This window comes from Balaenoptera acutorostrata, chromosome 8 (assembly GCF_949987535.1).
Source record: "Balaenoptera acutorostrata chromosome 8, mBalAcu1.1, whole genome shotgun sequence".
NCBI classification, from domain to species: Eukaryota; Metazoa; Chordata; class Mammalia; order Artiodactyla; family Balaenopteridae; genus Balaenoptera; species Balaenoptera acutorostrata.
Genome location: NC_080071.1, coordinates 61,554,909 through 61,699,087, shown reverse-complemented (window position 1 = coordinate 61,699,087; position 144,179 = coordinate 61,554,909). Strand labels below are relative to the sequence as shown.

Genomic DNA, 144,179 nt, shown 5'->3' with positions numbered 1-144,179 from the left:
CCTGCTCTGTCACTTTCTTGACCAAGTCACCCTATGTTCGCACAACAGTTTCTTCTATAAAAATGAAGATAATGACAGTACCTTTCTTTACAGGGTTGTGAAAATTAAATAACCTCGTCAAGGGCACATAGTATACGCTAAGTATAATGTTACTTTCTAAAAATTTATTAATATATTTTTAAATTTATTTATTTATTTACTTATGGCTGCATTGGGTTTTTGTTGCTGCGCGTGGTCTTTCTCTAGTTGTGGCGAGCAGGGGCTACTCTTCATTGTGGTGCACAGGCTTCTCATTGCGGTGGCTTCTCTTGTTATGGAGCACGGGCTCTAGGCGCACGGGCTTCAGTAGTTGTGGCACACGGGCTCAGTAGTTGTGGCTCGCAGGCTCTAGAGCACAGGCTCAGTAGTTGTGGCACACAGGCTTAGCTGCTCCGCGGCATGTGGGATCTTCCTGGACCAGGGCTCGAACCCATGTCCCCCGCATTGGCAGGCAGATTCTTAACCACTGCACCACCAGGGAAGTCCCTAATGCTATTTTTATTTTTTCCTAATGCTATTTTTATAACCTATTATGTGCCTAAATTACGGCTCACTCACAAAACAGGAATATTCTATGCTGCACATACACATTTAAATATTTCATGATCCCCTGTGCCACATGATTTTAACTGTATTCCTTTCCTTTCAACTCTCTTTGCATTTGCTCTCAGTGTGACTTTGGGCAGGTTACTTCATCTCTCTGATCTGTTCTTGATCTATAAAATGAAGGTAATACTTCCCCTCATAGGGCTGTTGAAAGCACTGAATGAGATAATACATGTAAGGCACTCAGCAGTACCTGACATTTAGCAAATGCTCAATAAAATAAGCAATTATAAAATAATTAAAATCAACTTTATTGATCTTGTACTCAAATATTCATCCAATCATCTGCCATTAAGACAGTCCTTCATTTGGACTGTTATGTAGCTCCCTACAGGTCTCTGTAGCTTCAGTTTCTCTCACCTACACACAGTTACTAATGGGGTTTGTTAAATTTGAATCTAATCATCTTTTCTCTCCTGTTCAAATACTTTCAACGTCCCCCCATTACCAGAGGATGAAGTCTAAACACTTAGATGTGCTGTCCAGCGCAGTGACCACTAGCCGAATGTGATTATTTAAATTACATTAAAGCACAGGAGGCTTTTACCTTCTTACAACATCCACTCCTCCACTGGGAGGCTTTAGTGGGTAACAGAATTAAGGGATCCATACAATTTCACCTAGTTCTTAAGGGCTAGGGTTACGGGTAAGAATGGGGGAAACACCTTACTTCCTCCACACAATGATATTTGGGTTGTAGTATTCTTTCAAGTTTTATAAACTTTTAGATACATACATATATTTCAACCATATGTTGGGCAACTCGCGACTTACATATGAGTTGCATTTTAAAAGTTCATTTCAGTTATATTCATAACATATTTTTAATGTCCTAGCAAAAGAAGATAAATTCCTCCCACAGAAACACTATTATTAATGATGATTAGTCTTTCAGGCCAGCCCTCAAGGTTTTCTAATAGAACCTAGCTGCTTCAAAAAACATTTAATAAGTACAGGCCAACCATGTACCAACCAGGGACAGTGCTAGACTCTACGGACATGAAGACAAAACATAATCTTGTATCAATTATTCCTCAATTGTAAAAAAAAAAAAAAAAAACAAACCATAATCTTGTCCTCAAAGTGCTCTTTTTTCAGTAGGAAAGAAAAGCATAAACAAATAAGTGCAACACATCATGAGAGGTAAAACAGTTGTGAAAAGTATCAAAACAATACAAAGGGAGCTACTGAATCTGTCAAGGTTGGAGGTAACTGAGTAACAAAAGTACTCAAAAGTTTTCACAAATCATAAACAGATATTCTCAAGGAGAGAGGAGGGGAGAGGGAAATTCCAGACAGATAGAAAATAGCAAGATATGCTCAAAGGATGTACAATATTTGGTATTGTCCCACCATGGAAAGAACAGGAAGCAGCGGGACAGGTGCATAGATTATAAGACTGGAGAAGTCACCATTTCCTAAGCAAGTACTTAACAATACTGTCGGCTTTGATGAGAACAGGTACAATTTGAAAAGTTCAAAAAAAAGAAAAAGGAAAGATTGCTATGCTTAATCAAGTTAGAGAAGCACTAGTTAAGCAAAATTAAACAAGATTTTTAACAATACATTATCTTTAAGATGACATATGCGGGACTTCCCTGGTGGCGCAGTGGTTAAGACTCCACGTTCCCAATGCAGGGGGCCCGGGTTCCATCCCCTGGTCAGGGAACTGCAGCAACTAAGAGTTCGCATGCCACAACTAAGGAGCCCGCCTGCCGCAACTAAGGAGCCCACGAGCCACAACTAAGGCCCGGCGCAACCAAATAAGTAATAAATAAATAAATTTTAAAAAGATGAACTATGCCTTAGGAACGCCATTGGAGGCAGTGAATATAATATAAAATTTCTGAAACGCATACAACCACAAACCTTATCTTCCTGACTCAATTTCATTAATTTTATCAAAGAACCAACTTTTTATTTGGTTGATCCTATTATGTTTATTATTAATTTCTGCTCTTTCTAAAAGCATTTTATTAAATGAAATCACAAACATACAAAAAAGGTGGAGAGAATGGTATGACTCAGTTTCAACAACTTTCAAATCATGCATAACCAATCTTCTTTCACCTATAGCCCCATCCTCTAATGTTACTTTTAAGCAAACCAGATATCATATTTCATCAAATATTTCATATTTCACAAATATTTCAATGTATATCCATAAAAGATATCTTTTAAAATATGACATTATCATATCTAAAAAAATTAGCAGTTCTTTAATATCGTTGATGTTCAAATTTTCCTGACTTGCTCACAAAAGCCTTTGTTTTAGATTTTTCTCTTTTTTTGATGTAGACCATTTTTAAAGTCTTTACTGAATTTGTTACAATATTAATTGTTTTATGTTTTGGTTTTTTGGCCTCGAGGCATGTGGGATCTTAGCTGCCCAACCAGGGATTGAACCCACACTCCCTGCATTGAAAGGCGAAGTCTTAACCACTGGACCACCAAGGGAAGTCCCACAAATGCCTTTCTTAACTGATAAGATCAGGACCCAAATAAAGTCCATAAGTTGCAAACTATTGGTATATCTTTTAAGTCTTTTTAAACCTGTAGGTTTCTATTACATTTCTTTTTTTTTTTTGCCCTAATTTATTTGTTGAAGACACTGGGCCATTTGTGATTTAGTATTTCTCTTATTAGGGATTTTGCTGACTGCACATCTTTATGTCATTTAACATGTTCCTCAGTCCTCTGTATTTCCTGCAAAGTAGTAGATCTACAGACTGTCAGATTTAGAGATTTTTTTTTTCCCCAAAAAAACACAACATAGGTGGTGTTATATATGTCCTTCAAAAGATAAATTTCTCATTATCTCTTACGTGATGTTAGAAGCTAACGATTATCTTTTCCTAGATCCAGTATTTTATTATGAGTAATTCCTGTAAAAACCTTATAATTTCCTTACGATACCACCATGACTACTAGAAAGATTTGCAGAAGGAAGAGCTGTTAATTTATTTTCAAACTCACTTCCAGATTCTTAATTAAAATTATATCCAGATACAGATTGTATTTATGTCATTCATCCCAAGCTGTTAAATAACGAATAATTTTTATTAAAATTAAACATTCCGTGATGCACGTCAACCTTCTTATGTACACTTCCTTCAACAACTGAAAAATAATAAATTTCAGAATTTTCACATCAAAAAAAAAGCCCTTACAATTTCCTTCACTCTACTTTGGGTCTATTCTGTTCTTTCCTTGTCTTCTTGAAATGGATGATATATTAACAATATATTCCTACATAACAAATTAAATTTAGGAGCTTGAACAACAAATATCATATCAGTTTTTTTAGGGCCAAGAATTCAAAAACAGCTTAGGTGGGTGGCTGTGGCTCAGCATTTCTCCCAAACGTGTAATGAAGATGGAAACTAGGGCTGCAGTCATAGCAAAGCTTGACTGGGCTGAAGGAACTACTTTCAACTTCACTCACATGGTGGCTGGCAAGGTTTCAGTTGTTCACAACATGGGCTTCTCCATAGGGCTGCTCACAACATAGCAGCTTGCTTCCCCCAGAGCGAATGATCCAAGGAAAAAAGAGTAACTGAGACGGAAACAACAGTGTCTTTTCTAATTTCGGAAATGACATACCATCAGTTTTGCCAAATTCTACTGGTCACAGACAAACCCTGATACAATGTAGGAGAGGACTATAAAAGGGCGTGAATACCGGGAGGTAGGGATCTTGAAGGCTGGCTACCACAAATGACTAGTTCATTTATTTTTAGCCTCTTTCTCTAACACATTTATAGCCATAAATTTTCCTAAGTAATGCTATAGGCGCCCCCCATTTAGAAGTTCTAAAATGCTTACTTTTATCATTCAGTTCCACCTCCCCGAAATTCTAATTTTCCTTTATTACTTGTTCTTTAATCAAAGGTTTGTTTTAAATTGTAGTTCATGACTTTTTTTTTTTAATCTTTTTGCTATTTCTTCCTTAGCAACATTTCTTCCTTAACTACATTCGTGTCAGAAACCATACTCTACTATTTCAATCATCTGAAATTTGTTGAAACTTGCTTTAAGGTCTGTCATATCATCATTTTTGTAAATATGTGTACTTGAAAGGAATGTATGGGTGTTGTTCTACATAAATCCCTTTTAAATTTGTCGATCCTATTGTTTAAATCTTCTGTATCTTTACTGATTTTTTTTCTTTGGTCTGTTCATTCTACCAATTACTGAGAAAAAAATACTAAAATATGATAAACTGAAGAAAAAAAAAAACCTGCCATGATTGTCGTATGTTCATTTCTCTGTAGTTCTGTCAATGCTTGCTTCAGAGACTAGGTTATGAGGTACACACAAATTTAAAACTGTTACATTTTCCTGATGAATTGAACTGTTGTTTTGCTGAAAATGACTTTATTTCACTTTCGTCTTTGAAAAAATGTCACTTGGTTGGAAATTCTACATTAGTCTTTTAAAGATATCAATCCATTATCCTTTCCCTTCCATCATTATTACTGAAAAATCAGCTATTAATGTGTAATCCCTTTGAAGATAATCGTTTTTTCCTCTGGCAGCTTTTCAGAATTTTCTCTTTCCCTTTGGTTTTCTGCAAAACCACTGTGGTTTCACTATCATGAATCTATGGAATTTGTTTTTTCTCCTTGAGTTTTACTAGACTTCCATCAATCCTGGAAAGCTCTCACCTGCAATCTCTTCAAATATTAACATTTGTTTCATGCTTTCTTTACTCTCCTTTTCAGAGTCCAATTAAATATGTGTTATGGGTTTCCCTGGTGGCGCAGTGGTTGAGAATCTGCCTGCCAATGCAGGGGACACAGGTTCGAGCCCTGGTCTGGGAAGATCCCACATGCCTCGCTCGGAGCAGCTGGGCCCGTGAGCCACAATTACTGAGCCTGCGCGTCTGGAGAGGCCCGCGCACCGCGATGAAGAGTGGCCCCCGCTTGCCACAACTAGAGAAAGCCCTGGCACAGAAACGAAGACCCAACACAGCCATAAATAAATAAATAAACAAATACTTTAAAAAAAATATGTGTTAAATGTTTTCATACTATCCTTCAGAACCTTCCATATTTTCAACTCTTTGACTTCCTAGGATATATTCTAAAAGAATTCTTGTGACCTCCCTTCCAACTCTCTAATTCTCTTCAGCTATCTAAACTCGCATCCAATTTATTGGTTTTTAAATATCATTATTGGGATTTCTTTCCTATTTCTAGACATTCTTTTTTACAACTGCTTTTTATACCATATTTCTCTGATTCTAAGACATATAATTTTTTACATTTTGGCATCTTTGAAATCAAAATGCATCTTACAATTGCTCTCAGAAAGGATGCTGTTACATTTGTCACTGCCTGTGCAAACCTGGTAACAGGTGTTCATGGTGATGTCCTTTTGCTAGATTTATGTGCATAGCTGGTACTCCAACATGTTGAGATTACCTGCTGTTCAAAATGTCTTCAAAATAGTATACTAAATTAATCAGTAAAATGAAGTTATTGTGTACACAGATAGGCATGAAAACAGAGCAGCAGGGTATAATTTGACATTAGCGATGAGAATCTATACTAAGATTGCTTTTCCTTTGTACTTTTGTTCATGCCTTATATGTGTATGGAACACCCTCTGTGACTATTAAACTATTAATTCTTTAAAACCTCAATCAAATGCTACCTCTTCAACTAAGCAATCACTGATGACTTCATTCATCCTCCCTTAGGTCTCACATCCTACAATCTAAGTGGGAAACTGACTCTAGTTGGAAAAGCATGACCTCAGATGAAGTCACAGTCAATTAACCAGATGAAAGTTATAAAATTTTGATGGAAATTCTGATAAAAGCCAGTCACATCCAGGAAAGATTTGGAAACCATTTTAACACAAACAGAAGAAGCAATATTCTAATAGAGGCCTGTGCATAAAAATAGGCTTAGAATACACCAACCCCTAGTGGGAAAGATTTTAATTTTTACTTTAGGTATTTCTTAAATTTTAAGTAACTATTCATTCAGATAACTACTTTAATGAAGTTCTACATTTGATCAATAGAGTGTAGAGAATTCTCAGTTAAAATTAGCAAGGCTTGAAAAGACCAACATCTAGAGTATTGGAATGTTAGGTATAATATGTCCTGTTGCTTTTTGTGTTCATCTTGGAGTTTCACACATAGTTAACAGGTAAAGAAATTTCTGCTTCAAGTGTTTTTGGGAAGTCAGTCAAGTGATCAGGTAGCACTGTGGTGCAGGATGTCAATAATAGGGAAGGTTGTGCATATATGGGGACAGGGGGTACATCAGAACCTCCTGTGCTTTCTGTTCAATTTTGCTGTGAACCTAAAACTGCTCTAAAAAAATAGTTTATTAATTTTTTTTAAAAGACCAAATTTTTTAAAAGAGGAAAAATACTAAATTCAAGGGATAAAATGACAGTAAATAACATGTACATACAGTAGGCATCCAATAAAAACTAACTAAATTGGACTTAAAAGTTTAAAGCAATATTCAAGTTTCATATCAGATGGAAGTTTTTCAAATTTGATATCCTAATGATTTGTAGTAAACGTAACTAATTTACAGACTTTTCGATCACATGCATAAAAGTACTCTAACTAAAAATCTCTGAATAATGAAATTTTTACTTTCTTTTTGCATATCTGTATTTTCTAAATTTTCTACAGTTAACTTGTATACCTTAAATTTAAAATTTTTTAAAGCTTGGTGTAAAAGTAAAACATCTTTACTACTTTTTCTTAGAGCATAAATCTAAATTAGAAAGTCTATATATTGTCATGCTTCAAATGAGATTCATTCATTAGAAAAATGAAATTTTATATTTTAAAACTTAAATGTTATATTTTGACAAAAATCATAAGTCAGAATTATTCAATAAAAAAGTATAAACCCACCTCACAATGACACCATAAATTGAAATAGTACATATCTTTCCTACTATTCTAAAGTTTATTATCAGGGAAGATCATGTAGTAGTTAAATTAAAGGCATCAAACAAAACCACTGGGGTTTTTTTTAGAGACAAACTGTTTTGAAATGCTTGAATGACTTTTGTGTGAAATGCATGGATCAGTTAATGCTGTGGCTCAACCAGAGAATAATTTTACCAGTCTAAATCTAAGTCACAAGACATAAATTAAAAGAAAATGCTGATATTCCTTAGATATAGCTAAGAATAAGTTTGAAAGGTCCCTGGCCAGATAAGTACAAAAATCAAGAGTAAACATTTTAAAACTTTAATAGCAGTTTGTCAGTGATTTTAAGTCTGTTGGATTCAATTTAAAAATAAAATGGGGACTTGTATTTTTAACATCTTTTTTGCCCACTCTTTTTAGAACTACTTTGCTAAAGCCACCAATAATCTCTTAACTGTGGAATCCAATACACACTCCATAATGCTTTTCTTCAAAGCTATGTTGAATTTGACATCCCTCTACTTTCTGAGGCAACCACTCACTCCTGGCTCTCCTCCCAAACTCCTGACTCTTCTTCCTCTATCCTCCTCTTAAAAGATAATATTCTTCAGGACTCCCTGACTTTTGAGCCTCTTCCCTTCTTACTCTCATGTAACTCTTCAATAATTGCCAGTATGACAACTCTCAAATCTTTATTTCCAGCATAGACGGCCTTCTGAACTCCATTTCGTGGGGTGTTTCTCTACCTAGATATCCCCCAGGCACTACAAACTCACATGTTTACCTGAAAACCTAGTGAACTTGCACTAGCTAACTTGGTGAATGGGATGACCTAGTACCAGTCTGCAAAACCAAAAAACCTAAAAATTATTTTGGGCTCTTCCTTTTCCCTCTTCCTCCACATCTACACATTGAAGGGCTATCAATTCAACCTTCTACCAGGGAAATTTAAATTTTGATATTCAAAAGGAAAGAATAATAAAAAATTTTCATGCATCGTAACAACTTTTTAGAGTAGTGCATAAGCTCCTCAAGTCAAACCACAAAGGTATTAATATTCCTTTCCTAAGGGCAAATCTCACATCTATTGACAAAAAATACTCATTTCTTGCTTTCTTTCACATCTAACTTCTGAAAATGAACATGTAATTGGTAACCAATACTACTAAGCTGACGATTTTGTTTTGTTTTGCCTTAGAGTCAAACAACATTACTTTCTTTATATACAAAGTCATTATTAAGCCAGAGTAAACTGAGAGCTATTTCTATCTACACTTTGCACATACCAGAGACTTATTAAAAATGGGCTGCGGTGGCAGGGTTGGGGGAAAGGGCAGCAGGCGCCACGTCGGGTCGCGAAGGTGGCAAGAAGAAGCCCCTGAAGCAGCCCAAGAAGCAAGCCAAGGATATGGATGAGGAAGATAAGGCATTCAAGCAGAAACAGAAGGAAGAGCAAAAGAAACTTGAGGAGCTAAAAGCGAAGGCCGTGGGAAAGGCCCCCTGGTTACAGGTGGAATTAAGAAATCTGGCAAAAAGTAAGCTGCTCCTTGTGCCTGAAGCAATGATGATCCTTAATTCCATTCCTGTTTAAACATCTGGATTAAACACCTGGATTCCCTGCCATAACATCTTTTGCCACCCATAGCTAGAATAAGTGTTGTCTTGGAACCTACTGCACATTTAAGAATAAACTTCTGTTAAAAAAAAAAAAAAAAAAATCATACAGTGGCTCATCTTTAGTTCCTCTCAGCCATTTCTACGTCAGCTATGAGATCCGCATAAACCCTGCCCAGAATCCTGCCAAACTATGTTCTTAAGCCCCTGTCCTATCCTGAATTCTGTACCACCTGGAATTAAACCAACTCATTTGAAATGAAAAAAAAAAAAGGGCTAAATTATAAGGGTTGATGTATATTTGTACGTCTTGCCAAAAGTTTCACTTACAATTACAACCAAAATTGTATAAATAAATTACAATTTTCTCATTAGAAGAATATTCATTCATCCGTTTTTTTCCAAATCTATATATAAAAAGAGGCACATGCCTTTTTATCTGAATAAAACACATCTAAATTCTGTTTTCCTTATGAAGCAAAACTTTTATTCTGAAAAGGAAGTTTACTCTGAGCTCATTGCAAAACTATCTATTTCAGTCATATTCCAGATTTAGCAGGACAAAGGGCAACAGCAGGAAATGGAGCATCACCAAGATCCAAAACAAACTTGGTTTAGAGTAAAAAAAAGAAATCCCAAATCATTACTGGGATAATTAAGCGCTATGCTTGAAAGCAAAAATAAATACAGATTAAAAATTAAGATGCGGGGACTTCCCTGGTGGTGCAGTGGTTAAGAATCCTCCTGCCAATGCAGGGGACACGGGTTTGAGCCCTGGTCCAGGAAGATCCCACATGCCGCGGAGCAACTAAGCCCGTGTGTCACAACTACTGAACCTGCGCTCTAGAGCCCACGAGCCATAACTACTGAGCCCACATGCCACAACTACTGAAGCCTGCGCACCTAGAGCCCGTGCTCCGCAACAGAAACCATCGCAATGAGAAGCCTGCACACCTCAACGAAGAGTAGCCCCCACTCACCGCAACTAGAGAAAGCCCGTGTGCAGCAACAAAGACCCAATGCAGCCAAAAATTAATTAATTAATTTAAAAATAAAATAAAATAAAAATTAAGACGTTCATGAGCACAGCTTCATCACTACTGGTAAAAAGACAAGAGAGTATTTCCCACTATCATTATACCATATAAACACAAAATGGAAGTAATCTTGATACACATACTCTCATGCTCACATACGTATTCTTTACATGCTAATAAAGATTACATTTTTATATTTCTTAGCTTACCCTTACAGTGCATTTAAATACAGTCAATTCATTTTGTTCTCAACAACTTTGAAAGATACGCAAAATAATTATTTTTTCCATTTGACACATGAAAAAACTGAAACATAAAGAAACTAGGTAACCTGTCTTTGGGTCCTTAAAATCAGAAACAGAATTGGGACTAAATCTTGGCTCTAATTCTGAAGTTTCACAAAATTTTTCAGTGTAAACTGAAGCTCAAAAAAAAAAAAGCTAGTGACAAAAATGAACCATGAATTTCAACCCACATTGCCACATTTCAAAATGTCATGTTTTTACTCACTTTGTATCTTTTTACTGAGTTAACGCATTTGATACTTTCCATTACACAGAACAAAAATGACTTAATCTTATCAAAGAATTTGAGGACTCAGTTTCTTCTGCATATTTTGGTGACCAACTGTAGCACTACCAAAAGGCTAAATGTTGAACAGAAATATATCCTTATGCCTATCTAAGGGGAGCAGCTGAGACAGGGATACGTACGTATCTGTTCCATGCAACATACGAATTCCAAAAAGTTGTATGATAATGTAGAAACCAAAACTGTTTTCAGCGCCATCTCTTTTACCACAAGCACATTAAGAAATGTCAAAAGAAACAGGGAATTACATGGTGCCTAACACAGATAATATAAAGTAAAACCTTTAGATATTAAAAAATAAAGTTACCTTCTACACTTGAGAAAAGTATGCTCAGATGAGAAGTAGTTAACTACTGAACTAAAATCCAGATACAAAATTAAACCTGTTTCCAAGTTAAATATTAACTTATAAGAGCTATATGAAATGCACTGTTGATGAAATCCTTGACCCTGGGTGGGGATGACTGTTTGGAGGCAAGAAAAGTTCAGACTACATAACTTAAATTAGTAGCCTAATACATTAGTGAAAGACCCTGTATAGAGCAGGAATGCTGGGTAATCAGAAATCATCCTGCCTCTATTATGTAATAACTACATGAGGTTAATAAATAACCTACTAGGAAGATGCATGTTCTTGACAATGCAATTAAATCCTATTCCTAGAAAGTGAAAAATTAGACCTGAAAACTTTGGTTAAAAAAACAAACTGCAAAGTTTTTTACCCAAATTCTTTTGAAATATTGCATTTAATATACGGGGACCCATCTGGTAAACTCTGAAACCAGGAATTTATTTTAATTCTACTTTAAAAACTTTAATCACTAGTATTTAGGCTTGCAGCTAAACCCAGACTAATGGGAAGAAGACATATTTATATATCTCCTTAGTGTTCCTTTGACCCAACAGTATTATCTAAGGGTTATTTCTGATAGAGTCCTATTTAAATACCTATTGAACTTTCATAATGCTCAATGGCAACCTTTAAAACATCACTTTACATAGAACTCTGTGATGGCACCTTAATATTCATCTATTGCTAACACACTGTGGAACACACGTGCCGAGGTTAGCACTGTAGCAAATACAAAAGATGTCTTAACCATACATATTGCCCTGAAGCAGACCTTCATAAATCTTCAAAGTCGTCTTCTGTAATCAGGTATGTATACAGTGTTTGACATGAATAGCATACCAAACAGGGCAGCAAAATAATAGACAATGTTTAAATTTTAACCATTAAGGATGAACTTGATACTCAAGAAAAATAATTGGTCACCTTTGGAGGATGCTAGCAATCAAGTCATTATTCTGAAAACAAACAGAGAATCAAAGTTTATTTTGCCTGCCTTCCCTTTAAGGAACTGTCATCAAATAACTGATGAGGGGACATTTCTCTATATATGTTCTCCTCATAAATAAAGAAATGATAAAATCTGAATATCACAGTTTTGCAAACTCCTAATGAAATAATGCATATAGGCAAAAGTCATGATGGCCAAGACACTCATTAATTATTCTAGCCTCCAGCTGCCAAGGAGAATGTGAATCAATCAAGTCTCTAGATCTGCCAGTTTGCAGACACTAATAGAAGTAACAATTAAAATCAAGAGAATTCAACCAGCAAAACCCAGACTGAGGAAATTCTAATGTCAAAATCTGGTTTCTTCAACAAATAAACAGAAGGGATAAAAAGTGTGGTGAGGAGGAACCCATAGATTAAAAGACTTAACAGACAAATTTTCAGCAAAATACAACATGTATGTTTTGTTTAAATATTGTGTCAGACAAACAGTAGCAAAATAAGAACATTTATGAAGCTACCAGGAAAGTTTGAAGACCAACCAGATATTTGATGATTTAAAGAATTATATTGAGATTATGTTTTTAAGAGGAGTTCTTATAATATAGATATATTTTAAAATATTTATGGATAAGATATGTTGTCTGGGATTTGCTTTAAAATAATTCAGGGGTAGAGGGAAGGGTAGTGGAGGGTTCTATGTGAAACATCACTGAATATGAACTGATAGCTACTGAAGCACAGTAACAGATACAAAGGGTTCAGTACAGTATCTTCTCTATTTGTGCCTGTTTGAAATTTTTCACAATAAAAGCTTTAAAAAGAAAGATGAACTAAAAAGTTCTATACGATAATCCATAGAATAAGGACAAAAAAGCTCCACGTCCCTCAGAGGTCAAAATAAATGAAAATCTTATGGTGAGTTAGACAAGAATTCTCCTTGTATACACACTACTACTTGACAAATAAGAAAACTGAGACCCAAAGAGATAAGTCTTGCTCAAGGTCAAAAAACAAAGCAGCAACAGAGCCAAAACTAGACTCCACAATTGCAAGCCCAAAAAGATCTTAGTTGGAGCTAAGTTAAGAGAAGATCTGAGCAGTCCTGAAGCAGTCTGAAAGCTTGTCAAAGGTACAAAAAAAAAGTCTTATAAGTTAGTCAGGAGAAAAAAAGAAAGTCAGGTGGTTTGAAGGGTCATATGCTAAAGTGACAGCAATAAGGCTAGAGAGAAAGTACTATAGAGAACCGGGTATTTGGTAATCATTCTCACTAGGGAAAAGAAGTGTTAAACCTATGATGCATATTTGGAAGCTACTTGAATTCAAGGTATCGGAAGAAAAGAAAGTTGTTGTCTAGCTTACAAGTAGCTTATTCATGAACTGGTGAAACATAAAATCATTATTTTAAATAATGAATTTTTGAAAACCGTTGAAAAAAATTTTAATCTTATTAAGTGCACAAGTGGTTTAAATCTTTAACATAAAAATGCGATTTATCTTCCTGTCCAAGAATAGGCTTCAAAATTTGACCATGAAGGTCCTTCATTATTTACTCAGACATTCTCATAAAAGAGTAAGGATTCACTTTTATGTTAAGTCATTAAGAACAAAATTCTGTGTTTGTCGAACAAACTACACTATCTTTTCAATAAGCACAGTGTCGCCTGAATAAAACATGAACTCGACCTAGAAACAATATAACTAATTAATAAGGAAATGTAATCCCATTTACTTTTTGTCATTCTGAAAATGTAAAACCTAGTAAGTTTGATGGATTTTTTAAAAAATAATTTTCAAACGAGTACTGGGCATGCATACTAAAATGCATTTTTAATTTTTGGCTGACGTGTTAGTGACTGTTTTCAAGAGTGGTGAATTGGATTCCTTTTTTATTGGAAGAGTGGTCTATTTTTAAAAAGACATTTCTGGCATTAAATTACACAAGACTAAAAGCTATTTTAAAAATTCATATTAAATATTTCAAAGTATATGTCCTTCAGTAACTGTAAAAAATACCAAACCAGGAAGTCATAGAAAATTCCAGTGTGAGCTCTAATATTTAATATTAAGATAACTGAGATCATCCGTTAAAGAATAACTTCAAAGAACTTTTAGTTCTTTAAAAAGCTGAAAGTATAGAAAGGGAGCCCTACAGGATAATGCAGAAATGGAAGCTGAGACTTGAGAACTTCACCACGCAGACCTAAAGTAACTTAAGGAGTAAGTTAGAGATGTTACTCTGACCCTTGCCAGTATCTTCAAAGTAGTAATATAGCTCCTCACTTGAAAAACATATTTTTAAGTAGTACCCTTCTTCTCCAATAACCTAAAATCAAAGCTAACAAGTAAAAATTCACATAAAGACAAATGGAGAAAAACTTATTTTTGAATGACAAAGAAAAAATAATGAGCAGTCATAATGGATAAGAGCATGGGCTTCAATGAGGCAGTTGTGAGTTCCCAGAAGCAGGAGGGGCTGCTTCTCACTAACCCCTTTAAACTCTGCATCAGTTTTTCTCATTAGTAAAAAGGATAATTACGACACCCATCTCACAGGATTGTTGTGAGGATCAAGAGAGACAATGTTTATAAGGTGCTAATATCAGGGCAAGCTTACAGTAACCACCTCAAATCAATAGCATTTTTATATAATAATCTTTTAATTTAAAAGATTAATTAAGAGAAAAATGCTTAATGCTCTTCTCATAAAAATATCTCTATCTGTACTCCCAGTTGTGGGAGGAAAAAAAAAAAGCACAAACAAAAATACACACGTTTTATTTTTCTCAAAGGTCATAATTTTACTCATATAACTTTAGGATCCCTGAAGACAAATATCAAATTAAAACCACATCCTACAGTTTTTAAGAGCATGCCAATATTGTGTATGTGTTCAAACGTGAAAAAGTGGAAAACAGAAAATCCTGTGTTTTTAAATTTGGGGTCATTACTATGAATAAATATGTTACTATCCATTAAATAAAGTGCTAATAAGGCCAGTCACAAAATTTTATAACAAAGTATTTTAAAACTTAGAAATAAAAAGGAAAGCAGTTACCTTCGCACAATAAAGCATCCAAAGTTCAAAGAGTCTCTCTCTGGATGCCATTCTGGCTTTCACTCTGGCACTTTAATTTTTCCTCAAAAAAAAAAAAGTTCAAGACCACAGCATGTTCATTTTATTTTCCAAGTTTTTCAGCCGTTACAGTAAAGCTCAAAGCAGTAGGGAAAACAAAAAGAAGTGAAACAAATGGACTGTCTTCTGGTCAATAAAATTCAGTTTCAGCAGTTACTCCAACCTATCTTCATCAGTGGTCGTTGGGCAATTAGATAAATCTGTGGAAGAGAAAAATATGCAAGGATTTGCTTTATAAGAGGCCATGTTAATAATTATAGGTTTATCAGAACTAGAGATTTATCTAACTCACTTCCCACCAACAACCGGCTAAGCTTTTCCAACTGATTGGATTTCATAGAAACTTGTGTTTCAGGAAAACATCACAGCTAATACAATATATCACATCAACACAAAGTCAGAATCCTCCTGGGCAGAACTCAAAGATGAGTACTCATAACAAAAAATGTGTCCAATGATAATAAACAGAAAAAACGCCGCTCCCATTCATACATTTTCTATAAACATAGAAAAAGTACACTTACTACTGACATATTTCAAAGACATAGAATCCCTCAGAATTTTCTAGTCTGCTTCTTCAAACTTGTTGGGAATGTTTGTCGTGTGTTGCAGGGCAGGGCGTGGGGAGGAGGGTGAAGAATTCCTGGTTTGTTTGAACAATCCTCAGAGAGTGAAAGTCGGCCTGCCCACCTGACCTCTCTACCTCTCCATCCAGTAAGAAGAAAGGAGCACGCACGCACCGGCAAGGAAAACACCCCGGGAAAGCCTCCAAATGTTTTGGGGGACCTTTAAATTTCCTCCTCGCATCCCAGACAACCGAAAGGGAGGCAAACTTTAGATGTGCCAAGCTGCCAAGAAGCTTTGGAGAGGGGGCAAAGCGAGCTTGGCGTCCCCCGACCGGCTATCCACGCCCTCCCGACCGCACCGGGACACACCCGGGTCAACCTCGCCCCCTCACGGCCGCCCCTCACTCTACGGCGCGTTCACCACCAAGCACCCGGAGCCCTCCCATTTCTGCCACGCGGCCCCCTCTTCCCTACGACCCGCTCCCCCTCACCGCGCTCACATTGGACGGTTGCGGTGCCGCCGCCGCCAGGCCGATGTCTAACTTGCTTCCCTCGCCCTCTTCCCAAGCTCAAGCTCCGTATTACCCCGTAGCTAGGCAAGAGGGCGGGAGAGGGAGGCGGGGCGACGACAGCGCGAGGCGGGGCGCGGGGCTGGGAGGAGACAGGGGCGGGGCTGTCCTCACGGCTAATGATTCCGGCCTCTAAGGATTTCCCCGCCCCGGGGCAGTAGCTGCTCATTGGTCGCGAAGGTTGGGAAGGGGCGGGATAACCTGAAGCCGCGCCCCTGCATACCTGCGCAGTCGCAGTCGACCCGGCTCTTGAAGACCCGGCGGCGGTGCGCGGCAGCGCCCGGCGGAGCGCTCCAGTCTTCCCCGAGGTGGACGCGTAGGAGGACCGACGTGCTTACGTCCACCCACCGCCGCTGCTGCGGAGGAGCAGACAGTGTTCGGCTGATGGCGTCATTTCCGCGAGTCATCTGAGGGCAGGGAACCGTACCGTGATAACTAAAGCGGATTTCATTTTGATTTCTTTTTGTAAAAAGGAGATTGGTCGTGGGAGTGTATAGTGAGAACAGACAGCTGCTCCCACACCCCTGCAAAAATCTTTTCCCTTAATCGTGTTTGTGGCTCATACTTTCGCTGTCGCCGGATGTCAAGTGCAAAGGGTTTATTTTACCACTACTCAAGGCTTCAAAAGGGTCTAGCTCTTACAAGAAAAGAAACAAAAGGAAAACGGCAGCATTTACTAGCTATAGGCAACTTTGGGGGGGGGATGTTTAAGGAGAGGGGAAGACTCTTGGGATAGTACACCTAAACATTTTTAAAACCTTTTATTGTGAAAAATGACAAGTATAGATAAAAGTAAACTATATAATGAAATCCTATATGCCGTCGTTAATGTCCCATCTTGTTTCATCAATACCAGCAGCTGACAAACTGTAGAGTCAGAGAGTACATATTTTAGGTTTTGCAGACCATCCTGCTTGCAACTTAACAAAAATCAAAATAAGAATATTTTATGATGTGCGAAAACGAGATGAAATTCAAGTTCCAGTGTTGTAAAGTTTGTTGGAACCCAGCCATGCCCATTCCTTCACTATTAATAGCTGCTTTCACCCCAAGGTGGCAGAGTTGACAGTAATTTAAAGTAGTTGTTTGCAAATTAGGCCTTTTGAAGATCTCTTCTTGGTTCTCTAGCATGTGAAACTTAATATGTGAAAACTTCGGGGGAGGGAGGGGGAGAAATTACTCTTGCTGCAGCATCCCCCATTTTAGTAATTAGCAGCTCCATTCTTCTAGCTGCTCAGTCCCAAGAACCTAGGAAGTATCCTTGCCATCTTTCTTATATACCTTACATTCAATCTAATCCTTTCAGCTATATCTTCAAAATATATCTGGGCTCTAACCATTTTTCTACACCACCACCACCACTACCACCTTGTTGTGAGTTACCACTAAATCTTTTCTGGATTATTGCAGTAGCCTTCCAATTTGTCTCCCTGCCTCTGCCTATGCACTTTTCCCACCTATGGATTCTTCTCAACATAGCAACCAGAGTGATCTTTTAACACAGAAATAAGATGCCACTCCTTTGCTAAAAACTCTCCTTTGGTTTCCCATCCCACTTAAAAGGGCCAGCAAGGACCTGTGTTTTCCTCCCACACTTCCCTCTCCAACTTCTCCAACTACAGTATTATTCTGGCCTTCCGCTATATCATCCAGACACATGGCTTCCTAGCTGCTCCTCAAATTGACAAAGCACACTCCAGTCTCAAGGATTTTACATAAGCTGTCCCTCTACCTAGAGTGCTCTTTCCCCAGATGTCCACACACAATCTTCAAGTCTCTGCTCAAGAATCACCTTGTCCGTTGCTATAGTCTGAATGTTTGTGTCTTCCCAAAATTCGTATGTTGACATCCTACCCACCAAGGTGATACGTAGTATTAGGAGGTGGGGCCTTTGGAAGGTACTTAGGTCATGAGGGAGGAGCGCTCATGAATGGGATTAGTGCTTTTATAAAACAGATTTCACAGAGCTCCCTAACCCTTTATGCCATGTGAGGATACAGGAGAAGTCTGGGACCTGGAAGAGGGCATTCACCCAACCATGCTAGCACCCTAATCTTGGACTTCCAGCCTCCAGAACTATGAGAAAGAAATTTCTGATTATAAACTACCCAGTCTGTGGTATTATTATAGCAGCCCAGGCAGACAAAGACATCTGTGAAGCATTCCCTGACATTTCTTTAGAAAGCAGCATCCCCTTTTCTCCCTTAATCTATTTTACACTATAGTATTTATCAGATGACATATAATTTATTTGTTTATTGTGAGCTTCCCTCTGGAAAAATTAAGCACCATGAAAACAGGGACTTTGCTCTCAGGTCTTTGTATAGTGTCTTATACACAGTAGGAGCTCAATAAACATTTGCATACTGATAATGAAATAAATTACCTATTTCACTATATGTCTCTGTACTTATTCCACCTCCAGTTTTCCTCCCACTAAAAACTGTTAGTTTACAGCATGTTGGATTCATCATAAGAATAGCACTGTAAAACATAAATTTAGTCAAGTTATAAATTATACCAAAAATAATAAATGTGCTGTTCATAAACAAAGGTGATAATATTGTTGCACATGTTGCTTCTCAAACTTTCAAGTGCATACAAATCACCTGGGGTTCTTGGTAAAATGCTGATTTTGATTGAGTAGGTCTGGGATTCAGTGGGTCAGCGGTCTGTCAAACTCCCAAGTGGCACCAATGCTGCTGATCCGCAGACCACACTTTTGAGCATTAAAGTTCCCACAGTTAACAGAAGATGTATTTGCTTTGTTTTGGAAGTAGTACTGATAGATTTGCATCCATCTACTCTCATCTTCTTCACCTTCCCCTTGTGACTAGTGACACAGATATCGAAGAGATACAGTATGTGACACTAAACCAAGCCAATTGCTACATGTAGGTATTGAATCCTCACGCATGGCATTATTGCTGTTAGAGCCAGGAAGAGATAAATCATCTGGGATGACTCATGGCTGTTCCTACTGGGATACAAAGGATGGTAGTATTTTGTTTTAGGGTCTGCATCATAGGGACAGGCCTCAGCTTTGCCACCAGTAAGAAGACTCCAGGGCACTGACCTCCCCTAGTTAACTCACAAAGGACTAATATATGTAACCTGTGTGGCAGTTCCCTCCTTTCTGTCCTATAGGTCTCTAGCTATGAACTGAAGAAGAAAAAGTCAAGGAACATATTGTATCTGAGGAATCTGCTGGTTGATTCTCTTTTCCATCTAATGATTTCAATAATGGGATAGGTTGGTACCCATCAAACTTCTGTGAACGAGGATTATCCAAGTCTAATTTCTCCTTTCCCTTTTCCCTCAGACAAAATGTACACTGAATTGCAGTGGAGGATTAAGCAGTTCTTTTGCTGAAGGTTTCAAGTCTCCCAAAGATAGAGTCTGGGGGAGATCAGGAGTTATGTCTTTTTTTAGTTAATTCCTTTCCTTATACTACATAGAAGGAAACAAGCACAGTTACTCTCTGCATAGACTTAAATAAGATGTGTCTCCTGGGCGATCCCCAGTTCCCTTAGCTCTCTCAATTCTCGGTTTTCTATGCACCCTATCTTTAAGCTGTTCCTCTCCAATGTCCCCATTATCCTCACACTGTAAGTGTGGGACCCAGGCCCCTCTTGAGTCTGTTAAATTCTGCTGCATACAGATGCCAACAGTCTTCCTCTGCTGAGGCTTCTGAGGGCCCCCAGGAGTGGGGAAAAGCTTTTTTGTCAGTGAGTCCTTCAACAACACTGTGTCCCTCCTCCAATGTCTTTCTAGCTACCTTGCTCCTAACAAACCTCAGGTGAATACATTTTCTTAATAAGACTGTTACTCAGCAGCCTTCCTAAATAATCTGGCCTTGTTATCTAAAATCATGTTTCTGACCAGCTTTTCATGGTAAAAGCCATACTCAAGAACTGAAATAGCCCTGCCTAAATCCACTAGAGGGTTCTGTGCTCAAATAGTTTTGAATCTGATGGCAGAATTAGGAATTTCAGTTCCCCTCACCAGATATAGCCTTAGAATGTTGCTAAATTAATTAACAATGAAAATTACATCTGCCAAGATAACTGGAATATTTATGTCTCTCAGGGCATTATTTTGCCATAGAAAGAATACATAAGGAGGTAAAGTATAATCTCAGAATTGCTTTTTTTATCTTGATTCAGAGCAAGTTAAATTAATTAACTGGATGGGTAGTGACATCTTGTATAATAACCTGCATGCAATCATTCCCACGATGGGCAACCTGCCAACTGAAGCAGATACTTAATTGTGCTAGAGAGAAGAAAGTTTCCCTTGGACAGGGTTGGAGGCACATGAACAAATTTTTGCTTTTCAACCTCCCCTTTCATAAATTCTATCCTGTCCATTTCCCTTAGGTCCATACCTTTTCAGTTAGCATGGCTAGAGGCTTATCGAGTTGATTGATCTTTTCCAAAAACTAGCTTTTGGTTTTGTTGATTTTCAATATTGAAATATCGAATATTCAATATTCTTGCTCTTCTTTTTCTAGTTTCCTAAGGTGGAAGTTTAGATGATTGATTTTAGATCTTTCTTCTTTTCCAATATATGCATTCAATGCTGTAAATTTCCCTCTAAGCACTTCATTTGCTGCATCTCACAAGTTTCAATAAGTTGTATTTTCATTTTCATTTAGTTCAAAATGTTTTACTTTCTCATGAGATTACCTCTTTGACCATGAGTTATTTAGAAGTGTGTTGTTTAATCTCCAAATATTTCAGGATTTTTTTGAGCTATCTTTCTGTTACTGATTTCTAGTTTAATTCCACTGTGGTCTGAGAGCAGATACTGTATAATTTCTAGTCTTCTAAATTTGTTAAGATGTGTTTTAGAGCCGAGAATGTCGTCTATCTTGGTGAATGGTCCATGTGAGCTTGAGAATGTGTATTCTGCTATTATTGGACGAAGAAACATGGATGTCAACTATATCCAGTATGACTGATGGTTCTGTTGAGTTCAACTATGTCTTTACGTCTGCCCTGGATCTATTTCTGATATAATTGGAGTCTCCACCTATAATAATGGATTCATCTATTTCTCCTTGCAGTTCTATCAGTTTTTCTTCATGTACTTTGATGCTCCCTTAGTAAGTGCATACACATTAAGAATTGTTATGTCTTCTTGGAAAACTGACCCCTTTATCATTATGTAATGCCCCTCTTTATCCTTGATAATTTTCCTTGCTCTGATGTCCACTGTCTGAAATTAATATAGCTATTCCTGCTTTCTTTTTATTAGTGTTGGCATGTTTTATCTTTCTCCATCCATTTACTTTTAATCTATATGTGTCTTTAAAGTGGGTTTCTTGTAGACAGCATATAGCTGGGCCTTGTTTTTTGACCTACTCAACAATCTCTGCCTTTTATATGGTGTATTTAGAGCATTAATGTTTAAAATGATTATTGATATAGCTGGATTAATATTTACTATATTTGTTACTGTTTTCTATTCATTGCCCTTGTTCTTTGTTCTAATTTTTTCTTCCACTTTTTCTTCCTTTTATGGTTTTAAGGGAGCATTTTATATGATTCCATTTCCTCTCCTTTCTTAGCATATGAGTTGTACTTCTTTTTTTTTTTTTACTTTTTTTGTGGTTGCCCTAGAGTTTGCAAAATACTTTTACGACTAATCAAAGTCCACTTTCAAAAAACCCTGTACTTCTTCAAAGGCAGTGCAAGAACTTTATAATAACAAAATATTCTTAATTCCTCCCTCTTGTCCCTTGTATCATTATTCTCAGTCATTTCGCTATACGTAAGTAAACATGCATATACACACATAAGCATACATAATTGTACATATTGTTCCTATTATTATTTTGAACAATTGTCTGTTAGATCAATTAAGAAAAATAAAAATTTTTATTTTACTTTCACTTATTCTTTCTCTGATGTTTCCTTTCTTTATGTAGATCCAAGTATCTGATCTATATTGTTTTCCTTCTCTCTGAAGAACTTCTTTTAATATTTCTTGCAAGGCAGATCTACTGGCAACAATTTCTCTCAATTTTTGTTTGTCTAAGAAAGTCTTTATTTCCTCTTCACTTCTGAAGAATAATTTCATGGGGTACAGAATTCCAGGTTCGTGTTTTTTCTCTCAACACTTTATTTATTTTTCTTTTTTCTTTTTGGCTGCGTTGGGTCTTCATTGCTGCACACAGTCTTTCTCTAGTTGTGGCAAGCGGGGGCTTCTCATTGTGGTGGCTTCCCTTGTTGCAGAGCACGGGCTCTAGGTGCACGGTCTTCAGTAGTTGTGGCTTTCAGGCTCTAGACCACAGGCTCAGTGGTTGTGGCTCGCGAGCTTAGTTGCTCCTTGGCATGTGGGATCTTCTGGGACCAGGACTCAAACCTGTGTCCTCTGCATTGGCAGGCGGATTCTTAACCACTGCACTGCCAGGGAAGTCCCCTCTCTCAACACTTTAAATATTTCACTCCATTCTACTTGCTTGAATGGTTTCTGAAGAGAAGTCAGATTTAATTTTTTATCTTTGTTCCTCTATAGGAAAGGTGTTTTCTCCCCTCTGGTTTCTTTCAATATTTTTCTTTATCTTTGATTTTCTAATTTTGAATATGATATGCCCAGGTGTAGCTTTTTTTTTTTTTTCGCATTTATCTTGCTTGGTGCTCTTTGAGATTCCTGAATCTGTGCCTTGGTGTCTGTCATTACTTTGGGGAAATCCTCAGTATTTATTGCTTCAAATATTACTTCTGTTCCTTTCTTTCATTTCTTTCTGGTATTCCCATTGCACACATATTATATCTTTTGTAGCTGTCCCACAGTTCTTGGATATTCTGTTCTGTTTTTGTTTTTTTTCAGTCTTTTCTTCTTTTTGTGTTTCTATTTTGGAAGTTTCTACTGACATATCTCAAGCTCAAAGATTCTCTTCTCAGCTATGTCCAGTCTAATAATGAGTTCATCAAAGGCTTCTTCATTTCTGTCGCAGTGTTTCTGATCTGTAGCATTTCTTTTTTATTCTTTCTTAGAATTTCCATCTCTGTTTACATTGCCCATCTCTTCTTGCATGCTGTCTACTGTTAGCATATTAATCATAATTGTTTTAAATTTTCTGTATGATAATTCTCAACATCTCTGCCATATATAAGTCTGGTTCGGATGCTTGCTCTGTCTCTTCAAATTGTGTTTTTTGCATTTTAGTATGCTCTATAATTTTTGATAGCCAGACATGATATACTGGACAAAGGAACTGCAATTAAAGAAACCTGTAGTAATATGGCGGTAATGTGTTAGGGGAGGGGAAGCCTTCTATAGTCCTGGGATTAGGTCTCAGTCTTTTTAATGAGTCTATGCCTCTGACCTGTGTACTTCACAAATGCTTCTCAGTTTTTCCCCCCCTTAGGTGGGACAGGATAGCTACAGTGTATTGCAGTTGGGTATTTCCCTTCCCCCAAATCAGCTAGGCTCTGATAAAACCCCAATAGTTTCAGCTCTGGTAAAAAAGAACAGAATGCTCTGCTTATTCGAAAATGGTTCTTTTTCCCCTCCCTCTGTCAGAAACATGAGGGGATTTTTCTCCAATATTTACTAAGACAACCTGATTGACCTCCTAGCAATAAAACTGAAAGAGTTGGGGGAGACTCCTCCATCGCTGGGACCTCCTGGAGTTTTTAACTCAGACTTGTTCACTCCACTCTGAGCCTCCAGTGTTTTGTCAATTACAGGTAAGTTTCTCCTACCCCAGTATGGATTCCTATGGAGGATTCTGCTCAGGGTTTCTGTTCTGGTAAGATTTGGTTCTCTGTATTCACCTGTCTGTTGCTGCAGTTGTGCAGGTAGTGGTTTGCCCTGTGACCTCACATCTCTGATGGAGCTAAGAATTGTTGATTTTTCAGTTTGTTCAACTCTTTACTTGTTAGGACGGAGTGATAACTTTCAAGATCCTTACATGCTGAACCCAAAACTAGAAGTCCTATCCATACCTTTTCAGTAGGTACCACACAGTTGTGTAAACTACGGTCAGACATACTAATGCAAACACTCTGATTCTGATTACACTGACTCGAATATGGGTGTTTCTAAAATTTTTTACCCATTTACAGATTCTTTTATTAAAGTTGATTACTTTATGTATTCTCCTTTAGAATCACAGAACTAGAAAACTGGAAGTTACCACAGAGATCATGTAATTCAATATCTTCATTTTAAATATTAAAAAATCAAGCCTGAATCTGAATCAAACCAAGCCTCTAGACCAGCACTGTCCAATAGAAATTTCTGCCATGATGGAAATGTTCCACATCTGTGCCGTTTAGCCACTAGCCTTATGCAACCATTGAACAATTGAAATGTGACTTGCGCAACTGAGAAATGAATTTTTAGTTTTATTTAATTTTAACTTAGACACATGTAGCTAATGGCTACTGTATTGGACAGTGCAGCTCTAGAGCTAATTTGCATTGTAGGAAACAAAGAGGATAGAGAAATAAGTTAAATGACAATTTATTAAAAAATTGAGGGACTTTCCTGGTGGCGCAGTGGTTAAGAATCTGCCTGCCAGTGCAGGGGACATGAGTTCGACCCCATGAGTTCGTCCGGGAAGATCCCATGAGCTGCTGAGCAACTAAGCCTGTGCGCCACAACTATTGAAGCCATGCACCACAACTACTGAAGCCTGCATGCCTACAGCCTGTGCTCAGCAACAAGAGAAGCCACCGCAATGAGAAGCCCGCACAACACAACATAGAGTAGCCCCCGCTCACTGCAACTAGAGAAAGCCTGCATGCAGCAACAAAGACCCAATGTGGCCAAAAATAAATAAAATAAATAAATTTTTTAAAAACTTATAAAAAATAAGTTGATGTCTAGAGGAGTTGACTAGCTCTGTAGCATACTGCTTATGGTTGACAGAACTAGAACTAAAACCCAGAACTCCTTAATTCTAGGCTTTTTGGACTATACTGTGCCACCTTTCAGAGTCCACAGGTTGATGAATTTTGAGCAAGTTTTCTCAACCTCAGCACTATTGACATTGTGTACTAGATACTTTTTTGTCCTGGGGAGCTTTATTGTGCATTGTAGAATGCTTAGGAGCATCTGGCATCCACCCAATAAACGCCAGTACTGTCTTCCAGTTGTGACAACCAAAAAGGTCTCCAGAGAAGGCCAAATATCCTGGGGACAAAAACTGGGGGCAAAACCATCCCAGTTAAGAACCTCTGGTTCCCAGGATTTCCTAGGTACATAAGATGTCCTTTAGGACCCCCAAAAGAGGCAAGGTAGGTCCAACTTAATAGTACAATGAGAACTTCAAGAATGTGATCTAGTTTTAAAACTACAAATTAGGGAATTCCCTGGCAGTCCAGTGGTTAGGACTCGGTGCTTTCACTGTCAGGGCCTGGGTTCAATCCCTGGTCAGGGAACTAAGATACCACAAGCTGTGTGGCACAGCCAAAAAAAAAACCCCCCAAAAACCAAAAACCAAAACAAACAAACAAAAACTGTAAATTAACTCAAGACATGGCTGCCTATTGGTGGCTATCACCAGAATTAAGACCAAAAATCAAGGAATGCATAATAATTGTTTGTTGAGCACCTATTATGCACACAGTACTATGTGCTTTACATCTTTTATCTCTAATTCTCAAACTAACATTGCAAGGCAAATAGAATTCTCCTCATTTTACAGATTAGATAACTGTGGTTCAGAAAGTTTAAGGAACTGGCACAAGGTCACACAGGTAGCTAGCAAAAAAGAGAGGCAAAATTCACACCAATTAGCAATATCTGATTTTAACACCCATGTACTTTCTATTTGGATACCCATCTCTCTACCAACCTTTTGGTACTCAGGACTGCAGATCTGAAGCATAAGATAAAGAAAGGGGAAAGAAAAGAATAAGGGGAATTCTTACTGAGGTAAAGGTACATTTAATGGGGAGAGTTGCAGGGAGCTACTGTCAAATAATTACTATGATTAAAGCAGGCTTCTAGTAGAGAGTGGTACCTGAGCAAGGCCGTGAAGGAGTGTTAGAATTTGGGTGTCCACAAAGAAGAGGAGGAGAATTCTGAAAAAAGGATGCCTTAGGTAAAAGCTTGATTCCTGAGGTCTTCCCTGGTGGTGTAGTGGTTAAGAATCCACCTGCCAATGCAGGGGACACGGGTTTGAGCCCTGGTCAGGGAAGATCCCACATGCCGAGGAGCAACTAAGCCCGTGCGCCACAACTACTGAGCCTGCGCTCTAGAGCCCACAAGCCACAACTACTGAGCCCGCGTGCCACAGCTACTGAAGCCCACATGCCTAGAGCCTGTGCTCTGCAACCAGAAAAGACTGCAATGAGAAGCCCGTGCACCACAACAAAGAGTAGCCCCTGCTTGTCTCAACTAGAGAAAGCCCGCACACAGCAACGAAGACCCAGTGCAGTCAAAAATAAATAAATAAAAATAAATAAATAAGTTTATTTAAAAAAAAAAGCTTGATTCCTGAGGAAATTCTCCCCCAAATTTTGAGGAAACCATGAGCAGTCTAACTCTGGTGGAAGAAGGAAGGAGATGAGGTTGGGAAGATATAGGTTGTAACTAGCTCACAAGGGGTCCTGAATGCTGGCTCAATGGTTTTGATTTCATTCTGTGTAAAATTAGACTTTTTTAAGTAGAGACATGACAAGATTAACACTATATTTGTTGCTCAGACCTTGTGATATCCTTCTCAAAGCAAGATGTAATCATACACTCCCTCCCACCCAACACACACACACACACACACACACACACACACACAGAGAATACAGTAATTTAAATTCAGTTGAAACATGAAAGAAAACCACTTCACTTTCATGTATAATCAACTTTCTATGGTGGCTGGAAAGTTAATTGAAAGTTAAGACTTCCATAGTTTACAATAAAGAAAAATTCTTTAATCAAGAAGAAAAAGGAAATTACAGGAAATTTTAATCTAAAAAGCAGCATTTTCTCTGTTAAAATTCTTATTTCCTTTGTCTTAAATGTGAAGGAAAGAAAATTTTGAGACTGGGAGAGATTTCTTGTTCTAAGAAAGCAGATTTCTTGAAATTCAATTACTCTAATTCAAATTCAAGTGAAAATTCAAGTGAATAACTGAGGTTTCTTTACTTGCCAGGTATCAAGGAGTATCTCTTTCTCACAGCAATGCAAAAAATTAGGAAAAACCCCCCAAAACTTTGTGTAATCTCTGTTCCTGTGTCTGCTGTACCATCACACATCTCAATTAGTTTTTCCCCTACATTTTTCACAGAAAAAAATTAAATATATGATATTTCTGACATTAATCAGTGTTCCTAGGAACTATATCTGGCACTGTGTTTTCAGTTTTTTGGATAATTGTTTGTTTGTTTTTTAAAGAAGACAAGAATGTCTTTTTTTTTTAATAAATTTATTTATTTTATTTTTGGCTGCACTGGGTCTTCCTTGCTGCTGGCTTTCTCTAGTTGCGGCAAGCGGGGGCTACTCTTTATTGAGGTGTGCAGGCTTCTCATTGTGGTGGCTTCTCTTGCTGTGGAGCATGGGCTCTAGGTGCGTGGGCTTCAGCAGTTGTGGCACATGGGCTTAGTTGCTCCGCGGCACTGGGATCTTCCTGGACCAGGGCTCAAACCTGTGTCCCCTGCATTGGCAGGTGGATTCTTTTTTTTTTTTTTTTTTTTTTAATATTTATTTGGTTGCACCAGGTCTTATTTATTTATTTATTTTTATATTTATTTTTGGCTGTGTTGGGTCTTCGTTTCTGTGCGAGGGCTTTCTCCAGTTGTGGCAAGCGGGGGCCACTCATCATCGCGGTGCGCGGGCCTCTTCACTATCGCGGCCTCTCTTGTTGCGGAGCACAGGCTCCAGACGCGCAGGCTCAGTAGCTGTGGCTCACGGGCCCAGTTGCTCCGCGGCATGTGGGATCCTCCCAGACCAGGGCTCGAACCCGTGTCCCCTGCACTAGCAGGCAGATTCTCAACCACTGCGCCACCAGGGAAGCCCCCGGCAGGTGGATTCTTAACCACTGCACCACCAGGGAAGCCCCTGGATGATTGTTTTGATTTGTATATCCATTTGATGGATTGGCTCCTTTTACTTTTTCTGTTTCAGTAGTAAAGTGGATTAATAATTATCACCTTATTTGGAATTAAGGTTATGAGATCTAGAGTTTCAGGGGTAAATGGCTGTAACTGAGACTCATAAGGCTTAACTTATATTACACCAAAATTTTAATAGTAATTAAATAAGTAACACTGTTAAAAAAAAGATCTGATATCAAGTAGTTCTTAAATTAATAGTCTGACACATAATAAAGGCAGTCAACTCAACAGTGATTAAAACAGGAAACGCTTCACAGTTTTTTGAGGACATTTCTAAAAAGTTACATATTTCATTTTTCCCATTTTATCATAATGGATTTAATATAAGGAAAAAGATCTTTGTTTACTGAGCATTCCATTCTCATATATATTTCCTGCCAAAAGGATCATTAGCATTTGTTTTATCACATGATTCATCATAGTAAAACACATTAGTAGATCAAGAAGATTATGGCTTCCAGCTGTGAATAAGCAGATGGAAAATAGTGCCCTAAAGAAATAAGTATGAATGAAACAAAAGCTTGTTTCAGTATAAATTAAGAGGGAGAATAGAAAATTAAAGGAAAAACATTTTTTCAATTTAGTTTTTAAGTTTCCAAATGAAGCAGCCTCTGTACAGAATATAGCCTTAGTTGAATAATTTTACAGAGAGAAATGGCATCACAAAAGCCTAGTTTTCTACTTATTCTTATTGTTTGCAGTTACTCAGTCCCATTAAAAGTTTTCTGATGTTTTAGTGGATATTGAAAGATGATTTTATCACAAAAAAAAGGAAAACCACTTGGGGGTGGTGTAGAATGGGAAATATTATTTAATAGTTATTGAGTTGCAGTTTGAGATGATGAAAAAGTTCTGGAGATGGAGAGTGGTGATGATTGCACAACAGTGTGAATGTACTGAATGGCAATAAACTGTACACTTAAGAATGGTTAAAATGGTAATTTTTACCTGACATATAGTTCATCATGAGAGGGAGAGGGAGGGGGAGAGAGACAGAGAGAGAGAGAAGCAACTTATTCTACTTGACTAGATTATGATAAAAAGGCAAGGAATTCTAAAAGCCAAATTATAGACATTTTATATAATATTTTATACATAATACACTTTATTTCTCATCAGGCAGTTGTAATAGCTATTAAAAATAATAGAGGCAAAAAAATAATAATAATAGAGGCTATGGAAGCAATTCTAAATTTCAGATACCTGAGTGACCAGGTGAGTTAGCATATGCATAATGAAAACAGCAACTTCCTTTCTCTTTTAGGTTCTTGATCCACCGTTTACAGCTTTTGCTTTAAAGTGATGTCTTGGTAACTGCCAACCCTGCCCACTTCCTAGACTGTCTCTCCATTCCTGTTCTTTACCTGTGTAAATTAATGGGAGAATTAAGCTAATGCAACACAGATACCACAAAATGCAGTGGATTAAATAAGACAGGAATTGTAAATCTTTCTCTTATAGCAATCTAAAAGTAGGTAAGCTGTCCAGTGGAAGGGCAACTCCATTCCACAGTGAGATTAAAGGATCCAGTTCTCCCCTTCTCATTGCTCTTCCAACCCCTAGAATGTTGTCCTTGTCAACCAGCTCACAGGAAGGCAGGAAAAGTGGAAATGAAGGGCCATTTCCTTTTGTGCAAGTGACATGGAAGTTGCATGTCACTTCTCATATTCTATGGGCAGGACTTTAGTCAATGGCTACATCCAACTAGAAAGGATAGAGGAAAATATTATTTCTTATTAGGAATCCATGTGCCTAGCTAATACGATGGAAGAATGGATTTGGGGTGGACAACTTGCAGTCTGCCACTACCCTACTCCTGCCATCATCTGGATGACTATACTTGGTTTGTTTGATTGCCTTTTAATATCAATGTCTCCAGAGATGAAAAACTATTAAGTTGCACTTGTCACAACATTCTTCTAAAAGGTCTTAGAAGGCCATAGTCTTATTCCATAATTCCTATAAAACAAACCACCTCAAAACTTAGTGATAGGGGGCCTCCCTGGTGGCACAATGGTTAAGAATCCACTTGCCAACGAAGGGGACACAGGTTCCATCCCTGGTCCGGGAAGATCCCACATGATGCAGAGCAACTAAGTCCATGTGCCACAACTACTAAGCCTGCGCTCTAGAGCCCACGAGCCACAACTACTGAAGCCTGTGCGCCTAAAGCCTGTGCTCCACAACAAGAGAAGCCACCGCCATGAGAAGCCCGCGCACCGCAACAACGAGTAGTCCCCACTCTCCGCAACTAGAGAAAGCCTGTGCCCAGCAACGAAGACCCAACGCAGCCAAAAATAAATAAATAAATAAATTTATTTTTAAAAAGCAAACTTAGTGATATAAAACAACCATTTTATTGAACTCAGATTCTACGGACCAGGAATTTGGGCAGAGGAAAGAAGGGATGGCTTGTCTCTGCTCCACAGTGTCTGGGGCCTCAGCTGGAAAACTCAGAGGCTAGGAGTGACTTAAGGGCTGAGGGCTGAAATAATCTAGAGACATCTTCTTTTACATGTCTGGTGGTTGATGCTGACTGTTGTTTGGGACTTCAGCTGGACTATCAAAGTAACACCAGCTAAAACATAACACCACACAGTCAAACTGCGTGGGTTCATTTAGGCTTCCTCACGGTGATTTCTTAAAGAAGAAACATAAAGCACTAGCCACAAGGGAAAAATATGATAACTTTAACTACATTAAGATTAAGAAATCTTGTTCCTCAAAAGCATCATAGAGAGAGTAAAAAGACGCCGTGGAATGGGAAAATGTATTTGCAATACATATTTTATTTGGAATATACATTACATTATTCGGAATAGATGAAGAGTCCTAACAAATAAGTAATACAAACTATCTACAACTTTTTATTTTAATTTTTTTTGATAGTTTAGTAAAAGAAGAATACACTGTGACCAATAAGGATTATTTAGGAATACAAGGATGGCTTAAAATCACGAAATCAATTAACCTATTAGTAGGTTAGGGAGAAAAAACCACAAAGATTCTCTGATGTTGAAAAGTTTTCAGTTAAAATCTACATACATTCCTGATTTTTTAAGGTTAAGCTGTTGAAAAAATTTCCAAAGAACTAGAAAGTAACCCCTTTCCATCATCAAGAACAGCTATCACAGACACACAGCCCACACCCTACCTTAACTGAAAGAGGAAAGGCATTCTTGTTAATATAATGAACAAGACAAGAATGCAAGCAATTGCTGCTATTTTAGACTGTTATGGATGTTCTAGCCAGGTATGATTTTCTTTTTTATTAAATTTATTTATTTTATTTTTGGCTGCGTTGGGTCTTTGTTGCTGTGTGCGGGCTTCCTCTAGTTGCGGCGAGCAGGGGCTATTCTTCGTTGTGGTGCGCAGGTTTCTCATTGTGGTGGCTTCTCTTGCTGCGGAGCACTGGCTCTAGGTGTGTGGGCTTCAGTACCTGCGGCACACAGGCTGCAGTGGTTGTGGCTTGCGGGTTCTAGAGCACAGGCTCAGTAGTTGTGGCGCACGGGCTTAGTTGCTCCGCGGCATGTGGGAGCTTCATGGACCAGGGCTCGAACCCGTGTCCCCTGAACTAGCACGCAGATTCTTAACCACTGCACCACCAGGGAAGTCCCAGGTATGATTTTCTATCTGGAAAATCCAGGAAAATCATCCAAAAATGTGTCATCTGCTTTGGCTCAGCTAAGTTGGATTTGTGTCCCTGGGAAGAGAGAATGCTTCGGCTTGGCTGAAACTGTTCAGTTTTCAAATATATTCAGGAGTCCCTGCCTCTGCGGGAGAGAAGAAGCTCGCAGCTCGGCGGCTGTCAGCCACTGGCCTAAAACTTTTTAAATGGGCAAAATATTTGAATTGGTCATTCACAGGAAGGTAAATACAAATGGCTAACAAATATTGAAAAGATACTCAAACCCATTTTCAATTAAGGAAATGCAAATTAAATCCACAACTTAAAAAAACACCATATACTTATCACTTCACAAAAATAATAAAGTCTAACTATCAAAAGTACTGTTAAAAAAAAAAAGTACTGTTAAGGATATGAAACAACTGGTATTATCACACAGTCTTAGTGAGAGTATACTTTGGTACAATCAGTTTGGAAATCAGTTTGGCACTATCTGGTAAAAATAAAAATATGAATATTCAGTGACCCAACAGCTACTTTGTATATAGGCTTGAGAAACTGTGCACATGTACCAGAAGGTATGTACGACCTGTACCATTTGAATATGAATTTATGTATTTCACCAATTTACAAACTAAAGGGGAAGAATCATATAATCATCTCAGTATATGCAATATGTGACAAAATTCAACATCCATTTATAATGTAAACTCTTGGCATACTAGAGAAGATCTGAAATCTAAAGAGCTCCAAATGTGTATGAACTACAGAATGTAATCTTCCTTTCCAATTAAATATCCTCTAAACTAATTGGTATATAAAAGTCTAAGATAATAGCTCAGGGACAAGGTTCCTTAAAGATTGTCCTTCTATTTACTACATCTTTATAACATCTTTTTTTAAAATATATATTTATTTGGCTGCGCCGTGTCTTAGATGCAGCATGCGGGCTCTTAGTTGCGGCATGCATGTGGGATCTAGTTCCCTGACCAGGGACAGAACCCGGGCCCCCTGCATTGGGAGCATGGAGTCTTAACCACTGAACCACCAGGGTTCACCTATAACATCTTTTTAATGAAATATTTTCTTGCCAGGGATTTCAAAGATCAAGGTGGGTTGAAAATAAAATTAAAATGTTAATACTACTCTGGAAAAAAGTTAGTTCCCACATTAATATATTAATGCATATCCTACAGTCCCTTATCTGAAGGATCACCATTTAATTTATAGATGGTAATTCTCTAGATTGGTAGGAAGCTTACTCTTTCTTATGGTGAATTTTGATAGTTCATGAATTGTTTAACTTGGGCTATTGTTTAAATCTGGCTATATCACAGACTGGAGTAAAAAAATCTTAGGTTTAGAGCTTCAGTTCTTGGCTTCCTCGCTGTTAGGTATTTAATCTCTCTGAGTTTATTTCTCTTCCATAAAATTGGGATAGTAATACCCAGGCCAAGGCTTCCCTGGTGGTGCAGTGGTTAAGAATCCGCCTGCCAATGCAGGGGACACGGGTTCGAGCCCTGGTCTGGGAAGATCCCACATGCCACGGAGCAACTAAGCCCGTGCGCCACAACTACTGAGCCTGTGCTCTAGAGCACGTGAACCACAACTACTGAGCCCATGCACCACAACTACTGAAGCCTGCATGCCACAACTACTGAAGTCCGCGTTCCTAGAGCCCATGCTCCACAACAAGAGAAGCCACTGCAATGAGAAGCCTGCGCACCACAACGAAGAGTAGACCCTGCTCGCCGCAACTAGAGAAAGCCCGCATGCAGCAATAAAGACCCAAAACAGCCAAAAATAAAAAAAATAAGATAAATAAATTTTTTTAAAAAATAATAATAACACCCAGGCCAGTTGTGAGGATTAACTGATAAAAATAAAGCATCTGGCATTCAATAAATGCTAATTATTATCATATTTTGGAGCTAAGTTAAGTAAACATATGTTAAATGAACAACACCTTTATTTTCCACCATTGTTGATAGTCCAAATGCTGCATAACTTGGGGAAGGGCAGGGCAGACAAGTTAAATAGAAAATGCATGCTGCTAGGTAGCAAGGCATCATGTAATTCTTCCTTTTAAATGACTTTTCAAAACACTAAAGGTTGTAGTGTAAGTTCCATGTACATTATTAGAAACTCAAATGATTAAACATATTGTCATTCACTATGCATTTGATTTTATATCTATGTACAAAGTCCAGACAATCCTTCATAAATAAACATAATTCCTCTTTCATAACAAGTGATTCAGTTCATTTCTGCTCATTTTCTGTTTAAAATAAATGCTTTCAGTCCTGAATTGTGAGCAGAATTATTGCAAAGCTAGGAAAAGTAAGGAAATTTAAGAATCCCAAGATTTAATGGTTGTGGCTTATCTAATCTCAAATTTTAAAATTACTCAGCTAAGTGTCAGAAGACTACTTTCAAAAGATCATGTCTACTATATAATTTCAGCTCAAAATGATTTCACAAGTAATACAAAAAATGTCACATTCCCTACAATTTGGTATCCTCAGCTATCAAGTAGAAAAATAATACTTAGACTTGGTTCTATCACAGAAATTTTGTGAAGTTAAGCAACATGTGAAAACATTTAGAAATAAATTGATTAATAAATCCTACCTATCTTGGAACTTCCCTGGTGGCGCAGTGGTTAAGAATCCGCCTGCCAATGCAGGCAGGGGACATGGGTGCGAGCCCTGATCTGGGAAGATCCCACATGCCGCGGAGCAACTAAGCCCGTGCACCACAACTACTGAGTCTGTGCTCTAGAGCCCGAGAGCCACAACAAGAGAAGCCACCACAATGAGAAGCCCGTGCACTGCAACGAAGAGTAGCCCCTGCTCGCCGCAACTAGAGAAAGCCCACGTGCAGCAACGAAGACGGAATGCAACTAAAAATAAATAAATAAAAATTTATTAAAAAATCCTATCTCGTGAGGGAAATATGAAGATCAAATGAGATATTGTATATATAATGGGTTTTTCTACAGACTATACAACACTTTGCAGGTATTACTTTGTTGTTATCATCATTACTACTACTATAAGGCATTAATCAAATATAACACTGTCTAAAGGTAAGATTATTGTAGAAAATCAGAGTCTAGAGCAAATTTTTATACTGCATGGAATAGTAGTAGGAGTAGTCAATTTTTATAATGTATGCAGTGTTACATTTAGTAGTAAATATATTTAGTAGTAAATGTATTACTAAGTAAATACAGTGAATGCTGATGTTTCACAAAATAGTGTCTTATCCGTTTGCTTTGTATCTATGAAAACTTAACTGCTTGATTCATCTGAATTATTTGCTCCTTCCTTTCAGTTTAATATTCTAGTGTTTTAAGTATACCATTGACCCTAGAACAATACAGGTTTGAACTGGGTAGGTCCACTTATACATAAATTTTTTTTTTCAATAAATACTTCTGTAGCACTACACAATCTGCCAGTTGGTTGAATCCGCCCACGTGGGAAGTGCAGATATGTAGGGCCAGCTTGTAAGTTATTCTCGGATTTTTGACCTATTAGGTTTGCCCCTAACCACCTCCACCCCCGAGTTCATCAAGGGGCAACTATACATGTTTCGCAAAGCGCCCTAACACTGAAAAGTTGAGAAAAAAAGAAAGGATACTTTTCCACTGAAATTTTTTTGGCAACTAGTTGACTTCCTCCTAAAATTCATTAGTCATCATTAAACAAAAGAATTCACACTACTCACCCTAAAGAACAATATGTGGACTTGCCTATGTTAAGCCACTTGATCATGAATCACATCTTCAATTTGGGACCTCTATTTAAAATCACTTCTTTCAGTCTTCTGTGTTAATGCACAGCATGTGTCACTGAGTAGTCTTTTATTATACAGGTATCTCTGAATTTAAGCTGCTCTGGAAGATGGCCGATTATCTTTTTAATATGCCCCTTTAGACTTCCTAGCATGAATTTTCTATGTACCACAAAACTTATAAGTTGGACCATCATAAACATACCCCCTAAATTTAGCAAACATTTTTTGTCATTTTCGTATGATTCAACAACAGTACAGATCTTCCTTGACTTACAATAGGGTTATGTCCTGATAAAACCATCATAAATTGAAAATATTGTAAGTCAAAAATACATTTGATACACCTAACCTACCAAACTTCATAGCTTAGCCAGCCTACCTTAAGCTGTGCTCAGAACAGTAACATTAGCCTTTAGTTGGACAAAATCATCTAACACAAAGCCTATTTTATAATAAAGTGTTAAATACCTCATGTAATATTATTGAATACTGTACTGGAAATGAAAAACAGATGGTTGTATGGGTACAGAATGTTTGTAAGTGTGCCAGTTGTTTACCCTTCTGATTACATGGCTGATTGGGAGCTGAGGCTCACTGCCACTGCCCAGCGTCACAAGACAGTACCATACCACAAATCACCAGCCTGGGAAAAGATCAAAATTCAAAATTCAAAGTACAGTTTTGTACTTTGTACTGAATATGTATTGCTTTTACACACGGTAAAGTTGAAAAATTGTAAATTGAACCATTTTAAGTCAGGGACCTTCTTCCGTACCAATTTAAATTGATCAACACAAGGGAAATTTATCTTGTGCTTGGGGATCCAGATTTCTGCTTAATAACATTTTCCAGTGTCATGACTAGATTTTCTTCTCTGTTCCACTTAATTTCCAATTTTAATAACAGAACAAATTATTTTATAATCTTCTGTACCCACTAAGTCACTTGGTACTTACATGTGATTTCAATATAGGCTGTTTATTTAAGTGCCCCCCCTTTCTTAAAATTTATTTATTTTATTTTTGGCTGCATTGGGTCTTCATTGCTGCCCACAGGCTTTCTCTAGTTGTGGGGAGCGGGGGCTACTCTTCGTTGCGGTGTGCAGGCTTCTCATTGCGGTGGCTTCTCTTGTTGCAGAGCATGGACTCCAGTAGTTGTGGCTCGCGGGCTCTAGAGTGCAGGCTCAGTACTTGTGGCGCAAGGGCTTAGTTGCTCCGCGGCACGTGGGATCTTCCCAGACCAGGGCTTGAACCCATGTCCCCTGCATTGGCAGGCAGATTCTTAACCACTGTGCCACCAGGAAAGCCCTAAGTGCCCATTTTAAGGCTTTGTATTCAGAGGAACAATTCTGCCCTTTCCAGATGAGCTGGGAAAAATTATTTAACCTCCTTGAACCTCCGTGTCTTCATCTAAAAAATGAGGGTAACAATACAGTCCTCATAATATACCAAATTCCCCATTCCTTACAACCCACCCAATTCCTTGCAAGGGTGAATTTAAAAAATGAAAAATATAATTTCATTGTGTGGGAGAATTGGTTACTTGAAAAAAAAAAAAAACTCCATTTAAACTTTACTTATCCTCTGCATCAAAATAATTTCAATATATGAAAAAAAAGACTTAAGGTATAAGAAATTTTAGATAAATATTTATCTGCTGTCTAGTTTTAGGAGAAGGACTGTCTAAGCATAGTTATCAAATTAGAAGGCAAACTAGAAACACAGAAAAATAACTATTTATAGACAGATGTAATACATTTAATACATAAAATATGTTGTGTTTTATACAATAACCTTAGGGAAAAATGAGATAGACTTGGTCATGCTAAGACAATGGTAATCAAAATGGTAAGAAATCTGAGACCAAAATAAGCATCCACAGTAAAAAGCAAACAATACATGGCACTACTGTATAATACAGAACCTGACTCACCTTTGTCTCTGGTTCCTGGGAATGAATCTAAATTCTAGAATTTCACAAGAGGAGTGTCTTTGTTATCTGAGCCCTTCCAATCACACCAGAGTTTATGTAAATGAGGTAACTCAGAGAGGTGGGCCCCTAGATAGCTTCTGGATCAAGGCTGGTGAAGCGGGAAAGACCAACCACATGATTAGAAGGTTGGGCTTTGAGCCATCTGATACAGGCCAACCTCCTGACCTCTGGGAAAGAGAGGAGGGCTGGAGAATGACTTCAATCACCGGCCAATGATGTAATCAATCGCCGGCCAATGATGTAATCAATCGCTTCTATGTAATGAAACCCCAATAAATGCTCTGGACACGAAGCTCAGTGGTGCTTCTTGGTTGAACACATTGATGTGATGGGAGGGTGAAGTGCCCTGATTCCGTGGGGAGAAAGCATGGAACTTCTGTACTCAAGACCCTCCCAAATCTTACCTTATATGTCTTTTATTTGGCTATTCCTGATTTGTATCCTTTCTGATAAAACGAACTGTAAGCACAGTGCTTTCTTGAGTTCTGAGTCATTCTAGGAAATTATCAAACCTAAAGGGGTCATGGGATCATCCCAGATTTGTAGGCAGCTGGAAGTGCAGGTGACCTAAGGATCCCACTTTTGACTGGTGTCTTGTTGGGGACCATGCCCTTTAATTTGTGTGGTCTGTGCTAACTCTGGATGGTTAGTGCCAGAAGTGAATTGTAGTATACCAGTTGTTGTCAGAATAAACATCAGTAATGTAAAATGTATTAAGAGATGCATGAAAGAATGGTTATCAAATTATTAACGGTATTTATCTCCAAACTAATTTCAGGTGATTTTTATTGTTTTAAAACATCTTTCATGTTTTAATCAAATTTTTTATAATGATTATGTGTTATATATATAATGGGGAGGAGCTTTTTATGCTGTGAGGGGAAAAGTAAGCTCTGGAAGACATACTATTAGGTGAAGAAACTAAGATGCTGAACAGTAGGTATTATAAGATCCATTTATACATATATATATATATATATATACACATATTCATGTATAATTATGTATATTTAAAGAATATGGAGATATGTACATATTAATAGAATGAGAATAGGAATAATGTACTATAAAATGCTGTTGACAGTGGTTATCTATAAGGAAAGGTGTCAGGAGGGAGTCATTTGCTATGCATATTTCTATATTGTTTGAATCTTTTACAACTAGAATATTTATGTTACTCAACTAGCAAAAAAAAAAAAAAGACAAAACAATTCCACAAAAATGTTTAAAAAAAGGCCAACAAAAATTGATTTTTTAAAAAAAGTAGATTGCAATATAAAAATGGTCTAGTGAAAAAAATGGATATTTCACACAAGAAAAAGAAATATTTGAAAAACACCTCACTAATAAAATATGTTAATCTTAACAAAAGTGAAATATCATTTCAAATTAGAAAAGTCTTTAAATTATCATATTTAATTCTCATGAAGACATGATCAGATGTACAATCAAAAATTACTTTGAGACAGAGTAAAACAACATAAAATGTACAGGAAGAAACTTGATAATCTTATCAATAGTGTGAAAATGCTTATGTTCTTTAAACAGCATTTCCAAATCTAGGAAACTAAACCAGAAAACATAGTAGTCAGAGATACAAAAAATGATTTTTATACAGAAAACATAGTAGTCAGAGATACAAAAATGATTTTTATACAAAAAATATTTGGCATTAAAAATACTGGAAATATCTAAACATCCAAAAAATGTGGGGAATGAATATATAGATGTGAAAAACCTATATTATACAATATTATGCATCCATTAAAATGACAATTTTGAAGAACCTTTAAGGCAATAAAAAAATACAATGTAGTGTTCAGTTTTAAAAAAGCAGTATTTATAACTGCTTATGATCCAAATTATGTTTAAAGAAGATACATTCCTCAATTTTAAATATAATTATTTTTTCTTTTTCAAGGTTCCTCAATGAAAGCTTATTATTTTAATAATTTTTATTGTTTTAAAATTATATTTACTCAGTAACATTTTAAGGCAATGTTTCAGACAACCGGTTGTCTGTTTAATCTTTGGTTTCCTGATAGAACACTTATTCAATACAATAAAAATATTTTAAATTACTTGATAAAGCACTGAACCTTTAAAGTACACCTGGGGTTAAAGCTCTAAAGCTGGGCTTCCCTGGTGGCGCAGTGGTTGAGAATCTGCCTGCCAATGCAGAGGATACGGGTTCGAGCCCTGGTCTGGGAAGATCCCACATGCCGCGGAGCAACTGGGCCCATGAGCCACAATTACTGAGTCTGCGCGTCTGGAGCCTGTGCTCCGCAACAAGAAAGGCCACAATAATGAGAGGCCCGCACACTGCGATGAAGAATGGCCCCCACTTGCCGCAACTAGAGAAAGCCCTCGCACAGAAACGAAGACCCAACACAGCCATAAAAATAAATAAATAAATAAACCCAAAGTTAAAAAAAAAAAATTAAAAAAAAAAAAAAAAAGCTCTAAAGCTGACACTAACTGTATGATTCTGGGAAAATTATTTATTCCTTCTGAGCCAAATTCACTCATCTGTTTAAAGAAAAAAAAAAAGATTGGGTCAGACTTCCAGGGTCTTTTCTAGGTCTAAAAATATTATGATCCACTATTATTTATTGATACCACTGATAAAGTATAAATCTCTTTTTTCTACTCTAGTTTGATGGCTTATGCAAATGTGATAGATTTGTTCAGGAAGATTAATAAATTTGAGGAGGGCTGGATTAGGATTTTAGGGTTAGAATGAACTTTATTAACCATCTGCTACTGTACAATCATACAAACTGAGACCAGGGATGGAAGCTGACTAATCCATGATCATAAAATAGAAAAACTGAAAACCAAGCACCAAAAGTAAAAATCTCCCAGAGCTAATTATTAAGATCAATGGTTTCCCATTTAGACACTCTTTGCATAAAATAAAGCAAATGCCAAGAATTAGTAATATTTTAAAATTAAAACATTTTTTATTAATGCAGTTGAACAAATAGTCATATATACACTCAAATCATATTATTCATTTGTTTAGTGACAATGTTAGACTCTCAGATCCCTCTGCAGTTAATCTACAACACCTCAGGGGTTTCAGCCAATAGGAAGGGAACTACTGATAAAGACAACTAGCAAATATAAATAGGAAAGAAGCTAAATCTCAGTTCACAGTAAAATTCAAAGTGATATTTTAAATTGTATCTTCAAATGTTTACTGATACTTGACAGAATTACCCTCTTTTGAGTCTCAATTTCTCGTTTATAAAATGAGAACATTCACTGCTGCCAACAGGACTGATATAAAAATAGATAATTATGTAAAAACACAATGCATAGTATATAATAGCTATTCAATGTCAGTTCCTTTCCCCTTGCCCTTTGCATTCTGAAAATTATCATGATCAAATAGGACCAGAACCTGTAAAAGTTATATATCAGGAAATTTAATGATACAGAAAGAGAAAAGAAATAAAAGACTGCCTAGCTATGAAATCTGCATCATACCCATTTAATGAACAAACTGTTCCATTTAATAGCTTTTTATTACTGGTCTGCATCCAGTCCCTTTTGATACCCATATTGATACCCATGTCATGAGAAGTATCATCAACTCTGTGGCCCATGTGTATAGCTCCCATAAGCCGTGGGCTCCACAGAGCCAACATATTTCAGAGAACCACTGAATTCTAGCACTCATTCTCACTCTCCCAGGTTGCAGATGAAGAAATGAATTGATTCACCCAAGATTACTCAATTAAGTAAGGATCAGAACTAGTTCTCTGCTCCTATTATTTCACATATCACCCAAACTACTTATTCTACCAGCATCCATTGCTGAGTTTTCTATTGTAGTTTACTTCCTGTGAAAATACTTTTAGCCAAAGGGTATAGACAAAAATAGAAGAATTAATTGGCTATAAAATTGCAGGGCAGGTTTAGGTGAAATTAGAAATAATCAATATACAGCTACAGGTTGTAACTAAATGAAATTCATGACCATTTTAAACCATCTTTTCCTCCTTTATATTTTTAAAGTAGAAATGGGTAAAGCTCTAGCTTCTGTGCTTACTACTACAGAGTTAAAATCAACGGAACTGTAAACTGTAGTGTAATTAAAAATTAAAATGACTTCAGTGTTTCCATGGAAATAAAAAGACCTGATGAATAAAAAATTACTATTACACAACTGATATAGAAGTCTGTTACTCTGAAAGTCACACATTGTTTCTTAGCTACTACAAGCTAGATGTTTTTGTTTTGTTTTATTCTTGCCTATATCCTTTGGTTAAATTCTTCTTGAAGGTCTAAATACACCCATATTTTGTACTAATGTAATTCTGATATCAAAACATTTCAATGTATTTTCAAATGTTAATCAAACCTGACAAGAGAGGAAAGTTCATCTTAAGACAGTTAATATATTTACATAATTCTAATCACCTTCTTAAAGCCAGAATGTATACTGTCACTTAACCATATTTTAGGTAAAAGCAAAATAAGTGAAAAAGTTTAATAATGTATTAAATATAAAATTGAATAAAGTATAAAAAGATAACAAAAAGTTGATAGTTTAAGGTAGTTAGTTCCAAAAAAAAAGAATAGAAAGCCGAAGACTAGAAAGAAAAAAGACTTTTCTGAAATATTTTTATAATCAAGCCTAGAAATTCTGAATCTCATGTGGAGGGAGTGTTACATGTGAATATGGTATATTAAAGGGCATTTAGGCTGTAGTTACCTTATATTGCAGTGTCTCTTGGAGACCCCTGTTTTATAGTACACTGAATATGTATTTGTTGACTAAGGGACTGAAGAGATTGCTTCAATTAGCAACTAATCTGAGGTATTTCCTAGGCCTATGTTCCTTCACAGGTTCCAAAGTGGACTCAATTGACCAGTGTGAAGCATTGTTGGTGTTCCTTTTAACTTCTTAGCCATTTTTGCTGCTCTACCTAATCTAAGTGTTGGAGGGCCCCAGGGCTAGAACCTGGTCATTCTCTTCTTTATCTACATTTCTTCTCTGTTTTGTTTTTAAATACCATCCATATGTTGATAAATCACAAAAATGTTTATCTAGATTTGTATTTCTAAGTGCCTACTAAACACTTCCACCTGGAAACCAGTCCAAAGACAGCTCCTGCTTTTCTCTTCTGAATCTATTCAACCCCAGCCTTCCTCAACTCAGTAAAATTCACTATCATCCATACAGTTGCTCAAGGCTAAAACCCTGGAAACATTCTTCGCTCCTCCCCTTCCTTCACTCACCATCCCCACACCCCCTCCCCAACAGCCCCTCAATCAGCAAGTCTTGATGATTCTCTCTCTAAAATATATCATGAATCTGTCCATTTCTCTTTGCTTGCTGTATCACTATCATTCTAGTGCCAAGTCACCTCTCAGCCGTGCAATTGAAATAACTTCCTAATTGCTCTCCCCGTTTCCATTCATGTCCTTCTATAATATATTCTCCTACAACATATAAAACAAGGTATATCACTTCTCCATTAAAAATTTTCTAATGGTTTTTGCTGTACTCAGAATAAAATTGACCCTATGATTACCAGGGACTCCAAGGCCTTCTGTACATGACTGACCTCAGCTCATACCATTTTCCCTATTGCTGTCTAAGCTTATGTCACACTGACTTTTTTCAGCCCTTTAACACATTTTTTTCTTTTTTTTGACCTCAAGGCCTTTGCATTTACTGTTTCTTTTACCTGTGAAGGTCTTCCCCCTGCTTTTGAATTTTGGCTTCTTTTCATCTGTTGAATGCTATCTCCCTGAAAATACCACCAAATAACCTGTTGATAAAGCAAAACTAAGTTTCCTGCTTACTGTAGTAAGGAAAAATACTACCTTGACGATCTTACCAGTGTTTCTGAGGGGGAAGAACAAAGGGGAGATGTTTGTGAGTTTTGGGGGGTCTAGTTTAAAGTTGAGTTTTTCAATACAAGGATTTGATAGGTATTGGGTAAAGTCTGCAGGGCTAACAGGGAAACCCCAAGCCAAAGTTACCCATCAAAAAGTCCTTCTCACAGAAATGGGCCTGTTTTAGTACCTTTGCTATACTCAGCCACTGGCTGGGAGCAGCCTGTGAGAAGCATAGCTTCTGAACAAGCACCATGGTAGATCCAGAGCATAGCAGCTGGGGTCACTGGTCAATTACTCCACTTGAAGCAAAAGCTCTGAGTGGGTCATTTTCATAGCTGTCAAGGCTCACCTCTTGTGCTGAACAGACATCTCCACCCACAGCTTCAGGGTACAGGTCTTCTGTGGTTCCTGTGGGCCTGTCTTCCCGAGGGGAAACTCAGATGGGACCTCTGACACTGCTGTTGATCTCTGGGGTCACAAGTGGTACGCATGCTCTCCCTCACCAACAGCTATCACTTCATCAGGTCTTGGTGGCTTACAGGTGGTGTGACTGAAATCTGAACTCCTGAAAGGTCTTAGCAATCATATTGTTCTCATGCTGACATTGCTGCATTAGTCTATTCACTGTTAACAGTGGGGCACAGGAGTACCAAAAGGTGCCCAAATGGATCATCTGGGTTCCACATGTAGTCCCCCTGCCCTACCTCCTCCAACTGATCAGGGTCCATCACCCCTGCCAGAATGCTGATGCCTCGTCTTACCTGCTGGTGCCTGGATACAAGGACTCCAAAGTGCACTGCCATCAGCCTATCTTACAGTTCAATAAAGACTTTGTGTTCCTCCTGGCAAGAGTATGCTCCCTTTGGGGACCAGGACCTCCAACCCTGCAGGGCTCAGAATTAAAGGGGTGGGAAGCACAAAACCTCCCAGTGTGTCGTTCGGAATGATGGTAAATGGAGCCACTCCTGCTTCTGCCCCTTGGTTATTAATTAATGTCCCATGTATTCTTCCTGTTGGGAACACAGCACCATAAAGAGGTCTCTGATTTAATGCACCAAGGATGGCACTCAAACTTTCAGAATGTTGCCTCTGAGTTAATGCTGTAGCTCTGCTTTTAGAAGGCCATTTCAGCATTCTATGAACTTACCATCTTACGTACAGCAATTTCTTCAAGAAACTAACCATATAAATTACTTTGCATACATATTCATACCTCTTTGAAATTATACTAAATACAGTCCTAATTGCTGCATTAACCTAGGTGACCAAATTTGTCTTCCCCCAGACAAAACTAGAAGACAGAAAAGCAGGAACTGTTTAGCTATTTTTCTAATGGGCATGCCTGCCATTTTATCTTTATAAATTTTAAGGAGGCTATGTATATAACAAAATTCAAAGTCATTTTCACATCCTGTAGATCTATATCTATTTTTAAATGTACAATAACAACAGCTAGATAAAACTACTTAGTGATCAGTGTTTTGTCTCTCATTTTTTTCTTTAGATTTTGTCTAAGTATTCAAAGATTATGTATCAATTAACTCAGTTTAATATTTGTCTAACCTATTTAAGTTACCTAAGGATCTAGATATTACAAGTGTAGTTAAATATAAAGTTCTTAAGAATTTTGATATTATAGAAATATCATAAGATAATAAATCTTTTTAAGATACCCATCATTATAATTTTACCTAGTTAATCATGATTCTAATTTTTGTAATGTTAAACAACTTGTAGAAATAGTAACTATGGGCTTCCCTGGTGGCGCAGTGGTTCAGAATCCACCTGCCACTGCAGGGGACACGGGTTCGAGCCCTGGTCCAGGAAGATCTCACATGCCACGGAGCAACTAAGCCCGTGCACCACAACTACTGAGCCTGTGCTCTAGAGCCCATGAGCCACAACTACTGAGCCTACGTGCCGCAACTACTAAAGCCCGCGCACCTAGAGCCCGTGCTCTGCCACAAGAGAAGTCACCTCAATGAGAAGACCGCGCACCACAATGAGGAGTAGTCCCCACTCGCTGCAACTAGAGAAAGCCCATGGGCAGCAACGAAGACCCAACACAGCCAAAACAATAATAATAAATAAATAAATAAAAGAAATAATAACTATAATGCCACCTCATCTGTCCCATCAAACCAATGCAAAAATACAGAGTTTAAATTATGAGATGTTCAATCTTCATGTATAACCTAGAATATTGTGTTGGCAGTAATTTCATACATTAAAGTCAGGAAGAAGATAAATGTTTTTCAGTCCTTCAAATCAGTACAATTAATTCACTCTAATTTGTCCAATGATTCAACTATTTATCAGGAATATTCTATTAAAATTTTCTATATAATATATAAACTTCATATTCATAAATAAAATTACAAAAACTCTTTAAATCCTGTTTCAAAGCCCTTCATCTTGGAACCAAGACCTCTTTTTTCTTTCCTTATAGTTTTAACCAGAAATATCTCTTAAAAGCAATTTTAAAGAAAAGAAACAAAAAGTTTCATTTTCTTTCCATTTTAGAAATTCTTCATTAGATATTCCTAGAGTGAGCACATAATGACAGAATAATTGTTTTCATCAATTAATCTTTAATGTTTCCCTAGGGAGGGAAAAGGAAAAGAGGAACAGACAGAAAAAATGAGAGGAAGCCAGCTTTAGTCAAATACAAAATTATCACTGTAAAAGACTAATTATCTTTCCTTAATTAAGGAGAAGGGAAAACTTAGATTCAGGAAAATTATTTTGACATATCTGCACGGGGGAGAGGGAGGGAGGGAGAGAAGGAGAGAGAGAGGGAGCGAGAGAAAGAGAGAGAGGGAGAGAGAGAAGGAAAGAGAGAAAGAGAGGGAAAGGGTCATTATAATTGATTTAAACATTAATTCAGGTCCCCTGACAATCTGATTTGTATGATTAAAAAGCCAGTAGTTATTGATACTTAAAGTATAGAAATGAGAGGGAGGGGGGTCTCATATTAAACAAAGTAATCTTTCTCTTTTCAATAAAGAAGACCATCTCCTCCTGAGCTATTCTGAGGGGAAGAAGAAAAAGTCAAAGGTGAGACAGAACAGAGGGAAATGGAGGAACACAGGATGAGGAAAGTAGAATAAAGGACATTACATTCAAATTGTGATTTGAAGGGATCTGGAAAAGATGGTTTTAATTTTTTCACATTTTCCCCTTGTCTTTGCCAAGGAATCTTTTAAGGAGGCAATTTCACAATCCCTTGAATATATTTTGGAAGTTTCCTCTTGCCTTAAAATGTAGACAATTGTATGTTTGGGATATTGCTTCTTTTTTGCTTCAAAGTGCCTCCCAAAAGGAACAATTTTGTTCATAACAAAAGTTTCCCAAAGTAACCACTGTAATTCCAAATATCATTAGAAAGTTAAGATGACACATTCTGATCCTAGTATAAATACAGACAAGATGCAGGAGTTCAGCCCAGAGTGGGTACAGAACTAAAGATAAACCTATGAGTCTAGCAACAGTAAGACAAATCTTGTCCACCTTGTATCTTGGGGACCCTTCCCTACCAAGAGAACTAGACTTCCAATGGACAAGATAAAACAAGAGTAAGTAAAGTTCTGATAAGATTTTCATAAATGACCTGAGACAGTTTTTCCAAAGGATGCCAGTCTGAAGAGAAACCTTCTGAACATTCAAAACTTACTCCCATCTTCATCCCTATGAACTTCCTCTTATAGACACACAATGAAGAAATGACAAGGACAAACAGTAGTACTGTTAGTAATAATGCAGATTTCTACCCAAAATAAGAGTTTTTCAAACTGATCAATCAATGGATTTTTTAAAAGAGTTTCTAATTCCTAGATATTACTCTCAAACTAAACTTAGCATTTGCATTTGGAGTGTTTGATTAAAAAAAAATAAGAAATCAGAACTCAAACCCAATATGAACTTACCTCACCGTCGTCATTGGACAGACCCTGTGCAGGAGGCTCAAAGGGCCTCAGAAAAACACACTGTTTCCAAGTTGACCAGATTTTGATGGGACCTCCAAGACAGTCAAATATTGGCTCCTTTAAAATACCTCCAAAATAACCTGTTGATAAAGCAAAACTGAGTTTTTTGCTTACTGCAGTAAGGGAGAATACTGTCTTGATAGTCTTAGCAGTGTCTCACAGGGAAGTCAGAGGTACAATATTTACGAGTTTTGGGGATCTGGTTTAAGATGCATTTCAAAGCAGAGGATCTGAGCGGGATTAGACAAAGATTTTACATAATATTTTTTGACTGGGCAAAGGGAGGTGAGAGTTTAGAAGTATTTCACAGTCTTCTGCCTTTTTAGACTAATCTGCTAGTCCCTACACAAACCGAATTGTTCACCCACCTGGAAATTCTTTGATTTAAAATGGTTTTTCCTTTTTTACAATTGATAGTATCAATACTTATCACTCCACTTTACAATTCATTTATTGTATTAACTGTCTGCCCCTACACTGTGTGTCCCTGTAGGGCTAAGATTAGGTTTTGTTAATCTTTCTTGCAGCCAGCAGGTAACGCAGTGTCTGGTTCTCAATAAATACTCAGTCACTGTTGCCCAGGAGTGGAGAAAAACACACAAACATGCTGAGGTTATTATGAACATAACCTCAGATGAATCCTTAATCAAGTAGGGCTATTAATAATATTTTTGCCTGGTCTAATTACTCTCCTACTAGCTTTTCTCAACTCCCTAACACACTTGCCCCCCTGCACCAATCTCCACACTCCCCTAAGGCCCTTGCTTCTTATTTCACTGAGAAAACTGAATTAATCAGAAGATAATTTCCAGATTCTCACTTGTACCCACCTACTAGCATCTTTACCCATGGAGTCTGTCTTGTCATCCATCCATATAAGAGGTACCCATGCTTCTTCAGGCAGAGCAAGCACGTCCCATTCTTGCAGTTCCCTCTTACTGCACTACTCTTCATGTATCTGCATGACTAACTCTCCTACTCTCTAATTTGCTTACATATACCTTCTTAATGAGGCCACTCAGATTGCCCTATTTAAAATTGAAATTCTCTCCACACTGAACCCTATATTTCCCTTTCTCTGTTCCATTTTCGTTCCATATTATTTATCAACCTAACATATAAGTACTTCATACACATATAATAATACATATAAGTACATACAATATACTTATTTAGGATGTTTATATATACTTACTTATTATGTTTATTATTTATTGTCTATCGCCCCCTACTGGAATGTAAGCTCCAAAAAGGCAGGAAACGTGTTTTGCTGAATGTCCATCTTTAAGATTTTAGAGGGTTCTTATAGAACAGAAATGTAAAAAACACAAGAGTTTCTAAAAGCAATTACAGATGCAATAGTTACAGCCAGAAAATTGTTATACAATTTTATTATGGTAACCAGTAAATTATCTTATCACCTCCATTTGATCACCATACCTATTTTCAGAAATCTGTGAAGTTTAATTTTTTTCATCCAGATTTTAGGAAAGCTTTTTGATTCAACAGGCTACTTTAATATATCATTTAAATAAGACTTTTAAACACATGCTAAGCAAAATGTAAAATTCTCAGCCTGGCCCTGTAGAATTATTACCATTTAACCTGTCATATCTTTTTAATCTTTTCCCAGCTTCTTTGCTTCCCTGGATCCTAAAGTTCTCACAAAAATGAACTTACTAGCACCCCCAAATGTGCTGTATAATTCCTTCTACTTGCTCCTTGAATTCTATATATCTGCAATTTAATCTCATGTCCATATCCTGTCATGAAAGATTCAACCTAAAGATCCTACCATGAAAAGATCACTTGCTTTTCTGGACTGTGTAGCAAAAGTAACGTGGAATGGTATTGGTCAGACTTTGGTACTAATATGAGCTTTATCACTTAATAGTTTATGTAACAACCTCAGGCAAGTTGCTGAATTTCTGAATTTCAGCTCTCGCATTTGTGGGAGACACCATTAGTGGCCTAAATGATATTCAATGAATTCTTTCTCTCTTATTAAAACACAATTTTTCTTGGGGTGGTAATGTGCCCTTTAAAAAGAGCTACAGTAAAAGAAAAATAAAATAAAAAATAAAAAGAGATACATTTCCTAGCATCCTTTGTAACTAGGGTGATTATACAACAGTTCTAAACAGTAAGTTAAAAGTAGAAGTTACTGTTGGATCTTCTGAGAAAGACCTTTGGCTTACTCACCTAGCTCAGACCTTTCGCCTATTCTATTCTTCCTGTCTGAACTCCACCGCTGGCCAATCTGGAAGATTGCCTTTGGACTTAGTTTCACAGAAAAAAGAAAACACTCTTTATTTGGTTAAGCCAACATAATCATGTCTCTACTGTGACCAGCCAAAGGTGCTCCCTAACAGGACTTCTCTGGTGGTGCAGTGGATAAGAATCTGCCTGCCAGTGCAAAGGACACGGATTCGATCCCTGGTCCGCGGAGATCCCACATGCCGTGGAGCAACTAAGCCTATGTGCCACAACTACTAAGCCTGCACTCTACAGCCCGCGAGCCACAACTACTGAGCTCACGTGCCACAACTACTGAAGCCCACGCACCTAGAGCCCATGCTCCACAACAAGAGAAGCCACTGCAATGAGAAGCCCACACATTGCAACGAAGAGTAGCCCCCGTTCACCGGAACCAGAGAAAGCGCACGTGCAGCAACGAAGACCCAACACAGCCAAAAATTAATTAATTAATTAATTTAAAAAACAAACTAAAAAGATGCTCCCTAAGAGATACACCATCTTGAAAGTTAAGGATAATGCTTATGTTTCAGGATTTTAAAGCGCATTATTAATAAAATTAATTATAAAAATTATCATATATTGAGAAGCATGTATCAGATTCTGTTTAAGATCTTAACATGGGTTAACTCACTAAATCCTCATAACAATTCAGTTAGGTAGCTACTACTACTATTCCCTCAGATTAAAAAAATGAAAAACTGAAAGTCTCAGTAATCTGTCCAGCTAATAAAGAGGAAGTACGATTCAAACCCTAGCATATGCTCCTAACCACAAATCCAAGCTATAATAATAAAAAAACACTTACTTTATGCCAGGCAAAATGCCAAGTGCTTTAACCAAAAAATATAAAGCACTAAGTCCAATGTCCAGTGCTCATTAAAATGTCAGTTCTGTTCCTTGTAAGTAATGTCTTCTTCCTCGGAATTCTTATATAATTTTATCTATATTCCTATTATGAAATTTACCATTTTCTATATTGTATAAAGTTAAATATCTCATGTAATAGACATTTAGTTCCTTTGAGGCAAACTTTTAAGTCATTCATTTTGGTATCCTACATGGCACCTAACTCTGTCAGTGACGGTACACACAAGGTTGAGTCATTATGACTGGAGGAGCCATGACAGTGGGGATTGGAAACTATACCATCAAAGGTGTTGCTATACAAACAGGCTGTTCTTGGGAATTACTTTAGACCAATAATATACCCTAAGTCCCACAATAATATACATGTTTGTCTCACCCAGATTTGTGATACCGTTTTCTGTCTCAGATTCTATCCTTGCCCTTCTCTTACAATCTCCTACTTCATCTTCCAACTTTACTGCTCCTGCAGAAACCCAAATGTGACATTATGTTGGAACTGCCTAGAGAACTTTCACATCTACTCAAGATGGAAAAAAAGTAACCAGATTTACCCTCCTGCCTGAAACAACTACAAAACTGGATAACTTCCCTGGTGGCGCAGTGGTTAGGAAGCCGCCTGCCAATGCAGGGGACATGGGTTCGAGACCTGGTCCAGGAAAATCCCACATGCCACGGCGCAACTAAGCCCATGTGCCACACCTACTGAGCCTGCGCTCTAGAGCCCACGAGCCACATCTACTGAGCCTGCGTGCCACAACTACTGAAGCCTGCACGCCTAGAGCCCGTGCTCCGCAACAAGAGAAGCAACCACAATGAGAAGCCTCCGCAGTGCAACAAGAAGTAGCCCCCACTCACCGCAACTAGAGAAATCCTCCGTGCAACCAAGACCCAAAACAGCAAAAAATAAAAATAAATAAATATGTTAATTTATTAAAAAAAGAAAAACTGGATAAAATATATGAGACAATGATTCTCAAAACATTGGACATCATGCAACAGAGGACAGAGATCACTGAGAGATGGAAAACAAATGAGTTGAAGCTTATGTTACCCCAGATTACCACCTGAAGAGAGTTTTCAGGCTGTAGCACATGGAAATGTAACCTAGGCCGAGCCTCTCTGGGTACAGGAGATGGAACCTGATATCAAGGAAGACCAAAGCAGCCAGAGCTTGTAGGATCAAGTACTGGAGAAGAGAGAGCTACACAGATTTGTGAAAATGACTATACTACCCAAAGCAATCTACAGATTCAATACAATCCCTATCAAACTACCAACGGCATTTTTCACAGAACTAGAACAAAAAATTTCACATCTGTATGGAAACACAAAAGACCCCGAATAGCCAAAGCAATCTTGAGAAAGAAAAACGAAGCCAGAGGAATCAGACTCCCTGACTTCAGACTATATGACAAAGTTACAGTAATCAAGACAGTATGGTACTGGCAAAAAAACAGAAATATAGATCAATGGAACCGGATAGAAAGCCCAGAGATAAACCCACACACATATGGTCACCTTATTTTTGATAAAGGAGGCAAGAATATACAGTGGAGAAAAGAAAGCCTCTTCAATAAGTGGTGCTGGGAAAACTGGACAGCTACATGTAAAAAAATGAAATTACAACACTCCCTAACACCATACACAAAAATAAACTCAAAATGGATTAAAGACCTAAATGTAAGGGCAGACACTATAAAACTCTTAGAGGAAAACATAGGCAGAACACTCTATGACATAAATCACAGCAAGATCCTTTTTGACCCACCTCCTAGAGAAATGGAAATAAAAACAAAAATAAACAATTGGGACCTAGTGAAACTTAAAAGCTTTTGCACAGCAAAGGAAACCATAAAGAAGACAAAAAGACAACCCTCAGAATGAAAGAAAATCCTTGCAAATGAAGCAACTGACAAAGGATTAATCTCCAAAATATACAAGCAGTTCATGCAGCTCAATATCAAAAAAGCAAACAACCCAACTCAAAAATGGGCGGAAGACCTAAACAGACATTTCTCCAAAGAAGATATACAGATTGCCAACAACCACATGAAAGGATGCTCAACATCACTAATCATTAAAGAAATGCAAATCAAAACCACAATGAGGTATCACCTCACACTGGTCAGAATGGCCATCATCAAAAAATCTACAAACAATAAATGCTAGAGAGGGTGTGGAGAAAAGGGAACCTTCTTGCACTGTTGGTAGGAATGTAAATTAATACAGCCACTATGGAGAACAGTATGGAGGTTCCTTAAAAAACTAAAAATAGAACTACCATATGACCCAACAATACCACTACTGGGCATATATCCTGAGAAAACCATAATTCAAAAAGAGAAATTTATCACAATGTTCATTGCAGCACTATTTACAATAGCCAGGACACGGAAGCAACCCAAGTGTCCATCGAAAGATGAATGGATAAAGAAGATGTGGCACATCGGGGCTTCCCTGGTGGTGCAGTGGTTAAGAATCCGCCTGACAATGCAGGGGACACGGGTTCAAGCCCTGGTCCGGGAAGATCCCACATGCCGCGGAGCAACTAAGCCCGTGCACCACAACTACTGAGCCTGCGCTCTAGAGCCTGCGTGCCACAACTACTGAAGCCCACATGCCTAGAGCCTGTGCTCCGCAACAAGAGAAGCCACCACAAGGAGAAGTCCGTGCACCGCAACGAAGAGCAGCCCTCACTCGCCGCAACTAGAGAAACCGCACACGCAGCAATGAAGACCCAATGCAGCCAAAAAAAATTAAAAATAAATAGATTTATATAAAAATAAAGATGTGGCACATATATACAATGGAATATCACTCAGCCATAAAAAGAAACCAAATGGATTTAGAGTCTGTCATACAGAGTGAAGCAAGTCAGAAAGAGAAAAACAAATACCATATGCTAATACACATATATGGAAAACAAACAAAAAAAATGGTTCTGATGAACCTAGGGGCAGGACAGGAATAAAGACGCAGACGTAGGGAATGGACTTGAGGACATGGGGAGGGGGAAGGGTAAGCTGGGACGAAGTGAGAGAGTAGCCTGACATATATACACTAGAAAATGTAAAATAGATAGCTAGTGAAAGCAGCTGCATAGTATAGGGAGATCAGCTCAGTGCTTTGTGACCACCTAGAGGGGTGGGATAGGGAGGGTGAGAGGGAGGCGCAAGAGGGAGGGGGATATAGGGATACCTGATTCACTTTGTTCTACAGCAGAAACTAACACAACATTGTAAAGCAATTATACTCCAATAAAGATGGTAAAAATAAAAGAAAAAAACTCCAGAGATCTGCATTCAACAGAGTACTTACTGATCAGTGCATGAGTATACGGAAACTACATGAGGCTAGGGAAAAAACAAGCTGAAAGGATTTGAGGGAACAACCCCTGAGGCTCAAAAGGGACAGAAGAGTGCCTGTTCCCACCAGCCAGAGTAGAAAGCCTCATTAATTCAAAAGCACAGTGTAGAGTACTCAGAAGTGTTCTGCCTCGACTGGGACTAAATTAACTCTAGATTAAATGCTGCTCTGTTCCTACGTAACAAAGCTTGAAAGCAAGACATTAAAGTTTCCAAAAAACTTAACTGTGTCCTAGAACAAAACTCAAGTGCATTTGTAAGAACAACACTATCCAGAACCCAACAAGGTAAAGTTATGTCTGACACCCAGGCAAAAGTTACCAGGAATGCAAAGAAGCAGGAAAATATATAAAAATAATGAGAAGAAAAATCAGTCAATTGAAACTGCCTCAAAAAAAAAAAAAATTAGTTTACAAAGATATTAAAATAGTTTTGTAGCTTCATTCCACATGTTAACCTAGAGGAAAGATGCAAAATATCAAATAGAGACATGGAAGATACAAAAAATTCCCATGTTAAATTTTTAAATATGAAAAATAGAGAGAGCTCTGGACAAGATGGTGGAGTAGAAGGACCTGAGCTCACCCCCTCTCAGGAAAACACCAAAATCACAACTAACTGCTGAAGAACCATTAACAAAAAAGGACTGGAACCTACCAAAAAAAACTTCTACTTCCAAAGACAAAGAAGAAGCCACAATAAGACTTCCTTAGGCTCTAGTGCTGGGACATCTCAGGCCAAACAACCAAGAGGGTGGGAACACAGCCCCACCCATTAGCAGACAGGCTACTTCAAGTCTTCCTGAGCCCATAGTAGCCTCTAAACACACCCCTTGACACGGCCCTGCCCACTAGAGGGACAAGACTCAGCTCCACCCACCAGTGGGCAGGCACCAGTCCCTCCCACCAGGAAGCCTGCACAAGCCTCTTGGACCAGCCTCACCCACCAAGGGGCAGATACCAGAGGCAAGAGGAACTACAATCCTGCAGCCTGTAGGAATGCAAACACAGAAAATTAGACAAAATGAGAGCACAGGAGTATGTTCCAGATGAAGGAACAAAATAAAACCCCAGAAGAGTAACTAAGTAAAAATAGGCCATCTACCTGCAAAAGAATTCAGAGTAATGATCATAAAGATGATCCAAGATCTTGGAAAAAGAACAGAGGCACAGACCAAGAGGATACAAGAAATGTTTAACAAAGAGCTAAAAGAGTTAAAGAACAAACAAACAAAGTTGAACAAATAAAATAACTGAAATGAAGAATACACTAGAAGGACTCAAAAGCAGAATAAATGGGGCAGAAAAATGGATAAGTGAGCTGGAAGACAGAATGGTGGAAATCACTGCCGCAGAATAGAATAAAGCAAAAAGAAAAAAAAGAAATGAGGACAGTTTAAGAGACCTCTGGGACAATGTTAAGCAAACCAACATTCCCATTATAGGGGTCCCAGAAGGAGGAGAGAGAGAGAACGAGCCTGAAAAATATTTGAGGAGATAATAGCTGAAAACTTCCCTAACATGGAAAAGGAATAGTCACCCAAGTCCAGGAAGCACAGAGTCCCATACAGGATACAACCAAGGAGGAACACGCCAAGACACATAGTAACAAAATTGACAAAAATTAAAGGCAAAGAGAAAATACTAAAAGCAACAGAGAAAAGCAACAAATACCAGGGAATCCCCACAAGGTTATTAGCTGATTTTTCAGCAGAAACTTTGCAGCCCAGAGGGGAGTGGCACAACATGAAAGTGATGAAACGGAAAAACCTACAACCAAGAATACTCTACCCAGCAAGGCTCTCATTCAGATTTCATGGAGAAATCAAAACCTGTTTACAAACAAGCAAAAGCTAAGAGAATTCAGCACCACCAAACCAGCTTTATAACAAATGCTAAAGGAACTCCTCTAGGTAGAAAAGGCCACAACTAGAAACAAGAAAATTATGAATGGGAAAGCTCACCAGTACAGGCAAACGTACAGTAAAGGTAGGAGATCATCCACACACAAATATGATATCAAAACAAGCAATTGTGAAAAGAGGGAAGTACAAATGCAGGATATTGGGAATGCATTTGAAATTAAGAGACCAGCAACTTAAAACAATCTTGTGTATATATATATGTTATATATTTATATATAATTTATATATTGATTTGCTATATCAAAACCTCATGGTAACTGCAAACACAAAACAAAAATTAAAAAAACAAGCAAACTACAATGTCTTTGTTGAGAAATACACTAGGTCATTAATTACCAAGTTTTATTAAAAATCAGCCAATAACTCAATAATTTGGCATTAACAAACAGATTAGACACTTCAGAAGATCAGTGAAAGTGAATTTGAAGACAGAGCAAAATGAAATATACAACATGAACACAGATAGAAAAAAAGAATGAAAAAAATTAAAATGAGATATGGGATAACATCAAGCAGCCATATATATATATATATTTGGAATACCTGATAGAGAGTAATGAAGGAAGACAAAGTTTTTTAAGGAAAAAAATGGTTGAAAAATTTCCCAATTTGATTAAAACTATAGATCCAAGAAGATCAAGAAACCCAAATACAAGAAATGTAAAGAAAACTACATCAAGGAATATCATAATGAAGTTGCTGAAAACCAGTGATAAAAATAAAATATTGGGCTTCCCTGGTGGCGCAGTGGTTGAGAATCTGCCTGCTAATGCAGGGGACATGGGTTCGAGCCCTGGTCTGGGAAGATCCCACATGCCATGGAGCAGCTGGGCCCGTGAACCACAACTACTGAGCCTGCGCGTCTGGAGCCTGTGCCCCGCAACGGGAGGGGCCGCGATAGTGAAAGGCCCGCGCACCGCGATGAAGAGCGGTCCCCGCACCGCGATGAAGAGTGGCCCCCACTTGCCTTAACTAGAGAAAGCCCTCGCACGAACCGAAGACCCAACACAGCCAAAAATTAAAAATAAATAAATAAATAAATAAAGTAGCTATAAAAAAAAAAAGAGTTAACTACCCACATATTTAAAAAAAAATAAAAAATAAAAAATAAAAAAATAAAATATTAAAATCAGCCAAAGAAAAGAAAGACACATATTAAAGAACAAAGATTAAAATGATAGCAGATTTCTCACTGGAAACACAGTGGAGCAGCAATTTTAAAATAAAGGAAGAAACTATTAACTTGGAATTCTTTATCCAGGGAAAATATCATTCAAAAATGAAGGCAAAATAAAGGCTTTTTCAGACTGATAAGTCTGAAAAATTCATATGCAACAGATCTACCAGAAAGAAATGTTAAAGGAAGTTCCATTTAAAGGAATGTTAAAGGAAGTAAAAGGAAAAATGACTCCAAATGGAAATATGGATCTACACAAGGGAATGAAGAACAATGAAAGTAATAATTATGTGGGTAAATATAAAGATTTTTAATTATTTAAATCTCTTTATAAGATAACTGATTATTTAAGGTGTAAATAATGACAGTATACTGTGGGGCTGATAAGGTATATGGAAATAAATGTATGACAACAATAGCACAAAGGGGAGAAGGGAAAAAATGGAAGCATACTATTTTAAGAGTCTTACACTGTATGTGAAATGGTGGAATACTACTTGAAGTTACACGGTGATAGTTAAAGATGTACAGTATAAGCACTAAAGCAATCATTCAAATAACGAGAGTTACTGCTAATAAGTCAATAAAAGAGGTAAAACTGAATCATAAAAAGTTCAACTGCACCAAAAGAAGGCATACAAAAAAGAAAAAGGGAACAAAGTGTAGATGGGACAAATAAAAAGCAAATAGCAAGATGGAAGACTTAAACCCAACCATATCAATAATAACATTAAATGTAACTGAAACCCAACATTAAATAAAACAGGATAAGGCATCCTGATGAATGAGTATGATCTATTCCAGGAATGCAAGGATACAAGGTTGTTTTGCCCTTTGAAATTCAAAGTCTCTCACCATATTGAGAAACTGAAAAAAGAAAAACCAAATAACCATCTCAATATATCCAGAAAAAGCACTCGATAAAATCAAATATCAGTTCTTAATAAAAACTCTCAGCAAGCTAAGAACATAAGGAATCTCACTCAATTTAATAAAGGACTTATGCAAAAATCACGGTTAACATCACGCTTAAAGGTGAAAGATCAGAAACAAAGCAAGGATGTCCACTCTAGTCACTTCCAATCAAATTGTACTTTAGGTTCTAGCCAGTGTAATAGTTAAGAAAAAGAAATAAAAGGTATCCAGATTGGAAAGGAAGATATAAAACAGCATGATTGTCTATGTAGAAAATCTGATAGAATCTACCAAAGAGCTATTAGAACTAATATATGAGTTTAGTAAGGTTGCAACATATAAGGTCCATATAAAAAATCAATTGTATTTCTATATACTAATGCAAAAATCAGATGTTGAAATTAAAAATAATACTATTTATAACGTCTTAGTGATAAATCTGACAAAAGACATGAGACTTCTACACTGAAAACTCTAATACATTGCAGAGAAAAATTAAAGAGTCAATATTAAAATTTCAATTACCCCCAAATTGATCTATATATTCTACATAATTCTATCAGGTTTTTTGTTTGTTTTTTAAGAAATTGACAAGGTGATTCTAAAATTCACATGAAAAAACAAAGGACTTTAGAATAGCCAAAACAAAGTTGAAAAAGAAGAGTAAGGGGCTTCCCTGGTGGCGCAGTGGTTGAGAATCTGCCTGCCAATGCAGGGGACATGGGTTCGAGCCCTGGTCTGGGAAGATCCCACATGCCGCGGAGCAACTAGGCCCGTGAGCCACAATTACTGAGCCTGCGTGTCTGGAGCCTGTGCTCCGCAACAAGAGAGGCCGCGATAGTGAGAGGCCCGCGCACCGCAATGAAGATTGGTCCCCGCTCGCCGCAACTGGAGAAAGCCCTCGCACAGAAACGAAGACCCAACACAGCCATAAATAAATAAATAAATAAATTTAAAAAAAAAAAAAAGAAGAGTAAGATTCAAGGACTTACACTACCTTACTTTAAGACTTATTATAAAGCTACAGTAACCAAGACAGTGTATAAAGCTACAGTAACCAAGACAGTGTGATATTCAGTATCAAGATAGAACAGAGTTGTTCAATCCCAGTACTGCTCACATTTTAGGCCAGATAATTTTTCGTTGTGGGAGCTGTCCTATGTACTGTACAATGCTGAGCAGCATTTCTGGCTTCTATCTACCAGAAACCAGTGGTATCTCCCCTGTTCTGACAACTAAAATTGTCTCTAAACTTTGCCAAATGTACCCTAGAGGCAAAACTGCCCCAGTTGAGACCACTGAGATAGACGACAGATCAATGGAAGAGAACAGAGTCCAGAAACTGACCCACATATATGTGATGAATGGATTTTTCATCAACGGTATAAATTCAATACAATGGAGAAAGTATAAGTTCTTTCAAAAAATGATGCTGGAACAAACGGATATTCATATGCCAAAAACAGTTAATCTATGCCTTGCCCTATGTACACAAAAATTAATTCAAAATGGATCATGGATCTAAATGTAAACCTAAAGTTATAAAACTTGCAGAAGAAAACAAGAAAACCTTGGGCTAGGCAAAGATCTCTTTGATACAACATGAAAATAGCATCCTTAAAGAAAAAAAGATAAATTAGATGTTATCAAAATTAAGAACTTCTGTCCTTTGAAAGATTCTGTTATGAGAGTGAAAAGATAAGCTACAGATCAGGTGAAAATATTTGTAAATCACATTTCTAATACTTGTATCTAGAATATACTTTTTAAACCTCTATAATGAGAAAACAACAATTAAATTTAAAAATAGGTGAAAGATTCAAACAGACACTTAAAGAAGAAATACAGATGGCAAATGAAACATGAAAAGATGCTCAACAATACTGGTTATTAGAGAAATGGAAATTAAAACCACAATGAGCTACTACTACACACCTATTATAATGCCTAAAATTTAAAAGCTTGTCCATACCAAGTGTTGCCTATAATATAGAGCACCTGGAACTCTCATACACTGCTGACTGGACTGTAAAATGGTACAATCACTTTGGAAGATCATTTGAGAGTTTCTTAAAAAGTTAAATTTATACCTACCATATGACCCAACCATTCTACTCCTATATTTACCCAAGAGAAATGAAAGCATATGTCCATACAAAGACTTACACAAATGTTCATAGCAGCTTTATTTGTAATTGCCAAGAAATATAAACAACCCAATGTCCATCAAAAGCTGAATGGATAAACAAATTATGGTATATTCATACAATGGACTACTCAACAGTAAAAAGGAATGAACTATTCATATATCTTGTGACATAGATGAATATCAGAATAACTATGCTGAGTGACCAAAGTCAGATTTTAAAAAGGCTCATACTATATGATTTCATTTTTATAAAATTGTAGACATAATAAATTGACCTCTAGTGACAGAAAGCAGTTCAGTAGTTGTTTGGGGATGGTGGGGTAAGGGTGGAGGCAGGAAGAAGTGGGAATGGATTACAAAGGGGCACCAGGAATCTTCTGGGGGTGATAGATATGTCCATTATTTGACTGTGGTGATGGTTTCATACACATATACATACATCAAAACTTACCAAATTGTATACTATAAATATGTGCAGTTTATTTTATGTCAATTATATACTTAAATAGAGATATTTAAAAATTAAAACTCTGCTGGTATCTAACTCCCATTCTCTCCTCTGGTTTTAGAATTCTTTTGTTAATTGAGATATAATTGACATATAACATTTAAGGTGTACAATGTGTTAACTGGGTAATTTATATATTGCAATACGATTACCACTGTAGCTTTAGCTAACACCTCTATCATGTCACATAATTATTTCTTTTTTGTAGTGAGAACAATTAAGATCTAGTCTCTGAGCAACTTTGATGTTTATAATACAGTATTGTTGACTATAATCACCATGCAGTACATCAGATCTCCAGGAATTATGTATCTACTAGTTGCAAGTTTGTACCATTAAGCAACATCTCCCCTGCACTCTTACACCCATATCACATTCTCAAAGGTTTTCCATATTAATCATACAGTTTATTTTTCTCATGAATCAATTTAGGGTTCATTAACAAATGCAATTTTTTAAAAATTCTGAGTTTATTCCTTAAGTTTTAAGAATTCAGTCGGCAATGAATATTATATTATTCAACAACAGAATTCATAGCTAACATGTATGTGGCAAAAGTATACTAGGCTTTGCCATTACCATTATGTTAAATGAGTAGAATTACAGATATTTAGATAAAAATAATACACCATTTAAGATGTCTAAAGCCTAATCAGTTGATGGGGAAGAGACGATGCAGTCCCCCTCTGGAGAGAGAGTAAGAGATTCTATGGTCCTGAAAAATAGGTAGAGTGGAATAAAGGGAAAAAAAAAAGCAAAGAGGGAAAAAATTAATGATTTTGTGACTTTCAAAAGTATGTGACACAAAATCACAAAAATATAAAACTGTACTTGAAGATGTTATAATGCCAAAATGTGGGGCGGTGTGGGGGGGGAAGAATTACTTACACCCTATTAAACGCATTGTTTTAAAATGTTGATAGTTGGCTGAGTTGAGAGCACTGAATGCATATATATCCCCAAACATGATGATAACAGGAGTTACTGGTAGTTATGCTTAAAAACATTCAGGTTCCAAATTGAACATAAATCTCTAGCCAAAATTCTCAGGTACTAATGTGTTTATTCAGCATCTTCAAGATGAACAAAATTACCACTACACTCAGGAAAAGTATAAAAAGGAAACTAACAAGCTTAAGAAAAAAGTAACACAGGATTTTTTAATGAAAAAAATTACATTATAACAAGGACAGTAAACATTAAGTTACTATATATATATATATATATATATATATACACACACACATATATACACACATTATTTAATTTTTTAAAAAACCTGGTACAAAATTAAACTGCATCTTTCTCATATTCACATGATTAAGTATGTATTTTGACAGGATATAAAGATGACACACAAGCTGGTAGGCCTCAAGATTAGAAACTCTAATGCAGGACCATATCACCAAGACTATTTTCTATCAGTTTTGTGACTTTTAGAAAACATTTACCTTGTATAAAACATAAAAGCTTTTTCTTTTAAGTATGTTAACTGCTTACACAGAAAATCAATATTGAGGGAAGGACCCACCATGCCTGTGTTTATAATTCACTGTAGTATATACAGTGTTCACTTGGAGGCTTAGTTATAATGATAACTACAATAAAGAAACAAGCTCAGCTGTAATTATGAATTCTAACTGCTTATTTTGAACATCCAACTTTCTACTACAGATATTACACCTTGTAATACATGACACAGAAGAACATATGTCAAACTTTGCTGCAGAGCTGTTAGGAGAATGCCAAATACAGATACTGAAAACTTTATGCGCTGTATTTAATACCCTGTGCGTTTTTAAATTAACTGAATATTTTAAAAATGTAAACATACTTTTAAAAAAGCAATGCTAAGCACCTTTAAAATACAATACCGATATACTGTGACTGAACATGCATTTGGAGGACAAATTAATTTTTAAAAATTAATTTAGAAACCATTTTTAAAGAGCTACTCATTAAAATACTTACATGAAAATATTGATAGTTCCAGTTCCTACCTAAAAACCAAAAGAGTATACAATTAGGGACTTAAACCTTCATGCTCTTTTTTTATTCTTTTTGTTTGTGGGGAAGAGTCACTGCAACTTTCTGTCCTCATAAAAAAAAGTATCAAAAGAGACATTCACATAGAATTAAGTGAGAAATGTTTTTAAACTATGTTTTGTTCTTGATCAAGTGCCAAAGTCTGGATCCTCTGACATCTCTCATCCTCCTAGGTAACTGACTAGAGTTTGTATCTTAACAAGCATTTCTCCTTAGCAACTCAACATCAAAAAGCAAGGAATGTCTCCAAAGGAATATAGTTCAATAAACTATAATAAACTATTGTCATTAATGAAAGGTGAAGATCTATTATTTAAAATCTTGAAAAAAGTTTCCATAAAAACTAGAAATAACAAATGAAATGAATATTACCCACAGTGCAACACTAAACTATAAATTAATTTGGACTTATACCCTTTAAGTACACACAGACTAAGAGAAAACTGGGCTTGAGGTAACTAAGAGTTGTGTTTAACTTAGCATAACATAAATTTGGCAGCCTGTCTCTATAAATGCTGACATCAAGTATTTTCAATTCTTAGGAAAAATAAAAGCAATTCTTATTAAAAAATTATGTATGTAACTGAATATTAACTTTGCATTAAATAGAGGTACAAATAAATTTTATGTTAAATAGGGTATAAATATAAAGAGCAAGGAATTTTATAATTCCATCTGTTTCTAACATAACAGTGCTTTATACTTAGATACATGTTGTGTACCTGAAACAATTAAAGTGAATTAAGAATGGGAGATTGGACTTAGAAAAGCCAAAAAGACTCATATTTATATAAAGTATTAAGGTTAAATTTCATATTCTGCATGCTTTGATATTAAACATTAATATCCATTGGAAATGCTTATTACTTTTAAATAAAAATTTAAATATACCTACAAATGATCTCTGGGGGAAAAAAAGGCTTTAGGTTGATTTCTTGACAGCTATAATTGACATTTCCAGTTCACCAGCCTTATAGAAACCAGTAGCTTATAATGAATATACTGATTAGTACTTATTCAGAATTTGAAGTAAATATACTTACAAAAAGACTCACATTCATGTAAAGTATTAAGGCTGAATTTCATATTATATTCTGCATGCTTTGAATATTAAACATTAATATCCATTTGAAATTCTTATTTTTAAATAAAAATTTAAATAAACCCACATATGGTCTCTAGGGGGAATAAAAGCCTTTAGGTGATTTCTTGATAGTTATAATTGACATTTCTAGGTTACCAACCTTCTGGAAAAGAGAAGCTTATAATGAATATACTGATTAGTACTTATTCAGTATTTGAAGTAAATATGCTTATTCAACAAGCAAATATAACACACCAGTTGTTTTAAAGTTTTAAATATGAATTAAATTTTCAACTATAAATCTTTACCTTTAAATACTATAAATTCTAATACCATCAATTCATTAAGAACTCTGGTACAGAAAAATAAATACAACTCAAATTCTTTTCTAACCAGAGCTGAATCTTCAATACAAAATAGGAAGAAAAAAAAAAAAATCTTCTGCTGATATCAAAAAGTTCCCCTAATTATCTGTTAACACCAGGGAATTCTATTATTCTTTCTGAATTCTCTCAATTTCTACATTTTTCAACCCATAAGTAGTATTTTAACTACAATACTGTATAAATCCATGCAAAATACATTTATTTCTCTTGCTTATCTGATTCAAGTTAAAACTCTCAGTACTTACCAAGACACTGTAAATTTCTACTAGATGACCATTGGTATACTACTGGTTTGTAGTTATAAGTATAAAAATTAGAATAGAAGAAGCTAAAATGCAACTATATAGTTTTCACAGATGTGAATGTTGGGCTTCATGTTATGATGTAAAATCTGTTGTTTTTCTTTCCAAATGAGACAGACCTCAGATATTCTCTCATCTGCCAATTTAAAAAATTTTTTCACAACTTTAAAGAGGGAATAACTCTTTCAGAACTCAAAAAAAATTCATCTCACACACACACACACACACACAAACTCGCATACTTTTTTTGTTGTTCTTTTTGAAGAACCAAAATTAGATATTTCCAGAGGATGAATTAGATAAGTGGATAAGTTCAGATGACCTTTTGAAATACTGGCCTTATCAGATAATCAAAAAGCATAAGAATTATACAAAATAAGAGGAATAAAATATCTCTTAAGGTAAAAATAGGGAGTTAGCAACAAATATGTCAGTTTTAAATTAAAGCTGCTCATTAAACCAGTCTTCAGTCCACTTATCACAATGCTGCACTTTGATAATATTCACCTTCTTTTTTATGACATCAGAAGTCACCAGAGTTGTAAATTCTGAAAAGCTTCAATAATTTATGTAGCAGACAATTTCTTACAGTCCAAATTTTTTTTTTGCTTCCATAGATAATGCTGGTTCTTTGGGTTCTTGCTTAACTTGGTTCACAGAAATGGCACCTTCTGGACTTTCTTCAACTTTAAAACCGAACATGAAAGAAAAACCCTAAGGGTTAATATAATTTATAACACTGGAATCTTTAGAATTATATGAATTTAGAAGGCAAAAAAAAAAACACAGTAGTTTGGAAAAAGAATCAAGTAATTTAGAAAATCAGTTGGTGTATTTGAGATCTCAGTGCTTCTGACATCTTAACAGTCATTCATATTAAATTCCTTCAGTACGGAAAAAAAAGAGACCAAGAAAACTTCAAAGTTATTCTCTTCAAAAGATTCTTTGACCAAAAATCAGTCCATAATTTGATAAAATTATGAGGAATATCTCATATTTAAACTCGACTGTCTTTAAAAATATGTGTGACTAAAAGTCAGGAAGCCTCTCATTATTTGAAAATCATTTTTTTTTACAAACACCAAACATATACTACAAATCCACTGATGTGTTACCATTCTCATATGGTCTCCATACTCACTCAATGTTCTCTCCCTAAAGAAACCGCACTACTTAAGTACTTCAGAAAAAATATGCAACATCTTAAACGATAGCTCTGACTTAGCTGCACGAGCTATGTGTTTGCTTATGGGAAACCTTTCAGAATGTACTACCATTCTGATTTCAAAGTACCTATGACCAAATTAATGTAAATGTAGCAAACCAGCAACACTACTGTGATCTGGCAGGTGGGATACCTAAGATAAAATCTTTCTCTCTTTCTCAGGAATATCAGTTTTTCAGTTGCTATGGAGAACCAAGGTTAAGGGGACTATACTTGCTCAGAAAAGTGTGTTGAACACACCTAATGCTTGTCACATACAGGTGTGTTAGTTTAGCCTATACCATATCGAGAAAACCAGTAGAGGATGCATTTGAGTGATCCTGAGAATTCATACTTAGGTGAAGTAGTCCCTAAAATCATGATCTAACTTGATAGATAATGCAAGTTCAGATCCAAAGAGGGTCTCCTTTAAGGCAATCTGAATTAGAGCTCCCAGAAAACCTTGGCACAATGGAGGGAGGAGAGATCTTAGAACTGGACGAAGCTTTGGAGGCAGACAGATCCGGGTTTAAATGCCCTCTCTGTCACTTACTACATGTGATTTTTAGGCAATTACTGAACCTCCCAGAGCCTTGGTCTCCCCATCTGCAGAATGGGGACACTACTAGCTATTTCATGGAGTAGTTGTGAGGATTAGTTCATGTACATTCCTTTTCTCTCTCTTCTCCTAAAGTTCCTAAAGACAACTGCCACAGCCCTCTGGATAAATTTTCTTGAAAGTATGCTTCCTATACATTTAAAAGACAATGATTTTTTTCTGGAAGGCATTATCTCACACATGCAGGGAAAAATATATGGTCTAAGGATAATTTCTATGAAGACTTTTGTTCTTCAAAGCAAACTGCAAATCTTTTCCCACAAAAATGCCCAATCCAGAACAATTTGTGTGAAAAGAAGTGACATAGGTCAAGTAGCAGTTAACAGAGTTTATTACTATGTTGACTGGGTTCATTCCAAAGTGAAGGCAACAAAGTCTTGGATTAAAACCAAGTCCCCAGGTCTTACTAGTTCCCTTTCAATTTCTATAGAACTCAACATTTAAGTCTATAACTCAAAATCTTCCTTTTAACCTTTACATCTGCCAACTTCATCCCATTTTTCTTTGTGTGTGTGTATCAGTTTTTCCATAATAACCTTTACACTACATAGTTTTCCTTTTAGAGTTTCTCTAATTTTTTTTCATGCATTCAAAAATGACCTTCCTGATTTCACATCACCACAGACTTTCCACATAAAACTAGGTAATTAGTGAATGAATAATTTTGATAAAGAAAAACATTAAAAAGTTTAAAAGTTATTAAACTCATGCTCACCAAATTTCTTCCCTTTTTCTCATGGTTTTACTTGATTTATTTATATATTATAAACCCACTGAGTAGAAATGACAGTTTTTTTTTCTCTAGTGTAATAGTGATGATAGTCCATAAAGGTTAAAAAAAATAAAATCATATGATTTTAACTTACTAAGAGCTGGGTGGCTGTCTATAATCTGTATTGGAATGGTCTGCACATTTCCCAGCAGAATCCGATGAACATTCCCTTCCAGATTCTCTGTATCCTCAACATCTCCAACTTCCACCAGCTGATCAACTGCAACCAGATTTTGATCTGGTCCTGGAAGGTTACCCATGGTAGAGGAAATACTATTGTTTTGGGTTAGGCATGTATCTGTTTGAAGGCAATGAGTTTGACCAAGCAGTAGAGAATTATTATTCATTACAGCACTTCCTATTGAATCCAGAAGTCTTGAAGGACTGGAGGAGGGGTGATTATTTACTGATATCAGAGCTGGTGATCCATCAGAAGAAGTGAATCTTGGTTGCAACTGCAAACCCTTTTGAACCAAAAAGAGTTACATCAAAATGTTTGAATTTACTATGTATGTTTTTCTTATCGAATATATTACTCCTTTGACACAAAATTGGAATAAAAGCTAAGAGGATAGTTACTAACAAATATTAAGTGAGAACAGAAACAAGAACCAAAGGAAAATTAGCACAACTAATTTTATCGCATGCATAGTCAATTCAAACTTTTCCAAAACATATTGTTTAAATTATCATCTTAAATCAAGACACAAAAAAGTCAGAAAATTAATGATGAAAACATCTTTGATCATCTTTATAATTCTATAACACTTCTGTTAAATCCCTAAGAAAAGAGGGAAGACTGAGGAAGAACGATAAGGGCCCCAAATTTGGCTATTACACTGGATACTTACCTGTAGTTGTGTGAATATTTTTGGCTGAAATGAAGAAAGTGAGGACAGCAAGTGCGCTGGCTCCGGAGACAAAGAACTCCTTGTCTGATTTGTTTCCACTTTGCTGGAAATTGCTTCTCCTTGTGAATTTCCTAAATTATATAAAAAATAAACTATTAAAGTAATTTTTATGGCTTCTAGGATATACTTTATTACAATCCTTACTATCAGAAATGGAATAGGAAATAAGGTCAAAGGTTTGAAAAGGACTTTAGGAAGTTATCTAGTCTACTATTTCCAGAACCTGGTAGATCATCAGAATCACTAAACTTTAAAAAATAAGTTCCTAGATTCAACCTCCAGTAATTTTAATTCAGTATATCTAGGAAGGGATGTAAGAAGCTGTTTTTTTCCTTAAAAGATTCTATACCTGTAGTTCTAATCTAGTCCATTTTTTTCATGCTATAATGCTGGACCTAAGCTTCTCCAGATGTGGAACACCTATTGAATATCTCAGTTACAAAGACCAAACTTAACTCATCTTTGATAGCCCTAGTGCCTAGGACAATGCCTGGCATAAAGCAGGTCTTCAATAATAATAGTACTAAATTTCTTTCAATAACTCATATTTGAATAAATGAAGAAGAGTAAAAATTTTTCTTTTCTAAATAAATATCTCAATTTTTAAAGTAATTGCCCTTAGGGAATTTGAGTCCTTCTCATGTAATTCTTATATGTTAACCCAAATATACTCATCTCTTTAAGGTAATCAAAAACCAATTAAAACCAATCATCAACAACTATTTATTGCTTCCATACCACATATCGCACCCGTGTAACCGAGTAATTTGAAAAAATGGTCCTGGTGTCAGACAAGGATGGATTTAAGTGCTGGCTTTTCTCTGTAGCCTTCAACATTCTATTTAACTCAGTTTCTAAACTTCAGTCTCCTCATGTGTAAAATCAGGATAATAAGAGAATTTTCCTCAAAGGATTAACAGTACCCTCACATTTCTTGGCTGCTTCATTTCTAATTGTCCCACCTCACTATGCTGCAGTTACCCGCTACTATGATTATACCTGGGACTATTCCACATGTAAAATCTCTAATTCAAACATCCCATTCTCTGATCACAACCTCTATTCTTCCAGGGATTTTGCTCAGGTACTCTACTACAATTGTGCTTCAACTTCATGTGGATCTCCAGTTAACTAATTCCTCAGTTTTCTTCAGATCCATCACTGTCTTCCTTAATAAAATTCTCTCCCCATCCAGCTTAGAGTCCTGGGCTTATAATTTTAGTCACTCTCTTGCAAATACCTTAAACTCCCTTTCCTCTCCGTCCTTTGGTCATAACGCCCTGGTAAAATCCTAATTCTGGATGAAAATGGCTTCCAGGGCCTATACATGTAAAGCTGACTGTCACTGAAGAAGAAATTTGCTGCCACTACTAATACCAATTCCTGATCATCAGCCTCAATAGGACCTTCATGTATATGACAATCTTATAATGTTTCTCTCACTCTATATCAGGGAGGATGTTAAATCTCCATTTTCCTCAAATCTTGGTCACCTTCCTGTGATCTTTTCTCATTCTTAACACTCTTACTTAAAGAGAAAAGAGAAGCTATCACATAGAAATGTACTCAACTTCCCATCACCAAACCTATCAAATACCTTCATCTTCATCTATCTCTTCAGGTCTCTCCTGTCCTAACGTACCTTGCCTCAACCCCATACTCCCTTCATAGCAAACTTTTTGAAGAAGTGGTCCACACTGTTTCTGCTTTTTTATTCATCTCCCATTCACTCTTCAGCCACGCCAATATGGGTTCCTTCCAATCTACCTCATTGAAATGACTCTGGTACTCACGCTTTTCCAAACTTGATCTCAGGATCTTTTTCTCTCCCCTGCTACCAATACCCCACTCTTATGCCAGTGTTGCTGAGCTCAGTAAATGCCACTGTCAGTCAGTTGCTCATGGAAGAAACTCAGGAGTCATCCCAGATCATTCCCACTCTTTTACCTCCTACACCTATTCAATCAATAACCAAGGCCTTTGAATTGAATTTTTAAAATAACTCTTAAATCTGCCTAATTCTAGTATAAATGTCACCAACTGTAATCTATACCACTATCACCTTTCACTTGGACAGCTGAAAGGGCCTCCTAAACCTGTTTTGTTTAACCAGTTTTATCTCTAAGCATTGTCTATACTTTACACTAGCTGTCTTAAGTTCCTTGGAAACGGCAAGCACTTTCTTGCTCAGCCTTCAAACATGCTATTCCTTTGATTGGCAAATTCCTATTCATTCTTCAGTTCTCAGTTTAAAAGTTACTTTCTCAAGTGTCCCTTCCCTACTCTCCAGACTAAGTTGCATGTCTCTATCACCGTTCCCATACAATTTGGCACAGTTCTCTCATGGCACTATTCATAAGAGTAATTCATTAGAATATACTGTAGTGCCTTTTTCTCTTGCTAACCTTTAAATTCAATGAAGTAAGAAACTTACTTTTTTTTTAGGCTCAGCATTCATCACACTGAGTTAATATACACAGAACAAATGAATAATTCTAAAGACTTTGTGAGTTATTTTATAGGCAAAGTGACTCTTAAAGGTTAATAAGCCAAAGAATAAAAAAAATTGTACTGTGTATAATTATTAATTTATTCTAAAGCATCTATTTAGGTGTTAACTTTTTAGAAGCCATTATGCTAAGAACTAGGTATATTAATTTGAATAAAATATGATTCTCAAATCATAATGAAAGATACATATGCATAAACAAAGGATACCATGTTAAATGCAAAGATAAATACAAAAGAGTGAATATCCATCTTTACATAGGGGGTGAAGTTAAGAGAGCATTTAAAGCCAAAGAGATTGCTATGTGAGTAATGAGAGGAGTTTGCCTTGCAGAAGAGGAGAAAAGACATTTCTAGAAGAAACATTTCTAGACAAAGACATTTCTAGAAGAGAGAACAAAAGGGTTGAAATAAGCTTGGAATATTGAGAGAGCAAAGGCGTAAGAACATATGAGAAAAAGCAAACCATACAAAAAAAACCATACCAAAAAAAAAAAAAAAGCTGATTATATAGGAGGAAATTTAAATAGCTGGAAGTATTTTAATAAATCCTAACATAGCTGCTCTTGCCTCTTTGGGACATGGTTTCCTTATCCATAAATTAGACGAGATAAATTAGATAACATCTTAAATGTCTTCCAATTTTAACACTGTTTGATTTTATATCTTAGAAGTATTCAAGATACCCTACCTTCTGCAAGTGTAACTGTCACAGTCTCTCTGAGAATATTCCCACTATCTGTAGTCCATTGAAGCTGAAATGGGAACATTTACTTCAGTAAAATGAACAAAGCATTTATTTTGAAAACTATTTTAAAACAGCAATGCAACTCTCATATCTTATTCAGTCATAGTATAAATGTGCTTTATTCTGTAATTACTCTCTTTACTTGTTCACATTCTCAAAGCATTAAGTATATTTAACTATGCAAATAAATTAGCTTCCTAAGGTCAGATAGCAAGAATGTGGATAGCAAGTGTAGATGGCAAAGACTACTGCTAACCAAATCTGTTTTAGTTCCTGAATTTTGGATAGTGAATAACTGAGTTTTGGATAGAAAAGAATAGTAGCTCTAGCTTTAAAAAATCTCAATCTATTCAGTTACTGAATTTAGAGAGTAAAAATGTATAGAGAAAAGGATACTGCTACTTGAGATTTTAATGCCAAAATCACTGCTTGTATTACAATTAGTAGTTTCTGGGTAACTACATTAATCTCTTCAGATTAGGCAAAATTTTCATAGAAATGGCCACTTATCTGGAGAAAGCTACAGTATCACAGTATGAGGTAAACTTTATATCCATAGATGGCATATAGAACCAACATCATCACTTTGTGTATTCAAGTCTGAACTATTCTATTTAAACTTGTTCTATTTAAATTTTAAAAAGAGGTGGAGATATACACAGTATGTACTCAATAAATTATCTGTTAAATGAATAAGATATACTTTTTACAGAGATAATATGTGTTGATATTTAAGTGAAGATTACTATTGTTATTATAGTCAGGGTTGGAAATTCGCTGTTATTTCTTCTTGTGAGAGTAATAAAAAATATTTTAGTCAAATCATCATCTGAGAGTTCATAGTGTTCACATTTTGAGAAAAAGATACTACTATTTTTCCTTACATCACAGTTACTTATATGGCCTAATAGCAATCATGCATCAGCTGAGAAAGATTGTTGTAATAAAACAAGGAATTACAGTTGTAATCATACCGTTGCTGGAATAATCTCTGAGTTATATACATTATCTCCATTTCTCAAGGATTTCTGTACCTCATGGATATGATTTTTTATATCATTTACAGTTGGAAAAAAGGATAAATTATGTCTTTCAGGTACCTCGTCAGGTTTGAACAGTTCCCTTTCCACAAATTTTCTATGGAGAATATAAAATAGAATAAAAACATAAACAATCTAGCAATCTAATTCAGATCAAATGACAAAGATTCTCTTTTAGTATAAACTTCTGTAAAGTATGGTTTACAGCTTTATAAGTAATTTATATTTTTCCACTTTTTTCCCATACATTAAGTCATGGAATTCATGCAGATTAAAGAAATGTAATATTTTCATTGGTTAAACACCTATATATCTTAGAATGAGCTTTGATATTTTTATGAATTTAACGAAATCAGTATTTTCAATTTAAATATAACATGTTTTTGAGTGCTTACTATGCCAGGCACTGTACTGAACACTTCACATCTAGTATCTCCTTTAACTCATACTATAATCCTGTGAGGCAGGTATAATTATCATTCCCACTTTACAGATGAGAGAACTGAGGGCTACAGAAGTTAAGTATTGCGTTGGCCAAAAAGTTCGTTCGGGTTTTTGTAAGCTGTTAGGGAAAAATTCGAATGAACTTTTTGGCCAAACCAATAATTTTCCCAAAGTTATACACCTAGCTAGTAAGAGAGACTGGGCCTATACCAAAGTTATGCATATAAACATCATGTTTCATTGCTTTCAAAAGTCATCAATTAATATATGAAATATGTCTGCTCAAATTTTACAAGTAGACAAATGAGAAGACAGAAATAAAAGGCAGCATTGCCATACGATGGTTATAAAAAATAGAGATATAAAAGAAATGATAAAATTCAATATATATATTCTTTGTGCATTACATTCAGTAGACCATATTGAAGAGCTGTATTATACCTCTGTTTTTACAATATAGGTTTAGTAAAATAGTGGACGGCTTACCAAACTTTGGCTCTGTTCTAAGAATGCCCCAATGGAAATAAACATAAAATGTCTAAGAAAGCTGCTAAATAGAAAAGTCATGTATTAATTAAGAAATAATCCTGGGAAATACTCATTGCATTGTTCAGATCAGACTACACAATAACCAGCAGGAATAAGGTCAGTTAAGTAGCAGAAATCATGCTGGAGAGCACAGGCTGTAGAGTCAGACCTAGATTTCAGTTCTGCCTGTGTATCTTTAACCACCCTCAGTCTCCATTTCCTCATCTGCAGAATGAGGATAAATACACAAACTTCATGAGTCATAAGAATAAATGAGATCATGCCTATAAGTGCTTAGCACAATAGCTGGCACACACATACTAAGTGCCACATAATAATAATAATAATTATTATATCCTGAGTATCAGTAAAATTAGACCAGAGTACTATCTATAAAATTTCATTAAACAAAAAAACTATCCACATTCTTTTGTTGTAATAAAATTTAATTGCATTTCAAATAGGTTAAAACAAGTATCTTGGCCCACGTTTTAAAATCTTTTCTACAAATTTTTTTTCTGTAAAGGTATTTAGTACATAATTCAATGTATGTATCATTTAGAAATAGTCCAATTTGCCAAATCTGAATATGGAATATCTCAAATGAGTAATTCGAATCATTACTTATGGCTTGCCAAGCATCTGCAGAAAAATGATCAGTTCATAAATAAGATTATTTTAATAAATTAATAAACTATATTCCTTATCTACTCTGATAGCATATATCCTGGAAAATGTCTATAATGTTAAGTGTATTACTTAAACCAACAAACAGAAATGAAAAATGAAAAAGAACAATTTGTTTCTACTGTACCTTAGCTGTTTCCTTACTGCATACACTTGTTGTATTCCCTGTGATACTAATTCTTGAATTTTATGTGCTACTTGAGGATGTAGACGTGAGGGTAATGTACAGTTCTCATCTCTAACTGCAGTTTCCTCTTCTTCAAGAGAAGACATAGGAAAAGAGGAAGGCGATAAAGGGAGGCAGGGAGTCTCTAATTCATGATACTGATGAGCTTGCTGTGTAGGTAATTGTACATACCACCTGACAAGAAAAAATATTTAAAATTATATTACTAGACAAAGGCAAGAATCATAGTTACTTATGTTAATACTCATCAGGAGAAGGAATCATCTTTTAAGAAAAATTATATGATTATATCATATTAAATAAATATAAATTTAAAAATTTTAAGTAAATAAAAACAAAATATACATAAAAGTTAAAATGTCCTCTCAACTCTTCTAAGATTGGCTTTATACCCAATTAAATAAAAATCTTTATAATCCTTTATAGACTTTTACTATGTCCTTAAAGTTAAGGAGGGTGCAAGATTTAGGTATACATGAAAATGGTATTTAAAATTTCATATTAAGTAAACTTTACCTCAAAATAATGAGATTTTAAAATCATCATCTTTTGAATTGTGTATTTTCCCATTCTTCTACCATTTTGTTCCCAAATTACAACTTCTGTGTTGTACGTATAATCCTCCTAACCAAAGAGTGGATATAATTTAGTGCCTACGAAGATTGAGCTATGTGAGAGAATCTTCTCAGACAGGAACTCAACATACTGCCCCCATAGCACTCCAGCTCCTTTTGCCCCAATGAGCAAGAGAATCAACTAAAAGGTGAACACAGATTTCTTACAGCCATGCAGTAAAACAGATTCTAGGAAAATGAACTGATCTGATAGGATACAGTTTTAATAAATATCTTTATACAAAATGCTTACACTGTCTGATACTGCATGAAACGGAGCCTACTTAAAAATTATACAAAATGTTCTCCAAACTGAAGAGTCTAATTATTGACTGTATTTTTCATATATCTGAAACTTTTTCTAAAGATCACACAAAAACTATATTCCATACACTTAACCCCCTTATAAATTCTTCACCTGGACCAGTACATAAAGGAAAGTAAGAAAGAAAGCTAATATTTCTTATTTAAAACCTGAAGCATAAAAGATATAAAATGGAATTTTATATAGGGCTTAGAATTCATATCTGGCTGCCATAAGTAATCAAAGATGGGTTTAAAAAATATATGTAGGTAACTGTAAGTTCAGTTCCTAATAAGCACCTGAAAAAACATACTAAATAAATAATAAAATGTGTTGCTAAATATGTATTTATCATTTGGGGAAAAAACTTCCACATGGTATAAAGAATTCTTTGGTTAAAATTATCCACATTTGGATAATAAACTCAATGGCTTACACAGTGGCAAATCATTTTAATACCTAGAGAGCTACTAATAAGACATCTATCTACCTTATAAAAACCATTTCTTAATAATTGGAAAACATAATATAATTTCTCTTATTACAGAATTCTTCCAAATGGAGCGAAGTAATTTGTAAAATAAAAGAACAATATAAATGTCATACCTAAGAACACCACCAGCATCTACCAAGTTCTTCTTTAGCATGTTAAAGGCTTTTTCCTGCTCCGTTCGGATTATTTTCCTGTCAATTTTGGGGTCTGTAGGAACTCTATATTCAGGAAATTTCTGTACCTTTTTAATGTAAATCCTTTTTATAAGAAAAAGAAGAATTTTTTTCATTATACTATAACCTCAAGACTAACTTATCAACCACAAGTTTACTTTAGCGTTAAAGTTTAGAGAAAATTCGATTAATCTAGAAAGCATTCAGATAATTATGTGAAAGATATGCCATATTTTCAGTGTATAATACTCAGCAAGTTAACAATAATCATTACTTTAGTAAAAATGTCTAAATATTATGAATATTAACTTTTTTTTTTCTGGATCTGTCTCTTCTCCATTCTCCCGGAAGCTGTGAACACCTCACACCTGGATTACTTTAATACCCGCCTTCTGGAGCCTCTAGGCCTCCAGCCTTCCATTTCTTAAATCCACTAGATATACCAATGCCACAATAATTCTTTGCATTTGTACTTCTCTGTTGAAGAATCTATCTGCTCTTTAATCAAGCACAAATTTATTAGCAGCATTCAAGGCGCTCTATATGATTCTAATTTATTTACCCATCTTTTCATCACTTCAAATATAAAATTGCTTTTCCTGTGAAGTTTATCATCTCAATGTTCCTTCCTCCTCTGATACCAAATATACAATCATGCTATATCTTTCTTTATATCATTCTCCTACCCTACGATATCTTCCTTCTAATTCTCTGCCTACCAAATTCAATCTAAACTTCAGTATCCAAGTTAAGTTCCATTTTCTTTCCTGTTTATGAGTTTGCTAGGATATATTCCTTCTCTGAAGACAGGTAATCCACACATTTAACATTATATACAATACTATTATGTTCTCTTATAGTTTGTTGTTTCCTGATCTACCCCAACAATATTTTAAGTTTCCCATGATTAAGTAAAATCATATACCTCTTTTAGTCTCCCCTCCTTCCCATGGCACCCAATGTTGTTGCTGGGCACAGAGCAGATACTCAAAAAGTACTTATAGAATGACAGAGAATAAAATTATCTCTTCACGTATAGAGATTTTCTCCCAAGTTATAACTAAAGTTCTACATTGCTCATATTTAAAAGCAATGTTTTGTTTAATGGTCTACACTGCTTACATTTAAAAGCAAAGTTTTGTTTAATGATCAGGTTTAAATATTGTCTCAAGTTAACATTATCACATTAAACATGAAAAGCCTTCTTAACTGGCTTTAAAAACTTCTTGAGAATGCTGAGGTTTGTGATATGAGATGTAATGCTAAAATAAAATGTTTCAAAGCTCAACTAAATCCAACCTTTACGTGTTATTTTAAAATTTTATCTTATGATTTAAAATACTTTCAATGTGTGAAAAAAGAATATTAGTAAAGTACATTACAAAAATCTTTTATTGGTGCACATTATTCATTCTCAGCCAGAGCAATGACTACTCAGTAGTCCTATTCTACCTAAAACTTACTGTGTTGGTCTTCTACATTTCTGGTATGAATATAATTGGTAAAATCACTCTACAAAGCAACTCTGCAACACCTGTCAACATTTAAAAAGAACACAACACTTGCCCTAGCAATTTCATTTCAAGGAATTTATTCCATCAATATAATTACACAAGTGTACAAATAGGTACAATGTTATTAGTTGCAGCTTTGTATATAATAATAAAGAATATTTTCCAGAGCCTACAGGTCCATTGTTGGAGGACTAATTAAGTAAATGATAATTCATCTATAAACGGAATATTATATGGCTATTAAAAAGGAACCATGAAAATAACATAATTTATATGTCAATTTTATCTCACTTTTTAAAATCAGTTGATCAATCAATAAAAAGAAGTAATCGGTTCATTTAAATACAGACATGGAGCCAACTTTGAGATATACTGGGAATGAAAAAAAAAATAGAGTAAAACAAGGTCTTACTGTATAGCACAGGGAACTATATCAATATCCTGTGATAAACCATAATGGAAAAGAATATGAAGAAGAATATTTATACGTATAACTGAATCACTTTGCTGTACAGCAGAAATTAACACAACATTGTAAATCAACTATACTTCAATAAAATTTTTTTTTTAAATGTAGAGTAGTATATATCTCTACATTCACACTAGTATGAAGCATAATAGCTGTGCAGCAAATAACTACAATAGGCATTCAGAATGGAAATATATCAATGTGAATTCATAGCCGGAAAGAAGGTATGCTACTACCCAAATTTAAGGAAAGAAAATATTAGTAATCTTTACTGAGATCTTCAACATTTATGACGGTAGAGTGTATACCTATATGCATATACACAGAATATCTCTGCAAGGTTACTCAAGAAACTGGTAAGAGTTGTTGCCCTAAAGTGGGACATAGGAAGCAGGGATAAGAGGAAACAGATTTCACTGTATGCTTTTGGCACTGCTTAAACTTAATAAAAATGTGCATATTAGCTATTCAAAAATAAGTACTTAATAAAAAAGAAATAAAAGAAAATAAAGCTTACCGGGCTGGACAAGTAGCTTTGTAGAGCTGACAAGACCTGCTTTCCTGCTCACTGATTTTTTTTAACTGGAAACCTTTTCTTCTTGGCCCATACTGACACTCCATTACCACAGCTCTACTCCCTGTGGGCCAAAACCAACTATTGATATTTAATTCAAGTATCCATCTGTTCTGGATACTAGATTAAAAATAACTTGGTGGTGGCAATGACAAAATCTATACTTCCAATTATACAACCTTAAGGAAAGAAAACATCAGTAAGACTTACTAAGATGTACAAACACATAAATTTAAAAGTTTATTGTAATAGTTACCAAATGTACCACATTATGGTAAGGAAATTAGCAAATACCACATTTACTGACTGTCAACTGGTATTTACATATGCATGGTTTTTAATAATAAAATTTACTACTTTATAAGTAGAAATTAGCAAATGCTACATTTGTTAGTAAATATTAATATCATTTAAAATTTTACTTCCTTTTATAATTACTTATTTCCTTATTTCTATTTGAGCTGTTAGAATAATGTGATTACCAGCCTCTAAGATGGCTCCCAATGATCCCTGCCTCTTAGTACTCATGTCCTTGGTAATCCCCTCCCCTTGAGCATGAGCTAGACTTACTAACTTACTTCTACTGAACATGGCAGAAGTGACAGGATGTTATTTTTGATATTAGGTTATAAAAAGACTGTGACTTCCATCTTGGGTACTTTCTTGCTCTTGCTTGGATTGCTCTCTCCAGGTGAAATAAGATATCATGTGGTGAGACAGCTCTGTGAAGAGGCCCACCTGGCAAGGAATAAGGCCTGCCAACAGCCACATGAGTAAGCGTGGAAGCAGATCCTCCCCCAGTCAAGTTCTGAGACGACGGCAGATCCAGCCAACATCTTAATTGCAGTCTTGTGAGAGAACCTGGGGCAGAACCACCTTGTTAAGCTGCTCTTGGATTCCTGACCCATAGAAACTGTGAGACAATAAATGTTTGTTGTTTTCAACCACCACATTTGGGGTAATTTGTTACAGTGCCATAGATAACACAAATAAGCAGATGTGAAAACTATACAATTTAAGATTTTAAGTTGGATATCCTAATCTATGTAGGGTACAGCAAACTTTTCAAATATAAAACCCAAAACCCCAGGGACTTCCCTGATGGTCCAGTGATAGAATCCACCTTCCAATGCAGGGGACACAGGTTCGATCGCTGGTCGGGGAACTAAGATCTCACATGTCGCAGGGCAAGCAACGACAGAACCCACGCGTTCTAGAGCTCACGTGCTCTAGAGTCCACGCATCACAACCAGAGCGCCCACGAACCGCAACCACTGAGCCTACACGCTCTAGAGCCTGCACGGCACAACTAGAGAGAAGCCCACGTGCCGCAACGAACAGCCCGCGTGCCGCAAGAAAGATCCCATGTGCCACAACTAAGACCCAATGCAGCCAATTAAATAAATAAATATACATTAAAAATAAAACCCCGAAAAACACCAATCATGAATTAAAATGTTGATAAGGCTGAACTAACTTCTTCTAAATGATGGTAAAAGGAAAATCAGTTTGAGAAACAGTATTTTATAATACATAAAACAAAGAATTAATATGCAGAATATAAAGAACCATAAATAATTTTAAAATAAAAATAAAAACTAACTACCAAACAGAAAAATGGGCAAAGACTATGCACAGGCAATTCAGAAAGAAAACAAAAGGATATTAGATAAACAATAAAAAGACGCTCAACTTCACTAGTAAACAGGAAAACGCAAGTTGAAACAACACTAAGGACTTCTCTGGTGGCGCAGTGGTTAAGAGTCCACATGCCAATGCAGGAGACACGGGTTCGAGTCCTGGTCCAGGAAGATCTCACATGCCGCAGAGCAACTAAGCCCGTGCGCCACAACTACTGAGCCTGTGCTCTAGAGCCTGCGAGCCACAACTACTGAAGCCCGCACGCCTAGAGCCCGTGCTCCACAACAAGAAGCCACCGCAATGAGAAGCCCGCACACCACAACGAAGAGTAGCCCCCGCTCACCGCAACTACAGAAAGCCCATGTGCAGCAACAAAGACTCAACACAGCCAAAAATTACTAAATTAATTAATTAATTTAAAAAAATAAAACAATAGTAAGATACTCTCTCACTCTTCAAATTGGTAAACATAAAAAATTTGACAATACTCTAAAACAACTGAATCCACCGATCAATCTTACAGTTAAAAATGCTACATAGGTAATGATAAGAAGTACACAGCACACCTATGAAGTATTCTCACAAAATACTTTAATCAAGATTAAATCTTCATTTAATCAAACTCAAACATCTAACAGATTACAGGAAATACAGGAGATAAAAGAACATGTTAAAAAACACCAGAGATAGAATCAGCAAAATCCCGAATATGGCAAAGTGTACAGGACAAACTACCTGGGGGAAAAGAGGAGAGAAATTTTTAGATGAGAAGAAACTTAACCAAATTTGATCCATAAACTTGGTTTGCATGTGAATTTATACAAACCTCTGCAAAAAGAATTATGATAAGTGGAGAAATGTGAACAATGGACAACTTATGATATTAAGAAATTACTGTTTGGACTTCCTTGGTGGTCCAGTGGTTAACGCTCCATGTTTCCACTGCAGGGGGCGTTGGGGAACTAAGATCCCACATGCCATGCAGCGTGGCCAAAAAATTAAAAATTAAAACATTAAAAAAAAAAAAAGAAATTACTGTTAATTCCTTTTAAGTGGGATAATGGGATATCCTTATATTTCAGATATATACTTTAATACCTATTATATACTTTAGTAATTATAGATGAAACGATATCTGGAATTTCCTGTAAAATCATCTTTAGTAATTATAGATGAAATGATATCTGGAATTTCCTGAAGAAATGGGTAGGGGTATAAATGACACAAGATTGACCACATGCTGATACTTGTTGAAGCTGGATGATGCATACACAGAGTTATGAGATTTCATACATTATTACCTCTACTTTGATATGCATATGAAAATTCCCATAGCATAAAGATTTTTTTAAATCTGACAATGTCAAATCATAGAGTGAATGTGGGAAAGGGAAATTTTCATACATTGCTCAAAGGACTAAAAATTGATACAGGTTGTCAATCCCTCACGTATGATTCTCATATTTAAAAAGCATGGAAAACAAAATTTTTTGGAATACATTTGGCTGCAAAACCTGACCTGAACTTTATGAGGCTATTTATAGTCTTTATTCCTTTTAGTGTGGCTATGCATAATGAATTACTGTGTTTGATTATGTGATATTGTCTATAGAATACTTGCTAGGAGTATTCTGTAATATTACCATATTACAGTCCAAAAATACAGAATTCTGAAATACATTTGGGAAAAAAAAGTTTAGAGAAGAGATTTTGGACCTGAACACCACCTCAGAGAGCAACTTGAGATAATCTTGTAAAGTAATTCCATTTTAATGCACACACTCTAGTAAACTACTTACAACCTTCCAACAGAAAACATGTATCATGGAGGTTAGACCATAGAATTTTTTGTAATATTGAAAAACTGGAAACAACCTAAATGATCATTAGTAGAAAAATAATTGTAGTTTGGTCATATGTTGGAATGACCAAATTTAAGTAATAGATTATTATATAATGTTAAATTATATAATAATTAAATTGGGTTAACTAGAATTTATAATTATCAATATGGATAGATTTCAAAAATAAGAATGAGTGAAAAATTTACCTAAGAATATCTATAGTTTATTACTTACATATACTTTAAAATGTTCAAAACAATAAAATATATTATTATAAATACAAACATGTATGATAAAGTATAAAAATACACACCAAATTCATGTAGTAGCTGCCTGAGGAGAGTTAAGAAGGGATTTGAACTGGGGAGGAGAATAAAACCTGGGCAGAAGCGGTTACATTTATCTCAGCTTCCTCTAAGTAGTTCTCTTTACCCTCAGAGGTCCAGGATGAGGCTGTAACTCTTCCAGTGGAATCAATGCCCCCATATTTCTGAAATAAATCACTTATTCTTAGGTTCTTTGAGGTCTGACTAGTCCTAGGGTGAACCTCTGGGAATTGTTTGAAACTCTACTGCTTTAGTAAACACTAGCCCAGTGTTTGAGAATGCTGTATGTAACATACCTGATACTTGAGAACCCTAATATTAGAATTCTATATAATAACTCCAGATTGTATACCAGTTCTATACAGTAACTCCTGAGTTATACACTATATAAAATGGACACCGATTTTTTTCCCAAAAGACAAATCAAGAGAGAAGGAGAGACTATCAGGATTGGATGGAAAAAAAAAAAAAAACCCAACCAGCTATACACATTTAAAATAATAAAATTGCTCTATGGTTTGATTTTTATTAAATAGGTCTACCCGGAATTTAAATATTTTTTACTTTCTATTTTTCAGTATGAAGTATTATTTATTTACCCTAATATACTAAAATACAATTTTACAACATAAAATAATTCGTTATATTTACTATAAGTTTTCTTTTTAGTTTAATACGCATTTTCAACAATTAACAGTCAGTTGTCATCTACCAAAATGAAAATGTTATCACCTTAGGAAAACCACATTTTCACAATGGATCATGGCTGCTGCTGAACTTTTTAAAATAAATCTTTAAAAAAAGTACCTGCATTGACAAATGGGATTCCATCATATGGGACATACTGGGATTTCCACATCAAGCGTGTAGCTGGCTTGGCTGGGCTTGGAGATTGGCGGGTCCCCCAAACACTCTGTGTTTGCTGCTTGTGAAATGTTAGGACACTTTCTAATTCAGTCTCACTTACACAGTAGCCACGGTATGAATCTCCTATTTTCTGCATGTAGAAATTCACACACACATATCGCTCATTCAGATATACATTTCTTACTTCCATTTTATGGTTCCATTCTTGTTCTTTATTCTTTAGCTCCCAATTTTAACTTCCACCTTGCTAATATATTTTTAAGTATTTTTGTAAGCTGTCTTAAATTCTTCCCGAAATAAGGCAAGGTATAAACAAATCATGTAAATAAATTGATAGTATCTATCCACAACCTTGTGAGTATCCCTCAACTAGAAGAAAAGCTTTTTCTATACCCAGAGAAATTTTTTAACTGTGATCTCTTAAACTGAAATGCATTTAGACCTAGAATTGATTCCATGTATGTTTCTCCCTTATAGGGAATAAGAGCAGAGATGTGGAATAGAGATCTTTTTCCTCCTAATTAGACTAAACATTTCACCTGGCAAGAATACATTTAACAAAAGGAAGGTATCAACATACTGTTGTAGGTATCCTTTGAGCCATAACAAAAAGAGATATTCTGATTCCAAACAATACATTATCTACAATTTCCCCTAAAAATAACGAAAATGCCTATGCTTATGAATTTTCTTCTAGCCTAGATATTTCCTCATCAAAATATCCCTACAAATAAAAGTAGGAACATAAAGTCTAGCTATAGCATTTTTTTACAAATAAAATGAATACAGCATATAATGTTGTTAATGAAAGGAAAAATTCAGAATTAGTACAATGCAGTCAGGCCCATATCAGGAGATAAAAGTTTAATGCAGTATTGAAATTTGTCCAACTAATAGATTTTGGTCAAATCTAAAAAATGTCTATAAGAAAAATACCTTTAAATGGAAATTCAAAAAGTAAGAAAGGGGCTTCCCTGGTGGCGCAGTGGTTGAGAATCCGCCTGCCAATGCAGGGGACACGGGTTCAAGCCCTGGTCTGGGAAGATCCCACATGCCGCGGAGCAACTGGGCCCGTGAGCCACAACTACTGAGCCTGCGCGTCTGGAGCCTGTGCTCCGCAACAAGAGAGGCTGTGATAGTGAGAGGCCCGTGCACCGCGATGAAGAGTGGCCCCCGCTTGCCGCAACTAGAGAAAGCCCTCGCACAGAAACGAAGACCCAACACAGCCAAAAACAAACAAATAAATAAATAAATAATTAAAAAAAAAAAAGTAAGAAGGACTACTAAACAATATTTTTAAGCAAAATGCAGAAAATATTTCTTCAGCCATTAACCAAAAATGTTTTTCACTATTGATATAGCTTGGAGAAAAAGAATCCTTCACTCTTTGAGATAATTCAGGCTGTTGGACAGTTTTAACTAATTTCTTACAAGATATATGATGTTAGATAAGCTACACAATGTACCATGGTGTAAAATGAAGTAATTTGGCCACATAATTGCTAATGCTTTAATGTCCATAGCATTTCATGAAGTTTATAATAATGATTTTAAAAACCCTCATCAAATGACAAGAATAGTACCTTTAGGAAACCACTGAAAAACTATGACTAACAAAAAGTGTGAGGGGAAAAAAAATCTTACTGTCTATACATACATACGTACATAACACTTAGAAAAGCAACAACAGTGATAATGTCCTAACAAATGTAATACATCATTAGACTTCATGATTAGAAATTTTCTCAAAATATTAAAACTCAAATAATGTTTTTCCTTGCCATATTTTAAGATTTGTTTAAAACAACGAAGCATTTTAATAATTAAATACTCATTACCATGTATGGTTTATATGTAGAAGCCCATGGTCCTTTTCCTCAAAAAGTGTATAGTCGAAAAGGTATATAATAGTGAACAACCCAAGCTAGCAAATAATTAAGAATGGTAATGGTAATAATTATCAAAGAATTTTAAGAGATAAATAGGGACTTCCTTGGTGGCGCAGTGGATAAGACTCCGCGCTCCCAATGCAGGGGGCCCCAGGTTCGATCCCTGGTTGGGGAACTAGATCCCACATGCATGCTGCAACTAAGAGTTCACATTGTCACAACTAAGGAGCCCGTGAGCTGCAACTAAGAGCCGGCACAACCAAATAAATAAATAAATAAAATTTTAAGAGATAAATAGGTAAAAGATAAAGTAATCATTAGACTATTACAGAAAAGACATATAGGACTTGCATTGGGATTTGAAGAATAGTAGTTAGAAAGGTAAGTAGAAGAAAAAATAACATATTAGGAAATGGAAATAAACACAAGTGAAGGAGGAGATAAAGGAAGATTCTGAACTCTGCGTACCAAGTAGGAAGACTTGGCTAACACGAATGAAAGATGAATTGGAGAAAAGCAGGAAATAAAAAAGGATAAGATAAGGTGATACCTGATTATAGGAGACCTTGAAAGCTAGTAACAAGTGGCTAAATGATGTGGAAAAATAACACTGAGCTTATTGGGCAGTGAGAAAAGACAACGAAAGTAATATTTAAAGATTAGTTTTAGAAAACCACACAGTAAGGACTAGAAATGGAAGAGTCAAAGAGATTAATGGGAAGGCTGTTACTATAATTGAGTTCAAGATAACAAAGGTCTGTGGAAAAAGCTCCCTTTAAACCACTTTAAAGAAAAAAACTAAAAGAATCAGGTGACTATCTGAATACGGGAAAGGAAGAAATTAGTCTAAAACTTTGTATCTAAGGAGATGGTATTTGTACTACATAGACAAGGAATTTAGGAAGTAGAGCTAGTTGTCGTATGGCAGATAATTTCTCTTTAGATATGGTGAATTTGAGGTGAAATCTAAGTAAAGCTTCAAGTAAGTAGCTAGAGATCTGGGACAAAAGCAAGGGCAGAATTAAAGAACTGGTGATAGAGATTTGGGAATCATTTTTATAAAACTGAGAATTGAAAGTCAACAAAGCTGTTAAGCTCTACAAGGGATAAAATGTAGAGAAATAAGACAAGGTCAAATGGTGAACCTTGAAGAATTTCCGCTGAGAACATGAAAAGAAATAAATGCCAAGCAAAGAAAGAGAAGGAATGATTAAAGGATAAAAAGTAGAGAAACATGATAATGAAGTTTTACGGAAGACAAGGGAAAAGAGTTGTAAGAGAAGAAATGAAATGACAGTGAAGTGTGAAGGGATTTATAAGATCTCTGCTTTAACAGAGCTTACAAGCTCTAAGGAATAAAAGAGCACAAACATGAACCAAATATTACAGATACAGCTTCTATTAGTTGTACTCAAAAGTGGACATTTTGGGATGAATTGTAGTTATAATCAACTAAGTGAATCTACATAAGGATTATTTTTTAACTCACCTCACAGCTCCTAAGACGACAGGCCCATATAGGTGTGTTAGAAGAAAGTGGCTGGAGTGGAGCCAAAAAAGGTTCTTCAAGTATTCTGGGATGGGGGGGGGATATATATAAATATATATTACAAGTTTTACACACACACACACACACACACACACACACACACACACACACAGCATTCAGTTGCTTTATCCTCTTAGCCAGTCAAAGACAATACTGAGGTCATCAATTAGAAATTGTAATAATAATGACAGATTGGTCTGATGGATGTAATTACGCTTTTTTTAATCATTACTATTTTATCAATTGCTAAAGCAAAAGTCTAACTTTGTTCTTCCAAATACCTTAGTTTCAACAAATTAAAGTGTTTTATATATCTTTCTCAGAGCTTATTTTGTATTCTTCTCATATAATTATTTTTCATTTAACAAAAAATGAGCGAATAAACCATCTTCAGGTGACTTATTAACAGTAACAAGATATTACGTCAAGTTCTAAAGTTAAATGTCACAAATATTATGTTACCTTTAAAATATTTTCACAGAACAATTAAAATATAAATAATACAAAACCCATGTCTGTATTTCCCTAAATTATTATAAACAGTGTTATTTTAAGGCAAAAATAAAAGCTGAATAGACATTAACAAAAAACATTTTAAACACTTTACCACAGAGGAATTAAATGCATAAAAGTGTGATGAACCATTAAAAATTATAGGACCTAGAATGGATATTTCTTTTTTTAAAAAACTCTACTAGTGTCAGATGTTTACAGATTGCTTCAAAAGATAACAGGCAAATGTCACTGAGGAAAAGTAGCACGTTGGCCTTTTATAGATTCTAAAGTAGCTCCCTTATTGCCAAGATGTTATTAAAATGATTAAGGATGTATTTGATGATGGTTTATTCTATTTTCTGAATTTCTGATCTTCTCTATAGTCAGCCAGCTTTAAATGTGATAATGTAAAAAGAGATTTCCATGGTGATAGCCAAAGATGAGCTCCTCTTTCTCACTGACTCACCTGGTCACTGTCTTTTTGGGCAATGTGAGGGATGCTTGTGGATGAAGAATGTAACTACTGTTATTGTCTGCTAGAGAATCCACTCTTACAGTTGGTAAGTTTCTGTCACTGGGTTTCTCTTCAGAGACATCTTAACAATAAGAACAAGAACAAAGCAACATCAATATCTTGAATAAGACCATGAGAATGTAATGAACTGGAACTAATACATTTGAAATAGGAAAGATATGCTCTGAAGCTAAAGATAATAAAACTTATACTTTATTGAGAATTTCTCTGATAAACTTGCTTACTTTTAAACTGTAATACTGACTACTGAAGTTTTGTAACTAAGTTTTGGAACTTATATTGAACAGCTAGGATATGAAAGTGGTAGAAGTAATTGTTATATTAATAGTATCACAATATAATAGGAAAACGTAAAACTAATTCCTTTTAGTTTCTATACCATGTTTGTAATGTTTTCTGCAAAATATGTATTTTTTTCCTTAAGTTGTAACAACTGTTATCAAAGACAAAGAATCGTAACACTAAAGTAAGAATATTTGCCCTAAACCATTATCTATGAAAAAACGACAACAGTGTAGCTATGATGTTAGAAAAGAGATTCAAATAAATGGAAGGGAAGAAAAAGGAAAAGAACTAATAGGGATATTAACAAATAGGTAAAAAAAGAATAAAATAAAAAGAAATAGGGGGACTTCCCTGGTGGTGCAGTGGTTAAGAATCCGCCTGCCAATGCAGGGGACACAGGTTCGAGCCCTGGTCCAGGAAGATCCCACATGCCGCGGAACAACTAAGCCCATGTGCCACAACTACTGAGCCTGCACTCTAGAGTCTGTGAGCCACAACTACTGAGCACACACGCCACAACTACTGAAGCCCACACACCTAGAGCCCATGCTCTGCAACAAAAGAAGCCACCACAATGAGAAGCCTGCACACCACAACGAAGAGTAGCCCCCGCTCGCTGCAACTAGAGAAAGCCCACGTGCAGCAACGAAGACCCAAGGCAGCCAAAAATTAAAAAAAAATAAATATAGACTTCCCTGGTGGCGCAGAGGTTAAGAATCCACCTGCCAATGCAGGGGACACGGGTTCGAACCCTGGTCCGGGAAGATCCCACATGCCACAGAGCAACTAAGCCCGTGCGCCACAACTACTGAGCCTGTGCTCTAGAGCCCATGAGCCACAACTACTGAGCCCACAAGCCTAGAGCCCATGTTCCGCAACAAGAGAAGCCACCGCAATGAGAAGCCTGCGCACCACAACGAAGAGCAGCCCCCGCTCACCACAACTAGAGAAAGCTCATGCACAGCAACGAAGACCCAATGCAGCCAAAAAATAAATAAATAAGATAAATTAAAATAAATAAATAAATTTATAAAAAAAAACAGGGAGCATGATTCTTTCTGAATCTGAAGGAACAAAGAGGAAAAGAGCAAAGAGGATGAGAATAGTTAAAAAAAAGAAAGTGTCACATGTCTAACAACAACATTGATAAAAACATAAAATAAAAATTTCTCCAGTAGCTATTAGCACTATATTCTTGTTATTGTTGCTGTCATTATTACTGTTATTAAAATTAAGAAGAATTTATTTTATGCTCACTGGTCATTTGAGAGGAAGCAAGAGTCAACCAGCTTCACAGAATTCCAAAATGAAATAGACAGCTAACCTAGACAGGAGTTGAAAAATGAACTTGAAATTTATTTGGGCTAAGAAACTTTTTCTAATCATTCAGTTCACAATCTTACCCAAAGAGATCAATTTTAGCACTGACTTTCATGAGGTGATTTTCTGAATATACGTTTGTTCTTTAAAACGTTGTTAAATCCCCTATATCCCATGATTACTCACCCTGAGGACTATTCACATCCACAAGCTGCCCCTGAGGTACAATCACTTGTGTCGTTCCTGTCTGGGTAGATGGAATTACTCGCAGCACCTGTCCATTTTCTGATGGGCTGGCAACAATCATCTTGGAAGCATTTTAAAAAAATCAAATGCATAAGTCTACAATGATTCAAAAGAATCATTACTTAAAAAATTATTAGACATGCCTACCTCTACAGCAGATACTATCATTTTCTTCACTTTATAGATGAAAACACTGAGGTACCTAAAAATTTTTTCCCGAAGTCTCACAATTGATAAGTGGTAAAGCTAGGATTCAAAACAGGCAGTTTGATCCTATGTCCTATGATCTTAACCACCTATGGTCTTAATCATTACATGGACGTGAGGTCTCATTACTTAGTAACCTGAACAAGTAAGTCTCTGACTAAACATATTTATTTTTTTCTACTTACTGTAGAAAAAAGTAAATGTATTATCCACACTGTATTATCCACACATTTGACCTATTTGTGTGATAATCACTGGTCTCATATATTAAGTCATTTTCATTTAAAAACAGTAACTTGTTAGATGTCTAATTAAACAGGATTTATTTTTATATCTCTGCATTTTTATATATGTCTTGGTCTATAAGAAATACTACAGAGTGACCCAAAAGTCCGAAAACATAGGGAAATTGTATATTTATTATTTCCTTTGGGGTTTTTGTTGTTTTTTTCAGTTTAACAAATGAACTCTGTGCCTCAAATTTAAAGGAATGTCAACTAAGAAAGCATCTAAAGTTGAAGAAAAACATTTTGAGCCTATCATTTAAAAATATAACTAATATATTATTTAAAATTAAGTTTATCCTATATTTCCAGACTTTCTGGATACCTTATAAATTTTATTACCTAAAAACTACTCTTCTACTAACAGTTTTACTGTTTTACCTGAAATCCCCTGTCCTCAGTTTTCCCTAGGGCAAATAACTCTCCTTAATCATTCCAACCCACTTTCTCAAACTTCCCTTTTGCCATGTAAAACATGAAAACTTTGCTGATGGCCTGATAGAGACGCATCACTTTTAGAGAGGGCCATTTGAAAAACTTTAAATTTGGAAAAAAAAAAAACCTTAAACCTCAACAAAACAGAAAGCTTTAAATATAATCATAAACATTTCCCAGAAATTAAGAGTAGAAATTTTTTCCTTCCCCTAGTATTTGTCAAATTTCTTGAGATAGAAATATCTTGCCACATCTCTTATACCTCTTATTACTTCAGCATGCAAGTCAACTGTAAACTCTGAAGATGATAATTCCTTTTCACTTGTGGAGTTCATACTAAGCGGCAGGACTTTACATGCATTGGGTTGGCCAAAAGGTTCGTTCGGTTTTTTCCGTAAGATGGCTCTAGTAGCACTTAGTTGACTTTAACTTCATTCAAAACAATTTTGTTAGATTTTATGTAAAGCTGTCATATCAGTGTGCATTTAAAAAAGAACTGATCAAAATTGCTGATTTTTTTATAGATGTTTATTAGCATCATACTTTTTTTTTTTTGGTTGCGCAGGGTTCTAGTTGCTGCAGGTGGGCTCCTTAGTTGCAGCACGTGGGCTCCTCAGTTGCAGCCAGTGGGCTCCTTAGTTGCAGAATGTGAACTCTTAGTTGCTTCATGCATGTAGGATCTAGTTCCCTGACCAGGGATGGAACCCAGGCCCCCTGCAATGGGATCTCGGAGTCTTAACTGCTGCGCCACCAGGGAAGTCCCAAAATTGGTGAATTTTTGTGTAGCCATTTTAACACTGAAGGTGGAAGAAAAAAAACAACATTTTCGTCATATTATGCGCTTTATTATTTCAAGAAAGGTAAAAATGCAACTGAAACGCAAAAAAAGATTTGTGCAGTGGCATGGAGAAGGCGCTGTGTCTGACTGAACGTGTCAAAAGTGATTTGTGAAGTTTCATGCTGGAGATTTCCCGCTGGATGATGCTCCACGGCCAGGTAGACCACTTGAAGCTGATAGCGATCAAATCGAGACACTGAGAATAATCAACATCATGCCACGCAGGAGATAGCCGACATACTCATAATACCCAAATCAAGCGCTGAAAATCATTTGCGCCAGCTTGGTTATGTGAATCGCTTTGATGTTTGGGTTCCACATAAGTTAAGCGAAAAAAGCCTTCTTGACTGTATTCCCGCATGCGATTCTCTACTTAAACGTAATGAAAACGTTCCATTTTTAAAACAAATTGTGACAGGTGATGAAAAGTGGATACTGTACAATAATGTGGAACGGAAGAGATTGTGGGGCAAGCGAAATGAACCACCACCAACTACACCAAAGGCCGGTCTTCGTCCAAAGAAGGTGAGGTTGTGTATATGGTGGGATTGGAAGGGAGTCCTCTATTATGAGCTCCTTCTGGAAAACCAAACGATTAATTCCAGCAAGTACTGCTCCCAGTTAGACTAACTGAAAGCAGCACCCGACAAAAAGCAACCGGAATTAGTCAACAGAAAATGCATAATCTTCCATCAGGATAACGCAAGGCCGCATGTTTCTTTGATGACCAGGCAAAAACTGTTACAGCTTGGCTGGGAAGTTCTGATGCATCCACCGTATTCACCAGACATTGCACCTTCGAATTTCCATTTATTTAGATCTTTACAAAATTCTCTTAATGGAAAAAATTTGAATTCCCTGGAAGACTGTAAAAGGCACCTGCAAGAGTTCTTTGCTCAAAAAGATAAAAAGTTTTGGGAAGATGGAATTATGAAGTTGCCTGAAAAATGGCAGAAGGTAGTGGAACAAAAGGGTGAATACATTGTTCAATAAAGTTCTTGGTGAAGATGAAAAATGTGTCTTTTATTTTTACTTAAAAACCAAAGGCACTTTTTGGCCAACCCAATATTACGTTATTTAATCTTCATGACATGTATACGAACTAGATACATTTTATACATGAGGAAATTGCAACACAGTGGTTACAAAACTCATGCAAGGTAAATCAGAGCTATGTAGTCCTGAGGTGAAATTCAAACCCAAGTAGTCTGACTCCTTTTAACAGTACTCTGTACTGTCTCCCAATATCTGACGATGTTACTTAACCTAAAAAAAGACAAAAATAAAACAATACGAAAACCCTACTGGACTTTAAAAGGCAATAGTAATAATACTGTTGTTAATTCTTTACTCCCTGTAAATGAGATTAAATATGTGTGAAAATTTTTCATTCATTCTTAGAAAATAAGAGTGCTGTGGTTATTTTTAAATCCAAATAAAACACATATAATAAAGTTATAATTTATTCAACAATATGAAAAGTTCATAATTAAGACTGATCTGTGGAATATCCCCTTAATTTTGAAACTGTTTCCCAAGCACAGTGGAAAAGAGTCTCCTCCATTTTCTGTTTCCTTAGCTTATTCCACCTGTTACCTAAAAAACTATTTTTAATTCATATAATTTGACAATGGTGATGATAATATTACTTTTTCTATTACCAAAAAAAGTAATTATCTTTCATCTTTGCTATGAAAATAAACATAGTTTTGAAGAGTCACCTGCTGCAATACATTTTCTTTGAGGCCGACCATGAAAATCATCAGAAAATCTTGGCTAATGAGTAGTTTTATATTTACTGGGCTCTTTGTGTACAATATTTCTAGTAAATGAAAAATATCATCCCTGCTTCACTCCAAAACCTCCTCTCATCCATTGCAGATTCACCCACTACAGAATCTTTACTAGTTCCGTGAAAGCTTCTATGTGAAAAAAATCATACTTAAAAAAAAAGTCATTTTTTACAAAAAGCTCCACTTGGTGGAGACTTTGATAATGGGAAGACTACGCATATATGGAGGCTGGGGGTATATGGGAACTCTCTGTATTTTCTTCTTATTTTGCTGTGAACCTAAAACTGCTCTTAAAATTAAAGTCTATTAAAATAAACAATAAAAACAAAAAAGCTCCACTAAGTTTCCCAGAATATCACCACCTTCTGATCTTTGGTTCTTTGGAGAAGATAGCTTCTTACACTCCGTGTTCCTTACATTTATTTTCATGCTCATGCCACATGTTTCCTATTTCAAAACTTCAAGTAACCCTCTGTATCATCTCCTACTGCAAACAATGTAAAATCACCTTTATAATCACTTCAGATACAACGTTTAATACAATTACAAAGAGAATGGGAACTCGAACTTTTTTCAGACACAGACAAATAAGCAACTTTAACATGCTTTTTAGGAGAGGTACCATGTGTAAAATGATAACCTTTCATATATTTAGACTCTTTTATCCTTCCATTAGAACACACACACTTTCTAAATGTTCTGATAGAAACTAGAATAAATGTCAAATAAGAGGGGAAATTACAGAAGTATTTCATTTTGAACATGAAATATTAAAATGTATTGGTTCACATCTAGATTATTTGTTGCATATTAACCTCTGCTAGTGATGCAGTATGATTACAGAAGCATACCCTAACTTTGCATTTTAGTCCTGAAGTAAGCCCAGAAATATGTTGAGCCTGAACATACACACAAAAAAGTTGTCTACAGTTAGCCACCTCTCAACCAATTACTCTCAATGCCAAAATTTAGCTGGATTATAAGGGAGCAAAAGGACATAGATTAACTCTAGAATGCTCTAGACTAGAAACAAAAACAAGAATTTTGGGTTAAATGGTTGCCTACTTAAGTATAATTTATAATTGAAGTTATGATTTTAAAAATAATTTTAATTACTGAATTAAAATTTGTTGTAGAAAATTTGGAAAATACAGGCAAACAAAAGAGATACATTATTCTTCATATTATTACTGATATAAATATATTATTAGTCACAGAGCAATTTAGAACTTTTTCTCATTAATTTTATTTCAATCAAAACCATCTATCACCACATCTATTCAACTGTGAACTTGGTCATAAATATTTCTGGCTAACAGTTTAAAGCAGCACTGTCAACTTTATGCATTGTTATTCACATGACACCTACATATCTACTTACAAAGATCAGTAAGGGTATGTCTAAATTCCATTATTCCACTGGTACTTCCATTGTTTTCTTTTTCTTCAAGAAAGCATACCAGCATGTGGCACACAAATCAGTAACTGAGATGTTGATAGAGCAAACAACGTTGAGTTCAGTCAAATGTATATACAAAAAATAAATGTAAGTTATATGTAAGCTCTGGCACTTTAGCACTAGTGACAGATTATGTTCCATTTCCAACTGATCTCAAAGCACCAGTTTGCCTAGACATAGTAGCTGGGGCATACTGGTTTGAAGTACTCTTTGTAGTCCTGAAAGGAAATCTTTTAAAATCCTTATATAACTTAAAAATGAATGTCATGGAAACAGTATTTTCAAAGCAATGTAAAGCAATAGTGTCAAGAAATAAAGGTCATCTAGTAAGACTAATACATTTTGCTAAATAGCAGAAAACTGGTTATTTTAAAAACATACTCACCATTTGCGCATTAGAATCCCCCAATGACTGAAGCTCATATTGAATAGGTTGCCCATTTTGGTCCACTAGGTGGAATTGCTCTGCAGAAAGAGTCTGTGTCTGAGTCAGGGGCCCTGGTATATTCTGTGATGTGAGTGAATTATCCACTGCAGTAGTAATGGGTAAAACTCTAGGGGAATCATCTTGTCCAAAAGAAGGCTCACTGGAGTCCATACAGCTTAGATGCTTTTGCAAAGAAAAAAAAAATCACTTGAGTGTTTGTAAAATAAGTTACAATTTTTAAAAAATAGAATGTTTTTAATAAAAGATGGAGACATATTCATTTTTCAGTTAATTATTCACTTAACTTTTTGCAAGGGTTATCAATTCACAGACTGATATAGACAGAAGTTCTCAAGTGAAACTGTTGATTTTTATTATATTTTATTTCAAATTGTCCACAGGAATACAATGTGAAATGATGAAATATTTACAATTCAATATGCAGATTTTTCTTTATATATAAACTTTCATGAATACATTAAGTAAAGCTCTATATTATAAAATTAAATATATGATAGAATTATTAAAAATTAAATGTTAAAATTCTTGAATACATTAAATATAACACTATTCCTTAAACATAAAAAATTGTCCAATTGCATGCCGCTTTCCCTTTAAATGGAAAAAAGTTCCTAGTTGAATCCCTACTTCAAATACCTGAGAATCGATTTTTGACTCTTCAGAATCATTATGGTTGACTCTTAATGAATCAACAGACTGTTCCATGCTGGTATCATATTCAATTCCATTTTCTTCTATTATTTAATACCTGAAAGAGTTTAAATATCTGATCAACTAAAGCACTTAACATTTTAATAGAATGTTTGTCTTAAATAAATTTTTCATCTCCCCTACTGTGTTACCCTATACAATTTAGGTTAAATCATTTACACCCTATAAGATCAATAAAATAAACATTCTTGTTAAATAATTTGCAAAGGCACCAGAATAAATTGAAGGCAGAGCAAAAATTAGTGTTATGTAGTTTCCTCACCCTATCCTTAATTGCACTCAGGTACTGGTTTATTAAGATTGCTGCTATGTGACAGGTACTGTTGTTACACCCTTTCAAATTCTTCTAAAATTCTCATTTTACAAAGATGTAATCTAAATAAAAGCTTTTAACTTTATGAGGTGTGCCCTATCATAGCATTAGATAATTTTAAAAGAGATCTCTTGGTACAGGTGGAGATTATATACACACAACTCTTACCATAACATACAATTATACCACTTAATATTAGCATGACAAGCTTTGAAAATGAAGAAATATGTATTCCAAAAAGGTTGAGCCGGGCTTCCCTGGTGGCGCAGTGGTTGAGAGTCTGCCTGCCAATGCAGGGGACATGGGTTCGAGCCCTGGTCTGGGAAGATCCCACAGGCCGCAGAGCAACTAGGCCTGTGAGCCACAACTGCTGAGCCTGCGCGTTTGGAGCTTATGCTCCGCAACAAGAGAGGCCGCGACAGTGAGAGGACCGCGCGCCATGATGAAGAGTGGCCCCCGCTTGCCACAACTAGAGAAAGCCCTCGCACAGAAACGAAGACCCAACACAGCCAAATAAATAAATAAATAAATAAATAATAATTAAAGGTGCTAATAATTAAAAAAAAAAACTCCTTTAAAAAAAAAATCACTACAAAGCTAAGGTATACAAAAGAATGTGGTACTGACATAAGGATAGACATGTAGATCAACAGAATAGAATTGAGAGTCCAGAAATAAACTCATACATCTCTGAGCAAATAATTTTCAACAAGGGTGTCAAAAGCATTCAATGGGGAATGAATACTCTCTTCAACAAATGGAGCAGGGACAACTGAACAGCCACATACAAAACAATTAAAATGCACCCCTACCTCATAATATACGGTTGACCCTCGAACAACACAGAAGTTAATGGCACCAACTCTCTGCACAGTGGAAAATTCACGTACAACTTTACAGTTGGCCCTCCATATCTGTAGTTCTGCATCTGTGAATTTAACCAACTGTGGATTGTACAGTACTATACTATGTATTTACTGAAAAAAGTCCAAGTATAAACGGACCCACACAGCTCAAACCCATGTTGTTTAAGGGTCAACTGCATACCAAAAATGAACAAAAAAGTTATCAGAGACCTAAAAAGAGCTAAAACCATACAATTTTTAGAGGAAAACATAAGAGTAAATCTTCATGACCTTGGATTTAGATATGACACCAGAAGGATAAATGTCAAAAAAAAAAAACAGATAAATTGGACATTAGCAAGATAAAAGCTTTTTGCACAAAGGATACCATGACATGAGTGAAAAGACAGGCCACAGATGGGAGAAAATATTTGCAAATCAAATATCTGATAAGGGTCTAGAATACACAAACATCTCTTATAACCCAACAGAAAAAAGACAACCCCAGGGACTTCCCTGGTGGCACAGTGGTTAAGAATCTGCCTGCCAACACAGGGGACAGGGGTTTGATCCCTGGTCCGGGAAGATCCCACATGCCACAGAGCAACTAAGCCCGTGCACCACAACTACTGAGCCTGCGCTCTAGAGCCCGCAAGCCATAACTACTGAGCCCACATGGCACAACTACTGAAGCCCACACGCCTAGAGCCTGTGTTCCGCAAGAGGCCACCACAATGAGAAGACCATACACGCTGCAAGTAGAGAAAGCCCGTGCACAGCAATGAAGACCCAACGCAGCCAAAAAATAAATTAATTAATTTAATTAAATTAAAGATAACCCAAACACACCTACTAAAAAATGGGCAAAGGGGTTGAATACACATTTCTCCAAAGAAAACACACAAATGGTCAACAATCATATTAAAGATGCTCAAGTTCATTAGTCATTAGGAAAATGCAAATCAAACCAACAATGAGATACTAGTTCATATCCACTGTAAAGGCTATACTTTACAAAATAAAAAGAAAATAAAGGTTGGTGAGAATGTGGGGAAACTGGAATCCTTGTGCATTGCTGATGGGTAAGTAAAATGGTGCAGGTGCTGTGAAAAACAATTTGGCATTTCCTTAAGAATTTAAACATAGAATTACCAAATGAAAACAATTCCACTGTAGGTATATACTCAGAAGAATTGAGATGTAGAGAACAAATGTATGGATACCAAGGGGGAAGGGGTGGTGGTGGAAGGAACTGGAAGACTGAGATTGACACATATACACTATTGATACTATGTATAAAATAGATAACTAATGAGAACATCCTGTATAGCACAGGGAACTCTACTTAATGCACTGTGGTGACCTGAATGGGAAGGAAGTCCAAAAGGGAGGGGATATACATATATGTATGGCTGATTCATTTTGCTGTACAGTAGAAACTAACACAACATTGTAAAGCAACTATACTCCAATAAAAATTAATTTACAAAAATAAAGTTTAAAAAAACAGATAAAAAGAATTGAAAACAGGTGTTCAAACATAAACTTGTATACAAATGTTCATAGAAACACTACTCATAATAGCCAAAACTGGAACAACCATAATGTTCATCATGTTCATCAGCTGATGAATAGATAAATAAAATGTGGTATATCCATATAATGGAATAGTATTTAGCCATAAAAAGGACTGAAGTACTGATATATACCTCAAAAAAGTTATGCTAAGTGACAGAAGCTGGACACAAATGGTCACATATTGTATGGTTCCATTTATAAAACATATCCAAAATGGGTAAAATACAGACAGAAAGTAGACCGGTGGATGCCAAGGCTTGGGGGAGGGGAGAACAGGGAGTTACTGCCAATTGGGTACAAGGTTTTATTTTGGGGTGATAAACGTTTTTTGGAACTTGATAGGGGAATTAAGATTTTGCAAGCCACATGGCACAGCCAAAAAAAAAAGGAAAAAAAGATATGCAGCTAGCAAATAAGCAATGAAAATATGCTAAACAGCATTAGTCATTAGGGAAATGAAAATTAAAACCACAATTATATACATCTATATACCTATTAGAATATTTACAATTTAGAAGATTGATTATATCAAATGTTTATGAAGATATGGAGCAACTGGAACTCTCATGTATTACTGGTGGTAACATAAACAGTATATTCTCTTTTGAGAATCACTTTGGCAGTTTTCTAAAAAGTTAAACGTGAACCTAATTATGATCCAGCCATTCCTATTTATGTATTTACACAAGAGAAATTAAAGCATATGTGCCGGACTTCCCTGGTGGCACAGTGGTTAAGAATCCGCCTGCCAATGCAGGGGACACAGATTCGAGCCCTGGTCCAGGAAGATTCCACATGCTGCAGAGCAACTAAGTCCATGCACCACAACTACTGAGCCTGTGCTCTAGAGCCTGCAAGCCACAACTACCAAAGCCCGCACACCTAGAGCCTGTGCTCCACAGCAAGAGAAGCCACCGCAATGAGAAGCCCGCACACTGCAATGAAGAGTAGCCCCCACTCGATGCAACTAGAGAAAAGCCCACATGCAGCAACGAAGACCCAATGCAGCCAAAAATAAATAAATATTTTTAAAATCCTATTTAAAAATAAATAAATAAATAAAGCATATGTGCCCATATATCCCATAGAGGATAGTCTTTTTTTTTTTATAACATCTTTATTGGAGTATAATTGCTTTACATTGTTCTGTTAGTTGCTGCTGTATAACAAAGTGCATCAGCTATACATATACATATATCCCCATATCCCTTCCCTCTTGCATCTCCCTCCCACCCTCCTTCTCTCACCCCTCTAGGAGGTCACAAAGCATGAGCTGATCTCCTTGCTACGCGCGGCTGCTTCCCACTAGCCATCTATTTTACATTTGGTAGTGTATATATGTCAATGCCACTCTCTCACTTCATGTCAGTTTACCCTTCCCCCTCCCCGTGTCTTCAAGTCCATTCTCTACGTCTGCGTCTTTATTCCTGTCCTGCCCCTAGGTTCTTCAGAACCTTTTTATTATTTTTTTTAGATTCCATATATATGTGTTAGCATACGGTATTTGTTTTTCTCTTTCTGACTTACTTCACTCTGTATGACAGACTCTAGGTCCATCCACCTCACCACAGAGGATAGTCTCTTTAACAAATGGTGCTGAATAAAGGGACAGCCACATGCCCACCCCCCCCAAAAAAACCAAAAAAACAGTGAACCTAGATACAGACCTTACGTTCTTCAAAAAAATTAACTCAAAATGGATCACAGACATAAATGTAAGATGCAGAACTATAAAACTCCTAGAAGACAACGTAGGAGAAAACCTAGATGACCATGAGTATAGTAATGATGTTTTAAGTATAATATACCAAAGGCATAATCCATGAAAGAGATTATTGACATGCAAGACTTCATTAAAATTAAAAAACTTCTGCTCTGCAAAAGACAGTATCAAAAGAATGGGAAGAAAAGCCACAAACTCGGAGAAAATATTTGCAAAACATGTATCTGATGAAGGATTTGTATCCAAAATATGCAAAGAACTCTTAAAACTCAACAATAAGAAAAAAACCTAATTTAAAAAGTGGTCAAAAGACCTGAAGATACACTGCAGCAAAGAAGATATACAGATGGCAATTACACATATGAAAAGATGCTCAACATTATATGTCATAAGGGAACTGCAAATTAAATCATCACTGAGATATCATAACACACCTATTAGAATGGATAATATAAAAAAAAAACCCTCTGTTAGATGTTGCTAAATATGTGGAACAACAGGAACTCTCATTGATTGATGCTTGGGATACAAAACCGTACATACAGCCACTCTGGAAGACAGTTTGACAGTCTCTTACAAAGTTAACCATAGGCATACCATACAATCCAGCAATTGTACTACTACGTAATTACCCAAATGAGCTGCAAATTTATGTTCCATAAAAACCTGCATGGATAGTTATAGCAGCTTTATTCGTGACTGCCAAAACTTGAAAGCAACCAAGACGTCCTTCAATGAGTGAATGGGTAAAACAACTGTGGTATATCCATACAATGAATTATTATTCAGTGATTAAAAAGAAATAGGCTTGGGAATTCCCTGGCAGTCCAGTGTTTAGGACTCAGTGCTTTCACTGCTGTGGGCCTGGGTTTGAACCCTGGTCAGGGAACTAAGATCCCACAAGCCGTGAGGGGCAGCCAAAAACAAAAAAAAAAGAAACAGGCTATGAAGGCACAAAAAGACAAGAAAAAACCTTAAATGCATACTGACAAGTAAAAGAAGCTACACACTGTATGATTCCAAATATATGACATTCTTGAAAAGGCAAAACTATAGACACAATATCAAGATCAGTAGTTGCCAGAGGTTGGGGATGCGGTAATTCATATAGGTAAAGCACAAGAGATTTTTATGGTGATGAGATAATACTTTATGATACTGTTATGATGAATACATGACATTAATCCATAAACCTGTACAACACAAAGAGTGAACCTTAGTGTAAACTATGGACTTCTGTTCATAATAATGTATCAGTATTGGTTCATTAACTTTTAGAAAATGGTCCACACTAATACAAAATGTTAATAGTAGAGAAAACTGCATGCTAGGATGGAGGGGAGAGAAGGTAGGGGAAGGAATATGGAAGAAAGGAAGGAAGAAATCTTTATATTGCCTGCTCAATTTTTCTATAAATCTAAAACTTTCAGAAAAAAAGTCTTTTAGTTAAAAAAAAAAAGAGCAGAGTGTCTGTAAACTGAAGCCAATAACAAATCATAGTATATGAACTCCGAAATTATCTTGAAATTTTAGGTTAAGTGACCATACTCTGAACAATGTTGGAGTTAGGGTGGACAAGAAATATATTTTCATTAACTTTTAAAACAAAAACTGAGAGGGTTTTGGGCTTCCCTGGTGGCGCAGTGGTTGAGAGTCTGCCTGCCAATGCAGGGGACATGGGTTCGAGCCCTGGTCTGGGAAGATCCCACATGCTGCGGAGCAATTGGGCCCGTGAGCCACAACTACTGAGCCTGCGCGTCTGGAGCCTGTGCTCCGCAACAAGAGAGGCCACGATAGTGAGAGGCCCCTGCTTGCCGCAACTGGGGAGGGCCCTCACACAGAAACGAAGACCCAACACAGCCAAAAATAAATAAATTAATTTTTTAAAAAATTATTAAAAAAAAAACTGAGAGGGTTTTGTCAGTAAACATGTATAAAACAGCTGAAGACAGTGTTCTGTAGTCATATGGTCTGGGTTTGAATTTCAGCTTCATACTTGTCAAATTAGTTAACTACTCTGAGCTTTAGTTTTTCTCATGTGCAAATTGGCAATTATACTACATCTCCCTCAGAGGGTCGTTATATTAAACAAAATAATGTGTGCAAAGAGCTTGGTGCAGTTCCTAGTACAGGGTCACTACTCAATAAATTATTTCTGCTACCTATAATTATGCAAACTAAGATAAAAAATTCACCTATCTATAAATAAAGTACTTGGTTCCTAAGGACAAAAATCTGTTAAATATCAGTCATCTCATTGATGTAATAAAAACTTACCTGGGCTTAGTATAAAGCTTCTAAATATACTTTTCTATACTGTCTTTGAAAAATTGCAAAAAATTTTACTTTCAGATGACTAACAAGTTCTATTTCAATATTATTGTTTAGTTTAAAAATTCACACATCTGATGAATGTAGTAGAAAAAGAACATAGGGTCAGTCTAGATTTGATGAAAAAAACCAATATGTTAACTTCCCTGAGCTTCAATTCCTAGTTTTTTAAAGATCCCATTCAGTTCTTAGATTTTATGTTTCTAATAGCTGATTATCTTGATGACTTTTCAAATTCATTTAACTATCGTTTATTGACTGACCTCTAATGTACACCGAGTATAAAAATAAAAGAACTCTATTCAAGGAGAAAACTTTTACAGAGTTAGATCCAATTGAAAATAAAGTCCTACTGAGGGACTTATTAAAACTGAAATAATTGCTGTCAAGAATGCAACTTAATTTTTTAAAGCGTATTAAATACACTGAAATATTCACTGTCTAAACATGATGACATTAAGATTAGAAATATTTTTGAGACTTTATTTTGATTTTTAAATATAAGCACTATTATGATAGAATACACGAAGATTATGAATTTAATTATCATAGCTACAAAATAATTTAATGTTATTTAACGCTTATTACACTTAATAATTATTAGCCAGAATTATTAACAATCACTCTGCTATTCTGTGATATAGGACCCATTAACAACATTTTACAGAAAAGGAAACTGAGGCTCACCGGTAAAGGTTATAAGGTTTTCATTTATTGAGCACTTACCATAGTAAAGCACTAGGCTCAGTGTTTTATACATGTCATTTTATTTAATCCTTTCAACAACCCTGTGATTCAGTTACTTGCTCCAATTTACACATAAGGAAATAAGATTTAGGCAGTTAAGTAACGCCAAAGATTACAAATATACTAGGTGGCTGAGCAAGAACTCAAACCTACATGCATTGATCCCAAAGCCCATTCTTTATTATTACAATGGGAACTCTTTCAAGGTAACAGACAAACCTCCCTCCTTCATTAGTCATGGCTTTAATTTTTTTTTTTTTTTTGGATAGGTTAACAAATTAAAGATGCGAAAAGAAATTCTTTGTTCATTTTTGTTCTCAACTTTTCCCAGTTGAAATTTAATTATAGGCAGTCCCTAACACACAAAAGCCCTCCTGCAAGCAATCTAAAGATCTCTGACCCCACGAAAAAACTAGCATTCTAACTATGCAGGAATTACAGCCCCTGAGAAAATATTCTGTAAACAGATCCAAAAGTGGATCTTGGGACAGAGAGGTAAAAAGTAAAAATAGCTTAGGGGAAAAAAATTCTAAAAACTTACTCTCAGTTTCCTGGTAGGTGCCCTGATTCCATTACAAATTATCCCTACTGATCTAAATTTTTTTTCATTTTATTTACTTTCTCTTACCCTATCTGAAATTTCATCGGTGAAATTTTCATTGGAGTTAATAAGCATTTTTTCTTAAAGAGAAAATACTCTGGAGAGATTATCAGTCATTATCAAATTTGTGTAAATTTATATAAATATAGCTTTCTTCCGTTAAGATGAGTTAAAAACAGCTACCCCGAAAAGTTTAACTTAGAGGTTAGAACGCAAGTACATCTGAGGCTCAGAGCACCTAAAAGGGATTCTGCAGACCTGAGGTAGATGCTGCAGTGAATAGGGAAGGCAGGATGAATGCCCTGGGGAAGTTCACTAGTGAAGGGGTGGGATAACACAGGAAGCTTGCCAAATATAAACCACTTACTTCAGAACTTTGCCCAGACTGGGAATCTGCAAATGGAAGAAAGAGAACTTCTTTCCTACTATCTTCTGGAAATTCAAAACTCAAAATTTTCCTTTCAGTATGCAGTACCTCTATACTATGTGTTAAACAAGGTTTTTGTGTTTATTATATGGAAAAGTGGGTTTCAATATCTGTTGACCTAACTCATTGTTGAATTGGAGATTAAAAGTACATTTTTAAGTTACAGACATCCTTTTCAAAAAATAATTTGAACGAAGTGAAAAGTATTACTCCTTCCTCCCCTAAGTCTTCCATCAATTTGCATTATACTCCTCAATCCTGACAACTGCAGTGACTTAAAATACCCAATTTTCCCACCTAACCTCAATGTCAGCACATGCTATAAATTATTATCCCTAACTTTCAATTAACTATGTCAAAGTAAAGTTCCAAAGAATGTAGATATTAAGATTAAAAAAAAAAAAAGATTAAATAGCTAGGTATAAAATGTTCTTTTTCAACTGGTAACCATAAACGGAACAAAGTACCTATATATAAAGTGTAACTTGACTTTTTCATTAATATGTAATAGACAATAGTTAACTTTTATAGAGCTGTTACTTTCTATCAGTTAAAAATAAAATTATTACCTTCATGAAGGAGCTTGAGATTAAATTCAGGTCTCAAGCATTCTACTATCCCCAAAAATGCCCTCTCTTTTCCACTCAAGTTCTTCCTTTGGGGGGCACTAAATCATGATGGTTGGGGCTTCAGTTATGTGAAAGCTATAATTATGTCTTCACAGCAGCATTTTTTCTGTAATGAGAAGGTATTCAATGTATATTTATTTTCCTACACATAAAGCAAGCTACTAGATTTTGTACTGCAGGTTTTACTATAAAATAGCCATTACCAGCCTGGTATAGTTTACCCAGCAATTGACTCGGTTAAAGTGAAGTAGAGACTAGGACTGTCTTTATGGAAGACTGCATGTGTCCAGGGGTAGGTGACTTACCCTGTGTTGGGGATTTGGACTAAGGCCTAGTTTCAACTCTCACATTCTGTAACTACTACAGAAACAAAAACATCCACAGTAAATTGCATTTTTCTCCACAATGAAAATATTTACTAATTGGACATATTTTGGAGCCATAGAAGCTTGAGAATAAGGGCTTCCCTCCTCATACCCCATTCCCTATAAAATCCTAGAATTAAATTGATAAGCTTATTTCTTAAGTAAGTAGTATTGGGATTGGATAAAGAGAACAGAAATAAAAGAGAAAGTATTAAATATATAACCTAGAGGGTTAATAATAATTGGAGTTCAGAAAACACACTAAGGCCATTAAATTTTGCTGGCAAACTGCTTTCTAGAATGTTTCACATCACATTTTTAAAAGTGGATTTTACCTTATACCAAAAGCAAAGATCAGAAGAATTAGAAGTTCAATGTTTTAATTTATAGCAAAAAAGGGCTTTTATTGTTTACACATATTGAATACATGGCAGAGGGGAAGACACTAGTCAGGCTGTAGTTACTCAAATCTCTGTGGACCATGCTGGGGCTACTGCTGTTTTCTGATTTTGTTCAACAGCAAGTCTATTTGTTCAAAACATTAAAGGTAATTCTCAGCCGTAATTTCTTAAAAATTGTCTTTATATTTGATTTTTTTTTTTTTTTTTTAGTTTTCGCGATAGACTTTTGTGTGGTAAAATTTATCTGTTAAAACCAATAATCTAAGAGTAAATCCCCAAACAGGCTAACTGAAGGATGAAGCCACTTGAAGCTTAGAGTTTCTCTTAATTCTAGGTACTTTGGTTAATGTCTCAAGATTTAAAGGATATTGAAATCTTATATTTAAAATCAGTGTCTGACCTTATTAAATACATTAAAAAATACTGCTCAAAAGTACTTTAGAAAATAAAATTTCCCTCATCTTTGAGGGTAGGTAAACAACACAATGTTCCTTCTATGATGTATACAAAATTGCTATGAATCAGTGGTGTCAAAAATTAAATCAAGACTCCTAATTCACAAATATTTTATAGAGTAATTTATTTCTTAAAAGATGGGTTTTGCAAGTTGTATTGTGTTAGTTAAATCCACACCAAAATGTTAAATGTATGCAAATATATATAAATAATCTACTTCAACGTTTCATTTTTCAGTGAAAAAAATTTAAAGCTAGTGTTCACAATGTCTCTTTTCCTTTATCTAAGGTTTGCCCTCTCTATAAACTTCCCTGTAATCTTGGTTTCTACCCACTTCTTACCCTGTACATACATACCTCTTTTTACCTCTTTGCTCTTTGAGGGATTTACAAATTATTTCATTTAATCCTCACAATGACTCTAAGGTAGAGCTTATTATCTATTTATAGATAAGAAAACCAAAGCTGTCAAGTAACTTGGTTAATATCACAGAACATTAGAGCTCAGATTCAAAACTAAGTAGGAAAAAATCACCAAAACCGATTAGGACTCCAAAGCCCATGCACAGTCTTTATATCATACTACACCATGCCATTACATACAGAAAAGAAAAAAACCTATAATAAAGAGAAACATTTTCCAAGCTGTAGTTCTCCAGATAACAATGTGTCTTCATAAGAAACCTAGTAAGTGAATCATGTAGGAAATCATTAGAACCAAAAGCTTGAGTTAATGTTCTAAGCAAAGTTAAGAAAAACACTCAGAGTAAAAATACTAACTACTCTAGGTATTACATAGACGGAACACGAAATACAACACATAAGCCACAGTTGAAAAAACACCAAAGCCATCACACTAGGTGTTCAGGTATCTTGGAATGCTTAACTAATTTTCCCTTAACTAAAGGTCTCAATCAAATGAAAAGAGTATTTTAGTGAATTCAACATTTCTGCTTTGTAAATTGAAGTTTTATCTTATTAAGCACATATTTAAGTTCTGTATCTTACTGACCACAGAAAATTTTTCCATTCGAATTAGGATCAACCTGTATTGAATATCAGGTACAGTATTTTCTTATTTTGATAAATTTCAAATTAATGATAGTTAAAAATGAATTAATCTACTGATTACACATTTTAAAACATATTTTAACCAATGATATAGTAACAATTAAAAATTACCTGAAGAACCTATTAGAAGTTTTATTTCAGGTTCTAGGAATTTTAATTCAGACAACTTTACTGCTGTAACTCAAAAATTACTTATGATTAAAAGCAAATGATGTTTGAAACTGTCAAATTTTTTTACTTCTACCAAATTTAAAAAATATGGATTAAATAACAAGACTTCAATTAAGAAAGAAAAAAAAAAGTGTTTCAAACTTCAGGTGGTCTAACTTATGCATACAATTCTCACAATTACAATGAATCACATGGTTAAGTGACCATGGCTTCTATTTGCAAGCCCAATCCCTTCCTAGGCCCTCAGCACAGAGGTTTCCTCTTTTTACTCCTCTAACCATTAGGCTAGTCTTTCTTACTTGTTCATGTTGCCATAGCTCCCAGTTAAACTGACATCTAAAGGATAACGATGGTAAAAACTGCTGACATCTACTATGTGGCACTTAATCTCAGTTGACCAAGGTGTGGCACAGAGAGGCTAATAAATAAGCAACTGATGCAGGATTCAAACCCAGGCATTCGGGTTCCACGGCCTGCATTCTAAGAAGGTGAATAAATTGAAAATAGTCTTAGTTTCATTGTCACTGCGCACTATTAACAGATTATTTTTCGCTTACAACTGTTTAAATCCCTTCTCAGTCTATGGCTGACTTAAATATCATATGTCTACTTAATTGTGGTACATCTTGAAGCAACGTAACAAAGGAAAGCTTTAGCTGTCTTCACCTGCACACATACCGCTTTGCCCCAAATTCTGCAATCCAGTTCTGCCTTACTCTAAACTGCCGTCTCTTTAAGAAGTCCCCCTCTTGAAGGATTTCTGGCGAACGCCTTAAAAAGCGACTAGGAGAGCTGAGTAGTATCTCTTCACCCATCCTCCCTCAGAAAAACAACTAAATTCCATTAGAATTATTCTCGGGACCGTTTGAGAATAAGACATAGGCCTTTGGGTAACTTCAAGACGAAAAAATAAGTCAAAAAGCGTTGGGAGAAGGTGTGGGAGGACGCCTTTCCCCTTCTAAAAGGAAGGTATAAAGGGGCTCATAAAGAGAAAAAAGGAACTCTAAAATGCGGGGCGGCGCACAGGACCACACAGCGGGCGCTCCCGCCCAGGGGGTCCTCCTCCTCCTCCGTGGTGGTGCGCCCTTGGGCTCAGCCGCCCTCCTTAAGACACCTAACCTCCACCTTCTCCAGCCTGCCGGCTCGGGGCCCGAGGACCCCGTCCGGGCGGGGGACGGTAGGCCTCGTCAGGAGGGTCCCCGAATACGGCCCGAGGCGGGGCGCGGAAGGCGCCACCAAGGCCCGGCAGCGGCAAGGGGCGGGGGCCGGCCGTTGCTCAGGGACCGGGCGGGTCAGGAGGTGACGGGAGGAGGAGGCAGCAGGAAGAAAGGGGGATGGGGAAGCAGCGTCCGGTCCGTCGGCGCAGACAGCTCTGCCAAACCTCGGACTCCCCCAGTCCCGCCGCCGCCGAGCGCCCTACAGGACGAGAAGGGAAGTCCACGAAGTGTTGGAGCAGAGGGGAGAAAATTCAAAACGAGTCTACTCAACCTCGTCTTGGCTCCGAGGCCCCGCCATGGAGACCAGCACAGTGCGCAGGCGCGCCCCTCCGGGAGCGCGCAGCGCAGTTGCTTGAGATAAGACCACTATCAGCCACCGTCGCGTGTTTCCTTTCTGATTCGTTCTTTTTTTCGTATCCCCGCCTCTCACCTGGATCTAAAGCCTGAAGCTAGTGGCGAGAGCCCAAGAAAAATCTCGGTAGACTGAGAGTCTGATTGGGATATGCTTGAAAAAGTAAACCCGGAAAGGCTTTAGTGAATTAAAGCTGAAGGCAAAGGAAATATAATAGATAATTTGGCTGGAATCGGGAAGGTTTAATGCAAATAAGATAGTCTAGGGGCAGCGTGGGAAAAAAGACTACAATACCCAGTGGCTACAGCGTATGAGAAGCGCTGCTTTCTGGGGGTTGTAGTATCTAGGAGCTGTGTTTGAATTATCGAGACTGAGGATAACCTGTTAAAATTAAAAGAGAGAGGGAGGAGAAGCCTATTTGAATCGGGCCTCTCTGTGTCTTCACAATCGATTGTAAGCTTAAATATATTTTTAAAAAATACAAAAAGATTAAAGGGACTCGCTGCCTTTAACACTATGCTTTACTAATCGATGACTCCTAAATCTAGGAATAGGTAGTTGATGTTTGTGGGCTGGGCCTTGTGGAAGAGAAGCCTCGTGGTGCCTCCTGGCTGAGGAGGCCCGAGGAAAGAAAGCGGAAGCCCATGTTCGACTGCTGCTTTTCTCTGACACGTGCAGTCTAACTTTGAGCTGCCTCTTTTTGCAGTCCTGAAAGGCCAAAGCGCCGGTTGTCTGTTACCCATACGTTTCTGTAGGCAAGCCATGGCTCAGCTCCAGACACGCTTCTTCACTGACAATAAGAAGTAAGTAAGCGTACTCCCTTTCTCTCCCCTCCTCTCCTCCCCCCTCCCGCCTCCCGCCCCCGCCCCCCGGCCCCGGGATCCTTTCGAAAGACCACTCCTGTATGACCTTGTGCATCCCTGGTTATCTTTGCGATCAATTCACTTTTTCCCATTTTTTGGCTGGATTCCTCGCTTGAGCGCGTTTTCCACTCAAGTGGAAGTGGTGCCTTGCGAGGATTTCTCAAGGATCACCGAGCCTTCTCGCCTAGACTCACGCTGTATATAATTTGAATTGTGAGTGTAGAGTGACCTGAAGGGCTTCAGGTTTGCTTCCTGAATGAAGTGCATTATCTAATTGAACAGTGAACAACGGACCAAGTCGTTATAGGCTGTCTGCTAGTGGTGTTTCACAGTGTCTGAAAACACAACTTAATTTTCCTACGTAGGTGATAGACGATGCTTTTCTAAACCAGGCTAGAAGGTGGAGCTCTCAATAGGGAGTTGGTAGAACTAGTTTTTGATGAGTGTGAAGTCAATTCAGTTACAGATTTGTGTATTTATATACATAATCTACACGTATGCGTGTATATATATATACCTGTATGTGTATACCTATATGTAAACATTTTACCAATTTTACAAATGGTCCCAAGGTATGTAGCAATCATTTGAAGCCTAATTATATTCTGCTTTGTGGCGTGTATTACACTATTAATTAACTTTTTTTCGTTTCGCCTGGTCTCTTCAACTATATTGTAAGTCTCTTGATTGTAGAGGCTATGTTATGCTTCTTGGATTGACTGAGTCAACAAATGTTTGTCAAGTTCTTCTGGTACTGATGATAAATAATAAATATTTGTTGTATTAACAAGCTAATGTCAGCTATAAACTAAAAAACTCCTACCTCAATTAAGATTATATTTTTGATTCTGTGTTTGTAGCTTTATGTGTTGACCTGGTAAATCATATTCACTCCTCTTGTACTGTTGCTTACAGTATACATAAATTGTATTATCAATACAGATGAGTATATATACTTAGTCGAAATGCTTCTAAAGGAATATGGTGATGGAATAGCAGGATCACTGTATTTTTTCTAATTAAAAGTTTTATGGAGATTGTTGATTCACATGAAGTTTTTTTTTTTTTTTTTTTTTTATTTATTTATTTTTGGCTGAGTTGGGTCTCTTTGTTTCTGTGCGAGGGCTTTCTCTAGTTGCGGCGAGCAGGGGCCACTCTTCATCGCAGTGCACGGGCCTCTTATTATCACGGCCTCTCTTGTTGCGGAGCACAGGCTCCAGACGCTCAGGCTCAGTAGTTGTGGCTCACGGGCCCAGTTGCTCCGTGGCATGTGGAATCTTCCCAGACCAGGGCTCGAACCCGTGTCCCCTGCATTGGCAGGCAGATTCTCAACCACTGTGCCACCAGGGAAGCCCCAACACATGAAGTTTTAAGAAATATTAGAGCACTGTATTTTAACTCCTGTGATAAATGGATAAACATCATATGTGTGTATGTGTGTTTGTGTTTATATATTTAGGTTTTCCAAAAAGGTAACAAAACCTAGAAATTAGGGGCTTCCCTGGTGGCGCAGTGGTTGAGAATCTGCCTGCTAATGCAGGGGACACGGGTTCGAGCCCTGGTCTGGGAAGATCCCACATGCCACGGAGCAGCTGGGCCCGTGAGCCACAACTACTGAGCCTGCGCGTCTGGAGCCTGTGCCCCGCAATGGGAGGGGCCGCGATAGTGAAAGGCCCGCGCACCGCGATGAAGAGCGGTCCCCGCACCGCGATGAAGAGTGGCCCCCACTTGCCGTAACTAGAGAAAGCCCTCGCACGAACCGAAGACCCAACACAGCCAAAAATAAATAAATAAATAAATAAAGTAGCTATTAAAAAAAAAAAAAAAAACCTAGAAATTAAACTTCTTGCTTCTTCCTTTCATGCAATACGTTCTCATCAGTAAAATGAGGGGGGAAAGTAGATTTATTCACGTATATGTGTATAATTTACATATGCATGTATATTCACATATGAGTATGTAATTATGCTACTTTTTCCTACTCATCTTACTGGCCAAAATATCATAGTAAGCCAAAACTTTAAATTTCTAGGTTTTGTTACCCTTTGGAGAACGTAAATAACTTTTTACTTTTTTTGGCATGATAAATATATAACTATAGCGTTACTACTCAAAGTGTAGTTTGAAGACCAGCAGCAGTAGCATCACTTGGGAGCTGGTTAGAAAAAGCAGAATCTCAGACTCTACCTCAGACCTGCTGATTTAGAATCTACATTTTAACAAGATCTGAAACCTCCACCCCCCCTCTCCCATTGTGACAAAAAGAGACTTATCATAGCATGTCTTGGTGAGCCCTGGAAGTTCTACCTTAACATCTTTTGAAACTTTTACATTCCCCACAAATATAGCCTAAATTCAGACCTTATGAAGACTTTTTTGTTTTTGTTTTTTGTAACAGCTTTATTGAGATGTAATTCACGTGCAATAGAATTCACACATTTAAAGTGTCCAATTCACTAGTTTTGAGTGTATTTGCAGAATTATGCAACCATCACCACAGTAAATTTTAGAACAATTTTCATCATCCTTTAGCTGTTACCCCTCCCCCCACACCCAAATACTTCCAAATCCCCCAAGCCCAGGGCAATCACTAATTTACCTTCTGTCTCTATAGGTTTGTCTGTTATGGACATTTCATATAAATGGGATTATATAGTACGTGGTCTTTTGTGACTGGCTTCTTTCACTTAGTATGATGTTTTTCAAGGTTCATCCATGTTGGTTTTTTTTAATATATAAATTTATTTATTATTTATTTATTTATTTTTGGCTGCGTTGAGTCTTCGTTGCTGCGCGCCGGCATATATATATATCAGTACTTCATTCCTTTTTGCTGCTCAATAATATTCCATTGTATGGATATACCGCATTGTGTTTCCATTGTTCAGTTGATGGACATTTGGGTTGTTTTCACCTTTTGGCTATTAGGAATAGTGGTGGTGTGAGCATTTGTGCACAAGTTTTTGTGTGAACATATATGTTCATTTCTCTTGGGTATATACTTAGGAATGGAGTTGCTAGGTCAAGTGGTAATGCCATGTTTAACTTTTTGAGGAACTGCCAGATTTTCCCAAAGCAGTCATAGCATTTTACATTTCTACCAGCAATGAATAAGGGTTTAATTTCTCCACATACTCACCAACACTTAATATCTGTCTTTCTTATTGTAGCCATCCTAGTGGGTATGAAGCGATATCTCATTGTGGTTTGATTTGCATTTCCTTGATGACTAACAGTGCTCAGCATCTTTTCATGTGCCTGTTGGTCATTTGTATACCTTCTCTGGAGAAATGTCTATTTCGATCCTTTGCCCGTTTTTAAAATAGGGTTGTCTTTATTATTGAGTTATAAATGTTCTTTATATATTCTAGATACATGTTCCTTGTCAGATACGTGATTTGCAAGAATTTTCTCCTGTTCTCTCTTACAAGACTTTACTAATCTGCCTCCTGTTGTGTGTGCCTGTAATCCAGTCTCTGCAGTGCTGCCAAGAAAGATCAAACTAAACAAAATTCTGATGATGTTATTTGACTTAGACAGTGGTTCCTCATTGCCTAGGGACAGAAGTAAAAAGTACTTCACACAGCATCTAAACCACTCCACGCACATCTCTTTAGCCTTATCTTTGGTCACTGTCTAGAGTAAAGTAACACTTTCTGGGATAAGCTGGGTGGGCAGCTCTTTAATAACTCTTAGCTATTTTTTTTGCTGCTCTCCCTGCTTTCCTGCACCCCTTCTTTCTGCCTTGCCACACTTCACCTGGCAGAGACTCACTTTTCTAGATGTAGTGTAAGAGTGATCTTTTTTATGCATCCTTTCAGACTCTGCTCTCCCAGCCCCCTTTCCTCTGGTTGAAATGACCTACCACTTGTTCTCCCATTTTATGTATTACTTATGACACTGTTCTTACATACTTTACTCGTATTTGATTACCAGACTTTAACCCTTTCCAAGAACAGAGACCACAGGTTAATTCATTTTTTGTTAACCCCATGTAGCAAAATGTCTGTCATGTATTAGATACCCAATAAATGTTTGTTGAATGAATAAATGCACATTTGTTAAAACATCTGTAGACTTGACTTATCGTTTCCTTTTTGTAGATATGCGGTGGATGATGTTCCTTTCTCAATACCTGCAGCCTCTGAAATTGCTGACCTTAGTAACATCATCAATAAATTGCTGGAGGCCAAAAACGGTGGGTATATATACTCTGAAAAGTTAGGAGAAAGCACAGTGACACTAACTAGACTGAAATACATCACATTGTTATTTATAGCCCTTTTGGGGCATTATTTTATAATATTGCATGGATTTTATCATGGTAAAATTTATAACATGGATTTCCCTGCTGTATGATACTTTGAAAAATGCTTTGAAATAAGTTTTCAGGAAAAAAAAAATTCAGTTTAATCTGCTTTTAAGGCAATATGGAGACAAGGTGGTTGAGATTTAGGAATAAAGATTTTAGTGTAAAAGTTGTGATGTAGAGGTAATGAAGACATGAGGGCTAGATTGGGTAGGCATAGAACAAGCATCTTGGTGCTTCTACAAAGCAAAATGACAATATCTGTATTTGAGCATTTGTTTTGTATAATAACAAATGCCATTATTGATACTAGTATTTTATTTAAGTATTTAAAATTCATTTAAAAATAATGGATAAAACAAACATAAACATGCCACAGTATCAAGTAAAACATTTATAAAGATATAAATTAAAATAAATTAAACATATGCAAAAAATTTTACAGGCTATAAATTTATATGTAAATTTAATATAAAATTAAAATGATATGAACAATGTATGCAAAAATATTGATCAAACAAGATTGGTCATAAGTTGATAATGGTTGAAGTTGGGCGATAGGTATAGGAAGGTTTATTCTCCATTTTTGTGTATGTTTGGAATTTTCTATAATAAAATATTTCTTTAAAAAGTAATGAAACCATACATATAGTAGAAGATTTAAATATGAAAAATGGAAAATAACATAAAGCATAATCTTTAAAAACAAAATTTGTCAATGGAGCCATCATTTAGAGGCAAGCATATTTTTATGCAGATGTTTCTGATGCTTTTAAAGCTCTTTTGATTCTACCCTAGTTGGAGGAATGGGGAGGTGAGAATTATAAACTAATGCCTAATATTTTCCACTTCCTCTTCCAATAATCTTATAACATTTTTGTTAAGCTTAAGATGTTTTTGAACAACTTTTTTGCAGGGGGGCAAGGTCTTTTCATTGTTAGCAAGATATAGTTCTTGATACAGAGATATTCACATAGCATTTCCTATTGGTTCTTATCTTTCATCATGAATGTACAATAGTGTAGAGATTCTGATGCATAGTTTTCTAAACTCCAAAGATGTCATATATTCTACTTATTGAAAAACTCTGAACTAGCATGAGAATTATTTTCTTGCAATAGACACTTTGCAATATCAGTATATGGTTGTTTATTGTTACCCAAATATTTGCATATTTTTCTAAACTTGTAGATGAACATTGATTTGTCTTTTTGTGTAAATCGATTAACTGAGTCACTGCTCTTGAGTTGAAGATGCAAAATGATTCAGATTTTTTTTTTTAAATTTATTTTTGGTTGCGTTGGGTCTTCATTGCTGCATGTGGGCTTTTCTCTAGTTGCGGTGAGCGGGGGCTGCTCTTCATTTTGGTGTGCAGGCTTCTCATTGCGGTGGCTTCTCGTTGCGGAGCATGGGCTCTAGGCACGCGGGCTTCAGTAGTTATGGCTCACGGGCTTTGTTGCTGCGCAGCATGTGGGATCTTCCAGACCAGGGCTCAAACCCATGTACCCTGCATTGGCAGGTGGATTCTTAACCACTGCGCCGCCAGGGAAGCCCAGAATCAGATTTTTTAAAAAGTAACAAGCCAAAGAGTCAATGAGGGAATTCTTCTTTAAGAAGGATTTTATTATAGCTAATAAATCAGAAAGAATGAAGAATTTTTAGCATTTTGTAACTCCAAATGAAATAATAGATTTAAGAAGTGAATATCTATAGCTACTAAAGCCATTTATTAGGTAAAAGGCTGACAAAGAACGTTATGATGGATGGGATCAGATTGACATCATCTGAACCCAGAGGTAGATCTTAATATCATAAAAGGAGGCACAGTGAGATAGTGTGCTTTCTAATGTGATACAATAGGAAATACAATACGGTGTGTAAATATTCTTGCCAAAAACAGACAAACCCAAAGTCTAATCAGCCATTTGGGTCTGCCTAATGTACAGGTTGTATGTAGGTGGTAGAGGAACATGTTAAAGGATACTTTGGAGATATAATCAACCAAAGCCAGAATGTAAGAAGTATTACAAGAAGACCCAGTTTCTTCAGCAAATAAAAGGCAATGGAAAAAAAGGACAGAGAACTGTTAAAGATATTAATCAAATATAATGTGAGGACTTTGGATGCTGATTCTAGAAAGCTCACTGTAAAAAGACATTTATGAAACAAGGAAATATGAACATTGACTGGCTTTATGGTATTAAAAGGAATAAGTAATGTTAAATTTTTAACATTGTGACTTTTTTAGTCTTTATATTTTAGAGATACACACGAAAGCATTTACAGATGAAATTATATCACTTCTGAGTTTTGCTTTTAAAAAAACCAGCAGGAGAGTGGAGGGAGGAGTATAGATGATTGTCCATGAGTTGGTAAAAGATGGGAATGAGGATTCATTACGTTATTCCTACTTTTGTATATATTTGGGATTCTTCTTAGAATACAAAAGTTTCCTTAATCAAAATGATTACACCATCAACAATAAAAATATTATACCCACAGAACAAAGTATTTCTGTTCTTAAAAATCACATAATGTACTGGAATACATGGTCTGATTGTGCCATGGAGAAATTCTGGAGAAACTTGGAGGCCACGCTAGGGTAACAGGTACCTGTTTGTTTTGGGGGTCTCTCATTTACCTCTGCCAATACCACTTCAGGTCCTAACAGTGATAATTTTATTATGTATTTTCTTTAGAGTTCCACAAACATGTGGAGTTTGATTTCCTTATCAAGGGCCAGTTTCTGCGAATGCCCTTGTTCAAACACATGGAACTGGAAAACATCTCCTCGGTAAGTTCAAATGCTTACCTGCTCTATTTTACTTAAGGTATTACCAGATAATGTAGGAAAAACTTCATTTAGAATCAGCCTGAATCTACAGGAACCAAGAGCCTTTTGATTACTGTTTTTTCCTAGAAACTGAACCTCGGTTTCTGTATCTTCAATTTTTAAATTCCCTCTTTTTTTCTAAGAGTATTATTCAAGAAATGTAGATGAATGAACATGGAAAGATAACTTCATATTTGTGGAACAGTTGTCAAGAAAGGGAATAGCAAATATATGTTTACTACTAATAAAGGTATATAAAATGATTGTGCACATATATAAACTTATGGGTTAGGTTATTGTGATTTATAGTGATTGCCCCTTCCTCTAATTTTCAAACTTTCCTTATTATTGCTTTTATAATTTAAAATATAATTTATAATTGCTTTTATGATTAGGGGGGCAATTTTTGGAACTGTGGTAAAATATACATAAAAGTTATCTTTTAACCATTTTTAAGTGTACAATTCAGGGGCATTAAGTACATTCACAATATTATGCAACCATCACCACTGTCCATTTCCGGAATTTTTTCATCATCCTAAACAGAAGCTCTGTATCCATTAAACAACATGCTTTTATGATTTTATAAAGTTTCTTATATTCTTTTTTTTCTACTTTTAGCGTAAGTTTTCCAAGGTCATTAATATTTCTTAATATTACTCTTAGCATACTGTTAGGTCAAATAAAGTTTTTCACTTTTTATATGGCTCCAAAATTTCTGGATTCTGAAGGGGAATTACATGAAGGAGATAAATTAAACCGGGGGTCCTTTATTTTCATAATGTACCATTTAAAAACTGCACCACCTGATTGATTTCTGGTTTCTCTCTGTGACTAGGAAGAGGTTGTGGAACTAGAGTACGTGGAGAAGTATACTGCACCTCAGCCAGAACAATGCATGTTCCATGATGACTGGATCAGTGCGATCGACGGGGCAGAGGAATGGTATTGCCAGATGAATGTTTTTGTATCCACTTTAAGTGTACTATATGAATATTTTTCTCTGATTACTTGTTCTTTGTGAAAGTAATTTTGTGATATATATGTATATACTGTGACCATGCCAAAGACCCTTAAATTTAGTGTAGTCAAGAAGAAACATATCTATTAATAGATTTTCTTTTCTGTCTAAAGAGGTTGTAGTGACATTTGTCTTCCGAATAGGTCGTGTGTCTTAGGGCATTTATTTGATTATGTTGCTTTTAAGACCAAGAATATAATTTGTTTCATAGAGGGAAAAAAACCTTTTCTAGCCACAGATCTCCCAGCCTACTACCCTGAAGATGCAGATCATGCTATTTTTAGGGCTGAAAAGGGCAGACTGGAATCAAGAAGGTATGAATCGTTCAGAGCAAACCCCCTCTGGCCTTACTTGTAGAAAAACACCTCAAGAATGGATCTCAGTAGGAGCTTACTTTCAAAGAATGTCTCCCTGGAGTTATTACATAGTTATGTTTTTACTGGTTTTACTTTTACTTTAAATGGTTCTACTGGTTTTTTATTTAATGGTTTTCACTGGTTAAATACAAAGGACTATTAGGCTTTTCAAACAATTCGCTTAGGGAGTGGTAGTATTTTACAACAATAGTAAAAATGAAGTCTAGAGTTTGTCGGTTACATTTTTATTTTAGGAGGTCAGGAAAAGCCAAATGTAACATCTTCTGATTTATTCTAGTGTGTTTTGAAATCTTAATCTTTATATTAAAGAAGAGTTTAAAAATATAATCCTCAAGGTTAAAAATATAATCCTCAAGGTTTACTTTATCAGTGCTTTAGAAATATAATTGATTTCAGGGTTTGAAAAAAGCTGTTTTTTGTGTTTCATAGGATTTTTTTCTCCTCACAGGATCTTGACTGGTTCTTATGATAAGACTTCTCGGATCTGGTCCTTGGAAGGAAAGTCAATAATGACAGTTGTGGGACATACAGATGTTGTAAAAGATGTGGCCTGGGTGAAAAAAGGTTAGGACTCTGCCTAAATTGAGAGGAATCCTGGATACGGAATTGGAAATAAGCCATTTTCGATGCTGGGGCAGAATGGGGACAGGATAGGAAATGTCTCATGCCTCAGTTTTTATAAATATAAAATATTTATATTTTAAAATAATATACACATAAAATATACATATAAAAATATATACATAAAAAATATATGTATATATATTTCAAAAATATACACATAAAAAAATCCGTAAATCAGTAGAAGTGAATCCTAAAATTATATCACATAATATATATTTTCAAATTAATATTGAGTGTGTTAAATGCATGTCTTTTATAGTTTTGTTTTGTTTTGTTTCTTTGGCTGCGCCCTGTGGCATGCGGGATCTTAGTTCCCCAACTAGGGATCGAACCCGCTCCCCCTGCAATGTAAGCGCGGAGTCTTAACCACTGGACCGCCAGGGAAGTCCCTATACTATTTTTGGAGAATCTTCCCTTTTATACCATCAGTTAGCTTCTTTTTTCAAAGGTGGCTATATGAGGTCTTTTACCTTTTTAACATCTTTATCAACAACTACAAAAAATTCAGTTCTTTAGTTTTGGAACACTATTTAAAATTTTTGTACTAATTTGTTTCTTATCCTTGTGTTCTTTCTTCAGACAATTTGTCTTGCATACTGCTGAGTGCCTCTATGGATCAGACTATTCTCCTGTGGGAGTGGAATGTAGAGAGAAACAAAGTGAAAGCCCTGCACTGCTGCAGGGGTCATGCTGGCAGTGTGGATTCTATAGCTGTTGATAGCACAGGAACCAAAGTAAGTGGCTATTGTGTTATTAGTACTGTGTTCAATTAGAATTTGAGCTTCTTGTGCAAAAATGTCTTTTTTACATAAAGTCACTGTGATCGGCCTACTTCCATAACAATTGGTGACTAAAGAATATGATTTCAAACCAAAAGTAAATACTCGTAATGAGAGATATGAAGAGTCACTCCCTCACTCTGGGTATCTCTGGTTTAGAACTTTATATAAATTGCAGAAATTTTAAGAACTCAGGTAAACAGTAATTTCTTTATGTAACCTCCTTAAATCATAGTGATTGACATTTTCAGTCCTTCAGCTACTCATAGTGCTGTCATTAATTGAAAATGTCTAGCTGATCACCTAAAACTTAGCATGCACTAAAGTTAGCATTAATCGAGGTTATTTTACTATTATTGCTGATCTACTCTTTATCACAACAAAATGGTAAAAGTTAGTCAAACTATGAGGGCAACACAGTATTTACTTAAGAGAGGTTACAGACTCCCTCACCATTTGAAAATTCTCCAAACCACAATGAAGTATTCTAGATTTAAGAGTGTTTCTTCAGCATTTCTTTGCCAGTTAGCATAACAGAGGACGTTTCTGCATTCAAAGTTAAAAATTTATGAGTATTCATATTGAGCCATAAAGAAGGTTTACATGTTGTTGAGTCCAAACTTAAGTGAATTAACTGTACCCTGTCCTTTGGCTATAAGAGATAGAAACTCATCCTGAACTTTTTTTAGCTTAAAAGACCCAAGGAGGGAGTGATGCACCACATCATGAGCAGGGTGATGATGCATTTGGATCTCAGGAACCAATGGAGTAGAGGCTTGCATGTGGCCAGCACACCTCCTCCCTCTTGTCTCCCCAAATTGACTTCATTCTCTTACCTCAGTCTGGCTTTCTCCACATGGCAATAAAACCTGGCCTTCAATATTCCCAGGTTTTACATCCTATACTGTCTGTCCCTGGAAAAAGATTAACTTCAGCTCTCTAAAACACAAGTTTTCCCAAAAAAAGGCTCTGAAGGAGGAAGAGACTTATTGCCAGAGTGTAGGTCAGTTGCCCACCCTGATCTAAGCAACCATGGCCAGGGTATGGGCCCTATAAGAATGGCAGCTCTTCCAGTTGCCATGAGATTGAGGGTACAACTTCCCAGAGACTAGGAAGACAGGCAGATAGGTGATGCCATAGTAGTAAGAATTTCAGGGCAAAGTAAAGATTTCAAGTTAAATAGCAGGAAAAAACCAGGCAAACAATATGATGGATTATATTGCATACTCTTTTTCCCTTCATATATATTTTTTTAGTTTTGCAGTGGCTCCTGGGATAAGATGCTAAAGATTTGGTCTACAGGTAAATGAAATGTTTCTTCTACTTTGACTTATTAATGATATTTCAAGAATTTCAGTGAAAAAAGACTTTTTAGCCCATATTTTTCTATAAAAAATGGACCAGAGCTTTTTAGGTCACAAATAAAGTACTATAGTATAGAGAAAAATTAGTATATTTCTTTGTGTTTCAAAATGTTTTTCTACTCTACCATCCCCTTATTTATTGGACGATGTCACTGAATCCCTGCAAGTATCAATAACACATCTGGTGCAGTGCGACATAACTGCCTTAGTTCTCAGAGTTCCCTTATTCAAGAATGTGGAAATAAACAAATTACCTTCTGTGTCATCTTGATATACTTTACTATTAGAGAAATTTCTTAGTTACGCTGGTTTACTTAAAAAAAAATTTTTTTAATACTATTTTACCAAACAATTTTCTCACTTTGAAAACGTAGATTAGAAGGAACAATTAGAGGAGCCAAGGGAACTCTTAGAGGAAAGTACCTTGATAATAGTAAGAAGACACTGCTAGAAGAAAAGAAGGGGGAAAACCCACATATATTTTAGAAAGTAGTAGTACAGAACTATTTATTGCATGGGTAAGCAGATCAGAATACCTCTGTTGCTTCTGAGGAAATTGCTATATTACTGTACAACACCCTAAGTACAGTTCACAAAGTAGAGTTGGGGAGGGGGGAGATAATCAAGAAAAGCTTAAACAGTTTTAAATAATTCTGTGTAAAATGGCAGGAAATATAAATCCATTTTAGTTAAAGCAAACAGTTTTGAGGCAGAAAGTTGTTTGTGTAGGAATTTTTCCTTTTGTGAAATACTTTTTGATAGTGCTGGGTAGATGAGATATTATCTATGATTAGTTGTTACCCTTAAGGTGCTTATAGTCTAGTTTGGGCAAAGCGCATGACATTTATAAAATAGTTACAAAACATTAAAATCTATGGTTTTTTATCTGGGTTTGCTACCTAGCCAAATGATGGATAACGAAGATTTTTTTTAATCAAAAAATAACTATCTATGAAACACTTTTAATTTACTGTTAGAAAAGTAAAATAGTCAAGAAGAATAAACATGGCTGGAATGTATGTCTTTTTAACATGTGTTTATTTACCATGTCATTCCCTTCTTCATAATATAAATGCAATCTGGTCAGAACTCTCCTACAACTAATAGTAAGCAAGTTTTCATAGATATGGTAAACTGATGAATAGCCATAATGATAATCTTTATAAGATACCAAACTGGTTAGGTTTTAGGATTTTAATGTATAATACTTTATTTTTTGCTTTCTCCTTTTCGAAGATTGGTAAGCCAGGTATTGTTTTTAGATATAATTTTCCATTAACCAAAATAAGGAGAAATGTTAATTCCCTAACCAGTTGAGATAACATAGAGAAAGTATATACCTAGAAATATAAGAATTATTTGAGACTGTTTGTAATTAATATTTACCTTAAATTTTAACTCTATCAAATCTAATTCTCTGTGATATAGTCCCTACAGATGAAGAAGATGAAATGGAAGAATCCACAAATCGACCGAGAAAGAAACAGAAAACAGAGCAATTGGGACTAACAAGAGTAAGTATTTGTGAGAACTGACAGTATTGGGCTTAGGGGTGTTTTTTTTGATAAATTTATTTATTTATTTTTGGCCGCAATGGGTCTTTGTTGCTGCACTCCGGCTTTCTCTAGTTGCAGCGAGCAGGGGCTACTCTTTGTTGCCGTGCACAGTCTTCTCATTGTGGTGGCTTCTCTTGTTGTGGAGCACGGGTTCTAGGCGCACGGGCTTCAGTAGTTTTGTCATGCAGGCTCAGTAGTTGTGGCGCACAGGCTTAGTTGCTCCACGGCATGTGGGATCTTCCCGGACCAGAGCTTGAACACGTGTCCCCTGCATTGGCAGGCAGATTCTTAACCACTGCGCCACCGGGGAAGTCCCAGCTTAGGTCTTTTTTGACAAATATATGTTAATTTAATATAATTGTTCATATTTAGTTTCCTTTTGTCTTGTGTTGCTCTTCAACCATAATTAGGCTTTCTTTCAGTAGATCTGTAAATTTTTATTTTAAATACTCTGCTGCATTTATTTGAGTTATTGAATGTAGTTGCATTAAGCTAGGTTTACAGCTTGATAGGTTGATTATTTAGCTATTATATTTGGCCTCATGGTGAATTTTTTTTTTTTTTTTAACATCTTTGTTGGAGTTCCTCATGGTGAATTTTAAAGTAGGATCTTTTAATTGTTGAAGATTTCACTAAGTTTAGTGAAATATCTCATTACCTGACTGTTTAATGATAATGTTGCAGACTCACAGACATAGAAAACAACCTTATGGTGACCAAAGTGGAGAAGGGGTGGGGGGGGGGCAAATTAGGAGTTTGGGATTAGCAGACACAGACTACTATGTATAAAATAAGTAAACAACAAGTCCTACTGTAGAGCACAGGGAACTATATTCAATATCTTGTAATAAACCATAATGGAAAAGAATCTGAAAAAGAAGAGATAACTGAATCACTTTGCTGTATACCAGAAACTAACACAACATTGTAAGTCAACTATACTTCAGTTTAAAAAATAGTAATAGTAATAATGTTTCGTACACTGAGGATGTAATTTTAGTACATCTCCTAAATCAGTAGAAACCAAGAGTTTAATTGAGGTTTTGATTCTGTCATTTTGCTATAGATCCAATTAAATCAAACTCAGAAAGTTAATCCAGATTCTTATTTGCTCTGTTCCATTAGAAGGATATTTATCATAATATGATCTGACCTATATTAATATACTTAGTGAGAAGAACAATACTGAGTCAGATTTAGGAAATCATGTTTCATTCATTTTCTAACAGCTGTAATGGATGTGCATTAAATCAGGCACACATTTGCACGTTATTTCTTACAGTCACCAATAACAAGATATCTTACAAAAACTGTTGAAAATGAGGAATAAGTGATTCCTCAAACTCAGTAAACTGCAGTAAACAATAGCACTTACTGTTTCCAACTGAAAGTAGTGATTTATAATTTATACATTTAAACATAGACTGCTGAATTGCAAGTTCAATGATCTGGTGGCAATTCAGCTTCCTTATCACTTGTCTCATAAGACAAATTAAAGCTGGAAATGCCTTACCAATTGGATAATGTGCCAGTGGTAATTTATTGATGCATATCCCTGATCAACCTTTAAAGAATATATCTGAGTAGAAAAAGACTTCTTGAATTATCAAAATACTTTACTCATAAGGTAGCTTTTTTTTTTTTAACCTTTATGTTAGTTGAAGTTTGGCATACATATAATTAAGTATACAGCTCAATGAATTTTTGCAGTTGTGTATACCCAAGTAATCACTATCTAAATCAAAACATCAAGAATTACCGACACCCTAGAAGATGCCCTCTAGGCTCCCTTGAAATCAGTAGCCTCCTAAAAGTGGTCACTGTTCTGACTTATCCTAGATTAGTTTCACCTAGTTTTAAGCTTCATATACAGGCATACCTCGTTTTATTGCACTTTGCAGATAATGCATTTTTTACAGATTGAAGGTTTGTGGCAACTGTGTGTCAAACAAGCCTGTTGGTACCATTTTTCCAGCAGCCTTTATTCACTTCGTGTCTCTGTGTCACACTTTGGTAAGTCTCAAAATATCTCAGACTTTTAAATTATTATTATATTTGTTATGGTGACCTGTGATCAGTGATCTTTGATGTTACCATTGTAATTGCTTTGGGGTGCCATGAACCACGCCCATATAAGAAGACAGTGAACTTAATCAGTAAATGTGTATGTTCTGACTGCTCCACCGACCAGCCGTTCCCCCATCTCTCTCGCTCCTCTCGGGCCTCCCTATTCCCTGAGATTCAACAATATTGAAATTAGACCAATTAAAAATCCTACAGTGGACTCTTAAGTGTTGAAGTGAAAGGAAGTCTCATGTCTCTCACTTTAAATCAAAAGCTAGAAATGATTAAGCTTAGTGAGGAAGGCATGTCAAAAGCTGAGAGAGGCCAAAAAGATAGGCCTCTCATGCCAGTTAGCCAAGTTGTGAATGCAAAGGAAAAGTTTTTGAAGGAAAAGTGCTACTCCAGTGAGCACATGAATGATAAAGTGAAACAGCCTTGTTGCTGATATGAAGAAAGTTTGAGTGGTCTGGGTAGAAAATCAAACCAGCCACAACATTCCCTTAAACCAAAGCCTAATCCAGAGCAAGGCCCTAACTCACTTCAGTCCTATGAAGGCCAAGAGAGGTGAGGAAGCTGCAGAAGAAAAGTTCGAAGCGAGCAGAAGTTGCTTCAAGAGATTTAGGAAAGCAGTCTTTATAACATAAAAGTTCAAAGGGTAGCAGCAAGTGCTGATGTAGAAGCTGCAGCAAGTTATCCAGAAGATCTAGCTAAGAAATTAAACGAAGGTGATACCCTAACCAACAGATTTTCAAAGCCGATAAAACATCCTTCTTTTGAAAGAAGATGCCATCTGAGACTTTTATGAGAGAGGAGAAGTCAATGCCAGGCTTCAAAGCTTCAAAGGACAGGCTGACTCTCTTGTTAGGGGCTAATGCAGCTGGTGACTTGAAGTTGAGGCCAGTGCTCATTTACCGTTCCAAAAATCCTAGGGCCCTTAAGAATTATGTTAAATCTACTCCGTCTGTGCTCTGTAAATAGAACAACAAAGCCTGGATGACAGCACATCTGTTTATAACAGGTTTACTAAATATTTTAAGCCCACTGTTGAGACCTACTGCTCAGAAAAAAAGATTCCTTTTTAAAAACATTACTGCTCATTGACAGTGCACCTGGTCATCCAAGAGTTCTGATGGAGATGTTCAAGAAGATTAACGTTATTTTCATGCCTGCTAACACCGCATCCATTCTGCAGCCCATGGGTCAAGGAGTAATTTCAACTTTTAAGCCTTATTATTTAAGAAATACATTTCATAAGACAATAACTGCCATACTTGGTGATTCCTCTGATGGATCTGGGCAAAGTCATTTGAAAACCTTTGGAGGGACTTCCCTGGTGGTCTAGTGGTTAAGAATTCGCCTTCTAATGCAGGGGACGCGGATTCAATCCCTGGTCAGGAAACTGAGATCCCACATGCTGCGGGGCAACTAAGCCCACGCCCCACAACTACCGAGCCTGCGCACCACAACTAGAAAGAAGCCCGCGTGCTGCAACAAAAGATCCCGCGTGCCGCATCGAAGATCCTGCAACTAAGACCCGACGCAGCCAAAACTTAAAAAAAAAAGAATTAAAAAATAAATTTTAAAAAAAGCTTTAAGAAAAAAAAAACCTTTGGAAAGAATTCACCATTTCTAGATGCCATGAAGAACATTCATGATTTATTGAGGTCAAAATATCAACATTAACAGGAGTTTGGAAGAAGTTGATTGCAACCCTCATGGATGACTTTGAGGGGTTCAAGACTTCAGTAGAGGAAGTAACTGCAGATGTGGTAGAAATAATTTAAAAAACTAGTACTAGAAGTGGAGCCTGAAGATGTGACTGAATTGCTGCAATCTCATTGTAAGACTTTAATGGATGAGGTGCTTTTTATGGTTGTGCAAAGAAAGTGGTTTCTTGAGATGGAATCTACTCCTGGTGAAAATGCTATAAAGATTATTGAAATGATAACAAATGATTTAGAATATTACATAAACTTAGCTGATGAAGCAGCAGCAGGGTTTGAAAGATTTGACTCCAGTTTTGAAGGAAGTTCTGCTATGGGTAGAATGCTGTCAAACAGCATTGCGTACTACAGAGAAGTTGTTCATGAAAGGAAGAGTCAATCGATGTGGCAAACGTCATTGTCGTCTCATTTTAAGAAATTACCACAGCAACTCCGGCCTTCACCAACCACCATCCGATCAGTCAGTAGCCATCAACATTGAGACAAGACCCTCCACAGGCAAAAAGATTATGAGTTGCTGAAGACTCAGATGATGGTTACCATTTTTTAGCAGTATTTTTTAATTAAGGTATGTACTTTTTTTTTATACATAATGCTATTGCATATTTAGTGTACTACAGTATAGTGTAAACATAACTTTTATATGCACTGGGAAACCAAAAAATTCTTGTGACTCACTTTATTACAGTGTTTGCTTTTTTTGTGGTTGTCTAGACCCAAACCCTCAATATCTCCGAGGTATGCCTGTAATATCTGTGAGATTTCATTCATCTACTGCATGTAATAGTTCTTTTCAGTAATAGATAGCATGCCTTTACATGAATATACCAGAATTTATCTGCTCTTCTTTTGATGGACATTTAGATTGTTTCTAGTTTTAGCCACCATAAATAAAGTTGCTGTACTTGTTTTTTGGTGCACATATATTGTCATTTCTGCATATGTAGAATTGCAGGAGTAGAATTGCTGAGTGACAGGGTACACACATGTTCAGTTTTCTGAATGTTTAATACTGCCAAAACATTTTCCAAGATGGTTATATCAGTTTATACTCCCACTGACAGTGTATGAGAGTCAAAGTTACTTCACATACATATCACCACTTGATATGGTCAATTTTTTAGTACTCTGATTTTATTTTAGCACATAACATGTTTACATTTACTTACTGTTAAAAGGTGTCTCATTTTGTGATTTCTGGTGGTGTGTAGTGTATTTTAAGTCCCAGCCCTTTGATAGCTAATTTTGAAGTGCCTGTTCATGTTTTTAGCACTTTTTTTTTTTTTTTTTTTTTTTTTTTTTTTGCCACACCACACGGCATGCGGGATCTTAGTTCCCTGACCAGGGATCAGACCCATACCCCCTGCAGTGGAAGCTTAGAGTCTTAACCACTGCATTTTTTTTTAAGTGTGTTGCTTATCTTTTTCTTTTTGATTTGTAAGAGTTATTTTGTATTTTGTATTTTGTTTTTATTTTTTATTTTATTTTATATTGGAGTATAGTTGATTAACAATGTTGTGTTAGATTCAGGTGTACAGCAAAGTGATTCAGTTATACATATATATGTATCTATTCTTTTTCAAATTCCTTTCTCATTTAGGTTATTACAGAGTATTGAGCAGAGTTTCCTGTGCTATACAGTAGGTCCTTGTTGGTTATCTATTTTAAATAAAGCAGTGTGTACATGTCAATCCCAAACTCCCAATCTATCCCTCCCCCCTTCTCTTCCCCACCCCCCGGAACCATAAGTTCATTCTCTGTGAGTCTGTTTCTCTTTTGTAAATAAGTTCATTTGTATCTTTTTTTTTTAAATTCTGCATATAAGCAATATCATCTGATATCTGTCTTTCTCTGACTTATTTCACTTAGTATGATAATCTCCAGGTCCATCCATGTTGCTGCAAATGTCATTATTTCTTTCTTTTTAATGGCTGAGTAATATTCCATTGTATATATGTACCACATCTTCTTTATCCATTCATCTGTCAATGGACATTTAGGTTGCTTCCATGTCTTGGCTCTTGTAAACAGTGCTGCAGTGAACACTGGGGTGCATATCTCCTTTCAAAGCATGTTTTTCTCCAGATATATGCCCAGGAGTGAGATTGCTGGATCATATGGTAGCTCAATTTTTAGTTTCTTAAGGAACCTCCATACTGTTCTCCATAGTGGCTGTACCAGTTTACATTCCCACCAACAATGTAGGAGGGTTCCCTTTTCTCCACACCCTCTCCAGCATTTATTGTTTGTAGATTTCTTGATGATGGCCATTCTGACTGGTATGAGGTGATATTTCATTGTAGTTTTGATTTGCATTTCTCTAATAATTAGCAATGGTGAGCATCTTTTCATGTTCCTCTTGGCCATCTGTGTGTCTTCTTTGGGGAAATGTGTATTTAGGTCTTCTGCCCATTTTTTGACTGGGTTGTTTGTTTTTTTGATATTGAGCTGCATGAGCTGTTCGGAAATTTTGGAAATTAATCCCTTGTCAGTCACATTGTTTGCAAATATTTTCTCCCATTCTGTGGGTTGTCTTTTCATTTTATTTATGGTTTCCTTTGCTATGCAAAAGCTTTTGAGTTTCATTAGGTCCCATTTGTTTATTTTTGTTTTTATTGCCATTACTCCAGAGATGGATCAAAAAAGATATTGCTGCGATTTATGTCAGAGTGTTCTGCTTATGTTTTCCTCTAGGAGTTTTATAGTATCCGGTCTTACATTTAGGTCTTTAGTCCATTTTGAGTTTATTTTTGTGTATGGTGTAAAAGGATGTTCTAATTTCATTTTTTTACTTGTAGCTGTCCAGTTTTCCCAGCACCATTTATTGAAGAGACTGTCTTTTCTCCACTGTATATAATCTTTTTTTTTTTTTTTTTTTTTATTTATTTATTTTTGGCTGTGTTGGGTCTTCGTTTCTGTGCGAGGGCTTTCTCTAGTTGCGGCGAGCGGGGGCCACTCTTCATCGCGGTGCGCGGGCCTCTCACGATCGCGGCCTCTCTTGCTGCGGAGCACAGGCTCCAGACACGCAGGCTCAGTAATTGTGGCTCACGGGCCCAGTTGCTCCGTGGCATGTGGGATCTTCCCAGACCAGGGCTCGAACCCGTGTCCCCTGCGTTGGCAGGCAGATTCTCAACCACTGTGCCACCAGGGAAGCCCCCACTGTATATAATCTTGCCTCCTTTGTCTTAGATTAATTGACCATAGGTGCGTGCATTTATTTCTGGGCTTTCTACCCTGTGGGGCAATTTCTACCCTGTTCCATTGATCTATATTTCCATTTTTGTGCCAGTACCATACTGTTTGAATGACTAGCTTTCTTTTTGTATTTTGTATTCAAGGTCTTTGCTGCGTATAGGTATTATAAGTATTTTCTCCCACTCAGTGCCTTACTGATAACTTTTATTTTTAGGTGTGCACGTTCATAAGCTTGCTTCCACTGTTCATTTTATTTGAGAGAAATCACAATATATTCATTTTTTTCGTTTAGGTTTTTATAAGCTTTAAATCTGTGCATTCATAAATTATTAATTGAAGTTATGCTAGAAACCCTTGAAGTGCTATTTGAAGTGAAAATTAGAAATAATAGGAAAAGTTGGATTATTAAGACCAAAATAAGACAAATATCAAAAAGTTATTTTCTCTCTGGATTTCTTTCTAGTACCTGGCTTGTATTAATATGAGTAATGCTCTCATTCAGTTCATTTATTGGTCATTTGTTTCATATATTAACATACAATAAGGTTTTTTCCACATTTTCTCTCAAAATTGCTGTTTTTCCTGCAGTACTATTCTTTTTTTGAGCATTTGTTCTTTTTTTTTTAAATTAATTAATTAATTAATTCGGCTGCATCAGGTCTTAGTTGCAGCACGCAGGATCTTCATTGCGGCACTTGGGCTTCTCTCTAGTTGTGCGCAGCCTCCAGAGCACGGTCTCCTCTGTTGCTTGCCCATGGCATGTGGGATCTTAGTTTCCTGACCAGGAATCGAACCTGCGTCCCCTGCATTGGAAGGCGGATTCTTAACCACTGGACCACCAAAGAAGTCCCCTCCAGTACTATTCTACTGAAGTTTGTTTGCAGTAACAGTGCCAAAGTTGACTTTTCTATCTTAAAAAAAAAAAAAAAATGTACATGTAGGAAAATTCACTCTTTTTGGTGTATAGCTTTTGAGTTTTGATAAATACATAGAATATGTAACTACTACGTATTCAAGATACGGGACAGTTTGCCATCCCTTGAAACTCATGTTGCCCATTTGTAGTCAACCTTTCCTCTCTATTTCTATCACCTGACAACCACTATCAGATCTCTGTTCCTGTAATTTTTCTTTTTCTAGAATATCATATAAGTGGAATCACACAGTATGTAGCCTTTTGCAGCAAGCTTTTTTTTCACATTATGTATTTGAGGAGGGAAACAAAGAAAGATTCATCCAGATTATTGGGTATCATGGTTTATTCCTTTCAAATGCTGAGTAGTAGTCTATTGTATGGATATACAACAGTTGGTTTAATTCACCAGTCGAAGGATATTTGGGTTGTTTCTAGTTTGACAGTTATGAATAAAACTGCTATAAACATTTGTGGACAGTTTTTGTGTGAACCTAAGTTTTCATTTTTCTTGGGTAAATACCTAGGAATGGGATTGCTTATTCATATACATTTACCCATCATTTTACATGCCATTTCCTATCCTGGAGCCTCTGATTATGTTACCTTACTTTTTGTTTTGGATCACAATAGAGGTTGTTCTGTTCCTCACTCCTCTATCAGGTTCCTTTACTACTTTCAGGGAAATTTTAGGGCTGGAAGAGAGACCTAGGGATCATTTGGTCCAGCAGTTGGCAAATAATAGCCCCACAGGTGATTTGGCTGTGGCCTGATTTTGTACTACAGAGTGCTAAGAATGATTGTTACATTTTTAAGGGGCTTTAAAAACAAAGAAGAACGTGGAACTGAGACTGTATGTGGCCTGGAAAGGCTAAAATTTTTACTTTCTGGATCTTTATCAAAAAACTTTGCTGATCTCTAATCTAGTACAACCCCCTTAACATTTAAGAAGATTAAATGTAACAGAGTTACACAAGCAGATTAACTGTCCCCCATTTCAAGAGTTTTCCTTCTTTCTGTTACATGTTCTTTGTATTTAAAACAGACAGTATACCTAGTTTGATGATTTTAATTTGAGAGGGACATTAGAGATTTTGGAATTCTAATAAATGAGCCATGGGCATTATTTTAAGATTGGATGCTGAAGAAATGAGGTGGTGAGAATAACCTATTGCAATTAATTAACCTGGAAGAGTTATGTAGAAAATAGCAGCACCTTAACTCAAACCTAGGTCTTTCTGACCCCAGAGCTTTTTCTACTAGCTTCTACATATAACATCTTTGTCAACTGGGAGAATTTAATTAGTGTTAATATTCCTCAAAATGAAAAGTAGAGCAGAAGGGGAAGCAACAGAATACTGTGGAAAGACTACAAATTTTGGAGTAATATTTGGGTTCAAACTCAGATCTGCCATTTATAAACAGTGTGACCTTGGGCAAGTTATCTTTCTCAACTTCAGTGTCTTCATCTATAAAATAAAAACAAATATGTCTTGGAGGATTGCTGTAAAGAAGAAATAAGGTAGGATATGAAAGCTAAAGCACCTGACAATATCTGGCATATCGGCTTTAAAAGTAGTAACTATTATTATTGTTTCAATCACTCTAAACCAAAAATGCTTTCCCTTTTGGGTGTCCTTCATTTCTAGACTCCCATAGTGACCCTCTCTGGCCACAAGGAAGCAATATCCTCGGTTTTGTGGTCAGATGCTGAAGAAATCTGCAGTGCATCTTGGGACCACACAATTAGAGTGTGGGATGTTGAGTCCGGCAGTCTTAAGTCAACTTTGGTAAGACAAATTCAGTGCGTCTCTGATTAACTTTGAGCTTTTAAGTGGTAAACTTCTAGGAGATGGTTACTTTTCACCCACCCTGGTTACATGTTCTTTCCTTTTTTTTTTTTTAGACAGGAAATAAAGTGTTTAATTGTATCTCCTATTCTCCACTTTGTAAACGTTTAGCATCTGGAAGTACAGATAGGCATATCAGATTGTGGGATCCCCGAACTAAAGGTGAGTTGTATATACCTCTGAAGGAAAAATATGAGTGAGTAACGTTAAGTTTCTCTTCTCACGAGAGATGTGTATAAAAAGATAATTTTCTAGAAATTTTTTTGGGGGTTCTGCCTACTTCTGTTTTCTAAAATTTAATAATGGTTGTCTGTTTTGTTTTGCTCAGATGGTTCTTTGGTGTCGCTGTCCCTAACCTCCCATACAGGCTGGGTCACGTCAGTCAAGTGGTCTCCTGCCCATGAGCAGCAGCTCATTTCAGGCTCTTTAGATAACATGGTTAAGCTGTGGGATACGAGAAGGTAACTCCTGTTGATGACTTACAAAGGAAATCTATCAATTGCCTGTTGTATACAGAGAAAATGAAATGAACACTGAAATGACTATCCAAAAGCAGAAGGGTCAAAAAAAAGTTCTCGGTCATATATCCTGAAATGATACATATTGATATCAAAAAGGAAGGCCAGGATCAAAGGAATTTTCTTAATGTTAATATGTTGGGGTTTTTTGCAATCTGAATGAATTTAATTGTGATAGTTTATGAAATCCATCTTTCTGACCTTGTTATATAAAATAGGAAAAAACCCCTGAACCTTAATATAAATATGATAATTACAGAATTAGAAGCCCAGTGGCCTGAATGAATGGAACTGTGGTCAAATTGTAAATTATATGTTAATAGGAAATTAAGTAAAAATACAGAATTTTAAAGATAATCAAAATTTAAAGGTTCCTTTCTTATTCATCAGTTAGTGCTACGATACTAATATATGCAGAGGGCCCCCAAGAGAACGCATATACAATTTATTTACATATTTCTACAAGTAGAATGGAGAGGCAGTAACCAAAACCACAGTTTGCTAATGATACAGGAAAAACAGGAGAGGTAGTCAAGTAAATGCTCAGAATTTTAAGATTAAGTGGTTACTGGGGCAAGGATGGTAAGCTAAAATTTTCAGAAAAGTATAAATGATTAGTCATATATGTTTGTTTAATACTATGAAATGCATATAACACGTTAATATTTTCGTCTTTTAGTTGTAAGGCTCCTCTCTATGATCTGGCTGCTCATGAAGACAAAGTTCTGAGTGTAGACTGGACAGACACAGGGGTAAGAATTTATTAGTTATTTGGTAGAGAGGAAGAAACTACATTATATTTTTAGAATAAATCTGGTATTTGTGTTTACAGAGTTATTAGTTTCAATATATCTGATATTTATAATTCTGTATTCTAAGTTCCATTAATATTCATAAAATCTCATATCTCATTTAAAGAAGAAAAAAATTGTCCTTTAATATTAGGAGTAGTAAAATTTGAATATTTTGAAGCAGTTTTTTTCTCATGAGTATTTTAATGAAATGTTTTAAGTCCCTAAACTTGCTACTTCAGACTAATTGGATCAAAGTATTTGCTACTTAGAAAAATCTTAGATAATATGGCTGTATTATAAAATGTTCTTAAAGAATTACAATTTAATTATACACACACACACACACACACACACACACACACACACATAAAAGCTCTTATTACCTAAGAACGCTTTCCTAATACAGGTCTGAGGGCTGTTTGAAAAATTTGTAATATCCATTTACCTACAAACAATTAATGTGCCATCTTTTAAAAACTTAATTTTCTTAAACAGATAGAACTATATTACCCTTCAAACTTTTAAATTTTATTACATTTCTTAGCAAATGCTTCATAGAAAGTACAGTAGCATATTACGCCTCAACCAAATTAAAATCACCACTTCTAAAGTTTTAATATAGTGTATATATATAGTATATGTGTAATATAGTAGTAAAATTTGATGCAATTGGCCCGTTTTAGTATTAAGTATTAACTCTCAATGCAAGTTAATTGCTCATCCACGATTCCTTCTGTATCAGAATCATCAGTATTTAATTAGGTTCAGCAATCATATGAAATAATTGTATTTACTTCTGTGTTTATGTTCTTTTCCTCTCCCTTTACGCAGTTACTTCTGAGTGGAGGAGCAGACAATAAATTGTATTCCTATAGATATTCACCTACGACTTCCCATGTGGGCGCATGAAAGTGAATGATAAATTTGGCTACAGAGATTCCTTCTGTAAATGAAATTGATAGAGGATTCTCAGATTACATCAATGCAGGTGCAGGAAGCAGCCTTTTAGATTAAAGTTTATATACTATTTCACCCTTGATGATAGTTATCACTGTCTTTTTCTTTATTGTGTATTTATTATACAACAGTTATGTTTATTAAGTGTAAAATATGGTCTGCATTCTCTACCTTATGAAAACCCTTGAAATTAAACTGAGTTTTTAATTTCTCTTTTAAAGGTATTGGTTTGAATTAAGAATTGCTTTTGAAATGCTATAAAAGCATTATTAGGGCTTCCCTGGTGGCGCAGTGGTTGAGAATCTGCCTGCTAATGCAGGAGACACGGGTTCGAGCCCTGGTCTGGGAGGATCCCACATGCCGCGGAGCGGCTGGGCCCGTGAGCCACGGCTGCTGAGCCTGCGCTTCTGGAGCCTGTGCCCCGCGACGGGAGGGGCCGCGATAGTGAAAGGCCCGCGCACCGCGATGAAGAGCGGTCCCCGCACCGCGATGAAGAGTGGCCCCCACTTGCCGCAACTGGAGAAAGCCCTCGCACGAACCGAAGACCCAGCACAGCCAAAAATAAAATAAATAAATAAAAAAAAAAAGACAAGAGCCATTTACCTGCTGGCTTCTGTCCTCTTTAAAAAAAAAAAAAAAAAAAAAAAAGCATTATTAAAAATTCAGTAATTGTTCAGATTTTTATCTCTAAGGGAGAAACTTCACTTTTTAAAAAGTTAGCTGTTTAAAAAAAAAAAGCATCTAAAAAAACTAATAAATTTTAATAGAGAAAAAATTAGAAATACAATCTGTGTTTGGTAAAATAAAATACAAAAATAAATAAATAAATACAATAAAATACAGTAAAATTAGAAATACAATCTGTGTTTGGTAAAATATGTCTAACTATAATAATGTCCTTTGTAGGTATTCAGAACATTAAAACATGTAGGTATTTCCAGTTAATTAAGAATTTCTTGAAATGTTTTAAGTGAAGTACTTTGTATTAAAGATAGGTCAGGGAGGGGACTTCCTTGGTGGCCCAATGATAAAGAATCCGCCTTCCTATGCAGGGGACGTGGGTTCGATCCCTGGTTGGGAAACTAAGATCCCACATGCCACAGGGGAACTAAGCCTGCATGCCACAAACTACAGAGCCCACGCGCTCTGGAGCCCACGCGCCACAACTACAGGGCCCACGTACCCTGGAGCCTGTGTGCCACAACTAGAGAGAGAAAACCCACGCACCACAACTAGAGAGGAGCCCGCATGCCGCAACTAAGACCGGATGCAGCCAAAAATAAATAAATAAAATCTTTTTTAAAAAAAGATAAGTCAGGGAATTCCCTGGAGGTCCAGTGGTTAAGACTCTGCACCTCCAGTGCTGGGGGCCTGGGTTCAATCCCTAGTCTGGGAACTAAAGATCTGGCAAGCTGCGTGGTACGGCCAAAAACAAAAATTTATTTTTAATAAAGGTAAGTCAGACTCCTTTAAAAATAGCACACAGATTTCATGGTAACCAGGAATCTCTCTCCCACACTTATCCTTGTATATAGATAAGAATTAGATTCTTCAGACAAAACCTTTCAGTCAGTATTAGATTAAAATATTCTAAAATTTTTTTATCATTAGCATTTATCTAAATTCATATATACAAAATATTTAAAGTAAATGTCTTAAAATGTGACTTTAATGGATTGGTATTTCTCAAGCAGAGCACCTCAGCCTCTAAGTAATATATGGGAAAATCAGTTTGGTCTCATCATTAGACTCTGATGCCATATATCTCACGTGAGGTTCCTATCACAGAGATCTAGGAAACAACCACCATAACTTCGCTGCAATTGAGAGCCAGATTTACAGTGGATTAAACCAGGTGGAAGATTAGTTCTCTCGTTTGGAGAGGTCCAGAGGCAGTCCAGTGCTGATATAGTGGTTTTGTTCCATACTCCTTAGGGACCTGGGCTCCCTCTGCCCCTGTGATACCGTCATCATAGCTCACAAGAGCTAGAGCTCCAGGTACATCATTTCTTAAAAGACAGTAATATTTTAATGCCCAAGAAGTGAATAAAGGTAGTTGTAAAATTCACAAAGTCTGTTTTTCCCATTTTGTGCAGAATGGTGTAGATTTCATCATATTTGCAGTCTCTGGGAATATAACTTTCAAAGGACAAAGATGAATTTATATTCCTGTTCTGGATGGTCCCTGAATGAATCTTAAGGGCAGAGTTATTTAAAATAACTTTCTTTTTTTTTTTCTTTTTTCTTTTTTTTTAATAAAGAAGGGAGTCATTATTTTTTAAAGTAGTTATTTATTTATGGCTGTGTTGGGTCTTCGTTTCTGTGTGAGGGCTCTCTCTAGTTGTGGCAAGCGGGGGCCACTCCTCATCACGGTGCGCGGGCCTCTTACTATCACGGCCTCTCTTGTTGCGGAGCACAGGTTCCAGACGCGCAGGCTCAGCAATTGTGGCTCACGGGCCCAGCTGCTCCGCGGCACGTGGGATCCCCCCAGACCAGGGCTCAAACCCGTGTCCCCTGCATTGGCAGGCAGATTCTCAACCACTGCGCCACCAGGGAAGCCCTAAAATAACTTTAATTCACCCAACCTGGACTGCTCACAGGTAGTATGCATACACTAGGTGGTTAAAGTAAAGAGTCCTATTTATTAGATAAAAGACAAAGAAGGAAGTGGCATCAAGTCCTGGTCCTTAACCTGTTCTTAACTCTGGTTCCAAGGCAGGATACATTCATGGTTCAGGTATTCTCCTTTGAGATGGATGTAACATTAGTGTCTAAGTCTGTTAGAGGATTGTCTGATTGATCTCTACCAAACTTCTCTTTTTGTGTAACACAAGTGATTAGATCTTATTCCCCAAACAGGAAGAACATGGGAGGCCAACAGAAGTCTAGAAGACTTAAGTCCTTTTAAAACAGTGCTCTCCTACCTCCCATCCTCCATCTTTTCTTCAGAAGTAGGAGTCTCCCTTTCAATAGTCCATTTTCCTCCATTTTAGTCACACCAGAGACAGGGGCCTTACATGGACTTACTTGCTCCTAAGATTTGCTTCGGGAAACGAGTGGAGCTGCTTTTCTAGTGCTGGGAGAAGTTCGGAACCAGACAGTGCAGAGTTCAGGACCTGCAGACCAGTACAGGGTTATTTATGCTGTCTTGCCATAGTAATGCAGTTAATAAGCCTGTTGATACTTGTTCAAATTCCTTTTCTTACAGTTTAACAGCAAACTTCCTAATTTTAAAATTAGGCTCCAAATGTACCCTAATTGCTGAAAAAGGCAGCTCAAGGAATAAGGCTGACTTTCCACCATGTATAGGGTCTCTGCTGGGGTGGAGGAAGGGGAAAAAAAAACCCAAAATGTGTAAGACATGGAGACTACCTTCAGAAAGGTCACATTCTCACATGGGAGATGTTCAATTAAAAATTAGTTACAACAGTATCCTAAGTGCAAAGAAAGATGTAAATCTAAGGTAGAAAGGAGCAATTAGCTTTGTGGGGAGCGAGTTGGCTGTCAAGAAAGGCATGTAGAAGAGTGACATTTGAGCCAGATTTGGATAGAAAATTGGTTGGGAAAGTGAAGATGTAGGTTATTTCTGGCAGGGGAAGCAGCACAGAAGCATTAGAAATGATAGCTCAGAAATACTGTGAGGAAGAAAGCATAATATTTCTTCATATGCTAAGAAGTTTAATTTTGTTTTCCTCTTAAATAAAGCGGCCTTCCAGGTCTTATCTAAGACATGATGATCTTATATTGGAAAATGAAAAAAAAAAAAAAAACCTGGCTGTTACGATTACCTAGAGATTATTAGGGTAGAAATCTGAGTTACTTAAGATTTTTAGGAGTTCCCTGGTGGCGCAGTGGTTAAGAATGCACCAGCCAATGCAGAGGACATGGGTTCGAGCCCAGGTCCCGGAAGATTCCACATGCCGCGGAGCAACTAAGCCCGTGAGCCACAGCTTCTGAGCCTGCGCTCTAGAGCCCGTGAGCCACAACTACTAAGCCTGTGTGCCACAACTACTGAAGGCCGCGTGCCTAGAGCCCGTGCTCCGCAGCAAAAGAAGCCACTAAAAGGAGAAGCCTGCCCACAGCAATAAAAAGTAGCCCCCACTTGCCGCAACTATAGAAAAGCCCATGCACAGCAACAAAGACCCAATGCAGCCAAAAATAAATTTATTTTTAAAACAAGATTTTTATTCTACATAAAATGTTACAATAGCTTAACTGTCAGTAGCTGCCCAATTTTTTTTTTTTCATATTCTTTGAATTTAGAATGACCGTTTTGGAACTGTTGTCAACAATGCATAATAATATATTGGAATGCTCCCTAGCATTATCAGGGGGAAAGAACAAATGAAAGTTTTAATTGACATAAAATACACATAATTGAACAAACAACCCTGCAAAATGAAACATACTATCTGGGAATTTCTGATAAGAACATTGAAATCTGTTTATAAAAATTCTTTTGATGTATTATAGTTTTGAAAAATCAGTTGCTTATAAGGAGAAATATTAATCTTTGTGATGTACTACCATACCTCCTATTCTTAAAGGGGAAAAAAATGACACTTTAACACTATGCATGTGCAAGGGTATTCAATTAATATCTTTTTTATTAAGAAAGCCACTAGTTGGAATCAGGTTTCATTAGACAAGTGATATCCAAACTTTGCTAATCAGAAACTGCCAGGTATAAAAATAGCAGGAATTTTTAAGTCACTTTAATACTGACATTTTTTGACTATCATAGACTTCTAGCAGTAACCATATTAATAATGTTAATTATTATTTTGTTATATAAGCCAAATATATCTTTAATATAACTTAATAGAAAAGGAGTTTTTTGGTTTAATAGAATTAGATTGGCTATTGTTGGCTATTAGTTCCACTGGTTCGCAGGTTTGAGGAAGTATATTAGCTAATGGCAGTGTCTATAAAAACAGCAAAAAATTATCCCACCGTAACAATCATCTGACATTTTATTTTATTTTATTTTATTTTATTTATTTGGCCGTGCTATGTGGCTTGCAAGATCTTAGTTCCCCGACCAGGGACTGAACCCCAGCCACGGCAGTGAAAGCGCAGAATCCTAACCACTGGACCGCCAGGGAACTCCCATAAAAGATCTTTATTTTAAAGAAGAATATATATGTTAGGTCAAGTTATTTGACCAGATTTCATGCAACCAGTAAAATGGCAGAGTAACAGTCTGAATTTGGATTTATCTGAGTCTAGAGCTCAAGCTCTTAACCATACATATTCTGCCTATTCTTCAGTCATGCATGAGAACAATGATTTTATACATGCAAAGAATAAATGAGAAAATGTCTTCACCTACATGAAAGAAAGTTTATATATAAATTTAAGTGGCAGTTATTGGTACCAAACTACCATGTTATGTTCAGCTTTGCACGTTTTTGCCTTAAAAATTTATTTCAATTTTAGTATACCACTAAATGTATTAGCATAATAATATGTAAATATGTACTTTAAAGATCCATTTCTGGGCTTCCCTGGTGGCGCAGTGGTTGAGAATCTGCCTGCCAATGCAGAGAACGCGGGTTCGAGCCCTGGTCTGGGAAGATCCCACATGCCGCGGAGCAACTCGGCCCGTGAGCCACAATTACTGAGCCTGCGCGTCTGGAGCCTGTGCGCGGCAACGAGAGGCCGCGATAGTGAGAGGCCCACGCACCGCGATGAAGAGTGGCCCCCGCTTGCCACAACTAGAGAAAGCCCTCGCACAGAAACGAAGACCCAACACAGCCATACATACATACATACATACATACATACATACATAAAAAGAATGTAAGCAGACAAGAATATCATTAAAAAAAAAAAAAAAGATCCATTTCTGTATTTTCATATAGGAATCGTATATAAGCAGAAAGGAACTTTAGAAATTATCCTGTTATTCATATCATTTTAATTATCATGTTATTCATGTTATTAAAGGAAATCACAACCCAAACAAGTTAAATATCTAATGTGAAGGTATACAGTCAATTGGTGATAGAGATAGGAGACATGCTTCTGGGTAATAAAGACTACAGAGAAATGATCTTGGTTAGGTACAATTTGATAGAAAGTTTAGAAACGTCAAACAATTCTATGTACAGTCATATGCCTGGGACTTATTGATACCCAATAAAGTTCAGTGGTGGTTTCAGGGGGAGGAAATACTTTTTATATGTCTGTAACATTTCACATTAAAAAATAATCACTTCAATAATACTGTCTAATTCTAGCCTTACTTGAATAAACAAAAATGCAGTATGGGAGAGCGAGCACGCTTACCTTGTCACGTTTAAGTAATTACTAGTACAAGCACCTGGGAAGATAGTGTCTCCCGACTCTGACTGCCACTTCCTTGATAAAATCAGATTATGGGGGTTGGGGAGGGGGTGATGAATTGGGAGATTGGGATTGACATGTATACACTAATATGTATAAAATGGATAACTAATAAGAACCTGCTGTATAAAAAATAAAATAAAATAAAATTTTTTAAAAAAATCAGATTACAAAGTAAGTGGAACACCTTGAAGAAATGGAGCTATTTCCATGACAGCAGGCTCCATGACATCAGGTTCAACAGATCCCTAATCCTTAAGAGTAAAACAGTACAAAAGGGTAGAATTATTAATATGCTTTCTAATATAATTTCAGGTTTTATTTAGGATATTAACCAGAGGTTTGCTTGATGGTGCAGAAATAAAAGTAAAGATCATTGCTGTAAGGAAATCAGGACTCCAGGTTGGGATCCCAGATTTGCGGATCTCCACATTCCAAGCCATCTAATGGTCTTCTTTTCTAGTTAGCTTGTGGAAGCCTACAATGGAGGAAAACACTTTATACTAGGATAAATCTGTTAATATGTTGATAGGATATTAAACAGCAGTTCTCTAAATGTTTGTACTTCTTAATGAAATTAAACCCTCCCATATAAAGTGTTTTCATGGTGTTAAATCCTTTCATTTTCTAAAAAAGGTTTTTTTTAAGAAAAACTAAATTTTAACTACTGCAGTTGCCTCATTTGTTAAGGGACTCGTACAATGCCATTTAAATAAATAGTTCCTACCCATCAAACACTGTGAGTGAGAAGACCTGATTCTTGCCCAGGAAGAGTGTCAGTAGCTCTACCTTGTTTGCTGACACCTTTCCTATACTGTGCCCCTACCTGCACACTTTTCTTAGTGACCTATGAAGGAAAGTGATTATGTGTAAATGCTACATTATGTGGCTCAGAGACACTGTATATCTCTCGGTAATTTTCCCCAATTAAGTGAACAAAACCAACAGGTCTAGCCCCGGAGTTACTACCCTGACTTCCTGCTGTGTTCCTTGGAGGCCCTTTCTCTGCTTCAGACTGAGTTAAACTTCATCCTGTTGGAACAAGCACTTCCTAAAATATCCCAAGAAACTTACTATGGTGCATAGTAACAATTGGGAAGTCATCTTGCTTACCGTATTAGAATAATTTGTTTTAGGTAATTAATACTGTATACTTCCGTTGTCAATTAGCTATCTTTTTTCTGTTCATTTATTGATTGAATAAACATTCATTCAGAACCGAGTGTGTATTAGGCACTGTGCTAAGAGATAAGGCTATGGAAATGCGTAAGAGGAAGCATCTAATGGGGGAGACAGGCAGGTAAGCACTTACAATACAGTACAGTTGTTGAATTTGAGAGTAGAGGGACACCAAGCTTGGCATGCGTGAGTCAGGAAAGATCCGAGGAAGTACAGCAATCGTCATATTTGCCAAATACTAATTCTTACCCTTTTAAGGATCTGGACTTTGAGACTGAGGAAAGCTTAGATTCTTTCCTCTAAAAAAAAAAAAAAAAAAAAAAAAAAGCCAAAATTTTGCATATTATTTTATGTATTCACCTTGACACCCCATATATCTCAGGGTAAGCATTCCTGGTCTACAGACTTAATATTTTCAGTCCAAATTAACTCTAGCATAAATAGCCTACCCTTTTCCCTATTCTAAAACTGCTTTTTTCAGGTCATTAAGTTAAATACTTTGTAATAACATTCTAGAATCTCCCCACATCTTTATGTCTTTCATGTTATAGACTTTAGTTACCACCTCAAGCGTCAAAGCTTTTTTCCTTGCTAGCCCGTATGTCACAGTTGTGATTAATTCGTATTTTGTAAAGTTTTAGTTAAGTTGATAATTTTTGTGTCACCTTTAAAAAGAAAGCACTTTGGGGACTTCCCTGGTGGTCCAGTGGGTAAGACTCTGTGCTCCCAGTGCAGGGGGCCCGGGTTCAATCCCTGGTCAGGGAACTAGATCCCATATGCGTGACACAACTAGGAGTTTGCATGCTGCAACTAAGAAGTCCACATGCCGCAACTAAAGATCCTACATGCCGCAACTAAATATGCGGCAACTAAACATGCCACAACAAAGATCCCCAGTGCCGCAACTAAGATGGAAGCAACCTAAGTGTCCATCATCGGATGAATGGATAAAGAAGATGTGGCACATATATACAATGGAATATTACTCAGCCATAAAAAGAAATGAAATTGAGTTATTTGTAGTGAGGTGGATGGACCTAGAGTCTGTCATACAGAGTGAAGTAAGTCAGAAAGAGAAAAACAAATACCGTATGCTAACACATATATATGGAATCTAAGGAAAAAAAAAAAAAGGTCATGAAGAACCTAGGGGTAAAACGAGTATAAAGACACAGACCTACTAGAGAATGGACTTGAGGATATGGGGAGGGGGAAGGGTAAGCTGTGACAAAGTGAGAGAGTGGCATGGACATATAACACTACCAAATGTAAAATAGATAGCTAGTGGGAAGCAGCCGCATAGCACAGGGAGATCAGCACAGGGAGATCAGCTCGGTGGTTTGTGACCACCTAAAGGGGTAGGATAGGGAGGGTGGGAGGGAGGGAGATGCAAGAGGGAAGAGATATGGGAACATATGTATATGTATAACTGATTCACTTTGTTATAAAGCAGAAACTAACACACCATTGTAAAGCAATTATACTCCAATAAAGATGTTAAAAAGTGCTCGCTTCGGCAGCACATATACTAAAATTGGAACGATACAGAGAAGATTAGCATGGCCCCTGCACAAGGATGACACGCAAATTCGTGAAGCGTTCCATATTTTTGTGGTCATCCATGTACAATGCTTGGTGTCAGTCTATTTATGTCTTGTAAAAATAAAATACAGTGTGTGTGTGTGAAAAAAAAAAGATGTTAAAAAAAATCCACTCATTATGCTGGTAAAAAAAAAAAAGACCGCGTCACAGCCTAAATAAATAAATAAATAAATAATTTTTTAAAAAAGAAAGCACTTTGGGTTTAAATTATCTTCCACCAATGACATAATTTTACTTTTGCCTTATTTCCAATTTTTTTCTGAGGTTTTTAGGTGCAAATTTTACCTTTGACTCGAAGATTCATTTATGACAAATTATGGTTATGTAAATGTGCACTTGAGGTCAGTTATTAACAGTTATTAACTTAATCCTCTTTAAACCTTTAAAATAAGTTACATACAGCACGCGAACGTTTACCGCGTGCGGCCACTGGTG

General features: G+C 36.3%; 3 protein-coding genes, 1 non-coding gene and 1 pseudogene across 8 annotated transcripts in view; 3 read left to right on the top strand and 2 right to left on the bottom strand.

The window, feature by feature from the left end:
* The window catches only part of NBEAL1 (neurobeachin like 1), a 184,373-nt gene extending 167,647 nt beyond the window's left edge, over nucleotides 1–16,726 (bottom strand). Inside the window, exons 1-2 of one of the 4 annotated variants that reach the window (XM_057551127.1) lie at nucleotides 16,592–16,726; nucleotides 15,156–15,433 (exon numbers count right to left, since the gene is read on the bottom strand). In XM_057551127.1, the coding sequence (XP_057407110.1) occupies nucleotides 15,156–15,206 (51 nt within the window). In that variant the 5' untranslated portion in view covers nucleotides 15,207–15,433; nucleotides 16,592–16,726. Of the gene's footprint in view, nucleotides 1–15,155; nucleotides 15,434–15,757; nucleotides 15,993–16,290; nucleotides 16,328–16,591 lie in introns of those variants that run through there. The other 3 variants (XM_057551126.1, XM_057551128.1, XM_057551125.1) reach the window with 3 other exon arrangements.
* Nucleotides 4,016–9,094, top strand: LOC114238891 (translation machinery-associated protein 7-like; annotated as a pseudogene).
* Nucleotides 16,727–64,333: 47,607 nt separating the features above from the next.
* On the bottom strand, nucleotides 64,334–108,552 carry CARF (calcium responsive transcription factor). The gene is given in 17 exon segments (XM_057551270.1): nucleotides 64,334–65,292; nucleotides 65,294–65,373; nucleotides 67,377–67,746; nucleotides 68,134–68,264; nucleotides 71,393–71,456; nucleotides 72,424–72,586; nucleotides 74,276–74,509; nucleotides 75,860–76,003; nucleotides 78,420–78,540; nucleotides 83,095–83,284; nucleotides 86,533–86,617; nucleotides 87,554–87,683; nucleotides 89,414–89,534; nucleotides 94,875–95,099; nucleotides 95,574–95,685; nucleotides 104,783–104,948; nucleotides 107,246–108,552. Coding segments are annotated over 15 exon segments (2,166 nt in total). The 5' UTR covers nucleotides 95,643–95,685; nucleotides 104,783–104,948; nucleotides 107,246–108,552; the 3' UTR covers nucleotides 64,334–65,253.
* A 309-nt stretch (nucleotides 108,553–108,861) lies between these two features.
* Nucleotides 108,862–134,695, top strand: WDR12 (WD repeat domain 12). Of its 2 annotated transcripts, XM_007190551.3 has the most exons (14): nucleotides 108,862–109,000; nucleotides 109,581–109,677; nucleotides 113,841–113,935; nucleotides 116,746–116,840; nucleotides 117,718–117,824; nucleotides 118,726–118,841; nucleotides 119,481–119,635; nucleotides 120,937–120,982; nucleotides 122,473–122,558; nucleotides 132,146–132,286; nucleotides 132,403–132,508; nucleotides 132,675–132,807; nucleotides 133,544–133,616; nucleotides 134,490–134,695. In XM_007190551.3, the coding sequence occupies exons 2-14, from the start codon at nucleotides 109,637–109,639 to the stop codon at nucleotides 134,565–134,567; spliced, it is 1,272 nt and encodes a 423-aa protein (XP_007190613.1). In that variant the 5' UTR covers nucleotides 108,862–109,000; nucleotides 109,581–109,636; the 3' UTR covers nucleotides 134,568–134,695. The 2 variants fall into 2 exon arrangements, with proteins under 2 accessions (XP_007190613.1, XP_007190612.1); XM_007190550.2 differs by lacking the exon at nucleotides 108,862–109,000 and having other exon boundaries at nucleotides 109,431–109,677.
* An 8,951-nt stretch (nucleotides 134,696–143,646) lies between these two features.
* On the top strand, nucleotides 143,647–143,753 carry LOC130708769 (U6 spliceosomal RNA). The gene has a single exon (XR_009009143.1). It is a non-coding gene; the product is annotated as a U6 spliceosomal RNA (small nuclear RNA).
* The last annotated feature ends 426 nt before the right edge of the window (nucleotides 143,754–144,179 follow it).

Bases quoted from the DNA above. Each gene is read 5' to 3' on its own strand.
- WDR12 (XM_007190551.3), top strand. From the start codon at position 109,637: ATGGCTCAGCTCCAGACACGCTTCTTCACTGACAATAAGAA. The intron at 122,559-132,145 runs GTAAGTATTTGT...CTTCATTTCTAG, and splicing joins AGCAATTGGGACTAACAAGA to ACTCCCATAGTGACCCTCTC. The intron at 132,808-133,543 runs GTAACTCCTGTT...TTCGTCTTTTAG, and splicing joins AAGCTGTGGGATACGAGAAG to TTGTAAGGCTCCTCTCTATG.